Source organism: Dermacentor variabilis, chromosome 5, assembly GCF_050947875.1.
Source record: "Dermacentor variabilis isolate Ectoservices chromosome 5, ASM5094787v1, whole genome shotgun sequence".
Lineage (NCBI taxonomy): Eukaryota > Metazoa > Arthropoda > Arachnida > Ixodida > Ixodidae > Dermacentor > Dermacentor variabilis.
The window spans coordinates 174212136-174334031 of record NC_134572.1 but is presented as its reverse complement, the minus strand read 5'-3'; the positions used below and the strand labels follow the sequence as shown (position 1 = coordinate 174334031).

At 48.4% G+C, this 121896-nt stretch overlaps 1 protein-coding gene across 1 annotated transcript; it reads left to right on the top strand.

Annotated features, from left to right (window-relative positions):
* Positions 1 to 388: 388 nt before the first annotated feature.
* LOC142582036 (uncharacterized) lies at positions 389 to 105131 on the top strand. The gene is made up of 4 exons (XM_075691457.1): positions 389 to 438; positions 77314 to 77515; positions 84014 to 84250; positions 104221 to 105131. The coding sequence occupies exons 1-4, from the start codon at positions 420 to 422 to the stop codon at positions 104420 to 104422; spliced, it is 660 nt and encodes a 219-aa protein (XP_075547572.1). The 5' UTR covers positions 389 to 419; the 3' UTR covers positions 104423 to 105131.
* Positions 105132 to 121896: the final 16765 nt, after the last annotated feature.

Genomic DNA, 121896 nt, shown 5'->3' with positions numbered 1-121896 from the left:
CCTGTCACTTAGGCGCAGCAACCCGATGCGCTAGCCATTCGAGCGCAGACTATCATGTGACCCAGGCAGGAAAACCAGGCGGGAAAACGGTTAAATACAAACATAGATAGATAGATAGATAGATAGATAGATAGATAGATAGATAGATAGATAGATAGATAGATAGATAGATAGATAGATAGATAGATAGATAGATAGATAGATAGATAGATAGATAGATAGATAGATAGATAGATAGATAGATAGATAGCCCCGGAATGTGCGTGAAGTGCCCCTAGAATCCCAACCCATTGATAAATAAGCGATACAGAAATGATATCATAATGAAGGAAATAAGAAAGCCATCTTTCTCTCTCTCTCTCTCTCTGTCTCTTCATGCGACCAGAATATACAAGGAGTGGGCTGGAGACGAAAAAGCCATGCCAATTGAGGACGTTGGTAAGCCGTACGACATACCTATTACTTTATTCGGATACCTCCAATACGCGAAGGCGTCACAGAAGGGAGGGAGTGATGACGAAAGATCAAAAGTTACATGATGAAGTCACAGCGTACAATATTCATCGATGGCGGCTTTAAATGAAGAAATATTTATGCCATTGGCGATGGGAGGTGATCCATCTGTCCCCATCAGCCGCATTCTTCGGGATGAACGAGTACAAAGAAACAATTTAGTTTTACGAAAAGCAGCGCCTACTTTCGTACTGTGGCCTGTATGGGTCGACGCACATGAGGGCTCACTTAAAGGGAAGCTGAAACACTTTTCGAAAAAAAATGAATTCTCTGCGGCATTCTACAGTTTTGAGTCCCCTGAACACGAATATCTGGTTCAAAAAGGGCGGAAACAAACGCAAGCGGCTGTTTTTCCAAGAAAACGCGCACCAGCGCCTCAGGGCATCGCGCGAACGCCGCTGTTGCCCGTGATTGGTCGGGGCCGCTGTGACGTCGTTGGCGGTAGTCGCCGGTCGGCGCCGCCGCATGTCTCCGTTTCAGAGCGTAGCACCATTCCTATCTCTCTGGTAGCACGCGGTTCTGCTGTTCTGGCTTCATAGCTGAGTTGCAAGATGGAACGTTCTCGCTGTCTCCGACAGCTTGTATTGTCCCCGTACATGTTTGAACCTACAGCTGATACGGAAAACGATGGCGGCAACAGAGTCAACGACGATATTGAGTGTGCCAACAGCGAGAGCGATGTGTGCACCTTCTCGCGCGCTGGAAATCTTAGCTGGTACGTATGTTTTTTTTTTTTTTTTCATGTAGCTGCACGTTGCAATGACGGGAGAAAAAATGCGCTAAAGTGTCACTGGGAACATGCTGCTGGAAGAATGCCGAAGCACTAACTTCTCATTAGATTTACACGGGTGCAATTCCGCGATGTCAAGCACCTTGCCGCTGCTTGTCTTAAGTCCCGTGGTTTTTTCAGCGTTGATACACGATCGCGAACATAAGTGCCGCGTTTCAAAGCGCGCACATGCAGTGCTGTGAGGTACAGTCATGGAAGTTGCTTATCATACACATCCAGAGATGACTAGAGGTATTATATGTGCAATATTCATACTATGGTTCGACGACTTTGCGAGTATGGCTCGATCAAGAATCGGTATGCGTGCTCCATGCTAGTGTTGACATAAAGATATTAGGCAGTTTTAGCACCGCCGTGTGGTAAACACGATAACTGAACCGTACGTCGAATGTCACTAGGCAAGCCTACACTCCATTTGATACCTCAGGTGCATCGCTGTGGAAGCTACGCTCGAAGTCCGGTCACCAAAATTTCTTACGGCGCGCGTTTCCGTCTATGCTTCGCAGCGTGCCAGCGGCGTTTGCTCGCGCGAGCATGCACGTGAAGCTGCCGCGACGGGCTGCAATTAAAAAATACCGAAAAGAAAATTTTTTTAAAAGAACGTGTTAGCAGCCGTATAAGTACACGGATGGTTTCTATGGGTAAATTCTTTTTTTTTTTATTCGGAACTGAGCTTATATATGGAAAGCTTTCTGAAAAATCGGGTCAAGAAACACCGAACTTTTTCTAAGTGCGAACGCAGCCACTGCAAGAAGTATCTCAAGCCTCCACAGCGTTGCACCTGATGTATGAAACGGAGTATAGCAACGCTAACTTATCTCTCCTCACCGCACGTACCCACTGCGCTGCAAGCTTTCTTTTCCTTCGGGAATTTGTGAAACACCACATCGTCTCGTCCGCCTGTGTTCGCGCAGCCGAATGCTGCACAGAACGAGGGCATGTTGGGCGCCCTTGGCTGTAGGCACTCACGCAGCACAGAAGGAAAGAACAGTTTACGAAAATCGCAAAACAAACGTGAGCGGCGGCGGCGGCAGATCTCTCGTAGCGTCGTTCAGTAAAGCGCAGGACGGAAAGAGGCATGCCCAGCGCATGTCAGCACGCCGGTCCGCAGCTCGGTTGGCTCGGTCTCCGCCCATGACGTCACTCTCACCGGTTCTCTCCTCTGCCAACGTCCTCACCCGGCGCTCCGAGAAGCGATGGGGGCGTGTCCGCGCGGGTGATTTAGAAAGCGATTTCCGCCCGTCATATTAACAAAACGAAAAAAAATTTCGGAACCGTAAATTATTAGGTCTGTTCTTCCCAATCCCAGCAATTCATAGAAATTGAAAACCGTTTCAGCTTCCCTTTAAGCAGTTCGTTTCTTAGCCCTGCATTATGATAGATTTTGTGAAATGTCTATAAACGACAGGTTTCGCAGCGTAGCAGATGGTTAGGAAGGTATAGGGACGCATTTATTGACGACACACTTGAGAAACAAGAATATTTACATAATATAAAGCGCCTAATAAATATCTGTAGATATTCAATTTCGTCAATAAAATACTCGTGACTTCGATCCCACACCACACATATTTATTCCAACTGAGAGCGTAAAGCGGTTTATAGTGTTACTATAACTGATGATGCTGGTCTCGAAAAGTTGTGACGTATATAACGTAACATTCTAATAGCGTTAATGACTAGATCATTAAGGAGCGATTTTCACAAAGGATTAGCTCCTATCTGTACTTTTAGATATTTAATTGAAGTTACTCCATCTAGCAAAGAATTGCCAATGTTCTAAATATGAGGGTTAGATGGAGCTGCTTTCCGATTGATTGTCGATTGAGCCGCATTGATTTGCATTGGTTAGGAATAAGGTGTAACAGCCAGACGTCGCGCCAGTTTCTAATCGCGTCAGACGGATGTTGAGAAATATTGGAGTCGGAAGTATTTGCACAGCGGGTTATACACTAGTCAGCGTTTAACCTAATAGATGACTGAACAAAATTAGGCAAGTCGTTATTATACATTTAAACGAAAGGAGTCTCGACAACAAATTCTTGCGAAACATCGAAGCAAACTGAACAACAATAAGAATCGCAGTCGTCAGCAGTTACGTATTTTTTTATGTTAACAAGTACGTTTCAACCCAAGCTAAAATGTCAGGGTGGACATCTGATTGGCTTTGTCTAAAACGAAGTACACATAGCTGGTAACAGAGAATGTCAAGACTTTTGAGAAAATCAAGAGATATGCATTCGATTAGGGATCCATTGTCAACAGTGTAGAAAACATTAGTAAAAAAAATTAACGGCGTTTAAAAAAATACTTTGGAAGCCATGCGGTTTTGATTTATAGTTATTTATCTGTGATTTAAAAGCCTAAACTTACACTTTAAACACGTAAACTTGTTGATGGGTGCCAGCGTCAGCCCTTTAGCCCAGTTCACTAGTTCACTAGTTCTGTCTTCAGAATGCATTTTGTATAGATTCAGTAGCCCCCCCCCCCCCGTTCCCTTTAACGAACATCAAGATAAACAGCCGCGGTCTGCACCACGTTTCTCTGCGAAGACGATCCTCTTCAGCGCGACGCTTCTTTCGAGCCTGGGTGTCCTCGACGCTGAGAGCACGTTTTGGAGCCATCTTTCTGGCGCGTGTTTATGTGCTCCTTCTGCATACGTGGCCAGCACGCTGTTGAGACGCCAGCTCCAAGCGTTCCGTTCAGGCTGCGGACGATTGTAATGTTTACACTATCCCAGCCCACCACCGGCATTTTAGTCGCATATGAAAGCAAGCAGATCACTTGCCGTACGCGCAAACCATGAAACATTGCAGCGGTGGTGCCAGTCGTGATGCGCGAGTGCGAGCGCTCTCTGGTAGTGTGCAAGAAACAAAGAAGCACACGCATGCAAGACCTAGCGTGCATGTATTCATGGATGAATGCTATGAGCGTCAACCAGCTTTTGTTGTCATAATTCCTAATGTGCTACCTATGCTTTGTAATGTAAGACCAGAAAGGCGAGCGCCATCTGGGCGTGTTGCAAGAAACCCAGTGGCACGTACGGCAAGACCATCGCAGCAGTAGCAGCGCCCGGAATGTCGGGAAAGCTTTGCTTTAAAACATTTTTTCGCATTAATGTGCAATTGAAGTAGCACATTCACTTGTGCATTGGTTTTTGGTGATGGCCTTCCACCCGCTAAGAAAAGCGAAACGTTAACGTTCTGTGCCAGACGCGCCTGCCTGTATTAGAACATTATCGATCCTTGTAGTCAATTCTGTCTGTTACTTGTGTTATCGCCAAACATTTTGTAATCCTACTGCATGCGTGACACGCATAGTACAACGTGTGCTAGTACCAATAAACGCGTTGGGATTCTAGATGAGTCGAATATAAATAGACGGCACATCTGACACGCAGATCAGATTCCGCTATTGTTCTGTCTTAAGGTTACTTGTATTTATGAACACAGGTTCCCGTATGAACACAGGTATGAACACAGGTTATGAACACAGGTTATGAACACAGGTTATGAACACAGTTTTGTGACTCGCTGATGGTCTGCTTCTTCCACGTCACAACAACTTGGTATCTGGTAGAGGTACTTCACCGTTCATATAGTGGAGACATTCGTCACGCCGTAAAACAAGTCCATACCATGAAGACATCGTCCCGAACCATCGAGCTAGCCAGACGCTACATAACTTCCGGAAACCTGGACTTCTGCCCGAGAATGAATGAATGAAACCACGTTTATTCCACATTAAAATGCGCCGAAGACGCTGCGGTGGAAAGAGGAGGGGTGTTATTGCAAAAGGGGGAAGGGTAAGGCTGCCTCCGTTTTATTAATGAACGTCCTGGAGGCAGCTAAGTGGGGGCCGCATGACGCTTGTGGCAGTGGCGGAGCCGATCGCCGATGGCGGGTGCTGCAGGGTCCTGGAGGAACAGCAGCAGTGCTCGCCAGAGCTCGATGGCATGGTCCGGAGACGTGGTATCCGGGCATTCCGAAGTCCGAAGAGAAGAAGGCCAGGGTACCCGCTGTATGGTGGCCAGGGCACGAAGCCTTGGTGCGATGTAGTGGGGGCACTCCCAACAAATGTGGTTGAGATCAGCACGACATGTGCACATGGAACAAACCCACTTACGGGTGGTGGTTTGCCACTCTTGTCGAAACGGTTCAACAAGTGAGGAGTAAGGAGGGTGCTTGTCTGGATTCTCCGAAGCAAGACTGACTCTCGCCGTGTGAATACCTTCGGTGGAAGTGACGGTATAGAGAGTGGATTGCCCACTGCTGCGAGGTAGGCGGCACGTCGTTGTTTGGTCGCATGCTTGTCTGCCATTGGGTCTGCTACCTCAGGTGTGGTAGCTAGGAGAGGATAAGGATTATCGGAGGCTCTGGCTAGCGCGGTAGAGAGATGAGCGCGCCAGTCTATGAACCTTCTCGTTTCCAGGAATACCACAGTGCGCAGGGACCCAGTGAATGGTAACATCGTGACCGCATTCCCGGAGCAGGCGTGCCTGGTGCCGGATCTTCTGCAGTACGGGATCTCTGTAAATAACATTAGCACATGCCCGATGGGTAGCCTAGGAATCTGTGTACCAAGGCCAAGGAAAAGTCAGCAGCCACGATGAGAGCCGAAGTGTCGCCATCAGCAGCGATCGTACTTCAACAAACCGTGGAGCTTCATTAGAAGAGCCCGATACCTGGTTTGAGACGTTCGAGATATATCGAAATTCAAGGAATATAAACATGAGCACAAGCTGCGGTACGTCTTCTTTTATTTGGCAGACGTCAACAGGACGTGGATCGAAAATCAAGGCTCCTCTCTGACAACATGCGATCTGTTCAGCAGGAACTTCTTAAAGACCTGCACGAGCGTCATCAGAAGAGAAAGGTTCGAACTTCTGCCCAATGGAAACGTCGGCATCCACAAGGAAGAAAGTTTTTCACCATGCCAACCTCAGCATAACCAAAGAAACGAAGGCTTGTTTTCTGATGCGTGGCGTGAAACAAGAACTCTTCGCCGAAACGGTGAGCAACCTCGAAGACCGTAGCAAATATTTTTTCTCAAAGGCCACGATGATTAAGAAGACGATACAAACGCGCACCCGACAATACGATCGACGCACATTTCCAGACTATGCACAAGTTCAAGCACTCTGCTCTGACAGTCTGTGGAAGATGCTAGGACCAGTCTTGCGCTGATAACTATGAAGGGTGTATCCAGCGTCGCAGCGACAGGTTGCTTCCATTGCTGACATCGTCCGCGAAGAAATGCAGCAGTCGCAGAGAGTTCCTTAATTCCGGCAACCTTAGCCGTAAGTGATGAGGTATCCAACCGTCGCGCGCCATCAGGTTCCGTCTCAACGACGACGCCAGGGTCCCGTCACGCCGCTGTTGCGTTACCAGCCGCCGCCGCCGCCATACCGCCCGCCTGTCAGCCCGGTGAAGGCTTGCTTGCGCTTCAGTCGCCTATCGCCGCAAGCCGCACCGAGCGCAGAGCGCCCGCCATTCATGGCCGTGCTTACGTCACGAGGAGCGGTCGCGAGCGTCTACCTGTGTTCGGCTACCGCACAAACATGACGCTGGCTCGAAGCGAAGCCGAGCGCGAGGCCCCTAGGCTACAGCGGCAGTTTTTTATGTGTGTGTGGTTTTTGTGATCACTACAAGAGTTATCCAGTACCCGCAGTGATATTTGTTGAACGCAGCAAGTCGCTGTACCCTTCGTGACTTCTTCAGCACGTGCGATCGCCAACGGAAACAGACGGATGTGTGCTTTGTTTACGCGAGGATTGGAATGAATGAAGCCGCCGATATCGTGTTTTGGGCCGCTTTTGCCTGTGCATTACGAACGCGAATGCCGTCGCATATACGTGCATTCTAAGCATGACAAATGTTTGGTACACACCAAAATGAAAAGACTGCGGTTGCCAACCTCAGCGTATTAAGTTTGTAAGTGTTGTGTATGCGCGTTCCATCGCTGCGAATATCATACGCGTATGTTTGGGCAGTGCTGGTTTGTGTTTAAGAAATGATGATAGGATCTGTAGCGATGAGATTTATTATCGTGTCATCGCAGTAATTCGTAACGGGCAGCATGTGTCTTGCTTAGTGTGAGCTGTTTTGCGAACTGCAATGTGCATTGGTGACCGCGAACACGTACAAAACGTTCGAGTGCTAAAGTTCTTACTTTTACGAAAGTGTAAGTGTACTGTGATGTGTAATTGAAATGTGTCGCAGTGGTGCTAGGCGTAGAAGTGTTCGTTTTATGCAACGTGCGTATGCTCTGAAGGGAACCGCGCATAAGCGTGGCTGGTCGAGCTTTGGTTCCAGCTTGTCTGCCTCATTCACGTATATTTTTCTTTTTGCAGAAGTTTTTTCTGTACTACGAAGCTATTTCTAATTGGTGAGGAGAATGTGGGGAGCAGCCTAAAAGTTACATGCGTACATAAGCGCTGTAGTGAAATGTGGAAACACGTATAGCATTGTTGTCATAAACGCAAACTTCGTGCACTCTTCATTTTTGTCCTGTGCGAATTGGTGTTAAGAGCAGCAATCCTGAGTTGGATTTCTAGATTACGCGAAGTATAGTGTTATATTGGGGGATGTGAGCGCCTTGCATACGAAAGGACTTAAACTGCTTGTTTGTTGCTGGTGTCCGAGTACGCACTCTGTTAGTATGAGTGTACCACACATTCTTTTTCTGTCACTTGCATGCGGTTCTCACTTGTCACTTGTAAGCTGTGCAGAAGCGTCGCTGGTCGCTTGTGCATGCCCTTATGCATCGCGATATAAGTATTGTATCAAGCCACATTTCCTTGCTTTGTACACGTGTCGTTTCTTTACAGAGTTTTCTCTGTACATTTTACATTTTATGAAGAGGGGAGGCTAGGGAACAGCTTACAGCTTATATTACTGCTCCACGTATCGCAATTATTTTATGCTAAGCGTCGTGTGCTGTAATATAAGCTATGCAGTTGCACTGCATGCAATTTTTTGAGGATGTGACGACCCGGCAAAGCACCTTCTCTGCCTCTGCCCAACCTTTCGCACTCAGCAATGTGCTCTACGAGCTATATTCCATCTCAGTAGTTCCTCGAAGCACTCTGAAAGCTGCAGGGCTCCTTAGCCATCGTTTTCATACGTGCGCCACTGTTGGTGAAGCGACCAAAGAAATGTTTTTTTGTATTGTAAGTATAGGCTGCTTTTCCAAGAATTTCACTGCAGGCCTTCGCTTCATCGACAGGCTTTCAGAGCAGTTCAATGCAGTCTCCTTAGCCAGCTTTACTAAGAGCGAACGCCCTGATGAATATTCACACGTGCCGCACGGTTCGCTCAACGTCTATTTGGCGATTGCTCACCACCGTCATCACGTACCATACTAGAGCGGAGTAGTAAATTAATAATGCAGTGAATGATTAGGCCTTCTTAGTGTTCCGCATTGTCAACACATCACCAGCGCTGTCACCAGCGCTCGGCGCTGCCTCTGTAATCCTAGCAGCGTCAAAAAAAAAACAGCTGATCTCAATAATATTGTGACACGGTGACGAAGATGATGCTTTAATCATCTTCGGAAGAAGATGATGTTCTGGGTTTCGCGCGCTGGCTACCATCTTGTCAGCTGATATAATTATTATAAATATTCTGTAAATGTTTTTTTCTTTCTTTTTATGCGAGGGTAAATGCCTCAGGGCATACAGGGGTATGGGATGGGGGTGAATAAGGATGATTAAATGAATGAAAAAAGATTTGCTGACTTATTGAAGTCCAAGAGGGATCGATAATGCGGTCCCTGCGTCCAAGCAGCGTAATCTCTCGGATTATGCGGCATGAGTCCCGCTGCTGCGAGGTGCCGAAGCCTCGTCGGTTTCAGTGCAGGGCAAACCCACAGCAGGTGGTGGATGTCAGCTTCAGCATTTCGCGATTTGCAGAGTGGACACTCAGGACGAGGATATAACGGGCGAAAGTGCGACCACTTCCTAGTCACGGCAGGAGTGAGGGCAACCCCGACCCGGATCCTCCGAAGCGCAACCTCCTCTGCACGGGTAAGACCGCGGGGAAGATTTACCGCACACGGAGGTATGAGAGCACGTGTGCGGCGCCAGAGGTGCTCCTTTCTTGTTAAAAGGAGGGTGGCATCATCTAGGTGAAAGAGTTGAGGCAGTGACGGTGGAGAGGTCGCTAGACGGGTCGCAGAATCCGCTCGGCTTTGGAAGCTGAGAAGGTCGCGTGGGATCTACTCGACAGATATTGGCTGCGGGATGCGTTCCGCCAGAAGATGGATCTGTTGGCATATGTCAGGGCTGCGACTGACGCGTCGCAGAAGCCGCGTCGCCTGGAGGGCATCAGTGCGGATGACGATTCGGGCCGTGGGGACCATGGGAAAGACGGCCACAGAGCACAACGCTTCTCGGACAGCAAGGAGCTCAGCACAAAAGGAGGAAGGAGTTTTTTTTATTTGAAACCGGGTCGTCTTATTAAGGGCAGGTGTGCATGGGCAATAAATTGCAGTGGTTGTTTCACAGTCGTGAATGCTTGCATCAACGTAAAGGACAACGGAGCCAAGCGGCAGGTGGGCATCTTGAGCAATAATTCGGTCACGAAGCGACGCCGCCGCGTGAGTTGATGTCGGGCGATGTATATCAGTTGGCTTGTTATCACTCAGCTGTGCAATACTCCAGGGAGGAAGAACTGGCGATGGTGGTGGTAGAAGCGAGTTCGAGAAAGCGTAAGCCCTGAGAGCACACGTTGCGTGTGAAAGGCTGCCCTTAAGCCTGCGAGCATCACGTCGCTGCTGCACCAGCTCATCTAATGTGTTGAGCTGTGCAGTTTCTTTAACAGCCGCGATCGCTGTGATGCGGGGAAGGCAAGTGATGACCCTCATTGCCTCGCGATTAACAGCCTCAAGGCGATGCCATTGTGCCCTCGGTAAATGCTGAAATTGGGCTCGATAAACAAGGCGTGGATGCACTACCGCCTTCACCAATTGTCCCGCAACATATGAGCTGGCGCCGCCCATTTTAGGAGCAATGCGCCTAATCAGACCCAACGTCTGAATTGCCTGCTTTTTAGCGATGGAGAGCCAAGCAGTTCCGGTTCCCGACTCGTGTACCATCAGACCCAGAATTTTTATAGTTGAACATTGTTGAAGAGGGGTTCCGGATAGATGAAGACGGATGGGTGTTGCAGAGAGTTTACGCCGGCCCCAGCGATTGGCGACTGACATGTAAGCAGATTTGCTGACGGAAAGCCTAAGGCCGACCGAAGAAGCGTAAGTCGCCAAGATATCTAAAGCTGATTGAAGGGCAGCGGCTTGAGTCTGCAGGTCGTGATGAGTGCTCCATACCGTGATATCATCAGCGTACAACAAGAACTTTATGTCGGGTACATTGTGTAAGCGCCATGCAAGCGGGATGAAAGCAATATTGAATAATGTGGGTGACAATACAGATCCCTGGGGTACGCCACGAAGAGGGACAAATGAGCCGCCGGCGTCACCACAGAAGCGAATCGCAAAATGTCGGTCTTCAAGGAAAGATTTGACAAAATTCCGTGCTCTAGGGGGAACATGCAGCATGTCAATTGAAGCCAAGATGGCAGCATGACTGATGTTATCATACGCCTTTTCGATGTCCATAGCGAGGACAGTACGGACACTGTGGCTACGAGTTGATGATAAAACCGAGGATGCCAAGGCAGCCAGCCCATCTTCAGTACCTATGGGTGGACGGAAACCAATTTGAGCAGGGTGGTAGAAACCGTGGTGCTCTAGCCACCACGACAGTCATGTGGCTAGCCTTTTCTCAGCAAGCTTGCAGAACGTTGACGTTAGGGAAATGGGTCGGAAGTTGCCAAGGTCAGTCGGCGGCTTGCTTGGTTTCGCAATCGGGATCACAATAGCTGATTTGCAGCCTGGAGGGACAACGCCATCTAGCCATACCTTGTTAATGGTGTCGAGGAGTTGAGGCAGGACAGCGGAACTCAGGTTCTTGTAGGCCTCATAAGTAATAGAGTCTGGACCGGGTGCTGTCTTGCGACTGGTACCATCTATCGCTGCAAGCAACTCAGGCATGGTGAAAGAGCTTGCAATCCCCTCGGAGTCTGCTGTAGATGGTAACCTGTCGATATGTGCCGGAATGCTTGCCAAGGAAGCACCATTGGCTGTTTGAGGCAACACGTCGTACAGCGGGAAAAACTTCCGGGTTGCTTCTCGGGCGAAATCATCCGGCGACAAGCCAGCAGCGAAGCAGGCTGTGGCTGCCACGTCTGGACGGCTGCAACCGTGTTCCATGGCACGGAACGTTCGCCAGAGAAAAGCATTCGATGTCTTTGGATGAAAACCGCTCATACCACGTATGCCAGTGCCTCCGCGAGAGGTCGCGTTCATATCTGCGGACCTTAGTAGTAAGTAAATTCAGTCTTGTACGTGCTTGTGCAGAAGTGGGGTCTCGGGATGCTGCCAGCTCAGCTTGTCTGCGAGCAGCCACAAGTTGAGCAGGCCGATATCCGGTGCCGGTCGATCGATGTCTACCCAGCTGATGGTTGTAGCTTCATTGAGCGCGCTTTGTATGCGGTCAACAAGTAGTGGTGACGAGTCCACAGAGGTAGCGAAAGTCCACAGACGGAGCGAAAGGTGTCCCAGTTGAGCACAGAACACTTCTGGTGCAATCGGCGGGCCTGCGACGGATGAAGGCCGATGATGATAGGGTGGTGGTCACTACCCCAGCAGTCGGGCTCCATGTGCCAAGTGGGAGTGCCGGGATCCGACCACCACGTAAGATCTGGTGCGTATGTTGTACGTCGAGCTTGAGGCACAGCCCGCGTTGCTGAATCCGGATGGTTCAGTAGCACAAACAACGCATCCGCGAAGGCGTCCCGCACACGCCTACCTCGAGGGCTAGAAGTAGAGTACCCCCAATCTGGGTGAGGGACGTTGAAATCACCACCAACTAAAATAGGACACGCTGGGTATTGGCGACGGACATTCACTAACCAGCCCAGATTAATTCGTGAAGAAGAGCCACCGGCTGGTCTTATGTAGTATGACACTACCACAACAGTTGCCTTGGGTAACTTCACAGCTACTGCAACTACCTCCTGATATGAGTTACACCAGTTTTCAAGAGAAAAGCAGACCTGAGGATAGCGCGTATCAACATACACTGCCGCCTTTCCTGGAGGGGCAGCTGTGTGCACGCGACGGTCACTCATCGAAGGACACACGTATCCACTGAACCCCGGAATGGAAGGCAAGGCGTTGGTCTCCTGTAGTAACAGGCCCCACACCTGCAGCTTGTTCATACGTAGACGAGATTTAAGCTCCCCCACTTTCGTGGAGCGCCCTCACAGTTCCACTGAAGCACGCCACAAACACCTGTGTCCGCCATTTTGATTACGAGTCCAGGCGTTGTAAAATCACAGATGTCAGGTTCGATAACTGGCTGGCCATAAACCGCAAAAGGGATGTTGTAGGGTTATCCGGCAACGGAGCTGAAGACCTGGTAGACTCTGCGACCGATACAGCAGGGCGCGACAGAGACGATGATGCAGCGGAATCGATACTGGTAGTGGTGTGAGATTCCACTGCACGTCGCCGACGCGCAAGTAATTCACGGTGCTGTCGGAGCTTGGATACCTCCGCTAAAAGGCGGGAATTTTGATTGTCAACTGCTGCCATATCATCACGCGGATGTTCCGGCCCACTCTGCTTCTGTGTAACCAGCGGGCGACGGCGGTCTTTGCGAACTTTGTCACTGTAATCTGTTGGGAATGGGGTGCCAGCGGGTCGGGCTCTGGCCAGTCGTCGTCATCCCACTGGAGCGCAGCAAGCCTGTTAGATGTCGGCACTGGTTGTGTTGCAGCATACTAAGGCCATTGCTTATGAATCCCGCGACGAACCTTCTGAGTGGCCTTTTGCCTTGCGGGACAAGTTGGAGAAGTGATCTCGTGGTCGTCGGTCTTGCAGAGTACGCATCGGTAAGTCACTGCGCCAGCTAGTACAGCTTCATCTGGCGCTGTAAATGGACAGGACCGGCGCATGTGGCCCGGTCGGTAACAGTTGTAACAATACACGACACTGGGTTTATATGGCCGAGGTCGTAGAATGCAGCCATAGTAGTACAGGCGGGCTGGGGGAGTTGGTGGGCCCTGCAAGGTGACGATGCAAGAGCGCCCCTTTTCCATGTAACGCGCTTGAATGACACGGTGAGTAGGACAGTAGAGCTCACGCTGGAGAGAAGTCTGGTCCTCGCCATCGTCAACGTTGTAAACGACACAGCGCTGTAAATCCGAACCCTCTACCAGGTACACCTGGCCCGGCACGGTGACTTCGCTTGTTATCGAGAGCCGCTGAAGCGTTTGCAAGCGCTCGACAGCATACAATGTCGGGAGCCACACAGCGATGGTATTTGACTTCTTCCTGGCCGTGAAGCCGCGGAAGCCTGTGGTGCCAAGACAAGCGTCTAGGTTCACCTGAATAATCCTGGTCGGAATCTCCGTGAGGCTTGTGGGGGCCAGAGCTTTAATGGTTGCTTTATAGCAAACTGAGCCTGGTGTCGACGCAACTGGGTGGTCAGTCGTTAGACAGGAACGTTTGCCTTGGCAGCCGCTGTTGGCCGAACACGGATCTGGTGCAGATTGCTCCGAATGACGCTTCTGAGAACCACGGGGGGCCGACGGCACAGATGGTAGAGCAGAAGACAAGTCCATAGGGGTACTCGGTTCGTCATGCACAACTGGCGCCCCATTCCTGATCGGTGTCTGGGTAGCCATCGCCGGGCTACGCCCTGAGGGCAGATCACTCACGGTCTGATGTGCATTTTGGGAAGGTGATGGGTGGGCTGTAGCCGAAGGACTTGGAGCAGGAACCAGGAGCTGGGATCCAGGCTCAGGTGTCAATTGTGCGGCCGGTAATGCCGTCGTGACGAGCGGCACCGGCGAATCTACCGCCGCCAGCGCGACACCGGAGGCACTAGGCCTAGTCCCGGTGTACCATTCAGCTGCAGGGCCGATGGAGTGACATTCGCTCAATGTCATAAAACCAGACGGCGCATGAGCGTCCGGAGCGTCCTCAGATGTCTTGGGGTCCAGTTTCTTGATGTATGGAACGTATTTACGCGCAAGGCGAGATTTTCCACAGGAGCGGTGAGCAGCCACCTTAGCATGGAAACTTCGTCGTCTTCACTTCCTCTATTCTGTAAATGCATGTCTTACTCTTTTTAACCCCGTAACATTTTTGGTGGAGGTTGCGGGATCATTATCAAGACGGATTTACGCAGCGGGCGCTCCTTGGCTGCATCTACAATGCCAGCTCAAGGCGAGGATGCTTCGGGCCCGTGGGCACCCACGCCCACCGTCATTCTAGCCCAACCCCGCGACCCAGGAACCTTTTCTGGCACCGACGACATTGATGTTGAAGACTGGCTTCAACTATATGAGCGTGTGAGCGCCAGGAACCACTGGGACCAGACCATCATGCTCGCGAATCGGATATTTTACTTTGTGGGCACGGCACGCGTCTGGTTTCAGACCCACGAGGAAGAACTTACCAGCTGGGGCACTTGTAAACAGAAAGTCAAAGATTTGTTTGGCAAGCCAGTTGGACGTCAACGCGCCGCCCAAAAAGACCTCGCTTCGCGTGCCCAGAAGTGCACATAATCCTATCTCACACACATCCAGGACGTGCTCGCTCTGTGCCGCAAAGTGGATCCGAAGATGTCCGAACCTGATAAGGTTGCACATGTCATTAAGGGCATAGCAGATGATGCCTTCCATCTACTCGTCTTCAAGAATTATTCCACTGTGCAAGCCATCATTACCGAAATGCCGGCGGTTTGAAGAAGCCAAGAGTCGCCGCATTGCCCAGCCATTTCCCCACCTTCCCAACACGGCTGCTACGTCCACCTGCGAAGACCTCCGCAGACCTCCCACACACAATCGCTCTGATGACACCCTCCATGTCATCCGACGTGAAATATAAGCCGCATCTCCTGTCACGACCCCAACCCATGGCCCCGACAATTGCCAGGCGACCGTCTCATTGATACAGTCCGTCGTGCGCCAAGAATTGGCCAACGTTGGCTTGACCAACGTCTGCTCAGTTAATCAGCCTGACTACACTCCGTCCAGCACTGTCATACGCACCCGCAGCCTGAATGCCCCAACGCGGTATCGCAACCCGGCGGAATGGCGTACTCCAGACGACAGGTCTATGTGCTTCACTTGTGGCCGTATCGGCCATATTTCACGTCACTGCCGGTCTTCATGGAATTCGACCCCCTGGTCCTACCACCCATCCCACGGCCCTCATGCTGCTCCCCGGATCACCCCGCAAACGCAGCCAGCAAATTCTGGCGACACTTCTCGTCCTACCTGCTCTAGCCGCTCTCCTTCGCCACGTCGCCGCTTCTCCCTATCACCCCCATCTCGCCCATCACCGTCCCCTAGTTCCTTCCGGCATACCATTCCGGAAAACTAACGGGTGCAGCACCTCGAGGTGATGATCCCAAACTAACCCGACGCAAAAATCCTCTTTTGACCTAGCCCACACATCGGAACCTAAATTAACTAAACGTAGATGGTGTACCTGTCACGGCTCTGATGGACATTGGCGCGCACGTATCCGTGATGAATGCTCAGCTTCGGAATCGTCTCAAGAAAGTCCTCACTCCTGCCCCTTCGCCTGTGCTCCAAGTCACCGACGGTGGAACACCAGCCGTCATTGGCATGTGTCCGGCTCGCGTGAGTGTCGCCGGACACCATACTTCTGTTTTCTTTTATGTACTAGAGCACTGCCCTCACAACCTCATCCTGAGCCTTGACTTTCTGTCGACACATTCCGCTTTGATAGACTGTTCTGCTGGTGTTGTGCAACTCGCTCTACCTGCTACTATTGACCTTCCCGATACTGCTCCGATACGGCTATATTCCACAGAGCATATTCGCCTCCCTCACCGTGCCGTTACCTACATAGGTGTCTCCGCCTTTCCACCTGTCCCAGACGGTGACTACATCGTATCTCCTAATGCGGATGTCCTGCTCTCGCATAACGTCGCTTTCCCTCACACCGTCATTACCGTTTCGGACAACACATCCTGCCTTCCGCTTGTGAACTTTGGAATCTGTGCATAAGTACTCCCTCGCGGAATATCCCTGGCGCAAATAACGCCAGCCAGAGACTACCACATTTCGGCTTTAACTAGTGACAGCTCCTCGTGTTCAACGTTTGCTTCACCCCCTGTCCCTTCAGACTTGAATGCCCTAACAAAAATCATTGCTCCCGACCTTCCTCTCCAGCGTGCTCAAGAACTACGTTGCCTCCTTGCCTCATACTGGGACATATTCAACCATAGAGAACGCCCTCTAGGGCAAACATCTGTCGTAAAACATCCAATAAACACTGGTGATGCGAGCGTGATCCATCGGCGACCCTACCGCGTCTTGCCTACTGAGCGACATATCATCCAACACGAAGTTGACAAGATGTTGTGACGAGACATCATCGAACCTTCTTGCAGCCCGTGGGCATACCCTGTTGTACTAGTTAAAAAAAAGGACAACAGTTGGCGATTTTGCATCGATTACCGATACCTCAACAAGGTAAAAAAGAAATAATTCTATCCACTACCACGCATCGGCGATGCCCTGGATTGCCTCCATGGAGCAAAATCTTTTTCGTCCATCGACCTTCGCTCCGGCTCCTGGCAACTTGCCGTCGATGACATGGACAGCGAGAAGACAGCTTTTATTTATTTATTTATTTATTTATTTATTTATTTATTTGTTTATTTATTTATTTTCAATACTGCCAGTCCCATCAGGAACCATAGCAGGTGGACATACAAAGATGAAATACATGGTAATAAACGTGCAGAGGCAAATTGCGTGTCAATAAGCGAAACAAGGAAAGTAAAGGAACAAGGTAAAAATACATAGAAAAACAAATATGGATATCACTTTTCTAGGTGACATGCGCAGCAATACAGAGAATACAGCATGAAAAGGACAGCAAACGGGAATAAAAATAGTAAACACCTTAATGATAATCAGCATGGCTTACAAGACTTGCACAGCATGTTAAGTGAATAAGATCGCGTTACTGATTGCTTGATATTGATTCTAACCATGATGTGAACTGAGATAAGGAGTCTGCAGAAATGACTGAAGGATCGAGGCGATTCCATTCCTTTATCACGAGGGGGAAATAAGAGTACATGAATGTGTCATTATGGCATGAATATTCTGTTAAAGCGTGTACATGTTTATGTCTCGATGATCATGACTGCGAAAAACATATGCATTTCGTGAAGTCTATGTTATAATAGTTGTGAATCAAGTTAAATGAAAATTTGAGCCGTGCTTGCTTCGCTCTTGATGAGAGCGTCGCTAAACCCGATATAGCCGCAAGGTTAGCGGGTGAATCTGTGCGCTTATACTTGTTGTAAATAAACCGCAGCGCTTCTCGCTGTACTTTTTCCAGTTTCATTATGTTAGTTACTGAGTGGGAAAACCAAACTGTACTCCCGATGACCTGTATCAGTTCAAAGTGATACCTTTCGGTTTATGTAATGCCCCGGCCACATTTGAACGAATGATGGACGCCCTCCTGTATGGTTTTAAGTGGTTCATCTGCCTCTGTTACCTGGACGACGTGATCGTTTTTTCTCCGACTTTTGCGACACACCTCGAACGCCTATGCGCGATCCTATCTGTTTTCGATCAGGTGGGGCTACAACTAAATTCCTCCAAGTGCCACTTCGGCCGTCGGGAAATTCTGTGCTCGGGCATCTCGTCGATTCTTCTGGTGTACGCCCTGATCACGATAAAATACGGGCAGTCAAAGAATTTCCCGTGCCAACATATGCCAAGGATGTTCGGCGCTTCTTGGGCCTTTGCTCCTACTTCCGTTGGTTTGTCCGAAATTTTGCGAACGTTGCGCGCCCTCTCAATCAGCTCCTCAAGGAAGACGCTGCATTCATTTGGGGCCCTGAGCAAGCTGGTTCTTTCACCGAGCTGATTGGGCTGCTTACGTCCCCGCCCATTCTCGCTCACTTTGACGTGTCAGCTCCAACAGAAGTCCGTACTGATGCCAGTGGCCACGGTATTGGAGCTATCTTGGCACAGAAACAAGAAAGGTGAGAACGTCTTATTGCCTACGCTAGCCGCCTTCTCTCCTCTGTGGAGAGCAATTATTCTATCACCGAACGCGAGTGCCTGGCTCTCGTTTGGGCATGGGTAAATTCCGCTCTTATTAGTATAGCCGCCAATTCACAGTCATCACTGGTCACCACGCTGTGTTGGCTTTCGTTTCTCAAAGATCATTCAGGGCGCCTTGGCATCGGGGCTCTGCGCCTCCAAGAATACAACTATTCCGTTGTATACAAGACCGGCCGGTTACATCAACATGCGGACTGCTTGTCGCGCCATCCTGTCGACCTTGCTGACGTTTCTGCGACTGGCATGCCTGTCACCGTTCTCTCTGGCTGCTTTTCATGACATTGGAGCCGAACAACTCCGGGACCCCTCCTTGCAACACCTTATTCAACGTCAACGACGCCCGAGCCTTCCCTTCGCATGTTTGAACTTCAAGATGGTATATTGTACCGTTCTAACATGCGCCCGGACGGCCCTGCCCGACTCTTCCTCGAGCCTGAGCATCTGCGTCAGACTGTTCTCGCCTAGCTTATGATGTACCCACTGCAGGTCACCTTGGCGTTTCACGGACTTATGAGCGCGTTCGTCGGCGCTTCTTTTGGCCTGGTCTATACCGTGACGTCTGCCGTTATGTCGCTGCGTGTAATCTCTGTCAACGACGTAAAAAGCCGACCACACTCACTGCTGGTCACCTTCATCCACTTGACGTACCATCAGGACCATTCTTCCGTGTACGTGTTGATCTCTTAGGCCCTTTCCCTACGTCTGCTTCGGGAAACAAGTGGATTGCTGTAGCAACAGACTACGCCACCCGATATGCAATCACACGGGCTCTTTCGACATGCTGTGCGACCGATGTCGCCGACTTCCTCCTATAAAACGTCATCCTTCACCACGGTGCCCCTCGACAGCTCCTCACTGACCGAGGCCGCTACTTTCTTTCTAAAGTTGTCAATGACATTCTACACTCGTGCGCGACTAAACACAAACTAGCTACTGCTTACCATCCACAAACGAACTGTCTAACCGAGCGCCTTAACCGCACTCTTACTGACATGCTGTCTATGTATGTCTCCGATGAGCATCGCGACTGGGACATGGCGCTGTCGTTCGTTACTTTCGCCTATAATTCGTCTCACCATGATACCACAGGCTTCTCTCCATTCTTCCTCTTGTTTGGCCGTGACCCTACGTTACTTTTCGACACCGTTCTGCCTGCTAGTCTGAATTCCACATCCGAGTACGCCCATGAAGCCATCCTCAAACCACAAGAAGCACGCCATATTGCTCGACGCCGACTTGTGGAGTCGCAGGACAATCAGCGGCACTTATATGACGCCCGCCATCGTGACGTCCATTACCTACCGGGCGCCCTGGTTCTCCTTTGGTCGCCGTCGCGACGCGTTGGCCTTTCGGAGAAGTTACTTTCACGCTACTCCGGCCCTTACCGTGTCTTGCGTCAAGTAACTGACGTCACGTACGAAATCGGCCCTCTTGAACCAACCGTGGCTCCGCATCGCTCCGACGTGGTCCACGTCGCGCGTCTTAATTTGTATCATACGCCCACCTCCTGACCAGCACCGAGCCGGTGCTTCAGCCGCCGGGGGCCATGTGACACGGTGACGAAGATGATGTTTTAATCATTGTTGGAAGAAGATGATGTTCTCGGTTTCGCGCGCTGGCTACCATCTTGTCAGCTGATATAATTATTGTAAATATTCTGTAAATACAGGTCTGACTGTTGTAACCTCGTAACATTTTCGATAAAGAATGCCTAATGCTTTGTCCTCAGCCTGAGATGAGACTAAACAATGATGAATTTTGCCATTTATTTGCTGCTTTCAGGGCGCAGAGCCAACAAGAAGCACGAATCATGATTAGAGGTGGTGGTATAGGCTGCATGGGGCGCCGCCATGTTGCTGCGTAATCAAGATTAGCGCGGCTACTAATGTTACCGGTGCTAACCGCCATAGTAATTCACAGCATGAGACGTGGATGTGCAAGGCGCCTAACATCTTGCGTATCGCTGTAACGTATTGTGTGTCAAGCAAAAGCTCCCTAACCCTGCCACTAATCAGACAGTTAAACCTGCAAATATATTCTCCTGTGCAAAGGTATTGCCTGTGTGCACCTAGTACATTCGGCAGTGCTGCAAGTCACTTGTGACTGTGAGATAAAGTATAGTCTGAGCAACTTGTATGACAGAACGCTGTCGCAAGCCACCAAGGACTTACTGTGGTTCTTGAAGGCAACTGGACCGCATAAGCACCTGTCATCATCATCATCATCAGCCTGGTTATGCCCACTGCAGGGCAAAGGCCTCTCCCATACTTCTCCAACTACCCCGGTCATGTGCTAATTGTGGCCATGTTGTCCCTGCAAACTTCTTAATCTCATCCGCCCACCTAACTTTCTGCCGCCATCTGCTACGCTTTCCTTCCCTTGGAATCCATTCCGTAACTCTTAATGACCATCGGTTATCTTCCCTCCTCATTACGTGTCCTGCCCATGTCCATTTCTTTTTCTTGATTTCAACTAAGATATCATTAACTCGCGTTTGTTCCCTCATCGAATCTGCTCTTTTCTTATCCCTTAACGTCACACCTATCATTCTTCTTTCCATAGCTCGTTGTGTCGTCCTCAATTTAAGTAGAACCCTTTTCGTAAGCATCCAGGTTTCTGCCCCGTACGTGAGTACAGGTAAGGCACAGCTGTTATAAACTTTTCTCTTGAGGCATAATGGCAACCTGCTGTTCATGATCTGAGAATGCCTGCCAAACGCACCCCAACCCATTCTTATTCTTCTGATTATTTCCGTCTCATGATCCGGATCCGCAGTCACTACCTGTCCTAAGTAGATGTATTCCCTTACCACTTCCAGTGCCTCACTACCTATTGTAAACTGCTGTTCCCTTCCGAGACTGTTAAACATTACTGTAGTTTTCTGCAGAATAATTTTTAGACCCACCCTTCGGCTTTGCCTCTCCAGGTCAGTGAGCATGCATAGCAGTTGGTCCCCTGAGTTACTAAGCAAGGCAATATCATCAGCGAATCGCAAGTTACTAAGGTATTCTCCATTAACCCTTTACCCCAATTCTTCCCAATCCAAGTCTCTAAATACCTCCTGTACACACGCTGTGAATAGCATCGGAGATATCGTATCTCCCTGCCTGACGCCTTTCTTTATTGGGATTTTGTTGCTTTCTTTATGGAGGACTACGGTGGCTGTGGAGGCACTATAGATGTCTTTCAGTATTTTTACATACGGCTCATCTACACCCTGATTCCGCAATGCCTCCATGACTGCTGAGGTTTCGACTGAATCAAACGCTTTCTCGTAATCAATGAAAGCTATATGTAAAGGTTGGTTATATTGCGCACATTTTTCTATCACCTGATTGATAGTGTGAATATGGTCTATTGTTGAGTAGCCTTTACGGAATCCTGCCTGGTCCTTTGGCTGACGGAAGTCTAAGGTGTTCCTGATTCTATTTGCAATTACCTTACTAAATACTTTGTAGGCAACGGACAGTAAACTGATCGGTCTATAATTTTTCAGGTCTTTCGCGTCCCCTTTCTTATGAATTAGGATTATGTTAGCGTTTTTCCAGGATTCCGGTACCCTCGAAGTCATGAGGCATTGCGTATACAGGGTGGCCAGTTTCTCTAGAACAATCTGCCCACCATCCTTCAACAAATCTGCTGTTACCTGATCCTCCCCAGCTGCCTTCCCCCTTTGCATAGCTCCCAAAGCTTTCTTTACTTCTTCCGGTGTTACCTGTGGGATTTCAATTTCCTCTCGACTATTCTCTCTTCCATTATCGTCGTGGGTGCGACTGGTACTGTATAAATCTCTATAGAACTCCTCATCCACTTGAACTATCTCATCCATATTAGTAATGATATTGCCTGCTTTGTCTCTTAACGCATGCATCTGATTCTTGCCAATTCCTAGATTCTTCACTGCTTTTAGGCTTCCTCTGTTCCTTAAAGCATGTTCAATTCTATCCATATTATACTTGGTTATGTCAGCTGTCTTACGCTTGTTGATTAACTTCGAAAGTTCTGCCAGTTCTATTCTATCTGTAGGGTTAGAGGCTTTCATACATTGGCGTTTCCTGATCAGATATTTCGTCTCCTGCGATAGCTTACTGGTATCCTGTCTAACGGAGTTACCACCAACTTCTATGGCACACTCCTTCCTGGCACACCTGTGGCTGTAGGCAAACATTCCTCGTCAAGTGCTTTACATTCACTACCCCTTTATTATCTTTCTCATCTTTCCTTTTTCTCATCTATCTTTTTCTCTTCCCAAGGTGTAGGGTAGCTAACTGAGCACAGGCTTAACCTCTCTGCTTTTCCCTCTTCATCCTTATCTCTTGATAACATTTGGCAGCATATATTTATCTCGGTAGAGAAACATCATGAAATAGTGTTTCTTACAACATGCACTCTTTTCATTTAAAAATCAGTCCAGTAAATGCAAAAGACGAGTCTCCCAGTGAAATCGACCATGATATGTTGCTGGCGGTCATGAAAACTTTAGATGCGCTAAATAAAGATATGTAGCACCCAGTGCCGGATTTAGACATTGTGTGGCCCACGGCTAAATTTGCTTTCGAGCAGCAGTGATGTTTTGATACCGACAACGATCGTGGTTATCAGTTAAGGTGTCAAATATTTAAGCTGTTACAGGTGTTGCTTAAGGTTGTCATGCTTTTTCGTAGATGAAAATTTCCTTGCCTAGGAAAGTCATTTTGCATCTCGATTTAACGCTTCCAACATGTCTCCTTTGTTGAATCGTGTTTCTTTGCTTTGCAAGCTTACAAGCTTTGCAAAAATTCGAGCAGAGCTTTTTATATTCTGCTGAAGTTGCGAAAATTATTTTGATAGAAACCTTTGAGAAATTTATTTCAGCTTGTTCCGCAACCATCTGCGGCACTGTGTTACATCTTGGGACCATTCATACATGAAGCCAGTTATAAAACTTCAAAAGGGGGCTGTCTGCTTTATGATTTCCTCACATTACTATGCCAACTCTGTCAACAAGTAAAAATTTTCCTGCTTACATCGTTACTAAATTTTAAAACTGTTGTATTGGTTAATCATAGTACCGTTACCAACTGCTTACTCTCTGCGACTGACTTTTATTACGTTTATTATATATATATATATATATATATATATATATATATATATATATATAATATACGTAATATAAACGTCAGATACGTCAATAAACATCATACATATATATATATATATATATATATATGACGTTTATATATATATAAACGTCATATGTATATGACGTTTATTACATAACAAGGGTCTCAAATCCTGCTACATTGATGCCTTCAGGTAGCATATGTGGGTTTATTGACAGGTTGCCTTCACCCAAAAAGATCACGTTCTCGTGACGCCTGCGGCAAGAAGGACGTTCCACGTCCGCCGCCAAGGTCTGTGAGTGGTGGCGCTGGCTAACACTCCCAAGGTTCTACTAGGACACATAAATACCCAAGAAAGTGGATGGGGAAACAGCGCCACGGTAGCTCAATTGGTAGAGCACCGCACGCGAAATGCGAAGGTTGTGGATTCGGTTCCCACCTGCGGCAAGTTGTTTTTTCATCCACTTTAATTCCCATTAATCCATCGTTTCATTATTCCATTTTATTAAGCACAAGTAATTTCCCCTATGTTGTCCTTGGTGTCAGTGTTTGTTGGCTTCTTATGATAAGAGCTCAAGGTGTGTCTCAGATGTATGTGAAAATACGATAACGTCGTCTAGGTAGCAGAGGCACGTTGACCATTTCTACCCTTGAAGTAAAGGGTCCATCATACGTTCTAACGTAGCTGGGGCGCTGCATAGACCAAACGGCATAACTTTGAATTGAGAGGCCATCAGGGGTGACGAAGGCGGTCTTCTCTTGGTCCTTTTCATCCACAGAAATTTTCTAATAACCAGACCGAAGGTCTATTGATGAAAAGTATTTGGCACCGTGTAGTAAAATCGAGGGCGTCCTCAATGCGAGGCAAAAGGTAGATGTCTTTCTTGGTAACGCGGTTTAGATGACGATAATCTACGCTGAAACACCAAGTGCCATCATTCTATTTAACAAGAACCACGGTCGACGCCCAAGGGCTCGACGAAGGTTCAGCAATGCTTTTGGCAAGCATCTAGTTCACTTCATCTTGAATAATCTTACGCTCTGAAGTAGAAACTCGATATGGCCGGCTATTAATACGACAGGCATAACCCGTATTTATGCTATGTTTACCAATTGAAGTCTGGCCCCATTGGCGATTCTTGAGGTCGAAGATGTCGTGGTAGGAACCCAAAAGGCGGCACAGAGCTGCTGCTTGTTCAGGCAATAGGTCCGTAGCAATCATAGGACGAAATGTTGCGTCAGGGCAAATAGTGTCCTGTGGACATGAAGAATCTGAGCCGACGTCTACTGAAAACGTCGTGGTGCCGCCATCTCCTATAGCACGCAGCGTTGCAACTGATGTGCTTTCGGGTAGAACTTCCTTCGTCAGGCCAAAATTGACGACGGGGAGGCATGTCTGGTTAGCGGCGACGGTGACAACGGAGTGGAGCACATTGATATTCAGCTATAAAAGGACGTCAGGAACAGGTACGGCGACGTAATCACCATCGGGCACAGGAAAAGATGATAGCAAATCGACGAAAGTCAATGCTTTAACGCCAGAATACATGGAGCGAACTTTCACGACGAAGTTCGGGCGGCAGAAAATCTGCCGCGGCGCGACGCCGTATGTTCGTCGGGCTGCGCTACATGGAGCGAAGACACGGCGGCCGCCGCCGATGAGTCGCTGCGTTGTTATCAGTGTGGCTAGACGGGGCAAATGCGCTGTAGTGAAACACATGACACAAAAAAAAACGTTAACGACAACTATTACCGCTTTTGGATTTTGGAACACTCTAAAAACGCGTAAAATTTTGTTTAGAAATAATTTCTAGCGTTTTTTATGTGTTTGAGACATTCATGTGCCGATGTAGTTTAAAGAAAGCGGCGATGCTATGCATTGTGGCAACACTGGGCGGGTAAACAACTTTCGGCTCCTCCAACTCCGCGGCTCTGTTCTGTGGCTCAACGCGCACGCGGCACGCTTCTTAACAGCCGAAATTAACTTGTCGTTAAATTCCAGCCGCGCCGCTTTGGAAGCCATGACTACGATAAGCGGGAGACCGGCGTGAACGATAGAGCGGGATCGGGTTACACGGACAAGCGGGGAAGCCTCGTCGGAAGTCGGGGCGGATAGTGAGACCTGATTGGCTCGCTTTGGGGCGCCGCTCGTTTGCCGCTTCCGGTATCGCCGACGCCCGACGAACTTTTCTGCGCCAGCTAGATCGGCGGCGAACGACGTTTTCTCCGCCGCCGCGCATCGCGCGTACGCCGCCGGGCGTCAAACGCCGACTATTCGTCGCATATTCGCTCCATGTATTCTGGCCTTTAGGCGGCAGGCGGACGTAGGCGGTCGTATGAAAAGTTGTTCGACAGTTCGGCACGAATATACGCGAGTAGAAGAAGCTCGAGGCAAACGGTCCCAGCAGAACAGTCGGTCAAAGCTGAATGCGCCGTAATAAAGTAGAGTCTCAAGATGAGGTCATAGAGACAATTGGTCAGCACTGTAAAAAGAACCGGAACGGTGCGGTCGGCGATACTGATACGGCAAGTACACATTCCAGTGACGTCAACAGTGCTACCAGCGGCCAAACGTACGGCTCGAGTAGTAGGAGGCGTGAGAACCTTGCTCAGTCGACGACGGTGGTTACAACGCATTATCGACACCTGGGCTCCAGTATCTATTAACGCCGTCAAATGGACACCCCGTCGACGTGAACATCAAATAAGTTTCGGTTCGTTGGGAACGCAAATGGAGGATTTCTACACGACGAAGGTAATGCAGCAATATAACAGTTAGTAGTCTCGCATTTAAAAATTTTCCTTCGTTAGCAATAATTAGCGCTCTTTTTGCACTCGTTACGGTGTGGTACCTAATTACACCGGAATAAATATTACTATTACAAGTACGTAGGTCATCGATGCCTAATCATTATGTGATACTTACAATTTTTATTGAATTCGTATTTGAAAAAATACCATTCGCCAACTCTAGGTCTTAGACATTGCTCAAGCCATAGTAGTGCTTTCTGAAGTTTCGCTTTGCTGCATATTGTGACGAGCCTTCAGAATAATGTTGGAGGTTTAATTAACCGCAGAGCAGCTAGCTCCTGGAAAACGCGTCCGTCGGGGTTGGCTCGAGAGCAGGGAAGAGACGCGCGGCGTTTTGTTCCTTTTGGGCTTGACCTACTCTTGCCCCCGACCGACTACCTACATGTGGCAATATAACAGTGCCAAGAAACAGCTTTTCAAAGGGAACTTGAGTGTGTTGTCTTGTGTATTGTGTTCTTCTGCCGTAGGTATAGTGAATTGATAATTATAGTGCAGAGAAATATACAGCCTTTTAATGGCAAAATATTTATGCCATACGCGTGACTGATCACTCTGTTCAGCTCACTCCCAAAGTCATGCTGATTGAGGTGAGTCTATAATATTGCTACACGCGTGTGGTATTTGATTGTTCGAACGAGGCGCGTAGGCGTCATCACTCGAGAAAAGAGGAGGAAGACCGAACTGGGCTCGCGCTGGGAATCTAAACCAGTCTGCGCTGCAACCGCTGTTGTAAATATAACCGAACAACCGAACACCCTCTGCTCTACAACGTTTGTTCGCTTACCTTCAAAAGCCCTAACCTTCGTCGAATTGGCCTAAACGGCAACCGTGCCTGATGGCGACTATTTCGTCGCACCTATTCGTGATGTGCTCCTGGCGCGCGACATCTTTGTGCCACACTCCGTCGTAACCCTTGCCGCTAATCAGATATGTGTCTCCGTTATAAATTTTGGCTCTACGAAGGAAGTGTTACCAAAATGCATAGCGGTGGCCACGCTCCGGTCAGCGACAGACGACCTCGTCACTGCTTTTGCAGCCGACGCGTCTCCAGATCCCCCTGATTAACCGCAGGATACCTTGAACCTCGACGACCTACTATGGGCCATGGTTGCTCCGTACCTCGCACCTGGCCAAGCAGCCGCCCTATATCGCCTTTTGCTTTCCTACCGCGACATATTTGACACTGACAATCGACCACTTGGTCAGACATCCCTTGTTAAGCATCGGATAATCACTGGTGATGCTGTTCCCATTCACCGCCGACCGCATCGCGTGTCCACGGCAGGGCGGCAAGTTATTAAGCAGCAAGTCAACGAGATGCTCTCCAGAGGCATTGTTGAGCCCTCGTCGAGTCCTTGGGCGTCGCCGGTCATGCTCGTCAAAAAGAAAGATGGCACGTGGCGTTTCTGCGTTGATTACCGCCACGTAAACCGAATTACTAAGATGGACGGTTACCCTTTACAAGGAATCGACGACGCTCTTGATTGTCTTCACGGTGCCAAATACCTTTCATCCATCTACCTTCGATCTGCTTATTGGCAGATTTCCGTCGATGAGCAAGACCAAGAAAAGACCACTTTTGTCACTCCAGATGGCCTCTACCAATTCAAGGTTATGCCGTTCGATTTATGCAATGCCCCCGCCACGTTCGAACGGATGATCACTCTCTGCTTCAAGATTTCAAATGGTCAACTTGCCTTTGTTACCACGATGACGTCCTTCTGTTTTCTCCTACATTTTAGACGCAGCTTGAGTGCGTCGCAGCTATCCTTGACGTCTTCCGCAAGGCTGGGCTCCAATTAAACTCATCGAAGCGCCACTTCGGGCACCGACAGGTTCCAGTGCTAGGCCATCTCGTCGATGCTTCCGGAATACAACCCGACCCGGAGAAGATTCGAGCAGTAAGGCTTTTCCTGTACCTCAGTCTGCCAAACACGTCAGGAGTGTTGTGGGACTCTGTTCTTACTTCCGACGTTTCGGTGAAAGATATCGCAGAAATCGCTCGACCACTCGCTGAACTTCTGAAGAAACACGTGCCTTTTACGTGGGGTTCTCACCAATCCACGGTTCTCACGGTTCTCACCAATCCACCGGTCTTGGCCCACTTTGACGCGTCCGCACCTACAGAGGTCCGAACCGATGCCAGTGATTATGGGATTGGCGCCGTCTTATCGCGAGGCCAACACGGACACGACCGCGTTATAGCCTACGCTAGCCGGCTTCTGACAACTGCAGAGCACAACTATTCGACTACCAAGTGCAAATGTCTTGCTCTCTTCAGGACTGTTTCAAAGTTCCGCCCATATTTATATGACATGCCCTTCTCAGTAATCACAGTCCATCATGCGCTTTGATGGCTTTCGTCACTCAAGGATCCTACTGGCCGGCTCGGTCCTTGGGCCCGCCGACTACAAGAATATCCCTATACAGCGACCTACAAGTCGGGACGCCTGCTCCAGGACGCAGATTGCCTCTCTCGCTACCCAGTCGAAGACGCGACCTCTACGTCTGATACTAACACCGACGCCTGTGTTCTCGCTGTGTTTCGACTGCACCGTGACGCCAACGAGCAGCGCCGTGACCCGTCCTTGCGTATTATCATTGACCAACTAGAATCGTCACTTGCCGAAAGTTCCCTTCGCTTATTCACCCTTCAAGATGGCGTACTCTACCGCCTCAATGTTCACCCCGACGGCCCTGCATTACTCCTCGTTATACCCAAACGCCTCCGCTCGGCTGTTCTCCACGAACTTCACGACCTCCCAACTGCCGGTCACCTGGGCGTGTCCCGTACCTACGACCGGATCCGCCGACGCTTTTTTTTGGCCAGGGCGTGCTCGCTCCGTTCGAAGATACAGCTGCATGTGAGAAATGTCAGCGACGCAAGACACCATCGACGCTCCCTGCTGGGTACCTTCAACCACTCGACATTCCCGCGGAACCATTCTTTCGAGTTGGTTTGGACTTGGCCCTTTTTCCTTTTTTTTTACTTCTGGGAACAGGTGCATCGCTGTGGCTACAAATTACACCACACGCTACGCCATCACCCGAGCGCTTCCTACAAGCTGCGCCACAGATGTCGCCGATTTTCTTCTACGCGACGTGATTTTATTGCATGGAGCTTCGCGACAACTTCTCACAGACCGTGGCTGGACATTCGTATCAAAAGTTATTGCGGACATGCTGCAGTCCTGTGCCACGAGGCACAAGCTATCCACGTCATACCATCCGCAAACAAATGGCCTCACGGAGCGTCTCAATCGCACTCTCATAGACGTGCTCGCGAAATTTGTCTCTTCAGGCCACACTTGCTGGGACCTCGCTGTACCGTTTGTCACATTCGCATATAATTCCTCCCTCCACGAAACAGCCGGTTAGTCCCCATTTTTCCTTCTGTTCGGCCGAGAACCAGCACTGCCCCTCGACACAACCCTCCCTGTTCACGCGGCACAGACCAGTGAATATGCACTTGACGTCATCGCCCGCTGTGCCCACGCAAGGGAAATTGCCCGTGACCGCCTTGTGAAATCCCAAGAGAGTCAAATACGTTTGTACGACCAGCGACACCGAGCCGTGCTCTTCCCGCCTGGTTCTTTGGTGCTTCTATGGTCTCCGTCGCGTCAGGTCGGCCTGTCAGAAAAACTGCTGTCTCGTTACACCGGCCCATACCGAGTGCTTCGTGCGGTGACCCCCGCCACCTACGAGATCGCCCATGCCACCCCATCTGCTTCCGAGTCCAGTGATATCGTGCACGTTACACGACTGAAGTAGTATCACCCTCCCAGTGATGACATTTAGACGCTCCGGGACGTCGCTTCTGCCGCCGGGGGATTATGCTACACGCGTGTGGTATTTGATTGTTTGAACGAGGCTCGTTGGCGACATCACTCGAGGAGAGAGAAGGAAGAACTAACTGGGCTCGCACTGTGGAGGTAATCAGTCAGCGCTGCAACCGCTGATGTAAATATAACCTGTAAATAGTTGCTCGTCTAACTTACTCGTCCTTCGCGTAACAATATCTAAAGAGGCACGTTTATAGTGGTATGAGGGTACGTGTGCACTGCTACTGTGAAGTCAGCTGTAGTTCTTGCGGCAAGGCATTAATAAGGTTATTGCTTAACTATTACAAAAAAAGACTGCATAAACCAAGGTGATAGGGGGGAGAAAATGCTTTGTTCAATCCCCCAAACATACAAACAGCATATAATATGACAAAATACCATGTGCTAGTTTGTATTTCTAGTGATTGAGAGAATGATATATGGGCTGTTGAGTTAATAATGTGTAGTTCCTGTGTTACAGCACAGGCTGTGGTGTTAACTTGAAGATGTCCGAGTATTTACGAAATTGGGAAGGTAGCAGTGAGAGTCTTCGGGGAAGGAACACCTCAGAAGTACCAATGGTGTGGCTTGACCATACCATTTTCTTGACAATCTTTCAAGAAAAATGCTCGCGACCGCGCTCGGAAAACAGGACAATTTCCCCTTCACAGAATAAAAAGGTCAAGGACACTGGTCCAGACGGGTCTCGGCGCTCAAGGTATTGAGGGCTCTGCTGAAGTCTTTAAGAGCTTGTGAATTGTGCGACCGTCTTTCAATGTTGTAGCGCGTAGCATCGCGTTATTGTGTTAATTTTTCTAAATTTATTTTCTTCGTTCACCTTTTATTCCCTTTTTCTCTTCCCGAGCACAGGGTAGCCAGCTGGTACTTACAATGGCCAACCTCCCTGTTCTTCTTCCCCTTTTGTCTCTCTCTCTCTCTCTTAACCATAGGATTTCATCATTGCTTGATTAAAAATGTCATGGTGGGTTACAACCTATCAAATGCCGCACCAGAAAGGCTGAACATCCATCCTTACTTTTCAGAGGCATACTGAATGATAAGCAGTTACACTGTAAAGCATATTTTGGTAATAAACATACACCACCTTCATTTCTGTGGAATGGAAAGAGCTGATTGTGCACAGCCATACTATTTTACTACGCCTGCAGTAATAAAGGAGAGCCTGGGAGCTATACATGTTAATAGAGTGAACGAGCACCTGTGATTTATCAGGTTATTTTACTAACAGATAATAATAATAATATTTGGGGTTTTACGTGCCAAAACCACTTTCTGATTATGAGGCACGCCGTAGTGGAGGACTCCGGAAATTTTGACCACCTGGGGTTCTTTAACGTGCACCTAAATCTAAGCACACGGGTGTTTTCGCATTTCGCCCCCATCGAAATGCGGCCGCCGTGGCCGGGATTCGATCCCGCGACCTCGTGCTCAGCAGCCCAACACCATAGCCACTGAGCAACCACGGCGGGTTGTTACTAACAGAGAATGCTGCAATAACGTTTGTGCAAATGCAACCAATACGAGAACCAGTGAAAGATCACTTGTGATATATGGATTGGTATGATGCATGTGAATGTGTACCCGATTTGCGAGTACGCATTTTTTCTCTTGGAACAATTTTATGTACAGAACAGAGGCTGTGTCACTGTGCCTTTTTAACTGCCAATTTATGTGTTCCATTTCACAGTGCACATGGAGCTATCTGCATTTCTTTGACTACTTATGGAGTAATTGGGTGATAATAGAACACGTTCACATTGCAGGTGTACGCAGAGCATATTGTCACGTGGTGGTGACGTTAAGAACACAGTAGCAATACTGTGAAAGGCAAAACTAGATTTTATTGGGCGAACCTGTGCCCACAGAACAGGCTACACTTATAGCACAACGAAAGCGGCGAACAGAGTCGGCGATCGTCGGAAATCTGATCAGCGGATGAAGCGCGTCGGCTTTTATAGAGCAGTCGTCGAATGTTCCAGACTAATCGTTTGGACCCGCGTGCCTTCCACAAAGTTCTACACCATTCGCGTTACGCGATGAAATCAGATAACACAAGGTTCGGCGACAACAGACAGCCGGGTAGAAGCATCGATAACTTTCCAGAAACGTCGGATACATGCAGGCGCGTCCGTCGCTGTGCGATTACAGTTGTTAAGCGGCGAAACGTGGTCGCCCGATAAAGATAACCACACGTGTCAATACCCCCTCTTAAAAAGCATCGACCCGATGCTGCATACAAACGAAAGTAATAAAGAAAAACACCCGTAGCAAAGAAAACAATAAAATAAGGAAGTTCGTCAGCGTCCGTAAAAGGGTTTCAGACGCACCACGTGGACCACTTCAGATCGTGCGCGGCGCCGCTCTGAATTCGAAATTCCGTCTGGCACGACCTCATAGTCCAGTGCGCCAATACGTCGAATGACCTTGTAGGGTCCGAAATAGCGGCGCAATAGTTTCTCACTCAGACCTCGTCGGCGTATCGGTGTCTAAACGCAAACACGGTCGCCGGGCTGGTACTCGACGAAGCGTCGTCGGAGGTTGTAGTGTCGGCTGTCGGTCCTCTGTCGGTTCTTGATCCGTAGGCGGGCGAGCTGTCGGGCTTCTTCGGCGCGCTGCAGATAGCTAGCGACGTCAACATTCTCTTCGTCAGTGATGTGGGGCAGCATGGCGTCGAGCGTCGTTGTCGGGATCCTGCCATAAACCAGCTTAAACGGCGTGATCTGTGTTGTTTCTTGCACTGCCGTGTTGTAAGCGAAGGTTACATACGGCAGGACCGCGTCCCACGTCTTGTGCTCGACGTCGACGTACATTGCTAGCATGTCGGCGAGGGTCTTGTTCAGGCGCTCCGTGAGACCATTCGTCTGCGGATGGTAGGCAGTAGTCCTTCTGTGGACTGTCTGGCTATACTGCAGAATGGCCTGGGTGAGCTCTGCTGTAAAAGCCGTTCCTCTGTCGGTGATGAGGACTTCTGGAGCACCATGTCGCAGCAGGATGTTCTCGACGAAAAATTTCGCCACTTCGGCTGCGCTGCCTTTTGGTAGAGCTTTAGTTTCAGCAAAGCGGGTGAGATAGTCCGTTGCCACGACGATCCACTCATTCCCGGATGTTGACATCGGAAACGGCCCCAACAAATCCATCCCAATCTGCTGGAATGGTCGGCGAGGAGGTTCGATCGGCTGTAGCAGTCCTGCTGGCCTTGTGGGTGGTGTCTTGCGTCGTTGACAGTCTCGGCATGTCTTGACGTAACGGGCGACGTCGGCGGTCAGACGCGGCCAGTAATACCTTTCCTGTATTCTCGACAGCGTCCGGGAGAACCCCAGGTGCCCAGCGGTTGGATCGTCGTGTAGAGCGTGCAGTATTTCTGGACGCAGCGCTGAGGGTACAACAAGAAGGTAGCTGGCGCGGACTGGTGAGAAGTTCTTCTTCACGAGCAGGTTGTTTTGTAGCGTGAACGAAGAAAACCCGCGCTTAAATGCCCTAGGGACAACGTCGGTGTTCCCTTCCAAATACTCGACGAGGCCTTTTAGCTCCGGGTCTGCTCGTTGCTGTTTAGTGAAGTCTTCCGCGCTTATTATCCCTAGGAAGGCGTCGTCGTCCTCGTCGTCTTGCGGCGGGCGATCGATGGGGGCGCGTGATAAGCAGTCGGCGTCGGAGTGTTTTCTTCCGGACTTGTATATTACCGTGACGTCATATTCTTGTAATCTGAGGCTCCACCGCGCCAGCCGTCCTGAAGGGTCCTTTAAGTTAGCTGGCCAACACAACGCGTGGTGGTCGCTGACGACTTTGAATGGTCTACCATAGAGGTAAGGGCGGAATTTAGCTGTAGCCCAAATGATGGCGAGGCATTCCTTTTCAGTCGTAGAATAATTGCTTTCCGCTTTTGACAACGACCGGCTAGCATACGATATCACCTGTTCAAGTCCTTCTTTCCTCTGAACTAGGACGGCACCGAGGCCTAGGCTATTAGCGTCAGTGGGGATTTCGGTATCGGCGTCCTCGTCGAAGTGTGCAAGTACCAGCGGCGACTGCATGCGTCGTTTGAGTTCTTGAAATGCCTTGGCCTGCGGCGTTTCCCACTTGAACTCGGCATCACATTTGGTTAGATGTGTTAGCGGCTCCGCGATGCGTGAAAAGTCCTTGACAAAGCGCCTATAGCAGGCACACATGCCAAGGAATCTGCGCACTGCCTTCTTGTCGGTTGGCTGCGGGAACTTTGCGATGGCAGCTGTCTTCTGTGGGTCGGGGCGTACTCCTGATTTGCTGATGACGTGGCCTAGAAACAAAAGCTCATCGTAAGCGAATCGGCACTTTTCCGCCTTCAGAATGAGCCCTGATGACTTGATGGCCTCTAGTACTGTCGCAAGCCGCCTCAGGTGATCATCGAAATTTCCGGCGAAGACGACGACGTCATCCAAGTAAACGAGACAGGTCTGCCACTTCAATCCTGCTAAAACCGTGTCCATCACGCGCTGGAACGTTGCAGCCGCCGAGCACAGTCCGAATGGCATAACCTTGAACTCGTAGAGGCCGTCTGGGGTGATGAAGGCCGTCTTCTCGCGATCTCTTTCGTCGACTTCTATTTGCCAATAGCCAGGCTTGAGGTCCATTGACGAGAAGTATTTAGCGTTGCAGAGCCGATCCAGTGCGTCCTCTATCCGTGGGAGGGGGTATACGTCCTTCTTCGTGATCTTGTTCAGACGACGATAATCGACGCAGAAACGCAGGGTTCCGTCCTTTTTTTTTTCACCAAGACTACAGGAGATGCCCACGGGCTTTTGGACAGCTGGATGATGTCGTCGCGCAGCATTTCGTCGACTTGGTGCCTTATAGCTTCGCGTTCTCGCGTGGAAACTCGGTATGGGCTCTGGCGGAGAGGTCGAGCGCCCTCTTCGGTTATTATGCGATGCTTTGCGACTGGGGTTCGTCGAATCCTTGATGACGTCGAAAAGCACTCTTTGTATCGTCGAAGTAGACTTCTGAGCTGTTGTTGCTTAATCGCGGGGAGACTTGGATTTATGTCGAAGTCTGGCTCGGGAACTAAGGTCGTCGGGGTAGATGCGGCGGAATCCGAGAGGACAAACGCATTGCTGTTTTCCAGAATTTCCTCGATGTATGCGATCGTCGTGCCCTTGTTGATGTGCTTCAACTCCTGGCTGAAGTTTGTCAGCAACACTTTCGTGTTTCCTCCGTGCAGTCGAGCGATCCCTCTTGCGACGCAAATTTCACGGTCTAGCAGTAGACGTTGGTCACCTTCGATGACGCCTTCGACGTCAGCGAGTGTTTCGGTGCCGACCGAAATAACAATGCTGGAGCGAGGCGGGATGCTCACTTGATGTTCGAGCACACTCAAGGCGTGGTGACTACGAGGGCTCTCCGGCGGTATCGCATGATCTTCCGACAGCGCTATGAACTTCGACTTCAGGTCGATGACTGCGCCGTGTTGGTTGAGGAAGTCCATGCCGAGAATGACGTCTCGTGAACACCGTTGGAGGATAACGAAGGTGACAGGGTAAGTGCGGTCGTGAATGGTAATTCTTGCCGTGCACATTCCTGTCGGCGTAATCAGGTGTCCTCCAGCGGTCCGAATTTGAGGGCCTTCCCATGCAGTCTTAACCTTCTTTAACTGGACGGCGATGTGTCCACTCATGACTGAGTAATCGGCGCCTGTGTCGACTAAGGCGGTGACTGCGTGGCCGTCTAGAAGCACGTCGAGGTCGGTGGTTCTTTGTCTGGCATTGCAGTTGGGTCTTGGCGTCGGATCACGGCTGCGTCGTGTTGAACTGAAGCTGGTACGTCGCATCGTCAAGTCGTGTTTCGTCGGTGTAGTCTTGGCTTCCTGACTTCCTCGGGACGGCGGCGTGTCGTTATTATGTCGTCGAGATGGTTTCTTCGGCGTCTTCGTCGGCGGCGGAGGATCTTCGTCAGTTCGACGAACAGCAACCGCACCTCCATCGGTTGCTGCCTTTAGTTTTCCGGATATGGGCTCGCTGACTGGCCCCGGGCTGGGCCAGTGTATGGTCGGCGCTGCGGCGACAGGTAGCGGCCTGGTGATGGCGAACGCGACGGTCGTCGAGAGCTCCACTGAGTAGCGGCGAGGTAGTCGGCGATATTCCGGGGGCGTTCACCTTGCTGCTGGCGCGGAGCGTTCGCGGCGAAACCTCGCAGTCCCATCTCCCGGTATGCACATCGTCGGTAGACGTGACCCGCTTCTCCGCAGTGGTAGCAGAGCGGGCGGTGGTCAGGAGCGCGCCAAATGTCCGTCTTCCTCGCGTAGGTGCGCTGGACGACGGGTGGTCGTGCTGGCTGCGGCGGCGGCGGACGACGGAACTGCGGCGTGAGAGGGCCTTGGCGCGGTCGCGGAGGGGGACCTTGACGGCGCGCGACGGTGGCGTAGGTCATCGCTTGCGGCTCAGGCTGCGGCGATTCAGGGGCTACTCCAAGCTGTTGTTGGAGCTCCTCACGCACGGCGTCGGCAATCGAAGCCACTTGAGGCTGTGATGATGGGAACAGCTTTTGTAGCTCCTCCCGCACGACAGCTCGGATAGTCTCGCGTAGGTCGTCGGTGGCCAGTGATTTAACCCCGGCGTAGTTTGTATAGTTCGTGCGGCGATCGAATTGCCGGCTGCGGGTCTCGAGTGTCTTCTCAGTGTTCGTCGCCTCCCGAAGAAACTCTTCAACGGTCTTCGGTGGGCTTCTTACCATCCCGGCGAAAAGTTCCTCCTTTACACCACGCATCAGTAAGCGGACTTTCTTCTCCTCGGCCATATCCGGGTCGGCGTGGCGGAACAAACGGCTCATTTCTTCCGTAAAGATGGCGACATTCTCGTTTGGCAGCTGCACTCGGGCGTCCAGCATAGCTTCAGCCCTTTCCTTGCGCACGACGCTTGTAAAGGTGCGTAGGAAGCCGGAACGGAACAGGTCCCACGTTGTCAAGGTCGATTCCCTCTTCTCAAACCAAGTTCTGGCGGTGTCTTCTAAGGCGAAGTAGACATGCCGCAGCTTCTCGTCGGAGTCCCAGTTGTTGAATGTTGCGATTCGTTCGTAGGTCTCCAGCCATGATTCCGGGTCTTCAGTCGCTGCTCCGTGGAAGGTTGGTGGGTCCCGAGGTTGTTGTAGGATAACGGGGGACGCTGGGGCAGCCATTGGGGTTGTCTTGACCACGATCTTCTTTGTCGTCTCAGGTAGAAGTCCGTGCTCTGGGGGCAGTCCTTGCAGTCTGCGGCTAGCACGCTGGTCTTGGGCGATGTTGGTTCTGTCCTCGGGCTTTGGGCTTGGATCGCGGCTTTGCGGGGGCGTTCGGTACATGAACGCACAAGCACCTCCACCAGATGTCAGGTGGTGGTGACGTTAAGAACACAGTAGCAATACTGTGAAAGGCAAAACTAGATTCTATTGGGCGAACCTGTGCCCACAGAACAGGCTACACTTATAGCACAACGAAAGCGGCGAACAGAGTCGGCGATCGTCGGAAATCTGATCAGCGGATCAAGCGCGTCGGCTTTTATAGAGCAGTCGTCGAATGTTCCAGACTAGTCGTTTGGACCCGCGTGCCTTCCACAAAGTTCTACACCATTCGCGTTACGCGATAAAATCAGATAACACAAGGTTCGGTGACAACAGACAGCCGGGTAGAAGCATCAATAACTTTCCAGAAACGTCGGATACATGCAGGCGCGTCCGTCGCTGTGCGATTACAGTTGTTAAGCGGCGAAACGTGGTCGCCCGATAAAGATAAGCACACGTGTCAATATTGTGCATTCGACACAAACTTCCGCCCAAGAAACTGTCTCTTCATTATGAAAATAAAATATGGCAACGAACATTCCCTTACTTTGTTGCACTGCCCTGCTCATGGTGCTAAGGAACTAATCTCTAAAACGCTGACATTCTGTTCCTTCATTAGAGGTTGGTGCAAGCTGCACTGAAACAATGAGCATGTGTTCATCGCCTACAAGCTACTGCATATCGGAATTGGTTTGACAGTAGGCATGGAAAATGTTAGATCCTACTTGTGTCTGGTGCGCCATATGAGCCAGAATTTCATGTGATTGTCGTGTACCTATTTACGCAGTTAAGAAAGGCAGTTGTAAAACACTTACTGCGTCAAACATTTCACGTGCGAGATCCCTGCACTCATTGCAAAGCTTAGGCACTTGATAATCTTGATTTGCTTTGAGGTTAGCCTATGCAATTATTGTCTTTTTTTATGTGGCTGTGCATTAGCTAGCTAGTTTGCCACTACATGAATTATATTTCGCCCATGCCCATCTCAGTAACACAACTTGAGTAGTTAGGTATAGCTCACTCACTTCCTGCATTCTGTGAAAGCTTCTTTTTTATGTAGAGAAAAGAATAAAAGTAGAACACGTGCGAGGGCGATGTTGACAGCAGTGAACGGTCTCGTGGAGATCATCCTTGATTGTCACTAAGAGGAAGCATGCCTGCATATACTTTGACCACAGGCTGCAGACGGTTTAAATGCTGAATGAGGTGTGACTAAGTATTGAAGGGGCAGCAGATTGGCCACCTAGGCGTTTTGGAATGGGCATTACTGCCTTGTGTGGCCCTGTAAACATCTGTCATCTTTTACGCATGAATGAGTTAATATTCCTTCTTTGCCGGGGACATTTTTAGCACCAACAAGAAATGTACAGATTACGTGATTTCTCTCCTAATGAGGTGTCTTGTCTGTGACACGAATTAATATTTGTTTTCGTAAAAACATTTGCTCTTCAAAACATATCTCATGAGCATCTCTGAGTAAGGTAACTATCATACATACATATCACTTGGTTAGTCATGACGGAATATGGTGGCGCACTTCGAAACAAGGGCGTAAAACAGAATCAACAAACACTGAGCGCTGGGTCCATCTCACACAGCGCTCGACCGTTTTTTTTTTCATTTATTGTTACGTCGTTTTTTTTTAAGTGTGCTGCCATATTCCATCATGCAATCTATTGTAGGCGTACTTTTATTGCCACAGCAATGATATGGACACTCCAGGCGCATTTCTGCCGTCGCTGTCGCCGTGAGGTTCCGTATCAAGTCCAATGGCGATGAATCTCTCCGCGCACCGTATGCTGTATGCGCGAGTGAAACCTTGCGAGGTTGAGCCGGCAAACGCGGCTCAATCTCGAGCTCAAGCTCAAGCGCGAGCGAGGAAAGCTGGCTGGCAGCGCGCCCTCTCCTGTCGTGGGTGAGAAACCGGGGTGAGGCGAGGACGAGGGGGAGGGAGTTCTTCTCCGGAGGCTGCTGCTTACGCTTAGGCCGTGAGGACGCCGCAACTTGAAAGCAATCTGCGACGTGGCCAAAGTACGCGCCCGCGAGGGCCTCGTCTTCAATGCCATCTGTGGTGTACGCAGAGTGCTTGTAGCACCGGTAGCTTAGTATGTGATGTACTTTCGACACTTCGATCGCGTTGAAGCGAGAGATGCACGAAGGTCAATTCGCTCGCGGCTGCTGCCGCGAATCCTCACTCCAGTGTTTTCAAAGCAATTTTCTGCAGTTATCCAGCAAGATGTGTTCATATTTACCTATGCGTGCGTGACACCGTGCTTGTTAATTTAGTAAGCGAATGTTTACAAGTTTATACGGACGATAACCCTTACTTCGTAATTTAGTAAGCGAATGTTTACAAGTTTATACGGACGATAACCCTTACTTCGTATACCTCTCTACTAATTTGCTATCGCAATCGGTGCTTCGCCTTTCGGGCGAAACTGCAATTTTTTTTTCACTTGGCAGTCACTAAAAAAATAGTGAGCAGCAAAGTGCAAGTAAATCAACGAGCCGTAATTGAAAGTTCACACGCGTACTCGCTGAAATATAAGAGAATTGTCGATCTACACAGCTGTATTTCGTGATAATAGAATCATCTGTAGGAGCATGTTAATAGATGACGCTGCGGCGCTTGAGCGTACAACGCTGCTGCTGCAACAGATCCTTTGTTCATTAGCATAAACACGTGTGCGTGTTCGTGTGTACGTGCGTTCTTGCAAGCTTTCGGTAGCACATCTCCAAGAACTGCGCCCGAGTACATAGCGATATAGATAAAATATACACAGCCCGAGTATATAGCGATATATGTTGTTGGTGCATGATGCGCTAGCAATAAATAAATAAATGGCGCAGGTAAGATAACTGCGCAGTGTCCCAAAGGTGGGCCACCACGCCAATGCAACACATGCAGTCGCCGTGCAGAATGTGCCAGTGCAAGAGTCCCGTTTTCGCCTTGACGCGGAAGCATGAACCCACATCAAAAAACAAATGCCAGTGTTGTCTGCTATTGGTGATAGTTGAACACTTCGAGCACCTTTGCTCCGCCAAACTGTTGCCAGCTGTCAACACGTCGCGTCCCCAAATCGGAGTGGGGATGCAGGCGCATGCGAACCACCCATGTAGTCCCAACGTGAACCGAATTTGGCGCCCGGTTGCGCCGACCCCCCAGAGCCCATGAGCTCCACCGCACGCGTGCGGTTCATGGGCGGCGTGCGGTCGGCCCAACGAGGCACAAAATTCGATTTACTCTGGGACCACGTGGTGCGGTACGGTTCGCATGCGCCCTCTGGCTAGAGTGCTCCAGTCACTTGCTAGTTCACTGTACTCTGGCTGGCCAAACGGGTAACCAGCGACTGGCAATGTGCAACAGGGCGTTGGCCGCCTCGTGTGCTGGCGACCAGCCAAATTTGGCCCCGCGCCAAGATTTGGTTATTACGTTTGTTTTTTTTCGTTATTTTTTATTAATTAGCTCCAGCAATTTGCATGCGCAGTCATCCGCACTCCGATTTGTGATCGCGACGTTTATTGAGAGCTGGCGTCGATTCGGTGGAGCAGAGGTATTCGATGTTGGCAACTATGACAAACAGCAGACGACGTTGGCACATTTTTGTCGACGTGGGTTCAAGCTTCCACGTCATGACGAAAACGCGATTCTTACGCTTTCACATTCTGTTCTGCCACTACGCGTGTTGTATTGGCACAGTGGTCCACAGTTGGAACACTGCGCAGTCATCTTACATCCGCCACATAATTTATTATTTATTTATTTACTGCTACCACATACCATGTTGAAACAACATATATCACTATGTACTCGGCTGTGTCAGACGCTATTGCGCCATTCTGCTAAGTGTGCTAGCGAAAGCTTGCAAAAACGCGCGTGCACGCGAACGCACTCACGTATTTAAGTCAATGCACAAGGGACCTGTCGCAGCAACAGCATTGCACACTGAAGCGCCGCAGCTTTATGTGTTAACGTACTGCTACAGGTGGTTCAATTATCGCGGAACACCGCTGTGTAGACCGACAAAGCACTTTATCACCGAGCAAGCGGGTTAATCTACAACGACCGCTTTTTTATTTACTTGCTCCCTGATGCTCATGTTTTTTTAGTAGCAGCCAAGTTAGAAAAGTCAACCTACAATTGATTACATGATGGAATATGGCAACGCACTTCGAAATTTGGTGTGTGTGTGTGTGTGTGTGTGTGTGTGTGTGCGTGTGTGTGCGTGTGCGTGTGTGCGTGCGCGTGTGTGCATGCGTGTGTGTGTGTGTGTGTGTGTGTGTGTGTGTGTGTGTGTGTGTGTGTGTGTGTGTGTGTGTGTGTGTGTGTGTGTGTTTGTGGTCCGGCTAAGTCGGATCACCGCATGGCTCCTGTGATCCGACTTAGCCGCGAGGCTTTACAGCTACGGTCAGTGTAGATGCAGAATAGTATGAGAGATGGCGCGAGTGTTGCGATGCTAACGCCGCCTGACGGCGGGCTTAGTCGGCCGCGACAGGCTCGGGTTCGGCAAGTGGCGCGGACGTTCCGCGCGTGCGCGATCCTCGCTTGTTCGAGACCGTCTCACGAGGCTTCGTTCTAACGCGCCACCGTTCACACAACTGTACACGCGAATGACCAGGCCTTGGTGGCCAGCACGGGGCGAACGTATTCGCGCGATATCCAGTCGCGGTGAGTCACACTTCCTAGATTCCTCGGGGTGCCCATCGGCATGTTCTGAGGATAGTAATTTTGTTAGCAAGCATTGGTGTGTGATAGTTGCAATAAATACCGTAGTGACTGTTTGCACTGTGTTGTCGTTCATTTGTCCCAAGTGCACGGGTGAGACCCCACTGACTCTCTGTGTGTGCGTGCGTGCGTGCGTGCGTCACACAGCGCTCGGAGTTCCTTTATTCTGTCTTACGTCGTTCATGTTGAAGTGCGTTGCCATCTTCCCGCTTTATTTAGGAACTAACTTACCAGCTCTTCTTAGGCAATTGATTGCAATTGATTATGACAGACCTAACTGAGATATACATTTGTGATGTTTATCTTTCACAGATATGCTTATCAGATCATTTTTCAGGATCATAACGTTTCCATGAGAACAAATATTAATTCTTATTGCTGACAAGACACGTTATTAGGATTCAAATCACGTGATGTGTGCATTTCTTGCTCGTTCTAAAGAATGTACCCGCCCATAGAAATACGCCTATCTCATTCATACCTTAAGCGATGACAAAGGTTTGAGGGGGATACGCAGGCAGTAATGCCCATTCAAGAACGCTTGGGTAGCCAATGTGCTGCCCCTTCACTACTTAGCCATACCTAATTCAGCATGTACACAATGTACAGCCTGTGGTCAAAGTACATAGAGGCATTCTTCCTCTCTCAGCATTGGTAAAAGTGAAGGATTACCGCCTTGAGACCATTCCATGCTGTCAACATCACCTATGGACGTGTTCTTATTTTATTCTTTTCCCTAGATAAAAAAAAGCTTTCATACAATTCATGAAGTCAATGAGCTATACCCAACTACTCAAGGTATATTATTCAGTTAGGCATGGACCAAATGTCATTCATGTAGTGACAACCTAGCTAGTTATTGTACAGCCACGTTTTAGAAAAAAAGTGAAACGTACATAGGCTTCTATAAACAGGCGCACATTACCTGTATTTCATCTCAAAGCTAACCAAGATCGTCAAGTGATCAAGCTTTGCAATGAGTGCTGTAATTTCATATGCCAAAAGGTTGACGTAGTGAGTGGTTCCGTATTTGCCCGCCTTAATCAGTAACTGCTTAAGCACGTACATGACAATTAAATGGAATTCTTGCTCATATAGTGCGGAAGACATTTGCCATGCCTGCTGTCACACCATTTCCAACCTGAAGTAGCTTGCATGCAATGAATGCATGTTCATTATGTCAGTTCAACTTGCACCAACTTATAATGAAAGAACAGAATGTCTGCATTATAGGTATTAGTTCATTAGCACCACGTACACGGCAGCACAAGAAAGTAAGGGAACGTTTGGTGATATTTTTTTATTAACCAACAGGTGATGAATGCCCATTATGTTCTCTGTAAATCTGCAATGTGGATGTGTTCTATCTTCATCCACTCATTCCATAAGTAGTCAAACAAATGCAGATAGCTGCATGAGCAATTTGAAACGAAACACAGAAATTTGCAATTAAGAAGGCACAGTGAGTCAGCCTGTTTGCTTTACGTGAAATTGTTGGAAGAGAAAAAATGCGTTGATGCAAATCGGTTACACATTCACATGCATCAAACAAATTCATGTATTACAAGAATAATTCACTCGTTCTCCTATTGCTTACAGTTACACAAACCTTAATGTAGCATTCTCTGTGAAGTAAAATGGCGTTACAAATCACAACTACATGCTCATTCTATCAACATGTATTTGTCCACGGGCTCGCCTGTATTCCTGCATGCATGGTACGATAGCATGGATGTGCACAAACACCTCGTTCCATTCTACTGAAATGAAGGTGGTGTATATTTGTTACCAAAATGTGTTGAAAACGTAACTACTTTTCGTTATTCAAGCCTCTGAGAAGTAAGAATTGATGTTCTGCCTTGCTGGTGTACCATTTGATAGATCGTAACCTACCATGACATTTTTAAACAACCTTTGACGAAATTGCATGGCGAACCCATACCATTAGGACTACTGAAGTGTTGCTTCCCTAAGGAGTCTCATTCGCACCTTCCTAATTTCGTAAATACTTGGCTATGTTCAAGTTAACTTAATATCCTGTGTTGTAACCCAGCGCATAACCCACATTAACACAGCAGCCCATATCTTATTCTCTCAGTCACTAGAAACACAAACTAGCACAAGGTATGTAGTCATAATATATGATGTTGGTATGTTTGCGCAATTGCGCAAATAATTTTTCTCACCATCACACAGTGGGCTGATGCTGCCTTTTTTATAATAATTAAACAATAACCTAATTCAGTGCAATACTGCGAGAACGATAGCTGGCTTCACAGTAGCCCTGCACACGTACCCTCATTCCACATCATGGACATACCTCTTTAGATACTATAAGCTGGATACAATCAACATGACTTTGAAAGAGAGCTGAGCAAGGTGTGAGGTCATGGGTATTAAAAAAATCTCTATTCCATTGAGAGGCTGTATATTTGTCTGCGATATAATTATCAATTCACATAATATATGGCAGAACAGAACACGCAAAACGTCACAATCAAGTTTCCTTTCGAAAGCTGTTTCTTGCCACCATTATATGCAGCAAACAGAAACTTCGGGAAGAACAACAATGGCTTGGGTGTATCTTTGTGCATTCTGTAAAGCATAGAGTTGGCGAACCGTCACTTTCACATGTGAATTGAATAAAATAATATCAAATATTGAATAGTCATACGACGATGTACGTGCTTACAGTAGCAATATTTATTTCCATATAATTAAAAACTACGTCTTCAACAACTAGTGCAAAAAGAGAGCTAGCTATGCGGACAAAGGATAAGTTCGAAATGCAAGACTACTAAGTGTTATATGAAAAAATCTACATGAATGGTCTATCAAAAACTTTAGAACTTGGTTGCAAAGAAGCTTCCCATGAAAGAATGGCTCCTTTATGAGGAGTCTAAAAATTATCAGTAAATCATTGTCTAAAACAAAGAAATATCAGAAAAGAAACTAATGACGGACCTGCGACACGTATAGCAGACACCTCTAAAAGGACTCGGTGCAAGGAAAACAACACAGATTTGTAGCATTTGTAGGCATAAACACATACACTTAACAAACTTAGCGACAATAAGCACGTTGCATCAGACGAAGAGAATGCAGTACAAGGAATCTTCAAAATGCAAATGATATAACTGAACATTTACAAGTAAAGAACAATGCACCAGAAAAGAAAAATAAGAAAACAGAAGCTGTGAATGTAATATATTAAACAGACAAAATAAGGTCATGAAAATACAGTTTCCAGCATCTCTGAACATTAGGTGCATGTTTAACTTCTGTGGCCAGGAGGTTCCGCCCACCTAATCCAACACTTGAAATTCTCCGTTTACCATACACATTATGTGCCTTTTCAACCAGGCATTTTTGGGGCACTGTGTGTAGGCCGTCCCGATTCGGTAAAGTTTGTCGCTGAGAGTGGCCAAATGCTAACGATGCCATTATTAAAAGTTTAGAAATATAGTGATCAGAGAAACGGTAAAAAGTTGATTTTTGGAATAACGGCGTTGTGTTAGCCATGTAATGTGAGAAAGTTATAAAGCGGACAGCCCTCTTTCGGACGTTTCATAACTGCCTGAGTGTATGAGTGGCCCCTAGATGTAACACAGTACGACATACGGCTGTGGAAGAGACTGAAATAAATTTCTTTAACTTGAGCAGAATGTAACAAGTGTTGCTCAGATTTTGCAATGCTTGTCAACGTGAGATCAACAACTTACGTATGCAACTCCTTGATGGGCTCCTCAGCAATTTGACAAAACCATTCGCCAGGGCCTTGTGGAAAATTTTAGCTATACTACAACAGATGTGAAGTGTCTTGAGTGTTATACCACAATAATTCTTTGAAACGGTAGAATAGTTGCCAAAATAGAAGCAAAGATATGTAGTAAGAGGAGGTAACCTGCTCTTCGTGCAGAGAGGCATCTTTTCTTTGCTCGACCACCACGAAAGAGACCTTTCTCTCTTTCCTACTCGCATATAAAGGACGAGCGTCCACCTTTTGCAGAGCAGCTGCCGCGCCTTTCTTTCTTTATTTCGATAATGACAAGGACGTATTATATCCCTCTTATATTAGCAAAACGACGCACGATGAGTCTGTTGACATGATTACAGATTATCAATGTAAGGCGATGGATCGTTGCAAAGGAACAAGAAGCTGAACATTCCTCCCTCGTCAATTGCACACGATACGTGTTCCCTGTTCACTAACTTTCTGTTGTCTTTTGGTACAGGCTACCTGGTGACATTCACAATAGATTCAGTGGGCTGTACCAAATGCACAGTGGTGAACTTCTAGTAACGACTGTGTTTTGTTCTACACAATAACGGCGCTTAATCAATAGCTACCATGACCAGCCCAACGACAATGCCAGCAATGGGTTTAGAGCGTACTAAACTATAGATATGACAGGGGAAATAGAAGTGCCTGCAGGTGCACATAAAGAACTCACTAGCCCTGAATGCACGATTCTGTGATCACTCCATAAAGCTAGCAGGTGCTTGGAGTGTAGATGTACGTGTTCTCTTCCGCGTCCCCAAAGCACTGAAACTACTTTCGGAACTACTTTGAACGACACAGAAAGCCTTGTTTTCTGAAAAGATTGTCGAATGCAAGAAAACTTCTACTTGCTCGCTCACGCAAAGAAATTGCTGAGAATTTCCGACGCATTTCCCTAGTGTTGGAGTCTGGGCACGTAGGTATTCTATTTTAAGAACGGTTAAAACGGTTATTCTATTTTAAAAACAAGTACAAGTGCAACGATTACACGGCCGAAATAAGACAGACTTACAGGGTCCATTATGAAAGTAAAGCGCATTTTCTGGAAAAAATATGTTTATTGACCAGACAAGGGGCCCTATGACGTAAAACTATTCCAATATGTTTTATTCCAATCTCCTGATGTCAAATTTCCATAACCGCCTACGCAAGCATCGGGTGGTCACCCGCAGGGTTGTTAGAACAGACCAACTAAACACTCCCCTCGTTCATAGGAGCTCACTTTTGTTTGTTTGAAAAACGAATGGCATTGCCTAGATTGAGTGTTTTTTCTTATATAATGGTCTGACAAGAAGCGAGGAGCACGCTCAAGGGGAGAGGGTTTCGATGGGGCCGATCAAGCGCACTGAACATAGATAACCGAATGAAGAGGGAGGTGTCGGCGTCTGCGATTGGCCCACTTTTACATAGCTTGCGGTGGCTTGTCTAAAATCGTGGCGGCGTGCAACGGACAGTTAAAATGGCCGCTAAAACGGATCCTCAGCAAAAAAGAGCTGGCAGAGCGATGTCATGTACGTGCCGAAAGGGCTCGATAACGTTATACGGCCATGCAAAAAGTTTTGTTATATAGAAATTAACCCGTGCTCTCCGGCAGGTGCCTGTAGCCAGTGAGCCATCGCCGGCAGCCATATTTTATTCCTTTCGGAGCGGGGCAGCCCGTGGCTATTCAGAAGAAAATTTTGTTTTGTTCAGCATATTAATGCATCTTTAACGCGTACACGTCACATTGACGCGAGGAGTTTTTGCGGTTTTGTTACGTCGCGTGACAGGCAGGTGAAGTGGAGTGGGTGCAGCCCGAAAACGTTTAACTAGTAGCCGAGGGCTAATGGCGAAGAGGCGTCGAATCAAAAATAACTATTTTTTTCGGTAAAATCATGCATAATTAGTGTGGCACGTCACATCAGATGGGGAGCTATCGTGGTTTTCGTGACGTTGCGTGACAGACAGGTGAAGTGGGGGTGGTCCCAAAAGGTTTTGACCAATCGCGGAGGGCTGATTGCAGAATTTGAATAGAAAAGTTTGGAATAGCTTACGTTATAGCGCCCCTGTACAAATGGTTAAAATTCTTCAAAATGCTCTCCCCCGGCATCAATACACTTACAGACGTATCTGCCACGCCTGGGAGGCACCCTGAAAGTCCTCGACGGGAATGTCTCTCAGGAACGTTGTAACATGCTTTTGGATGTTTTCCACGGTCGCCCAATACTGTCCTTTCAGTGCTGCCTTCAGTTAGGGAAACAAAAAAGTTGCGCGAAGCCATGTCAGGACTGTAAAGAGAATGGGGGACCACCGAGGTGTTGCTCCGGGCCAGGAAGTTGGTAACGATGAAAGACATGTGGCTTGGGGCATTGTCATGGTGGAGCCTGACCGTGTCTTTGATGTCAGCCCTCACGTGCGCTACCCGGAGGTTCAATCTCTTGAGCACCTTCTGGTAAAAAACCGAGTTGACAGTTTCTCCCTGCGGTACAAACTCAAAATGGACGATTCCTCGGGTGTCAAAGACAATGAGCATCGTTTTGATGTGATACTTGCTCATTCGCGCTTTTTTGGAGTGGAGAGATGATATTGTGTGCGACTCGCTGTGCTCCCTTTTCGATTCTGGGTCGTACTCGAACATCCAGGATTTGTCTCCAGTTACGACAGAGTTAAGAATGCCTGGCTCATATTGAATCAAATGGAACAATTCTTGACAGCGCAAAACTCAAAGTTCTTTTTGATCTTCCATCAAAAATTTCGGCACAATCTTCGCCCAGACCTTCCGCATTTCCAGATCCTCGGTCGCTATCCCATGTACCGCAAATGTGGACATGTTTAGGGTAGAACCCTTGCCACATTTCCCGAGCCGTTTTAGCGCGCTACCATGGATAGTCACGTCATAGCAAAATCATGCGCATTACTTTCATAGCGGACCCTGTATATACACACACAGGCGCTTGGCATCCATAAGCATAAAAGATTGTCTTCGTACTCTGACTCAAGACTGAGATACTGGCAAAACCTGCCTTGAGGCATAATCAATCTCAAAAGGCTGTCAAAGCTGAATATATCTTTCTTGGTAGCTTTGTGAAACATGTTTTACGAGCTGTTTGTGGGACCGTGCACGGTTGCTTCAGAAGCCTAGTTTAGACCTTTCCACAGTTGCTGATTTGCTTACTGTTTCAGACGCTTATTTCGGCTCTCTCCGCCCTAACTACGGAATTTTTGAGCACTGGTCAAAACTTGGGAAAGTCCATAAGCGCTATCAGCCCTTTACGAGAAATTGTTTTGTCGGCTCTCAAGGAGGCCTCTGAGTAAAGTGCGCAGCTCATTATCAAGGCCAAAGAGATATTCGAAATGCACATAGTTAATTTTGTTTCGACATTTTTTGCTGAGGTCTCACACCTACACGAGATAGTGACTTGGCTTCGTGTAGCTCAGCGATGACTCCGGTATATTAAACGAGCCTATCATTGGTAACTGCCGGCACGCCGCATTGCTTCACTTAGGGACGCTTTGTAAAGGAAATGTGCAGGATCATTTCCCGATAGGCAGTGTCCATGTTATAGACAAAATCTGTAGTTGGTTACTTTGTGTTCAAAACTCGCCCCCAGCCTCATATTCAAGGAATTGTAGCAGCATAGCTATTTTCCAGGCATTTGTAGGCCCTTGAATCTCTATTTTTTTCATATTCAATAGTTTTAGTTATCTCTAGGAGGTATATATGAACCATTATTTGAGGCTTATATAGTATATGTGTAGTATAATCAGTCGCAACCACGATACAGCGTCTGCCAGCAAAACGTTTGAGGAATGGTTCGAGCAAATCCATTCCGATTTGTTTAAATGGTTGTGTTGACGTTGTAATGGGCTTCAGGAAACCGGCTGGGCGCTGCAGTAAGGTCTTTCGGCTCTGGTAGTCGCCGCAAGTTTTCAAGTAATTCTTGACTTCTTGGGCACGTTTAGGCCAGTACTTGCATTGACAGATTCGGGCCAAGGTATGCGCGAATGAAAAATGGCCTAAAGAGGAAACACCGCGGCAGGCGGATAGAATATCGGCAAGCAGCACGGCACGAACGACAAATAAATGTGCAGCCACTGATAGGTAAAAATTCCTTTTGCACAAGACATTGCTGCGGAGACAGAACGAATATGAGATGATGAATGCGCGAATGTCCGTGAAGGATGCGAACTTCGGCCTTGAAGATAGTTGATAAATTGTCGAAGTTGTAAATCTTCCCACTGTTGCTGGGCCAAGTCAGCTATATTGACAGCGCAAAGGAAACGACTGTCGTCAGCGGTATCCAGGGTTCACAGCGATCATTGAAACTCTTGAAAACCCAGAAATAATAAAATAGCACTTTCAAGGCATTTAAATGCCTTAAATTTTTTAAGTTCTTAAATTTCCTTGAATTGTTCAATAGGCTTTCATTCAGCCAGTTTTCAGTGAATGCATCTTGACTTCCTGGCAACTACGTCCTCGAGCCAACAAAGACAGCCAGTCCAATCGGTTTCGGTAGCCACAACGAAGTAGCGTAGTTACAGCGGCAGCAGTGCTAAGCCTGCCTTCGTTGCCGGAAACATGTTGCGTGGATAATCGCAGTCGCGTCTTTCACAGCTGCCATATGCCGACAAAGTGCAATTTCTAGCAGTCGTGGTTAACAGTTTATAAGGAGCGCATTTTCTCCGGTGTCGTCAAACTCGCGTCCGGCAAAGTGCAACAGCAGTGGGAAACTTTCGCCGTATCATCAATGGATGAGTCTGCCCTCAAAAGTAACATGAGCAGCGCAAAACGCATTAAGAACACAAAAGCGACTACAGCGCATAGCAGCATGCGGAGCAATGTGACAACTGTTCATGAGCAACGCATAGAGCTAGCTCCATTGACGTCGTGGGATTTGAGCAGCTTGCACAAAGCGCACGAGTGTGTGACCGACGCGAGGATAATCTGGACCATGAAAATTCCTGACAGCGGCTATTACAAGTCGTCACCACACACAGGGGAATTGTTCAACCAAATGTTCCCGGATAGCGAAATTGTTACGGCATTTCCCTCCGGGGAAAAGCAATCGTGTGTGTGTGTGTGTGTGTGTGTGTGTGTGTGTGTGTGTGTGCGTGTGCGTGTGTGTGTGTGTGTGTGTGTGTGTGTGTGTGTGTGTGTGTGTGTGTGTGTGTGTGTGTGTGTGTGTGTGTGTGTGTGTGTGTGTGTGTGTGTGTGTGCGTGTGTTTGCGTGCGTGCGTGCGTGCGTGCGTGCGCGTGTGTGTGCATTACGTCTAGATTGAGTTCAATCAGTTTAAGCAACCGGACTAAAAAGTATGTTGAAACCTGCAGGAAACTATGCAATGCAATGAAACCTGCAATAAACCAAAATTTAGCTGAATGAGAAGCTCTGAAAAGCTTTTTAGTTAGCTATTGATTGTAACAAATGTGCCTGCTTTTGCTTGTGTGCAGTAAGAGTGCACTTGAGCGCTTTAAAAGATGGTGTCTTTTCCTACGAGCTTAAAAAGTGTCAATTCAATCCCTTGAAAATTCTTCTTAGTGCCTTGAAAATACTTAAAAACACTTGAATTTGTTCATAGTTACTATGAGCCCTGCGTATAACTTGACACCGTTGGAAGTGAAGCGCGCTAAAGACAGTCAGCATCAGTGTGCCTCCGGCCAGGCTCGTAGAGAATTGTTAAGTCAAGTTCTTGAAGATAAAGGCTGCACCTGGCGAGACACCCTGAAAGGTCTTGAAATATTCTACCCTGCAATGGGTATGGTGCTCGGTAGCCACTATGAACGGGCAGCCGTATAAGTATCGCCGAAACTTAGCTGTAGCCTAGACAACAGCTAAGCATTCCTTTTCAGTGGTAGAATAGTTCATTTCTGAAGAAGTTAAAGTGCGGCTAACGTAAGCAATAGCATGTTCAACGCCATCTTACCACTGCACGAGGACTGCACCAAGGCCCATGTCGCTAGCATCAGTGTGCAGTTGAGTGTAGGCATGTTCATCAATGTGTCCACGTAAGGGCGGTGTCCACGTAAGGGCGTGAGTGCAAAGCAGTCACTGAACATGCAGAAAATACTTCGTATGGGCTCTTTATCTATCTATGCCTGAGAGCTCAGAATTTAGTTCGACTGTACGAACAACCTCGGTGTTACCCTTGAGGCCTGCAGAAAGCTCAGTACTCAAGGGAGAATGGCGCAAACGAATAGGGACAAGATGGAAAGCACGGACGTGCGTGTAAGTATGCGCACTGTCATGTTAACACGTGCCCTTACGGTACGAAGTGCGCATGCTCATATTTGTATCTGTCCCTATATATGCAGCCCCTTGTTTGATAATGAACACACTTTGTTCCCTGCCTCCCGACCGTTCACATGGTGTCAGAAGTGAAGCGGCGACGCGTTTCGCAAGCCGCATTCACCGCGGTTCTTCCCCGCCCCCTCGTCCAGCTGCACTCCTAGTACACTCCAGAGGAAGAAGTATGGCGTCGACGGTTCTACCACCGCCAAAGCCACTGGAAAGTACGGGTGACGCTTACCAGAACTGGATCATCTGGAAAAGTGAGTTTACTCTTTTTTCTACGGCGACCGGACTAAGGAAGCAGCCAAAAGAAGTTCAGGCAGCAACATTTCTTGTGACAGTTGGTGAAGAAGCAAGGCGGGTGTTCTATACCTTCAAATTCACAAATGATGACGAAAAGCAAGACCTTGATAAGCTCATTGAAAAATTCGAGGCCCATTACAAACCAGCGAAGAATTTAACGTTCAACGAGTTTCGTTTCGGCTCACGAGATCAACGTGAGGGCGAATCTTTTAACGAGTGGCTGATTACTGCGCAGTCGAATAATTCTAGGAGTTAGAGACAAGGACCTGCAGCAGAAACTTCTGTCTGAAAATCCGTCGTATGCCAAAACAGTGGAAATATGCCGAGCAAGGGAACAAGCGAAGGAGCACTTTAACGAGATCAGGGAGGCAGAAGTAAGCGCAACCGATGAGGCCACCGTACATGCTGTGAAATCAAAAGCACGCCTCGGAATTTGCTCAAACTGCTCTTACACACACGGAAAAGCAAAGTGCCCTGCGCAAGGCAAGCGCTGTAACAAGTGTGGCGGCCGAAACCACTTCGCGCGGGCGTGTCATCAACCAGAAGCGAGACCGAGGGGCCAAGCATGTAAGATAAAACAGGTCGAAATGGCAGAAGACGAGGGCTATTTTCTTCAAACCCTCGAAGTCAATGCAATTGATGGCCACGACCGCTGGTCAGCGACTGTCCACATCGCAGGTTCCGCCATACGCTGCAAAATTGATACCGGAGCTAACTGTTGCGTCATGCCCGAAGTGACACTCAGAAACATAACTACGAAGCCAGCACAAGACTGCTGCTCTACGCTACGGTGGTTTTTCGGGCACATAGAAAAGGCGACGAAAAAGATCGAGCTTCCGGTCGCTAGTACAACGCAGTCTACCACGGCGCTATTCTTTATCGTGAAACAAGCGGTTCCGGTTACATTGAGTGGCAAGGTGGCTGAACGCTTAGGGCTCATTGGCCGCATAAACACCGTAGACTCCTTGGAAACTAACGAAATAGTGGAAAGATTTCCAGATGTTTTCCAGGGGCTGGGAGAAATCAAAGACGTAACCGATCACATGGAGTTGAAACCTGAAGCTCGAGGCGTCATCAAGCCAGCATGACGAATAGCCATCGCCCTTCAGGAGCGCGTCCGAGCTGAGCTGGACCGGATGGAGTGCGACGGCGTCGTTGCTAAGGTAACGGAACCGACTTCCTGGTCTAGTCACATGGTTGTGGTAGTAAAGAAAGAAAAAGTGCGCATATTCCATATGCCACATTCAGCCATCCGACTTGAATAAGGCACTTCTAAGAGAGCACTACTACATGCCGACGTCAGAAGATATCCTACCGCGGCTGCATGGAGCGAAATTCTTTTCTACTCTGGATGCATCCTCAGGATTCTGGCAAATTAAGTTAGACGAGCCGACGTCCCGCTTATGCACTATGAGCACGCCCTACGGGCGATACAGATTCCTGCGCATGCCGTTCGGCATCGCTTTCGCGCCGGAAATTTTTCAGCGGGTGATGGACCAGGTATTAGAGGGCTTGAGGGGCGTTGACGTCGTTATGGACGACATATTGGTTTGGGAACAGTCACAAGCGCAGCACGACAGAAATTTAGTAGCTTTGCTGTCCCGTTGTAGACAACACAACCTGAAGCGCAACATGAACAAGTGCAATTTCCTCCAGCCCAGAGTCTGCTACATGGGCCATATTCTGACTCCAGAGGGGCTGTGCCTGGACCCGAGCAGAGTCGAAGACATCGTGCAAGTCCCGCCACCACAAAACCGTAAGCAACTGCAAGTTTTCCTCGGCATGATCAACTTCGTGGCTCGGTTTCTCCCTAACATATCCATGTTGTCAGCGCCGCTTCGCGAGTTGTTAAAACAGGACGTCGCGTGCGTCTGGACAGACCAGCAAGACAACAGCTTTCGTCAACTTCGAGCGACCCTCACAAAGGCGCCAGTCCTTGCCTATTTTAACCAAGAAAAATCATTGACATTGTCAGTAGACGCCAGTCAGCATGGCGTACGAGCCGTTCTTCTACAGGATGGGCAGCCAGTTGCCTACTCATACCGTTCGCTAACAGAAGCACAGCAGCGCTACGCGCAGATCGAGAAGGAAACATTAGGAATTGTTCATGGTTGCACAAAATTTCAAGATTATATCTTCGGCCAGTCAGAGGTTACCGTCGAGTCGGATCACAGACCTCTGGAGTCTATATTCAAAAAGCCACTTTGCGAATTCCCGCTACGATTGCAGCGCATGAGGCTTGTTTTGCAAAGGTTCCCAATCAAGGTCACGTTCAAACCAGGCAGGGAGTTATTTCTAGCTGATGCGCTTTCTCGCTTCCCAAGTGCTACGGAAATATCCGACGAGACAGAACAATTTCAAGTCAGCGTAATTTCTTCGCTTCCTGTGTCAGACCAGCAGCTCGAGAGTATTCGGCACGAAACTAACAAAGGCGCCAGTATGGCTGAACTGCGCCGTTACTCGAGCACAGAATGGCCGGAAACGAAGAATCATGTGCCGCATGCCCTGCGTCCATACTGGTGTTACCGCAAGGAACTGCATGTTGAGGAAGGCCTGCTCCTCAGAAGCAACAATATAGTCATTCCTGCGGCCAAGCGACCGGAAATTCTGCGTTTGCTACACACCGCACATGGAGGCGAAGAAAAAATCAAGATGAGAGCCAGAGAAGTGATGTTCTGGCCCGGCATGAACGCGGACATCTCGGCTCTAGCTAAGTCATGCGCAGCGTGCGAAAAGTACAAGCGCAGGAACACTAGACTGCCTATGCTTAGCCACGAGATACCAGGCCTGCCAGGGCAAGTAGTAGGGCTTGATATTTTCCACCACGATGACCAGTCCTACCTGATTCTCGTGGACTTCTACTCGTTCTTTTTCGAGATTCAAAAGCTACGTCATACAACAGCGACAGCGGTAAACAATGCCTGCATGCTCGTCTTCGCGACTCATGGAATCCCGGCAAAGCTGTGCAGTGATAACGGCGCACCTTTCAACAGCGCGTGCTTCCGCTCTTTTGCTGCGCAGCTCGGAACTGCCCACGTAACTTCAAGCCCGTACTATCCTCGTGGTAACGGCATGGCGGAGCGTGCAGTACAGGAGGCGAAAAAACTGCTAACGAAGTGTCCTTTCGCAACTATGGAATTTTACAGCGCCCTGCTGGAGTGGCGAAACATGCCAAGTGACGAGCAACTGAAGTCGCCCGTTCAAAGGTTGATGGGTCGCCAAACAGGGACGCAGTTGCCGGTTCTTCCCCAGCACCTCGAACCGCAGACTGTGCCACCACAAGCCGTTGCAATCGCTTCCAGGAAATAAGAGAAAAGCAGCGGATCTTCTAAAACCGGACGGCCAAGCGTCTACCTCATCTTCACAGTGGGTCTCCAGTATCAGTGTACGACACCATACGCAAAACCTGGTCGCCAGCTGTGGTTGTAGGCCCTGCAGGCACACCTCGGTCGTACAACCTACTTACAGACAGCGGACAAGAGCTGCGGCTCACCAGGGAGCATCTCAGTTCCAAAGAAATACAGCCTACGTCGGACCCTGAAGCTACAGTTTCTGCAGAGTCAGTATCCCAGCCTGACCAGGTGGCGGAGCTACAACCTGAAGACACCCTTTGTAGAAGTAACCGTCTGCGTAGACCGCCACAACGTTACCCCCTGCCAGAGAGACCGCAGCATTAGGTCCCTGACATGCGAATTTGTAAATTCTTTCTTCTCATTTTTGTTTTCTCTTCGAAAAGAAGGAAGATGTAAATATGCGCACTGTCATGTTAACATGTGCCCTTACGGTACGAAGTGCGCATGCTCATATTTGTATCTGTCCCTATATATGCAGCCCCTTGCTTGATAATAAACACACTTTGTTCCCTGCCTCCCGACCGTTCACAGTGCGCAGACCAGCAACAATGGCTTATTTTGAAAAAAAAAACATGCAAAATATCTTCCCTGGCAAAACACGTGCAGCAGCTTAAATATTAGTGGTTACATAATTAATTTCTAGTTCCTGCAGACTCACTGACGGCCTTGCGATGCACATGTCGCCGGATTCATGAATAAAGAATGCTTCAGCAATCTCGCCTTGCTATCCTATCTTTGTGTCTTTACAGCACCTTGGTTTCATTCAGCAATGGCTTGCACTTACAGTCTTTCATATGTAGGCACAGATAAGTCGACGGCGGCCCTTTCAAGGAACCTTTGTGGTCCATTAATCGGTCATTCAAACACCGTCCTCTTTTGCTAATGTACAACTTCCCGCAGGAAAGGGAAATGTTATGTATTACACCCTTTTTACAGCCAACCAACCCGCTTCGGTGTTTGACATCACATTCACTCAACTTCCTTGTATTGTCTTTAGCCTTTCTTTCTACCGCTGCGCAGATACGGCCCAACTTTTTTCTTGCCGAGAAGACATTTACATCGCATCTACTGGCCACCTTTCTTTATGCGGGGAGGCAAGGTATGCCGTTAAGTAATACTGGTGACTCGCTTTTTATTAGCATTGGCATCTCCTGTCAGGAACACTTTTGCTTCCAATTTTTACTTCATTGGTCGATCTTTCACTGAGGCATGCCAAAGTACTTACTAGATAACTTGATTGCTTAAGCCCGTTGAATTGATTACAGAAACTTCACTTATTCGATGCGGGCAAGACTTGCCCAACGCGGCTTCTAACCAGGATGTGGCAATACCTTTCTTCAGTAGTTTCGAGTGACCAGAACGGAAACCCAGAATGGGCTTCACGGACCTCGGTGAATGCGTCCAACAGGCATGCTCACGCCCAGTTAGGATATTTAGATGCACAAAGTGAATACTCTGCTCCTTTGGTGCTTCAAAGGTGAAGTTCAGACCAACATTTCTATTTAAATATTTTGAGCACATTCACTCTGCTACTGAAGCAGCCACTCGCTTCAACAAGAACAAAATAATCGTCAACGTAACGCATGGTGTTTAGCACACTTTCCAAAACTCCCACTAGGTCGGGATCGATGCTACCCAGCTATATTTCACTAATTCTTGGCGCAACGTTGGAAACCAACAAACTCCCTATCTCTTGGTAAAAACATCATCCGATGAATGGACCCGCGTCAGGGATAAATACATGGACAGCAGTTCCAGAAAGACCCCCACTGAAACACCACACTTGTATTGGAAACACAGTTCATCATTATCATTCTGCATGCAGTCCTCCACAAACCTCATCTTACTCTCTTTCTACATCTATCTACAGCTCTCTACATCAATGCTAAACACAGAGATGGGACAAGGGGCTCATGTCGCCAGGAACTGGAGGACATTACTAGAGTTCTTCACACGGAAGGGATCCTCGATGTATAGTGAAGAGAGCTGTTTCCGCAGATATCCATACACCAAATAGTGCCAGGTTCCATGTTGAGATACTATTAGCCAAAAGGGATTGCCTACTTCGTGTACATTAACAGTAAAGAACGGTCTGTGTATTAGTAAAACAGGGAAGCTGCCGTACTAAAAACGTTGCGTTACGTTGGCGATTTTCCTGTTTTTGTTGAAGCGACCGCCTGTGTCAGTACCAGAGTGATGTGCTCAGGATATTTAGGCAGAAGGATTGTGGTCTGAACTCCACCTTTGAAGTACCCAGGGAGCAGAGTATTCATTTGCGCAAGTCTTGCCCGCATCCAATGATTGAAGCTTATCTCATCACCTCAACAGGCTTAGATAATCAAGCTGTCCATTAGGTACTTTAGCCTCCCTCAGTTAAAAATGACTGATGAAGTTAAAATTGGAAGCAAAAGGTGTCGTGAAAAGAGAGGTCAACGCAAATGATAAGTCAGTCGCCATTATTTTATATCTGGACACCTTATTTCTCCACATGGAAAAGGTGGGCAGTAGATTCGGCGTAAATACCGTTTCTCGGCAAGAAACAAGCTACGCCGCATCTGCGCAGCGGTAGGAAGAAACGTTCAAGGTAATACAAAGAAGTGGAGTGGTTGTGCTATCGAACACCGGGACGGTTTGGTTTTCTGTGGCAGGGGCGTAGTGTATCACATTCCCCTGTCCTGTGGGAAGTGACACGTTGGCCAAACAGGGCGATGTTAGAATAACCGAGTAATGGACCACAGAGGTTCTTTGAAATCACAGCCGTCGTCTAGTATGCGCCTACATTGCAAAGGATGTAAATGCAAACCGTTGCTGAAAGAAAACAAGGTGCTGTCAAGAGACAAAGCATCGTGAGGGACATTGCTAAAGCATTCCTTATTGATAAGTCCGCTGACATGTGCGTGGCGAGGCCACCTGTGAATCTGCACGAACTAGTAATAGATTATTTAACCACTAATCATTAAACACCTACACGTGTCTATGCCAGGCTATATATTTTGTGTGTTTTGCAAAATAAACCTTTGTTGCTTGTCTGCGCTTCTCCGTGTTTTTTATTTCGTCCCTTTTCGTTTGCGCCATTGTTCCCTGAATATGGGTTACTAAGACGCCCAACAGTCATTACTTTTAAAGTAAGCTCAGCAAGCGTAGCACTTATTGCATAGCTAACCTCTTCAAACTGAGAAATGGCCGTTCCCTTTACCAAATCTTGGTACTCGCCTCTCAAATTCGTAACTAAAAGCTGAGTCATCCTGCGATGCACTTGAATACTTCCTCAGGCGACGCAGACCTGCCGAGTCAAGAGCACCGGTACGTTTCCTTTATTAATGCCGCTACTGTCATAGTCGCTATCACTTTGAACAGTTATGACCATACTAGATCGTGGTGGGAGTGTCACAGTGTTAACAACACGCAGTGCAGTCTTACACGTGTAGTGTCTTGCAGTAGGGGGCGGGGCGTACTTGTCGGAGAACGTTAGGATGAGCTCCCGAAGATTGATAACAGCTCCGTACTGGGGAATAAAATCCATCGCAAGGCTCACTTTCCTGGAGCACTCGTGCAACACGTTGACAGAGGCAAAGTACACTGACAGACGAATTGGGAGCCTTGCTGGACATATCTCCCAATCGGCATCAAGAGATGACCGCCTTTTGTCCGGAAGCTTGGTTTTTGCCATGACATCGTGACTTTGTTCAGTTCAACAGCTAGTTCGGCTCTCAGCAGAATAATGGCGCCAGTATCCAAGAGGGCAGTCGCCTGGTATTTGTTGACCTGGATACCCTTGCTGTCGATGGCATGCGGCTGGCGTATTGGGGAGGAGGATATCTTATACATAGGGCAACTGCGGCCCCATTCCCGCAGGTCGGGGCTCCTGGTTTGCCCGGCGTAAACTTGGAGACCTAGTGGAATTGCTCCAAATATTATGATCGAACTCCGAGTGTCGGCCAGGTGACGCAGAGCGTTGAGGAGATGGACAACGCGACTCACGCCGAGGAAGAGTCGGGGACTGGTGGTAGTTCGAAAATTACTCAGCAGTGGCAGAGGGACGCTCGCCACCCTTGCGATCCAGGTGTGTCTGTGCGAAACCTACGAAGGCTCATTCGCCGGTGTATGCATTCTCAGTATAGGTGACCTCCTTCAATGGTTGCTTCAATGACCTCAATGGTTGCTCACTGGCTGATTGTCGGAAGCGCGCCACACACTGGATAGCCGCACGTTTAGATGAGATTGCGGAAAGCAGGGGGCTCGAGAAGTAACGTGCCGTCTGTTCCGTGGGTGGACGGGACGGATAGCCGAATGTCGGCACAGGAGCTCTTTGGGATTCAGCTTATCTCAGACGAGGGACCACGGCTGGTGGTGCGACCAGCATTTGTACCACCATCCTGGCCTCTTCGCGAACCATATCACTCAGGGCAGTGACGTGGGTTTGAAGAGACACTGCATGAGCTTATTGGAGCTCATGACCTACAATACTGCGCACGAGTTTCCTGAGGGTCGTCAAATCAGGGGTAGCCTCGGACAACGAGAGAGATTTAAAGCTGCTTGGGTTCTACTGCGGCGACGACCGCTGCCGTAGCACACGCTACATCGTTGTTGCTTCCACGAGGAATATGGCTTAGGCACATGGTGAGTTGTGCATTAGGTCGCGCTCAACTTAGTGTCACTAGATGGTGGCGCCGCACTCTCCCGCCTCCTTTTTGCTCTGGATTGAATTGGCACAGCTCACTAGGTGCTTGTGCTCGTACTTCCGAACACAGATTGGTGTGCGCCTGGTTTTCGCACTGGGTTTTAAACAGATCGCGCTAAAGTTAGACAGCGAGACGAAGTGAGCGTCGGCTTGCGCAGAAGTGGTTTGCCGAACTTGCCGCTGTGCAGAAGGCCAGAACCGAAGATGTCGCGATTGATGTTGGGTCGCAAAGCATGGAACAGTTTACCAAGCACCTCCACCAGTGATGTCGCTATATGTGGCACGATCTATTATCTGTAATCGAAAGGAATCACATAGTTTCCGTTCGCCACCTTCGCTAAAAGCGCGTCTTTGTCGTCCTTAGCTTCCGCAGAAGTGAAAAACCCACAAAACAGCCATCTGATATGCACGTGGCAATAAGGTGGTGTTGTTGGCAAATATAGGGACAGATCCACAATCATGACCGTGGTGCGACTACGGAGAAGCTGTTCCCACCATTTCCACAAATTGTTGTGTACGAGGACGCCACTACTGTCAGGCGTCGCTGGAGGAATAGGCTGAAGGGATTCGATACCTTTCTCTCAGCATACATCACAGAACCCGGTAGGTATAATGTGATCCTTTTTCATTATGCTGCTGATTAAGTCTGTGACATGTAGTAAACGTTACCTCCAACACCGAGCTATGCAGTTTTCACTATCAGTTTCCCGCATCCAGCGGCACTACGCCTCATGACGTGTTCCGAACTGCAGCCGCACAGCTCACAAGCTGCTTCAATTTACCGACCAGCCACTAATATCAAATATATCTGTTTAGCCAAGAACGCTAACCCAACTGTTGGATTGGCTTCGCATACCAAACCATAATCCGTCAGGCCGCTATGCTGTGCGGATTTACGGGTCTGGATGCCGCGATCAAGTGACACATCATTCGGACCAGTGCCTCGTCAACGCTGCAACGCAAGGCCTTACACAAGCCGGACATGGCGTTAGCTCAGCCGCTGGATGCACGACGGAAATAGCTGAGGAACTATCGTGAAGGTAAACCACTCTTGCTAGAATGAACAACATCGCAATGCACGTGAGCACATGGAAACTCAGCTCAAAATAAAAGCAATACCCTAGATCAGTCACACTATGAACCAAGAAATCATGAACGCCGACATTGCGATGGTATCTATCCTCATCATTTAGTGCCTTGCCCCGCGAGAGGGCGGATATGCAACAATTCTGACGAATCCAACCGCTTCATTCGAGTGTGCAGGCCGACATGGTGAACACAGACGCAGCACGTAACAGAGGCGTATCTACTGACGCACACACATTCTACAGTGTCGATCTTATCGGTCTGGAGTGGCTGCTACACGCTACCGCAGGCAAGTGTGCCACACAGGCGTACTTGCACTGCTAAAGCTTTCGTGCACTTTGACGCCACTGTCCACACATTGGGTGAGCACCCTTTGAGCTCATTCCATGAAAAACCTCGTCTGCAAACCGTAACTTGCGAAAGACACTCATATGGTTCTCGGAAACCTCTTCAGTCAACTGGCGTGTTCACAGTCAACTCACTGTACAAAACTCTGTGGCAAGAAACCCTTGTATGCGTTCTAAAAAAATTACCACCCTCTACATATACTACTGAGTCGCCAGTAAGCCACAGCTTTCAACCCCTCTTACACATTGTACAATTACTGAGACGTGTTAACCTACTTAGTGCCTACCCAGAGGTTACCACTGGAGCCGGCAAGTGCAAAGGGACATTGGTGCTCTTGCACATAAACCCATATGTACCTTCAGTTGCCCAAAAGCCTCGGCGGGCACTCTCTTACCTACTTCCCAAAGTATAAAGTGACCTACAAACTCTTCTTGGCTGCTGACATCACTGAACCGTAGGTCTGTCCATTCGTGGTTGTTCAAAGATTATCACACGGTATAAATTGCGCATCTTTATAGGTATGCGAAGAGCAAGCAAAAACAGCCATCTAACGGGAGCGGCATCCAACAGCAGCGCTGAACGATATAGCTGCTGAGCTCAGATGCTCAAGGGTGTTCTCTAACATTGATAGATATACAACACGGCTACCAACAAGTGAAAACACATCACGAATTTCGCATCATCAACACTTTCGCAGCACCATCCATCTTGTTCACGTACAAAAGCCTCTTCTCTGGTATCCGTAGAGTAGCGGTGGTATTCAGGGGACCGTCTAAAATTTTATTGTCAACATACCTGCAGCAATAAATATGAGTGACGACTCCTCGATTCATGGCAGCACGGAGAGGGCACACAACAGAGTACAGCATGCTGTGTTGTCGCCGCCTCCTGTACAGTTGTCAGGTGTTCGTACAGGATCGTCTATCGCGAAAACAAAAAGAAGTCCGAGGAAGCCTTGTGAGTACTGTAAGGCGGCTGGGGAACCGTTGGCACCTTTGAATCTCCCAGGATGTGGGTCACGAAGAATGCAGTGTGGGCTGACGCGTTGTCATGGTAAAGTTTCCCATTGCCCCCGATGTCAGGCAAGGCGTGATGAACCCTTTGTCTGAGTCTCTTGAGCACTTCAATGTGGAATTTGGCGTTAACGGTTGTACCATGTGGAACAAACTCATGGTGGACGAGCCCCCTGATGTAAAAAAAGCACGATAAGTACGGTATTGTTATTTGACAAGCTAATCCTGACCTTCTTGGGGCGACGGAACAACAAGCTGCATCTGACACTCCGCACTTTGCCTTTTTGTTTCGGGGTCGTATTCAAGCATCCAAGACTCGTCACCTGCGATGACATTGTCTGAAAAGTGGCGCTCACTTTCACTCAAGTCCCAAAGTTCCTGGCACGTTTCAACTCGGCGTGATTCTTGGTCGTCCGTTAAAATATTGGGCACAATCATAGCCCGCAGTTTCGCATCTGCAAATTATTCGGCAAAATCTCGTGAAGATTGTACTTTGTGGAATGTTTAACGTTTGCGCCACTAAACAAACACTCAAATGACCGTATGAGTTCAAAAAATCTCTGAAATGCGTCTCGTTTTCGTCGGTGATGGTCGTTGATGGCTTTCCAGCGCCGGCTTCATCACTGACCACTTCACAACCTTCTAAAAAGGCATTCTGCCACTGGTGGACTTTGCGTTCAGACAAACAATTATCCCCAAAGGCCGTCTTTATCACAGGAAAGGTTTCCACTACGGACTTGCTGAGTTTCACTCAAAACTTGTTTGCAACCCTTATTTCCAACGAGCGCCGCAGTACGGCCTGCACTGGAAATGAAAACGAGTTTCATGGAAAAGCCTGTCCTTACACTCCGGTTGATAGCAGCCGACAGAGCGACCGCGCGTTCGTAAGCTAACTTCCCCCTCCTACACCAATCCGAACCGGTCCTAGCGCGCTGCAACGTATGGTCGCTTGACAATAGGATCACTCTCATTATTTTTCGGACAAACCCTGCGTAATCGCCATCGCACCTATATATAGAACCTTTGCATGCGCGATGTGGCAGCATTGCATTCATATCCGCCAAGAACATCCGGTCAGCCATATTTTACAGTCCAGTTAGCCAAGAAAAAAAGTATTTAGTCACATAGTACACTGTAGGCACATATTCTTGATGTTTTCGGATATAAAGAACGTGCGCATCGCGTCGAGCTCATGTATGCGCTTTTTCTTTTGTTGCACTTAAGAATACAATTCAGTTGTCAAGCACTCCAACTCTGCAGCAAAACTCGTGCCAGCTGGAGGGTCCTATAAATTTATAGGCTGTTCTAACTTGCGTTGCCCCGGAGGGCTTCGGCGCAAGTATCTGGGAGCTCTGTCAGCATGAAAAGGGTCTATAGGAATGGTACCCATACGCTTGCGCATCACCCGTGCATATGAAATGAAACTTCGAATGCTGTAATTTTATTGCGATAGCAATTATACGGACACTCCAGGCGCATTTTTACCATCGCCGTCAGCGTCGCCATCGCCTAGATGCTTCGTATAAAGTCCAAGGGCGATAACAGGGTCGCCGCGCGGCGTGTGCTGTATGCGCAACTGAAAGTATACAAGGGAACCCGACGATCGCGGCTCAATCTGGCGTGCCCGAAGCAAGAAAGCGGAGAGCAAACGCGCTGTCTTTCGCCACGCGAAAGGCCGTGCAGGAATGGGAGGCAGGGACTCTCTGGGCTAGTCTGTTTGTGTCCCAGGACCTTTGTACTTCTCATTCGTGGCCTTTGTCTCTGGACAGAGCCGCAGCCTGTGGTGAGCATCCGCTTCACACGCGGGGGCACATCACTTTGGGCACTTCACAGGGTCTCAAGGGCAGACAGGGCCACATTAAGAAAAATAGGCGCGCTGGGCTAATGCGCGTGCAGGCCCCCTTTCCCTATACTGACCCCCCCCCTGTCGCCTACTAGGCTACTGGAACTATGCCATGTTTCAATTTAATTCCACCAAATTAAAGAGAACGAAGGGCGATCAACGGGATTATTATTATTGTTATTATTATAAGGAAAACAACAAAACTTGCTTAAAACTCGTGCTGTTGCAAACACCAACACATATGTTCACTTTGCGATTAATCTGCATTCTGTTTTCAGCAAAAAGCTAGGCTTTAAGGAAATGTTTAGTGCAGTCAGGAAGAACAAGAACGTAGAAAATAACACAGCTCAGAAGTCGATCCTTCTGAAGCTAGGCTTTGTTTGCATAACTAAGTTTAATCCCCTGAGAAGACGCATGGTTGTATACAAAACATTATTTATTAAAATTTAAGCATCAGACTAAAGTAATCGTTATACACGTTACTCTATAAATGTGCAAGAGATATATACAATACTTAAGGCAATACAAACAGCATAGAAATGCACTAGAATACAGATCAAAATTACCAACTGTATTTACAAGACATTATTTGCAAATATCTTCGTTAAAGCTAGGACAAGCAAGAAGGACACCAAAAAAACGTGGCACTATCAAAAACAACAAAAATACTGTTCTTTATAAGCACGCTAAATATCACAAGAAGAACAAACAAGAGACGAACAACGAATATTTGCATATCTTGAATTACACTGTCCAACGTTTCACTGGCAACGTGGAGGCTGGGAGGCGACACAACGAACTTATTGGAACTATTCATGTATAGCGCAAACAGTCCTCTTTTGAAATGGCATCTTTCGCGCCTTCGCTTTGGGGAAATCAGTAGTAGTAGTAGTAGTATAAGACTTTTCTTCAGCCAAAAATTACAGGCCGAGCATATCGACTGCCTGGGTGGCCAGTCGACGCTGTTCTTCACCTTCAGCGCCAAGCCAGTCGAGCCAGGTGATGATGGAAAGCGAAGGGGGAGGATGGGAACTTGATTGCTGAGCAGCCGTACAGTAGAATAGGCAATGGGATAGGTCTGCATAAGTAGAGGGGCAGTTGGGACAGGAGGGGTCGGAGCGATAGCGATAGAGAAAGAGGCGGGAAGGGGTTACCAGTGCATTCATTTGGATGTGCCGCAGAAGGCGAGCCTCCGGCACAGTGAGTGATGGATGAGGGGGAGGGTAGAGGCGCTTGTCGAGACGGAGCTGGAGGTAAACTTCCTTGATAGTGCGGTGCACGGAGAGTCCCCCAGAATCCTGCGAGGGCCTCGACCAGGCGATCAACGGTGCCCGGTTAAAAACGTCATGGGCGAGCTGATGGGCCAGCGCATTGCCGTCAATCCCCGAATGCCCAGGGACCCAGCGGAGGAAAACGGTGGAAGGTTGCAGTGCGGAGACCGCTCGTTCGACCTCTTGTTGGAGTGAATGGGGTAGGGTGCCGTTCTGTATGTGGCGAATGGCGGCTCGGGGGTCGGTGTATATCGTGTACTCTGGGAGCGAGGGCAGGGATGGAAATGATTGTACGGCATGTACAATGGCAAGGGCCTCGAGAGAGAGTGCATCCGGAGGGTGTGTGTACGGCCCACTCGTGTGAGTTTCAGGTGCTGGGAGGTGGGGATGGTAGATAGCGTAGCCGCAGGAACCTCGAGTGGCTATGAAAGAGGCATCCGTGTAGGCTACTCCCTGGGTAGTAAAGAGGGGGGAATGACGCTGCGCGGCCGCGTGACGACGGCCGACATGCAGGACAGGGAACATATTGGACGGGAGGGGGAGAATGCGAAGATTGGGCGCCGGGGTGGATTTTGGAGACGTAAAGGAGGAAACGGGAATGGGAGAGATACCCGCCTGGGCCAGTAACCACTGACCCTGACGGGTAAGAGAAAGCCGGGTGGGAGTCACGGTGGAGAGAGAGAACGAAGAGGATGGAAGAGGCCTGTGGCAAAGAGCTTAGCAGTGGAGGTGGTGATAGGGAGGTTGAGAGCTGCCTTGTAGAGGCCCACAAGGGCGGTCTCGAGGGTGTTAAGCTGAGTGTGGGTTGAAGGAAACGTAAGGCACAAAGTACAGGAACTTTTTGAGGGCGAGCGCACGGGCAACTCGGCACGCATGAGCCTCGTGGAGGCCCCAGCGACGAGTGACCACGCGCCGCAGGAGGTGAGTTACCGGGTGGCAAGTCCTGACAGCGCGGTGTAGGGCTTGCACATTCTTGGCTGCATGCAACGGGAAACCAAGAACTTTGCATTGGGGGACAATAGGAATGGAAGAGCCGGAAAGATGGAGGGAGATTAGGGCGTTGTGAGAGCGCTGGTATGAGGAGTAGTTAAGAAGGAGAAGCTCGGATTTCTCCGGAGCAGGTGACAAGCCAGCAGTGGAGAGAAAGGAGTTGATGAGATCGAGGCCACGTTGCAGGGTGTCCTGTACGTGACCGGGAGAACCAGACAAACACCAGAGGGTGATGTCGTCGGCATAAAAGATGTGGTGGAGGTCAGGAATCTGGGCTAGTTGGGAGGCGAGAGGGGTCATAGCAAGATTAAAAAGGATAGGAGAGAGAACAGCACCTTGAGGAGTGCCGCGGGTGAGCGGGTGGGGATCGGACAGATGTGCGTCCACTCGGAAACGAGCCACTCGGTTAGAGAGAAAGGAGCGGAGATAAGAGTACGTGCGGTGTCCGCAGTCCAGGGAGCAGAGTTGAGACAGGATATGGTCGTGGCACACACCGTCGAAGGCCTTGCGGACATCAACAGTCACAAGAGCGTGGATCTGGCTGGGATCGGGTGAGAGAAAGGTGTGCTGGAAGATCAGGAACATGTCCTGTGCACAGACGCGCCGTCGAAAGCCGATAAGAGAATGGGGGAAGAACTTTCGCTTCAATAAAATCAAAGAGGCGAGTCAAAGCCATTCGCTCAAGGGTCTTGCCAACACACAACGTCAAGGAGATAGGGCGAAGGTTAGAAAGGGAGGGAGGTTTGCCCGGCTTCGGAATCATAGAAATAAGGGAGGATGTCCAAGCGCTCGGCAAGCAGCTGGTGTCCCAGGCATTGTTGAAAGTCTGAAGGAGGAATTCCTTGGAGTGGTCGGGGAGGTTGCGGAGTGTAGTGTATGTGATGGTATCCTCACCGGGAGCCGAGCGAGAAGCATTAGCAGCCAGGGCAGCTTCGAGCTCCCGGAGAGTGAAAGGGCGGTCGAGGTCTGGGTTAGGATCGCCAGAGTAGGCTGGGTAGGAAGGTGTGAGAGGGGGTGGGAGATACAAAGAAGTGAGCTTGTCAAAGACATCGGAGGGAGTCCCCTGAGTGAGGGCTTTTGCTAGAGTGGGAGCAAGGGCAGGCTTCGTACCTAAGAAAGATTTAAAAAGGGACCACGTGGATCACGAGTGTAATGCAGAACCGAGGCCGTCACAAAGCGCACTCCAACGAGAATGCTCGATGGAGGTGCCATGGGCGACTATCTCGGCCCGCAGAGCAGCAATCCGGGAGGAAAGTTGGGTATTTTGGGGTTGGGAGCGCAAGGAACGTTGGAGACGTTTCAGCCGACGCCATAAACGGAGAAAGTGAGGATCCGGGTCTGGGATAGGGTGACGTGAGCGAACGCGACGGCTACTGGTCGAAAGCGCTGCGGAGATGCGCGGCGTCCAGTCGTCGTAAGATTCAAAGGAGGCGGAAAGGAGATTAGTGCGAAATGCGTGCCAGTCAGTGTGAGTGGTTGAGTGCGATCGAGGGATGTGGGAAAGAGAAGCGCTAATATGAATGAGGAAATGGTCGCTGAGGAGCGTTTCAGCTGTGACCTGCCAGCCAGTGAAAGGAAAGGAAAGGGAGCCCCGAGAGAAAGAGAGGTCGAGTGTCGTGGAGCGCTGTGAGACAGTGCCCGCTCGAGTAGGGGAGCCAGGGGTATTAGAAGGGTGAGGTGGCGTTCCTGGGCAAGACAGTGGAGAAGGCGGCCAGGCTTGAGGCTCTGGGGGTAGCCCCAGAGCGTGTGAGGGGCGTTAAAATCGCCCCCAAGGAGGACATGGGTGGTGGCGGGAACAGAATGAAGGAACTTGCCCAAGGCAGTTCCTTCATTGCAGTTGCCCAAGGCAGTGAACAAAGAGGATGTGGCAGAGGGATTATAGAAAGACATACAGGCGACTGAGATGCGCGATGAAGGTTGGTAATACACCACACCAACTAAATATTTATGGAGGCTGGAGGGGATATCAAGTGGCTCGACGAGGACGTCGCTGCGTACATAATGGACGCAAGCGGCGTGCCCGTCGTGGCATGGTAGGCGCGGTAACCTGGGACGGTGCGGGCCGTCCGCGTCTCCTGGAGAAGGAGAAAATGGGGCAGGGAAGGGCGGGTGAGGAGATGCTGGTGGAGGGGGGTCTTATTGTGGAGAAGGTTTCGACAGTTCCACTGCACAATCTCGAGGTCCTCTCCACGCGCCATGTTTACGATAGATTAGAGGTAGAAGAGTTTTCGGGGACACGTTCCTTCTTTTTGGCCGGGGACAGTGACTCCTGGAGGGAGCCCAGCATAGAAGCGAATGATTCCAATTGCTTGGATTGGGTTTGGAGGGTGGTGAGGATCTGGACAATCAAAGTTTCGAGCTGAAGCAAGCGAGTGTGGTGTCCGGTGGTGGTGGTTTCTACCAGGTCAGCCAATGGGGCGACCTGGGTGTTAGGGGACACGGTGATGAACGTGGCAAAGTGCTCATTTAGCTTTGTAAGCTGGGATGTAAGAGAGGAGGTGGTTGTCTTTAGGGTTTGTGTCAAAACGTGGATTTGCTGTTGTAAATCTTGGGAGATGCGCTGTTGTTCGCGCTGGTGACGTTCAAGCATTGTGAGCCGGAGATCGAAGGCGCGGTTCCAGTCAATCAGGGATGGCGAAGGTATAGTAGTGGAAGAAAGGGATGCTTGCACCGAGGGCCTTTTCACTGTAGCGGCGTAGGAGCCTGGAGGGGATGGAGCCTGAGTTGAAGGAGATGCATGATTAGCTAAAGAGGCGGAAGAAGGGGTGGGCTGCGTCGCCCTGCGCAAAGCTGTGCGACGGAGAAACGCGGCTTTGGCACACTCGCGTTGTTTAGCGAGGAGGAAGGGGCAGGTGGGGTTGGGAGAGGGATGCGTGTTTACTTGGCAATGAAAGCTCCATGGTTGGGCACACACGTGAGCGGTAGGATCTGCGGGTAGGGGAGCAGCACAGCGGCGGCACTTGGCCGGAACGTTGTGCTGAGGGCATTGGTGAGCACGGTGTCCCAGAGCAAGACAACGGGTGCATGTGCTGGGCTTAGGCTTATGAGGGCGGCATCGGAAAGGGACGCGTTTAAAATATACGAAGTGGGGTATGACAGTGCCAGCGAAGGTTATGAGCACTGATTCTGTGCTGCCCATCATACGAGCAGCGAGAATATCAGTCGTGTATGATCCAAGGTCATGCATGAGCTGAGCAGGAGTAAAGTGACCACCGACGTTATGAATGACGCCGAGGCAGGAAATGGGAGGATTGGGGGCATATGTTTTGACGGTGATAGGCTTACTGTGGAGCTGAAGATGCGTGAGAGAAAGTAGGAGTTGGGCGGTGAGAGGGGAGTGTGTTTTCAGAAATACAAGGCTCTGAGCTGACTTGGCCTGAAGGGTGATCTCTGCGCTGGTTTTGGAGGAGAGATGTGTGGCGGAGATGATGGCGGCAAGCAAGTCGTAAAGAGGCAGCTTGGCAGTGAGGGTACTGGGCGGAAGTTGGATCCCAACTGAGATAAGCTTGGTACGAGGGCGGGCGGCGGAGGCAGGTTTACGGCTGGTACTGACGGTGCTCCAGCCGCTTTCTAAAGATGGCGTATTATGGTCGTTGTCTGGGGACGACGTGAAATCCATCTCCGCCGACGACTCGTCAGCCGGATACACGGTGTTCAAGGAGGTAGGGGCGACAAAAACACATCTCGAAACATTGGGAATGACATCGGCGGGCATAGAGTTTGCACTCTCCAGCACGGCAGAAGTAGTGGATCCGGTGGGAGCGGCTGCAACAAGCGCGTTCAGCTGCGATTCTGATGTCTGATTGCAGCTCTTTACAACAGGCGCCAATGTGGCCGGAATAGACGCGGCGGCATCCGCGGCGGCGACGGTGAACGCTGCTGGCTGCGACACGTTTAGTGGTCCGAGACTCTTGGCGTCGCTGACAGCGTGGAGCTTGGTCGTAGGAGACATTGAGGCGACGAACGGCGACTGCGACGCGGCGGTCGATCAGAGCTCTCAGCGTTGCTCACAGCGTTGAACGTGGTCGGAATATGCACGGTGGCGTGCGCGGAGTGCAGGAACGCAGCCGGTTGAGGCGGGGCTGCCGGCTTAGAATTAGTCACGTCGCTGGTAACATTCAGCGTTGACAGAGTAGGCACAGTGGCACCGGCGGCGGCAGAAGAGGAGGCCAGCGGGGCATTGGTGGCTGTCGGCTGCCGGGTCTTCGTGAGACGCTGCATTTCAGAGGTGCAGGCGCGGCGAGTTAGGGTTAGCGCGGCGCCGCGCCGCTTCGTAGATTTGGAGGGGCCTGGAGGGCCAGCCTGGCGTCGGACCGGGAGTCGTATGGTGTCCACTTGTGGCGGAAGTCTTCGTGAAAAGATGAAGAGTAGACCCAGGGGCGGGCAAGGCCCTGGACCGGGCCAAGGACAGGTGAAAACGGAGCACGATATGCAGCCAGATAACCAGAGTGGCGCCACCTATCCCCCTCAATCTCAAATCAGATATAGTCTGTTCGAAGGATAGATTGCGGAGGAGGTCACTTCCAATGGACATGATAGCAAGCGAGTTCACCTTGTCGTCAAAGAGGCTCGAACGAAGGCGATTTTTTACCAGCGACAACTTGGAAAACAATCATTTCGGTCTCACAGTTTGCCACGGGTATGTTTAAGTACATTCGCAAAGCAATAGAAAGGTTCGGAAACACATCAATAAGCTTTCTTTCATGCAGCAAGTTCAATATTCCCAGGGGACTCGTGTCCTGGCACGCATTGTTGTGCAGAAAGTTTGCAAACTGAACGATTTCAGCGGAAAATGCTGACTCCAAATCATTTTTGTAGGTTTTCACCAACTTCTCAGCCTGCTGTGCCAGAGAGGCCTCGCTCCCAACTTCTGTCAGCAATCTTAATAATCCGAACCTTTCTCAGAGTTCAGTGTAGGCAGCTTTTCGCACTCGCAAAGCAGAGCCTAGACTGTCAAGTACAACATTGTAGGTCTCTACGATAAACTTTTTTCTACCTTGTAGCGCACTAAAGCTTTTTCCGTCCAGCTGCTTACTCAAAACGACGCGTTTGCCCTCATCCTGATAACACTGATTGGTACTTAGCGTGCGTGCTCTCTTTTCAATGGTATCAGACAGGTCGCAAATAATTAACAAAGCCTTCTAGAGAGCTCAGAAGGTCTACAGCAATTGAAATGTCCAGGCCTGGTTTCTGAAATTCTACGCTCGTTTTGTCAACGCGCTCCAAGATTTTACTCAAGAAAATCGCCATGAATGCAGTTACTCATATTGTCATTTTCTTGAAGAGAGTATACGCTTCGTTCCTAGTGTCACCGTTTTCTTCATCGTTCTTTGATATAGCTTCAAGGCAACACAAGACTGAATTAAAATTTTTCAGAATGGCCTTACATAATTCAGCGTGTCTTGACCACCTGGTCTCAGAGAGACTTTTCAAAACAAGCTGCTGGTCAGTTCCACCCAGGCTGTCCAAAAGATACGTCCATCCCTTAGGTGAGGCAGCAAAGAACACATGCGGTCTCTGAATTACAGCGAAAATTTTGACTGCCTCAAGGCAACTGTCAACGCTACACGCGCTGACTAAGTTCAGTGAATGACCGACTCATGGGACGTAGACTGCCAATTGGTTCAGGTGTTTGATTTGAGCTTGCAGTCCTTTGTATTTTCGTGACATATTACTCGCATTATCATGGACTTGGCCCCTACAATCATCAATTGATATGCCATTGGTCGCCAAGAGGGACATCACGGTATCGAAAAGGTACAAGCCATTATGCGATTCAATTGGAACAAATGCAAAACAGCGTTCGTACACTTTCCCATTTAAATAGTATCGTAAAACAACTTACAGCTGAACAACGTGAGTAAGGTCTGGAGTCGAATCAACCATTAAAGCGAAGTATTTTGCGCGTTTCACTTCGTCAACGAGACGTTTGTTGACAGCCTTTGCCATATGGTCGATAAATTCATCACAAATGGTTTTGACAGATACGATGGGTGACCTTTTCCTTTGTTCCCGTAGCGTTTGATGCGCTCCTCTAGAAAGGGATTAAACTTGGCAATGGCCTCAAACACTCCCATATAATTACCATTTCTCGGTGAACCAAAAATCCCCTCACTGCCCCTAAACGTTAGGTTGCGCTCACTTAGAAGCCTAACTACAACGACTATGCGCTTCAACACCTCTGTCGAGTAAGCGGTCTCAGTGACAAGATGCTTAACCAGCTCCTTGTCACTTGTGCTGCTCGAGTTAGAGCGGACTATCCATGCTGCCAAGTAGTTCCGGTGCTCGACGCCATTTTCATGTGGGCAAACCTTTTCTTCTGCTCTTTTCCAATCAGAAAAGCCGTGCGTGGTGAAAGCACTGGGGTTGCTTGAAATCAAAAATAGTTTGCACATGAAACAGTAAACGGAGCCTTTGGACTCCGAGTACATTAACCAGTGTCGCTCGTACGCCTCGCCATTTACAGCCTTTCGCACGAAACGATGAGGTGACATAAAGCGTTTCTGAGTTTTGTATTGCCTTTCGCAAGACAGAAAATTTTCTTCACGATTTTGAAAATACAATTTCCCTTTCTTAAGGCATACCCTCCGAAAGCCTTCAGTAATAACGTCCGGCCACTTAATAGTAATAAGTGGCCGCACGTTATTCCGGATTCCGTAAAGGCTACTCAACAATAGATCATATTCACACTATCAATCAGGTGATAGAGAAATGTGCGGAATATAACCAACCCTTATATATAGCTTTCATTGATTACGAGAAAGCGTTTGATTCTGTCGAAACCTCAGCAGTCATGGAGGCATTACGGAATCAGGGTGTAGTCGAGCCGTATGTAAAAATACTGAGACATATCTATAGCCGCTCCACAGCCACCGTAGTCATCCATAAAGCAAGCAACAAAATCCCAATAAAGAAAGGCGTCAGGCAGGGAGATACGATCTCTCCAATGCTATTCACAGCGTGTTTACAGGAGGTATTCAGAGACCTGGATTGGGAAGAATCGGGGATAAAAGTTAATGGAGAAAACCTTAGTAACTTGCGATTCGGTGATGATATTGCCTTGCTTAGTAACTGAGGGGACCAATTGCAATGCATGCTCACTGACCTGGAGAGCCAAAGCAGAAGAGTGGGTCTAAAAATTAATCTGCAGAAAACTAAAGTAATGTTTAACAGTCTCGGAAGAGAACAGCAATTTACAATAGGCAGTGAGGCACTGGAAGTCGTAACGGAATACATCTACTTAGGGCAGGAAGTGACGGCGGATCCGGATCATGAGACGGAAATAATCAGAAGAATAAGAATGGGCTGGGGTGCGTTTGGCAGGCATTCTCAGATCATGAACAGCAGATTGCCATTATCCCTCAAGAGAAAATTATATAATAGCTGTGTCTTACCAGTACTCACCTACGGGGCAGAAACTTGGAGGCTTACAAAAAGGGTTCTACTCAAATTGAGGACGACGCAACGAGCTATGGAAAGAAGAATGATAGGTATAACGTTAAGGGATAAGAAAAGAGCAGATTGGGTGAGGGAACAAACGCGAGTTAATGACATCTTAGCTGAAATCAAGAAAAAGAAATAGGCATGGGCAGGACATGTAATGAGGAGGGAAGATAACCGATGGTCATTAGGGGTTACGGACTGGATCCCAAGGGAAGGGAAGCGTAGCAGGGGGCGGCAGAAAGTTAGGTGGGCGGATGAGATTAAGAAGTTTGCAGGGACGGCATGGCCACAATTAGTACATGACCGGGGTTGTTGGAGAAGTATAGGAGAGGCCTTTGCCCTGCAGTGGGCGTAACCAGGCTGATGATGATGATGATGACTTAATAGGGTCTCTTCGGAAAATCTCGCAACGTACCTCTGGCTGCGGGGGTGGCTGTACTTCTCTTTTGCCGCAATGAGAAGCCGTCTCATTCGTCCTCTCGAGGCACACTTTGTGGGTGGACAACAATTATTTGAAGCCAAACTAACAGGAAACAATGAGTCGGTTCTTTGAGTGTTGTTTCCTGGCGCTCGTCAGTAGAAGGAGGCTCTTCGGGGAGGTTTGGCCCCTGTTGATCAGCAGTAGTAGAAATCGGGCGTGGCGGACCGGACACTTGGAGCTCTGTGGCCGGGGCCCGGCCGAGAAGATAGACGTTGCTGACTCAGGAACAGGACAGGGCTCGATTAGCGTCGGTTGCTCAGAAGTATGGATGACCGTGGTTGGCACCATTTTCACAGGATCCAAACAACCAAGATGAGTCAAACCTTGCTTCTTGCCAAGAAACTGTGGTGATCCATGGAGTTGGCAACTCCTCCACGGAAGCACAGTTGGTACGATTGGGAGTTTGACACGGACTCTGGGTAGAGCGATCATACTGCTCTGCGGAAGCTGCATTCAGTAGGCACTTTGTCATATTTACTAGCTTCTTTTCACGCTCTTCTCTTTCTAACTTCGCCTTTCGTTTAGATACACCACTTTGATGCTTCCGACCGAACATTTTCGCGTGAATGGATGCTAATTGGTCACCGGGCACTTCGTCAGTCCGACGTCAGTCCGACGCGACCGCAGGTGTCCAACGGTGGCCGTCCCAATGACTGGTGCATGCTGCCTGGATGGTCCGTGGCTGGCCGAGAGTGGTGCGCCCCCCGGGAGATCCTCAGTGGGCGGGCTTATGCAAGCTTAAACGGCGACTCGGGGCTGAATCGCAACTCGCGATCAACTTCCTCTTATAGACGCGCGCCGCGTCTGTTTCTTACTAGCGCCAAAACAGGCGTTCATGCGCATAAAGTTCCTTGTACAAATTCCTCCTTCTCCGTACAAACTCACTCCTTCTCCCGTTCCAGTCTCGTCTTCCTATTGGCTAGGAACAATCGTCTGTTCTGGGAGGTTCTCGATTTTTCTTTCGCCCCGTCGACGCCGAACGCGGCAACGAAGGGGAGAGGGCGACTCCTAGCGCGGGCGAAGTTGCGCGCCCTCCGTCGCTCCTGAGTCATCTTTTTCTACTTCTTTCTGGAAAGTTCGGCGGCCAGTCTGACCTACTTTTTCCGTCGATCGCGCGCGAGGGTGCGCAGCCACTAGGCAGGAATTGGCCCTGGAGACAGGCCTTTGTGTCCAGCTCTCCAATTTCCACCTTCACTCTTCCACAACCCTAGCCCGAACAGTGAACATTCCATGCTTCACGGCACCCGTACAAAAACACCGTGTGACGTCTTTCCTTTCCTACCTAGACTCTGCCACCAGACACATCATCATCTGCTATCGGACTCATCCTCCCCCGCCCAAATTACTATCACGGTAAAGAAAAGTGGAATGGGAGGCACTGTTGGGTACTGCAGCACATCCTTTCTATGAGGAGGACAGCGGCGGAACTATTTGAGAGGTGGAGGTGGCGTGTTGGTGACGAGGGGCAAGGGAGCATTAGGCCCTCATCCCACATTACATGTTTTAGGTGTTTCCTCCTTGCCCCTCCTCTCCAGACAGCACTGGATAGACGGACTGACAGCAAACCACGAAAACTCTTCCAAGTAAACGCACCTCGCTTAGTAAGAAAGAGGGCCCCGCTGGGGTGGCAGGGGATTCCTGTTCTTGCAGCTCGACAAGCTCTCCCCAAATGATCATGTTACATAAGGCTCGTTCTGGTCTTCTCGCTTCATACATGTCGCTCGAAGTTGTGTTGCCCATGGTTCCATATACTAAGCAGGTTAGAATAAATGGGCATCCTTCTCCTACAGTCCGAGGTGAGCCCCTGTGCTGCAGCTCCCTTTAGCCCTCCCCCTTAATTCAGAGCTGAGGGCAGAGCCCCAATTCAAGGATCCGGAAAGGATAAGAAACTCCTTAACCCGAAGTCTCCGGATACACTTTCACCAACCGAGTAAAATTATTAGGACGCGACCTGACACACGGTTGAATAGTGTGTGTCACATCGGTGAAGAGATTTTCAGGCTACTAAGACGGAGCAGTGGTCGGAAAGGTGGACGAGCTCACCTCCACATAGTAATGGGTGGTTAAAGTTTCAGTCTGCGCATTAGCTAGCACAGTTTTCGGGATTCGTGCACTGTTATTCTTTTGCTAGAAAATCTCGAATGGGAACGGGATAACCACTGAGTGCAACACTATTATTGCTTTGCAGGTCGCACAGAGGTAGACATTGGCAAAGTCCAACTGATGCCACATATGCTGCAGCGCTTCCGTGCCTTGATACAAAAACGGCTGCTGTATTTGTGGCGCACACCTTTCCTGTTCGTGATTGGCTGGATCCTCCCTGTGGTCATGGCATACATTGGTCTTACGGTATTCAAGCTATACCGCGTGGAACTGCCGCCGGATTTCAGGTAACCTGTGCTTTTGGAAAAGTAATATAAACAAGATTTATCAGCATATTGTAGCTACAGATGTATAGGAGATCTGGAGATCGCTCCTATGTAAATAAAGAGCAAAGAGCAGGACGTACTTGCGAACTTTGACCCGTTTAACCACTTGCACTTTAAAGAGCCCTCACCAGGCCCCATAGAAAATTTTTGTTATAAGCTGGAAGTTGTTACGTGTCCTCTAGGAAGTGCTCTGCCACAACAATTTTTCAAGTCGACTCATTAATAGCCGAGATAGAAATATTGCAGTGCCGCGAACCAATGATTTCAGCAGGCGGGCTGCACTTCCTAGCAAGACTTTCTCTCCACTCGCCCCGTCTAGCCTACGCACCCGAAATTCCTTCCCTGCGGTCTCCCATACCGGACCTCGAGGATCGCGTGACCCATACGTCACAGGCACGCCTTCATTTTTTTTTGCTCCTCGCTTTTTTTTCCTGCGCTACGCAGTTCCGCCGACGGCGTCGCGCGCGAGCTGTTGTCTCATTCGCGCAGCGCAAGGTTTTGCGCGCTGTACACAAGAAAAGATGACTAGCGGCATAATTCAATTCTACACGAATACTGAGCTAAAACAAGGGTATCGCAGAGCATGATCACGCGCTGGAACGCGGTACAATATGGCATAGTTGCGGTACCTGCGAATGTGACCGCACGACCGTGGGAACAAGCAGACGAAGACATCTCTCTTGCTTCGGTGCGAAGTAAAACAAAAAACACGCAGGCATTGCGCTTATGTGTTTTATTATTTCTCTAAACTTCAATTCGTCAATACAAGCAACAGATCGCACAGATAACAGATGTTGTCTTTAATAATTCTAGAAGTCACGTGTCACCACGAGCGACGTCACGCTGCGGACACGATTACGTAGGTGCAGGGGCACGATTACGTCACCGTCCGGCTTGTAGCACGGCGGCCGCGAGGAGAAGGAAAAACGGCGTTCGGCTTGAAATTTCAGATCTTTCCGCGGCGCGTAGCAATGTAATACTTTGCAGACACGATTGTTATCGCGCAATGTATGCTCTGCGCTTGCCAGCTCAAAATGGCCAGACCTGGTGAAGGGCCCTTTCAGTACTCTGCAATAGTCCGGAACCCGACAATGTTTTGAACCTGATCATAGTTTTTCTATTTGTGAATAATGGGTTAGCTATCTAAAATGGAGCAGTCACTGCTATCGAGCAATATTTAAGACCACAGAACGTTACAACGTAGTGCAATGAATTGCGGATTGCTTCTTAGCTCTCATGAAAGCTTTAGGGCTTGGGCTTCTCTCTTATGTTATTAGCTTTTAATAGTTAGTTCTCTTATTTCGCTGAGCATCCTGAATACTAATTTTAGTAGAGTTAAGTCATATTTTAAATGCAGGTAGTGAGGACAGTGATGAGTCGCAGATGTTCACAGTTTGAGGCTTCCGAGTACAATGACCAATCAACGAGCGCAGATGCAGTTCAGGCGTTTTCTCTGAACTGTTAATTGTTCGGGCGGCTTTCTTCATATTACAGGACAAGCACAACCAGATCAATCACTAATTCTTACTAAATGTGTATAAATGTGTCAGCGCTAAACACATTTATTCCATGGCGATGCCTGCTTCATTGAAAGAAAGTAAACGTGTTCGGATGATGCTTTGTGTAATTTCTTGTGAGTCCTCATCATTGGCCCTTTTGCTCACGGTGTCCCAGTAAGTAGTCGTAACTTTTGAATGTAGCGGGTTGTGACGGCACGATAGTGCACATAGCGCTGTACGCAAACGCAACTCAATGCTAACCAAAAAATTGTCCCAACCAACTCATGAAACTATAGAGGATTTTGCGCTTAGAATTCAATTAATGCAGCAACACAACATATTACCGGTGTCGGAACGAGTTGTGTATGAGTCATGATCAGCAGCTAGATTTCTTTTTCGTGCTTATAGGATGATGATCATGACGATTTATTGGTATGCCCTTTGAAACTGAGTAGTTACAAGTAGTCGCCTAGCCACCGTGACTAAATCAATTATTCTACATATGTTTTTTTTCATTCTAGCATTCTTGTACACATCTCTCTAATATCTTTTTTTTTTCAGTTCCTTATTTCTATCTCTGCTATCACTAACTGTCCGTAGACAAGCTACTGCATGCCACATCTTCTTTCGTTCTCATGTACCGCTAACTAATAATGCTCTGTACATGTCTCTTTTAGCCTTTGCCACTCCATAACTCACCTAATTAACCTACCTACGACTCCGCCTACCCTAGGCCAGGTCATTCTGTTGCACCCCTCCCACGCTCAACTGCCGATGATAGGCGGCTGCTCCAAATCTCCTACATGCTTTCCCGTCAAGGCATACACGCTAATAACTTGGTCATACAGCAGCATTCGAATTTCCAGCCATCTTTCTTGCTAACGACCGCAATGCATGTTTATGTGACAAACTTTATCGCCTATATAGTTGTACTTTCTGCGTCTTTTCTTTACTACTTGTGGTCTAATTTTGCTCCTTCGGATGTATAGATGGATGCTATGAGCGTTACGCTTGCAACGGGGTGGTCGGTTGCGCCACGAAGCTCTTGTTATTATGTTGCCTAATGTACTACCTTTGTTAAAAAAGAAAAAAGAAAGGCAAAAAACACAATCGATTCCCATACCCGAACATTTTGGACCGCTATTGTGAACATTCTTTTTGTACGCCTCCGTTGTTTGCCATTTCCCCACTTTCCTTCCACCAATCTTCGAATCGCCTCTTACTAACCTCTATTGTGCAGATGTTTAGTTTCCCCTTGTTCTCTCTGAAGCCGAGTGCTTCAAGGAGGCCAGAGGTGCCTAAATTGACAGCTGAGCAGATATCTTCACATTCTAATAAAACATGCTGCATCGTTTCCCTCGCTTTACCGCAGAAAGCACATGCTTCTACTTCTTGATGTATCTCGCTTTATAAGCGCGCGTTATAAGGCATCATGATCTCGCTTCGAAAAGTAGTCAGCTTTCCTTTTAGTTATCATACATTGTTTCTTTCCTGATTTCACTTTTTTTTTCTTAAGTGGTTACTCATAGCAGGTTTAGCATCACTCCACCCGGAGCCTTGCACTTCACGGAAGACTGCGCGCTACCTCCTCGCTTTCTTCCTTTGCGTGTGCGAGGTTGAGCCGCGATCACCTGCTCACCATTCCACTCTTTCACTCGCATATACAGCATACGGCATCCGGTGACGATTTTAGTACCCTTGGACTTCATACAGAACCTCAACTGACGGCAACGGAAGAGATACGCCTGGAGTGCCCATATAATTTTAGTCTAGGAATCCAAGGTCATGTTACCGTACCAACTCGCCCAACTTTCTATCCTTTTGCAAAGATACACATGCCTGTAGTTCGTCGATAAAAAAACACGACCGAAATAGCCGGGCGTTAACCCACGACCTCATGCAAAGCAACAGACCATTATAGCCACTGAGCCGACACGGTGGGTTTCGTGAGTTCTAAGTGGTCATCTACATTGGTCTGTATTCAGTTTCACTGCGGTTTCACCAATCCTTAGCTAAAAGGCGAGGGCGCGGCATAACGTGCAGCGGGCATAATGAAATAATCGACTTCGGAAGCCTTCCTTTAGTGCGAGCTTGCGAAAACAACGGAACTATTACAGGTTGTTCAAGATAATGCTCCTTACATGAAGCCGTTGAATAAAGCAGGTCTTTGGACACTGACCAGTTACAAACGATTTTCTGCATTTACTACCGTTGCTTACCAAGTCCTCAGAAAAGGTACTCGACTTGTAGAAGTCCCCTATGCAACATTAGTGACAAAAAAACACAAATCGATGTCTGTGGCAATGAACATAACACGGCCAGGCATCTACACGCAAATTCGCAAATGGACTCGAAAACTGAAGCCAGCCGAGATTTAGGACGTCAGTCCTACGTCTGCATATCCTGAAACATGCGCCCATCACCCCCACTTTGCAAGCTTGCATTATTCTTTCAAAATCATCTTTTCAGATTACGAGAACTGCAGCGACAAAATGATGTTTTTGCTTCTATAAAAAACGCCCGATGAAGCCGCACGACATTCCAAGGAAACAACATAATTCGATAAGGCATAAGATGGTTGGAGGGAGGGGCTGGGCAGACCGAGATTCTCCACCCGCTATCTCGAAAAGCGACTGCGCGGTGAAGAAAAATGACCGACTCAATCAAAAAATGCTCGCATTGACGTCATATCCTACAGTGAGGTTCCTGGAAAGAAACTAAAATAGTTACTTTGAAGAGAAAATTCCGTACATTTCCGTCTTGGTAGAAATCAATCAGGGGCCTTCGGGGTGAGAGACGGGCGCGCTTCCCTGAAACCACGGCGGCTCCGCGGTCCCGGCTTTCTAAAGCTGTGCTTAGTACTTGTCTGAGTGCACAGATCATGTCGCAGCCATTCTCTCTGATAGTGCGCGCGTCATTGGGCGGTGCACGTGACGGTGCCCAGGAAGTGGCGCGTGTCCTCAATGTATAAATTAAGCGCGTTGGTGACGTTACGAGGTCTACAAACTGCATAATTAATGCCTTTCGCATTCCCACACGTAAGCATTCTTATGTGTTTCCCGAATTTTCAGTTCAGCAATTGCTGTCGTGCCAGGTGTTGTTGCGCAGAAAAGCGGGAGCGTGCTCTCTGCGCATTGGCATCACAGTCGGAGCGGCAGTTGTCGGCGGCGCCTGATGGAGGAGCGTGCACGCCATTGGGGCTCGCGACGATGGCCGCGCCAGTGCGCCGCTGCGGAGGAAGCGCGTGCCGCTTATAGTGCCACACGTGTACCTCCCAATGCGGCTCATCACGTCTTCCAAGAAGCCTAGCCCCGATTGTGTAACTTATTGCACTGCCCAAGTGATTTAGCAGTTCACTTACAGAATAATTTTCTTTGGTTTTTCTCGACAATGATGTCCGTCTGCGCAGGTAAGCTAAATGGAGCGATACAATTGGAGCAACTTTTAGAGAACTCTGCTCTAAATAAACAAATAATACACACTACATATGCTTTAAGGTCTATTACAATGGAAACTTTTTTTTTACAAATAGAATTTAACAGACGCGATGATGCTTTCATCACTACTCGTGATTTCAGTATGGAGGGTACTAGATGATAGAGTAGCCATTGCAGTCAGCTTTGTAATTAACTAAGATTAGTTGATTAACGTTTCAAGTATGTGTTTTAACACCAACGTTGCAATGATACTAAAGCAGGAGCCGCTGCAGGAGGCAAAAGCAATCGTCGCGTTTGCAAAACCACCATCAGTTCCTGAGATATTTGTCGACAAAATGACATCTTTACCGAAGCGCACGAAGGGCGCCCGCAGGTCTTCCGATTCCTGCGTCCTTTGGCTTCGTTGGGTAAACGCGTTGACCGCCTGTGTGCTCCCCTTCTTATTTTAGCTCGCGTAGTTCACGTCTCGGCAGCTTGCTGTCACATGCTGTCCAAAAGCGCAATGACAGATTGGATGCCACCCAGCAGGTCATCGCCGCGAGCTGCTTGACATCGTGACGGCGTCGAGAATAGCGTGGGCGGTGTTTCCAGCGCCGTTTGGGCACCCGTATTTGGTCGCGGAGTGATAAAATGAGATTTCTGTTCTATCGGGAAATATCGAAACAATAACCGTTGTAATGCCTTGAAGAAAGCAAAGTTCTTGTATGTGAAGTATTGGAAGGGGGTCACGTGTTAGAGATAAATAAGGTTTGGGAGAGCTTAGAATACCATATATATATATATATATATATATATATATATATATATATATATCATTGACTGCTCCTGAACGCCGTCAGTTGCACTTCGCTCCTCGTCTGAAGTGGCCGGACGTGCTCCTGAACGTCTCCCAATGTCGTAAACGCTCGTTTACTAATGGATCCGGGCCCGCAAAGAGGTGCGATGTAATGCTAACACATACCACTCGGACTCGACGAATCAACAACGGGCCTTGCCGGAGCAAGCGCTCTACTTTACTGGGCCTTAGTGTTGGCCTTAAATAAAGTTTTTTCCTCCGCCTCTCGCATTTACCGCTAACTCACCACTTACTTTTCGAAAACAGTAAAGCAGCCGTTTTGTCCTGCGGCATTCTCCTTGAATACTGCTATTCTAGCAATGTCATTAAAACCAACAACTGAAAGTTAATTAACCAATCGCAGTTAATTAGCTAACTGACTGCGATGGCTACTCGGCCATGTAGTGTTCGCTGTCCTAAAATAGCAAACAGTAAAGAAAGCGCTATCGCATCGGTGAAATCCTCAATCTTTAAAAATGTGTCCATTATTACAGATCACAGGTTACATAGGTTACCAGCCAATCTACATGTAATAATTTAGGCCAAACAATTTTAGGCAAATTTCTTTCCATACGCGTACTCTGCTAGGTTGCTCTTCATGCACTCTTGTAATCACTGCGAATGGTGTGCTTGTTTTTTTTTTCAGTTTTACCTGACACGATTGGGCATTTGTTCCGTTCTGTTGCAGTCACTTCAACCTGAGCACAATTTTATCTGATGGAGCTGAAGAACAACCAGCCAAAGTCTTCATTGAAGAGGTCACACCGAACGACAATTCTCTGCGCTACAAGGTGCTTCTAGAGAGCCAGAAAGTACCATACGAAGTTTTCACGGATACGAAGAAGACTCTTTTGGCCAAGTACAACGAGAACTTTTTTCACTACATGTTGACCTATGCGTTCGGCAGCGTCTTCAACACAACAGAGTAAGTGAAGTTCGCGGTAATTCACGGATATTGGGAGCATATCTTCTGTTTAGCCGCACCCAAGTACCTTGCGGTGGACTAATACTTTAACATTACAAATCCTTGTGATGGCGCAAACTGTGACACGTGTGCACAGAACCAAGAGTGACGAATAAAGGAGGTGAGTTAGGTTACGGAAATTCAGCTCGGTTACAGCTCGTGTGAACGTTTAGGTTGACCAGCATGTCTTTAGCGATGATTCTGCATCTGATTTTCGGACTTTGTTAAACAAAATAATGTACACGATTTAAGTAATCCACGGACTTTATCGCACGCTGCATTGGAGGTAGGTTTCAAGTCTACCGGTTGCTTATGGACTAGGAGTACGACGTGAAGGATGTACGGTAGTCAATAGTGCGAATGAAAGAGGAGACCCGGAGAGTCATGCTACATTTTTCGTCGATATAGTATGCTGTTCTAAGCCACGCGAAGGGAACATCCGCTGAATGCATGATTTTGTTAAAAAGTTCCTGGATTGATGTTCAAACATTACTTTTGATTACTTTTGATCCCAAGGGAAGGGAAGCGTAGCAGGGGGCGGCAGAAAGTTAGGTGGGCGGATGAGATTAAGAAGTTTACAGGGATGGCATGGCCACAATTAGTACATGACCGGGGTTGTTGGAGAAGTATGGGAGAGGCCTTTGCCCTGCAGTGGGCGTAACCAGGCTGATGATGATGATGATGACTTACTATGACACCCAAATAAAATAATTACTAGTGATTTCATTCCAATTCCTAATCAATGGCATATGGCCTGTGTTTATGAGCCAAATGCAGATCCCAATTGACTAAATTTGTTGCAATGATCAAGCAACACGTGTGTATATAACAGGAACTTGTTCTATAAGGTTATTTTAAATCTGTATTGAGCGCGAGAAATAAGTTCATCGATGATTACGATACTCCCTAATGCGAAGTTTGTGCGCAGCTCAGTACGTGTTTTCATTTCGCGATATATAGGCTGATGCGGATGTCTGTCTCGTGCGGCACACTGCAAACAGAGTGAAGTGCGGCACAACTGCATCGCTAATCTGATCGGGAGAGGCGGCGCGTGGGTGACGCGTGGGCGCGATTCACAGCAGCCGCCGCCGACACACCTCCCGGACGACTCGCGCTACTCTGGCGTCATCGTCACCGCACTACGCTTTCCTTCTCACGCTTTCGCCATACCCTCCTCCTATACTTTCCTCCTGGTGTCTTTCATCCACCGCTTCGCTCCGCGTTCTCCCTTTCATCGTTTCCTGTGCTCAATCGGTCGGTTACGCCGACGCTCGCCGAAGGAACGGGCGAGTGCGCTCGAACATTTGTAACCCATGATGTCAGAGACAGAAGCGTCCGATTGCCGGTTCAATTGCGCAGTGATTACGACATGGAAGGTGTAGCTGAAGGTCTCGGAGGGCAGCATGAAGTTCGATTTGCGGATTTTTAGGGTGCCGGTGATGCGCGACGTGATAGGATATACATGCCACTTGAAGCGATACACACAAGCAATTGTTTTGCAGTATCACCAGTTTATTTCTTGGAGCATAGCTTGGTTCGGTGTAACTTCAGATGAAACGAAAAATACTACGCTTATCTGGGACATATGGAGCGTTAACGCAAAATTACTTCGTGATGTCGATTTTAATAACTACGGTATAGAAAACAATAACATTTTAGAAATAAATGAAGCATGTAATATTTGTGATCAATGGGAGCCTTTAAAGCAACATCTTAAAAGGAAAGCCATTTTATGTTCTACTGCTATAAAGTGAATAAAGGGAAAATCAGACATCCACCCGATCGTAGCAACTGCTACAAAGGAAATCCATACGGGTTCCTCGAAAGAAAAGCCTCATAGTTGAAGAAAAATTCGCCCTGGTCCGGGACACGAACCCGGGACCACCGCCTTTCCGGGGCAGCCGCTCTACCATCTGAGCTAACCAGGCGGCTAGCAGATGGCAGGGCGAAGTCGAATTTGTCGACAACACGAAGCAAATGCAAGAGCTTGACGTAGTAGTTCTGCGGAAACACGCAAGGTGAAGAGAAGCAATGAATAAAGGGAAAATTAGACATCCACCCGATTGTAGAAATTGGCCTTACGGGTTTGCCAAGAAAAATTTATCCTGGTCGGGACGAATTTTTCTTCAACTATGAGGCTCTTCTTTCGAGGAACCCGCATGGTTTTCATTTGTAGCAATTGCTACGATCGGGTGGATGTCTGATTTTCCCTTTATTGATTACTTCTCTCCACCTTGTGGGTTTCCGCAGAACAACTACGTCATACTGCTATAAAGCATCAAGAAAAAAATTAAGGAGCTCAAAGAAACCCTTAGTAGAATGATAGTTTTCGAATGCAAACCACCTCGTGCTTTTAAGGAGGACCTCAAAGGCATACAGTGGAAGATTGAAATATTTCAAGAGCACTGGCTATCGCCTATCATTTATTCGACCTAGAGCAGAGGCATAGACGGCGGGGTAGACGACCAGAACACGAGTGCTTGGAGTTCAATGAGCACATGAGCGCCGAAATCATATAGAAGTGATAGACGAGAATTACGTCGAACTAAACAAAAAACAGCACTATCCAGGTGCATTTTCTCGCTTATACCTCGACCTCTCGGCGCCACACCAGTTCAAGCAAACAGCCTAAAGACGTCGCCCTTTCGAGGGCGCATGCCAGAAAAATTCCCCGAAACATAAACGGCTTTAGAAGCACATATGACTGTGTTTCAAATGGAAAACCCAATAGACAGTCTCTTCTCCCATAGGTCACCAGGCCGGAAGACCCGAGTGTGGCACGGTACAAAACTTTTACAATGAACTGCCCTGATTCTTACAACCAGTTTGCAAGGAAGGTTGCACGACGAAATCATTGCCGCCGCCATTTGAAGAGGCCGACACTATCTTAATACCAATGGCAGAAGAAAAGTTACAGTGACGCTTCACTTCGTGAACACGGCTGATGCGCAAGCATATGGGTGCTGTACCGCAGACGACGCTAGCTGTTCCTGTTGCCTACCTGAGATTGATAATGTTGCATTTGCCATTACAGAAAGTGTTAATTTTGGGGTATGAGAACTTAGCTACTCGGTTAAATGTTGACAAGGCTCGTCGACCCCCATCACCTCAGAACACTCCGTCCGCCAGGGCTGCCCAGCAAGTCCGATTTTTTTCGTATGTATTTTGAAAGCTTGTGTTTGACCATAATACAATATGCGCCAATTTAAGTTTTAGGGCGATTGGCATATGCTCTGTGCCTATGTGTTTTATGCCTTGAGAAAGTATCAAAGAGACCATTGCAGTTACGAAATTTGGGGTGAACCCTGGAAACAGGGTTAACTGAGGAAAGTATGTGGCATGGGGAATTGCCATCGTCCCAAGATATTTATGCTGACCTACGCTGGTCTCGAACTCTAATAAGTGCCTCGCTGTGCCTCTAGGAGGCTATAGAAACACTGATAATTACTCGGCTGAACAAGTAAAGGAAATACAACCGCAAGCTAAGCCGTGCTACGACACTTGTCTCTCAAAATTTGTTAAGGCCACTGTGGGAAACGTAGTGTCGTGTTGCACACGAGTTGTTCTGCAGAAGCGCCACAGAGTATTCGTCACTTTTGTGCGAGCTTCCCACCATGTGAAAACTGGAATAGGACGAATTTGTTCGGGCTAATGAAGGATGGAAGGCTTGGTCTGTCGTGTCTTTTCATCCGACAACTGCTTAATCGCTTCCTTATCCCACCATAATATGCTACCTATGGCTTTGTGACATGTTACCTGATTTTGTTATTAGCACAGCAAAAATGCCTGGCGCTACAGGTGGTATTTTGAAAAAAATTCTGGACAGCATTCGCTTTCTAAAGCGAAGGTTTCTTTCCCATTTCCTTCGGCTTTACCACTGACGCTGCTCCTGCTTCCGCTGCTGCCGCCGTTGCTGCTCCTGCTTCCGCTTCTGCCGCCGCTGCTGCTGCCGCTCCTGTGGCCGCTGCTGTCGTTTTTGTCTTGCACGCCGCTTTGGGGGTGGTTCAGAGCGTGTATACACATCGAAAGAGCGTGGCAGAGAAGAAAGGAGACGCAAGAAACCCGCTTGACCTTTCCACCGCTTCGAATGTGCACAATTCCCTCTGGAGCTCCCTGAGTGTCACCACATTAGCTTCTTGACGGCTGTAACTATCCATGACCCCCCGTAAAAGCATTGCGGAAGTTGCAGTATTCCGTTCAGTACAGTTTATTACCTTAAATGCTGCCCGAAGGTGCATTACATAAGGTGTGGGTTTTTATAATGTAGCAAAAAGAGCGTAACTAACGACAACCTAGCTTTCTAGTAACGTGCAAGTACAGTGCAAAGGTGGGTAGAATGGTAGAGAGGAGGGTGTGGAGTGAGAAGACGCGTAGGAGTGAATAAGAGCCTTGCCACTATTGGGTCGCAGTTCCCATAAAAGGGGGGGGGGATAATGCAAGGAAACGTTAATACCACAGACACAACAGCGGTTGCGGGCAAATGCGATAAATTTAAGTGCTAGTGATGGTTCGGTACATTTCTTCTATTTCTGAAAAGTTAACATTATGCAGATTTGTCAAGCAGACAAGCTGCGTAGGGCGTGCAGAAGCAGAGGAGGATTAAAGCGCACTGTAGGGTCTAGGCGACACTGCGGAAGCGGTCACACGTCAAATCAATGCTTCTGTGCCCGCCGCCTTAGCTTTGTGTCTATGACATTGCTCTAGGTTACACGTTTGATCCCATCCGTGGCAGCCGCATTTCGAAGGGGACGAAATAAAAAACGCTCGTGCCCTTACATTTAGGGGCACGTTAAAGAACACCATGGTGTCAAAATTAATCTGGAGTTCGCCACTACGGCGTGCCTCAATTGTTGCTTTGGCACGTACAGCCCCATAAATAAATTAAACTTAAACATTTCTACCACGATGCGATATGACATGTGAGGCATAGAATATGCTCAACCCTCCAGAACGCTACCATATGGCAACAGGAACGCCTCAAGGAAACACATCTCCCTGAGTGTTATGTGTACTACGCAGACAAACAGCCCTGGCGCGCGCAAGGTAAGGTTTAACATCAACTCGCCACTCTCGTGTTGGACTAAACGTTTAAGTAATTAATCAATCGCCGTCAACATTGCCGGTAATCATCGTCTGTCAAAGCAAACAGCAAAGAAAGCTTCCCTTACTTCGAATCCCACAGTGCGGGGTATCCGTATAATTTCTATCACCCGCTTTCGCCACCGCCTCCTCCTCCGCTTTCCTCCTCCCGTCTTTCGTCACTCGCTGCGCTCCGCGTTCGCTCTTTCACCCTTCACTGCGCTCGTTCGCTTGGTTACGCCGACACTCGCCGCAGGAACGGGCGCCTAAGAGCTCCGCTCTAAAGCTGTGCAAGCCTCACGCCATGTGGACTGATTCTGAAGGCGGATCAGTGTCCCGCAGCTTCCCAAAGTGCTAGCTGCCACAAGGAGGGATGGGGGAAAATGGCACTGTATGACGCCATGTACGTTCTTTAGTATACAGGGTATCAGAGCTAACGTTATCGGCAAATGAAATATAGAACATACGAGGATGCAACCAATGGTGTTCTGTTAGCAGTGATGTAGCTCACCAGGAGGATTTCTGTCTCTCACGTTTTCAAACGAGTACCTTTTATTCATTAAGAAGAAAAAAGGCTAGATAACGACATATGCGACCTAGTTTTGCCGATACCTATGTAGAGGTCAATAAACAATACGGAGAAAGAAAACGTACTCAAATGAGATTCAGCTAAGATGTAAATTCAGTCTATCGTAAGAACCTTCTTTAAACTATGTGCTGGCACATTGCCTGTACGAACACATTTGGAAAATCGAGGTTTCGACTTACCGTGGTGTGTGAATTCTTTTATTTAAAGAAAATGTGTGATGATAGCTCGTGTTTCCTTCTTTTGCGCTCTTGCGACTATTCAGGGACATTTCGCAGTTAACGTTAAAGATAGAAGTACCACTATATTCACTATAGGAATCGCGTTTAGGCCAGTCGACAACTAGTATGGTCTAACTTTCAATTTATTATAGCTTCTTGCTCTCTACTATTTATGGCGGGCTCGAATGGCGAGATGTTACTATGACCCCGACACACGTCCAGAGGCCTGTGCGTGTGCTGTTTCGCGAGAGCATTATCCAGTACATTGAAATGCTCAAAACGCAAGAGTTTCTTCCTCACCGGCTGCCCAGGGTAGATCCCCGGAATACATGAAGAAATTTTAAAATGTTAGCCCAGCCATGGGGTGGCTAACCGTCTTTAACCCGCCCTGGTTGCTCAGTGGCTATGGTGTTAGGCTGCTAAGCACAAGGTCGCGGGATCGAATCCCGGCCATGGCGGCCGCATTTCGATGGGGGCGAAATGCGAAAACACCCGTGTACTTAGGTTTAGGTGCACGTTGAAGAACCCCAGGTGGTCGAAATTTCCGGAGTCCTCCACTGCGGCGTGCCTCATAATCAGAAAGTGGTTTTGTCACGTAAAACCCCATAATTTAATTTTTTTTAATTTTAACCGTCTTTACTCTGTTTTTCCTTTGCGTTGTGAAGTAACAAGTCTATTTCACTCATATTTCTATAGTGGTGAGAAACCGGTAATGAAGATAGAAAAAAGCGACCGTGGCCTAATGTTTAGGACACCGGCTACTGTACTGGACGGCTGAAGCAGCAGAGATTTAGTTTCATGGTTTATCACACACTGTACTCTTTTTATTAAAGCGAAGCGCGAGAGGTACCTTACTATCTGCCGGCCGCAATGTTCCAAGATCGAGGCAAAGGCAGTCGGGATGCGGTAGCGTTTGTTCACCCATTACACCCTTTAGCGCAGCACAATAGCATTCTGAAAGCACTCCACGTGGTGTTCTTTTCGTATTTCGCGGGTTTCTTGCACACGCGGAAAAGACAAGTGATACAAATCATGCAGAAAGCAATTTAATAGGTGGTTTCTGAATGTGCTCTACGACTTTTCTTAGCACTCTTGCGGTGTTAAGCTTAACTCAAATGTATATTAATGAAATTGAAGGAAATAATGACTCACGGGGGCAATTCAAAACCGACTGTTTTTCTTCAAGCTAGTGCCAGCACTATGCTTTCGGTTCGATTCGCGTCCGAAGTGCCTTTCTTTTTGAAGTCCTGGCTCAAGTTACTTGTGATAACTTGTATATATATATATATATATATATATATATATATATATATATATATATATATATATATATATATATATATATATATATATATATATATATATATATATATATTATATGCGAAGGTTGTGGTTCGGTTCCCACCTGCGGCAAGTTGTTTTTTCATCCACTTTAATTTTCGTTAATTTATCGTTTCTTTATTTCATTTATATTTAATTTATTAAGCACAAGTAATTTCCCCTATGTTGTCCTTGGTGTCAGTGTTTGTTGGCTTTACATGATATGATATATATATATATATATATATATATATATATATATATATATATATATATATATATATATATATATATATGATATCATCGAGCGATGCTTAAGAGACGAGCCGCCGTGAGAACGACGATGAAGTGGTCGGTGCGCTTGGCGCGCGCGAGTGCCGGCCTGGCTGCCTGGCTGCCTGGCTCCAGTGTATATACCCTGTAAATAGCCCCTTCTGTCTATCTTTCCACACGCAACATTCTGGTGGAGGTCAGCGATCCCCGTCCTCACCACGGAACTCAGAAGTGGTCGGCACACCGAGCTTGTCACCATGCCTCCCTGTGACGCGCCCGCCTCTGCAACGGCTTCGGCTTGTCCCACTGCTCCAATCGTCACGGTTGCCCCACATCGCGAGCCAGGTGTGTTCTCTGGCCTGGAGGGACAGGATGATGACTACTGGATCAAGCTTATAGTCCTTATACCGCCCGCCATGAACCCACTGCCGCTGATGCTCCTGCTACAAACCTTCGCTACAGCCGCTCGCCCCTACCTCGACGCCATCAGTCTCGATCGCCCCAACCCCGTCGCTTCTCTTCGCCATCTATCGCCTCCCGGATCCAGCCGGAAAACTAGGCACTGCAGCTTCTGGAGGTGAAGCTGCGTTGTCGACGCTGCCCTCAAATCCTCTGCTCACGTTACCCACGAACCAAAACCTTCTTGACGTTGACGTTGACGGCTATCCTGTCAGGGCACTCATCGATAAAGGAGCACATCTTTCTATTATCAGTGCTGCCTTCCGACGACGACTAAACGAGCTCTGCACCCCAGCGTCGGCAGGTGTCGTCCGCGGATGGCGGTACTGTGCCTATCATCGGCATGTGTACGGCACGTGTGAGCATCGCCGGCCGCCACACTCCTGTCCTCTTCACCGTAATTGCTCATTGCCCCTGCGACCTCATTATCGGCCTCGATTTTCTTTCCGCGCATTCTGCTCTTATTGACTGCTCTTCCAGTACCCTTCGCCTTGAGTTACCGATGCTCACGGAACCTTCTAACGCACCCCACTGCCGCTTACGTCCCATCGGCTTTCTTCGCCTGCCGCCAAAATCAATAGCCTACATTGAACTGTTGTCTTTCCCACCAGTTCCTGACGGCGAGTACCTCGTCACTCCTCTGCCCGACATTCGAATAAGGTATGACGTTACAGTGCCTCAAAGTATGCTTAATATTACTGGGAACCGCAATCGCATGCCTGTCTGTAACTTTGGATTGACAAAGCAAATTCTACCGCAAGGTATTTGCCTTGCCACCGTTGATCGTCTCGGCGACGAATATGTGGCAGCGTTATCGACCGATGGTTCTCGCGAGCTTAGCATGCCCTTCGCGCCAGACTCGGGTGCCGATCCCAACATGAAGAAAATGATTGCTACGGACCTGTCCTCTGCGCAGGCTGAAGAGCTTTGCCAAGTATTATCGTCCTACCGAGATATTTTCGACTTCGACGATCGCCCTTTAGGCCAGACGCTCGCGGTCAAGCATCGTATTCTTACTGACGATGCTACGCCTATTCACCGATGACCGTATCGAGTTTCTGCGTCGGAACGACGAGTAATTCAAAAAGAAGTGAACAAAATGCTAGATAAAAACATCATTGAGCCTTCTTCGAGTCCCTGGGCGTCACCTGTGGTGTTAGTTAAGAAGAAGGACGGCACGTGGCGCTTCCGTGTCGACTACCGTCATCTGAACAACATTACAAAAAAGGACGTCTACCCGCTCCCGCGTATAGACGACGCCCTTGAGTGCCTGCACGGTTCCAGCTATTTCGCGTCTATTGATCTTCGTTCGAGATACTGGCAGATTGCTGTTGACGATATGGACAGAGAAAAAACCGCGTTCATCACACCTGATGGCCTATGCCAGTTTAAAGTAATGCCGTTTGGATTAAGCAATGCCCCTGCCATCTTTGAGCGCATGACGGACCCCTTGCTCCAAGGTTTCAAATGGTCCACATGCCTCTGCTACCTCGACGACGTCATCGTCTTCTCGTCAACGTTCGACTCTCACCTTGAACGTTTCACAACTATACGTGATGTATTTCGAAAGGCGAAGCTGCAACTTAACTCGTCCAAATGTCGTTTTGGCCACTGACAAATAACTTTTCTGGGCCATCTCGTTGACGCTTCCGGAGTACAGCCTGATTCCGACAAAACTCGCGCTGTCAGAGAGTTTCCGGTTCCAAAGACAGCCGCAGAAGTTCGAAGTTTTGTAGGGCTATGCTCCTACTTTCGTTGTTTTGTTCCAGATTTTGCGAGAATTGCTAGACCCCTAATTAATCTTACAATTCTCGTGGGGCACTGGAGAAGCCGCCGCATTCTCTCGTCTCGTCACTCTTCTAAACTCACCACCCATTCTCGCCCACTTCGACCCTGATGCCCCTACAGATTTGCGTACAGATGCCAGCGGTCACGGCGTGGGTGCCGTCTTAGCCCAGCGTCAGCGTGGCCAAGATCGCGTTATTGCTTACGCGAGCCGCCTCCTAGCACCATCTGAGCGCAACTATTCCATTACGGAACGGGAATACCTTGCTGTCGTCTGGGCGGTTGTGAAGTTCCGTCCTTACCTTTACAGTCGCCATTTTTCCGTCGTCACTGACCATCATGCTCTCTGCTGGCTCTCATCGCTAAAGGATCCTACAGGCCGGCTTGGTCGATGGGCTTTGAGGCTACAAGAATTTTCATATTCCGTGGCGTACAAGTCTGGCCGCCTGCACCAAGACGCTGACAGCTTGTCGCGTTACCCTGTTCATGACTCTGACTCCTCCAATATTGCCAGTGCTTCTTGCGTATTCTCTGTATCACAGCTGCTTCATTTTGCCGACGAGCAATACCGTGACGCCTACATCAGAGCACTCATCGACCGGTTTGAACACTCTCCAGCCGACGCTACACTACGCCTCTCCGTCCTCCACGACGGTACTCTGTACCGTCGTAACCTTCATCCGGACGGCTCTGAGTTCCGACTTGTAATACCTAAACACCTCCGCTCCACCGTTCTAGAAGAGCTCCACGACGCACCAACGGAAAGACATCTCGGCGTATTTCGAACCTATGGCCATGTACGTCGCCGTTTTTTTCTGGCCGGGCCTTGCCCGTTCCGTAGGACGTTACGTCGCCATTCGTGAACTTTGCCAACGACACAAGAAGCCTTCCCAGCTCCCCGCTGGTTACCTGCAGCCGCTCGACATCCCTGCCGAGCTCTTTCATCGTCTCGGCTTAGACCTTCTCGGCCCATTTCCGGAACCTACATCAGGAAACAAGTGGGTTGCAGTCGCGGTGGACCACGCGACCCGCTACGCCGTAACCCGTGCTCTTCCGACCAGTTGCGCAACTGATGTTGCGGACTTCCTCCTATATGGTATCATTTTGATGCATGGTGGTCCGCGTCATGCTAACAGACCGTGGCCGTACGTTTTTGGCCAAAGTCATCGACGACATCATGCGTGCCTGCTCAATACGGCATAAATTTACCACCTCATACCACCCCCAAACGAACGGCTTCACTGAGCGCTTGAACCGCACCTTTACAGACATGCTAGCCAAATACGTTTCCGACGAGCACCGTGACTGGCACCTGGCTCTACCTTACATTACCTTTGCATACAACTCTTCCCGTCTCGAAACTGCTGGCTTCTCCCCGTTCTACCTCTTGTATGACCGCGAGCTAACGCTCCCACTGGACACTGTGCTTCCGTCCGCCACAGCTTCAACTAGCTATTATGCCCGTGATACAATCGCCCATGCTGACCATGCTCGCCAACTTGCGTGCGCTCGTCTACAAGTGTCTGAAGACAAGCAGAAACAACGCTACGACTTCCGTCACCGTGATGTCCATTTTGTGCCCGGCCGCCTCGTGATGCTTTGGTCACCATCGTGTAAAGTTGGCCTTTGTGAAAAACTGCTTTCTTGTTAAACAGGCCCAAATCGCGTGCTCCGCAAAGTGACCGATGTCACCTATGAAATCATTCTAGCCACGCCCACTACGTCCTCCGCTGTTACAACCAGTGACATTGTCCCCGTCGCCCGACTCAAACCCTACAACTCTCCAAGCGCCTTGTATATTTGACAGCACCGTGACGGTGCTTTTACCGCCGGGGGGTAGTATCACGATATCATCGAGCGATGCTCAAGAGACGAGCCGCCGCGAGATCGACGATGAAGTTGGTCGGTGCGCTCGGCGCGAGCGCGTGTCGGCCTGGCTGCCCGGCTCCAGTGTATATAGCCTGTAAATAGCCTCTTCTGTCTGTGTCTTTCCACACGCCACGACGTGTGTATATATATATATATATATATATGTATATATATATATATAGTAAGCGCTGTGAAACTTGTTTTCATTTGTGCATAGCCGTCATCATCTTCCCTGTTCTACTCCTTCGCGCATGCCCTTGGTCGGTCTCGGTCTTATAACGTGGTGGAGGTGCGGGGTAGAGGCAGCAGGTGAACGCCTCAGGTCTTGTAATTGAAACTCTTCGCGGATGATGGTGCGGATAAGAGCACGTAGATCTGAAGAATGGGGAACCTGAGGATCGCTGCTGTCATGTTGAAGACGAAGAGACTGCAGCTCATCTAGGCGCTGACACGTGGCAGTAATGTCTTGGGCAGAAGCCGGATTTCGCACGATTAAGGCGTTGAACGCAACATACCCAATGCCTTTTAATATGTGTCGAACGCGTTCGGCTTCCGTCATGCTAGGGTTCGCACGGCGGTACAGAGCCAAGACATCCTCTATGTATGAGGTGTAAGACATTTCTGGAAGTGAAGTTGGAGGCTCGTGCCCAGCTTCTGTTTGGCGACTTCTGCACGGCCAGACGAGGAAGCGATTTGCCGCAGCTTGGAGGTAAACGTGGACCAATTCGCGATGTCGGATTCATGGTTGAAATACCACGTCATTACAACACCCGTCAAGTAGAATGCGATGCACCTCAATCTCAGGGTGCCGTTCCACTTATTGCAAGAACTCACGCGGTCGTAGTGGTTTATCCAATTGTCGACGTCATCACCGCGGAGTGCCGCAAGGACAGAGGGATCGCGTTGAGAGCTCGTCACAGTCTAAGAGGGCACCTTTAACAGGGATAAGCGGGCTAGTTGGTGGTCGTTATTGGAATGCATCATGTAACCGCACAAAAACAAGGGACAAAGAAGGAACACACAGGACAGGCCCCTCCCGCGCCTGTCCTGTGTGTTCCTTCTTTGTCCCTTGTCTTTGTGCGGTTACATGATGCATTCCAATAAGAGGGCACCGCAGGCGGAGTCGCGTGTGTGGTAGGGTAAGAGGCGCCGGAAGAGCCGGGCTTGGAAGTGTCCATCGTTGTAGGGGTAGGCGGGCGCAGGTGGCAACCGGAACGTAGCTCCAGGTAGGACGGGAAAGCGAGAGGACGTCGGGGTCTTGACGTACCTCCACCACTTTATAAGACCGAGACCGCCCAAGCTGTCAAGCGCTCTTTATTCCAAGAAAGGGAACGCCCCAGCTCATGCGCGAAGAAATAGAAGAACCAGGAAGATGATGATGGCTATGTACAAATGAAAACGACGAAGTACGTTAATAGTACTTACACTAACTACCCCTGGAAACTAGTTAGTGCTTACACTAACTAGTCTGGGAAAGTCATCATGATTCGGACGCATTGGCTCGCTGCCCACTCTCGCTCTCTCCTGGTAAAGCGCCGTCGTCTTCCCCACCACGTCGTTCCGATGCTACACCTGCCTCACACCAGCTCTCGATAACGCCCCTGGACCAAGTTACGCTTCCATCAGGCTCTGATTTCGTCTTGCTTCAGCGGGCCGACTCCTACTGTCTAAATCTCATTGATCGCCTTAGTGGGCTCGCCGAAGCACACAACAGCCGTTTGCGACGCCAACTTCGACAATTGCACCTTCATGGTGGCATGCTACACCGCTACGTTTACCACCCAACAGCTCGCCAGTGGGTACCAGTTTTACTTCGCTGCCTTCGCCTGCGAGTATTAAAGGCACTTCACGACAACGTTTCGGCTGGCCACATAGGCTTCTACAAGACTTAGGACCACATCAAGAGCCACTGCTTCTGGCCTGGCCTATCCACAACGGTGGCCAAATACATGGCCCCTCCTGTGCGTCATGTCAGCACCGCAAACGCTCGACATCCCCTCCTGCCGGTTTAATACAACCTCTCCTTTGCCCGGACGCACCTTTCCAATTTGTTCGCATAGATTTATATGGTCCCTTGCCTTTAACACCCTCCCGTCACCATTCGATTGTCACTTCGGCCGACCATTTAACAAGATATGCCGAGATGCCCCTTTGCGATTCGGTATCGCTTCTGAGGTCGCTGACTTTTTCTTGCGCTCCATCGTCTTGCGCCATGGGGCTCCTCGCGTTCTGCTGAGTGACCGTGGCAAGGCGTTTATTTCCCAAGTTCTCGAAGACGTTCTTCGGGGCGCTGATACCATCCACAAATCTCCTTCTACCTATCATCCGCAAACCAATGGCCTTACTTAGCGCTTCCCCCATACGCTGTCTGACATGATTTCCATGTACATCCGTCCTGACTACACTGACTGGGGTAAAATTCTTCCTTTTGTGACATTCGCATATAATACTGCTATTCAACGGACTATTGGCTACAGCCCTTTCTTTCTTCTGTATGAACGATCTCCTTCGACCATATTCGACAGCGAATTATTTTTAGCACCTTTTTTGCCTAACGCGTCCCTTCCTGAAGATCTTGCTGCCCGAGTTGCACATTGTCGTCATATCGCCCAGCAGAGCACAAAAGCTACCCAAGCTGAGCGCAAACGTCGCTGCGCCAACAAACGCCGTAACCTTCGTTTTCACCCTGGAGACCAAGTCCTGCTTTGGACTCCAGTCCGCACTCCATGCCTCTGTGAGACTTGCGATACATGCAGGCTCGTCCTTCACAGGGCAATAACGTTTAACATTTGTTAGCCGGCATCTTAGAGCGGTCACTGGACACAGGCAAACAAATACACGCGTCAATGACCCCCTCCTAAATATGATCGTCCGGATGCTGCAAAGGCAAAAGCCAAAAGCAAAAGCACACGTAGAAAAGAAAACATAACAACAAAGTAACAACAAAACAAAGTCCCAAAGTTCGTCAGCGGGTGTAGAGAGACTTGAGACATACCACATGGACGACTTCTAGTCGCGCGCGGAGCCACTGTGATTGCGAAATACTGTCTGGCGCGGCCTCATAGTTCAGTGCACCATTACGTCGGATCTTGTGCTAGGGACCGAGATAGCGCCGCAAAAGTCTCTCACCAAGTCATTGACAGTCCCCGTAAGCGTGAATCAGGAGGGGTCACTTGGAGCACCAATAGGGAAGAGGCTTTCCAGAATCTGAAGAAAGCTTTGTCTTCGCAGCCTGTGCCTGCCTCGCCAGACTTTCGCAGAGAATTAATTCTTCAGTGTGACGCCAGCAACCGCGGTCTAGCTGTTGCCCTTGCCCTACTAAACGAACGCGGTGAAGATTATTCCGTGCTATACCTCAGTCGAAAACTGACATCCTGAGACGAGGTGTTTAGCAGCTCGGAGAAAGAGTGCTCGTGCATAGTATGTGCCACGCAAAAGCTAGGATGCTATGTTGAAGGCACGAAATTCACGGCCGAGAGCAACCATTGTTCTGTTGCATGGCTAAAGCCAATGTTGGGAAAAAACGGGAGACTGCTGAGATGGAGTCTCATTTTGCAGGAATACAATTTCGAGGCAGAGTATAGGAAGGGGAGGCAGAATAAGAATGTAGACGGTCTGAGCCGGGTATATTAAGCGACGAACACAGGGTATTTTAGAGCGTGTTTTGTACGTATCGCTGGAGATGTTACTCAGATAAGAAACTTATTTCTGTCTTGCTGAGAGCCAACCACGACAAAGAAAGAGAGCGACAGAGAGAGAACAGACCTTTGTTAAGCGATGCGAGGATCATAGCGTCCGGTTGGCGTGTGCTAGGGCGCGACGACCAATGTGTGTGTGTGTGTGTGTGCCTGCATTTCCAAGGACAAGGCCAAAACGAAGCGAAGGTAGGACATTGTGGCATCAGCCATCACTTCTAGAACAATTCCCGTGGTCACGACCAAACATCGACGCTACGGGCAACCTGACAGTTGGTCACCCTCAGGTCGAATCACCTGACGGCACAGATGTCTTACGTCTTAACACGACCAAGGGCATTATTTAGAGACGTTTTTCACGAGGCAATCCCACCCATCCATCAGCGCCTATCGAGAAGGCAGCGCAGACTGAACAGACAAACTGAACTAATAGATAAAAGAGGCCCAAGTCGACGGCTACTGAAGAACGGCGCCGAACTGTGATTCCCAAATGGCGGCGAGCTTGCTAAATACGCTAAAAATGCTAAATTTGCTAAATATTCCACTCATATTTAGTAGCATTGGAGGTGGAGTGCGGCGGAACGATGCAGTTGTGATTGGCCGAGGTACGTGTCCTAGATTCCTTAGTCTAGGCACCTAGGGAAGACGACAGCATTAAAAGCAGATACCTTTTGTGCAGAGAGGTAGGGCTTACGTGTCCTGATGTGAACTCAGACGTTTAATATGTGCTTACATGGAGCATGCTTCTGTATCTGGAGCTAGTGTAACTAATGTAAAATAGGCTCTTGTTCCTTCATTCCTACTGCTGAAGGTACTCATCAATGGGCCTGGTGGATTTCTTGGCCCCAACGCCACCTCGAGCCGCAACAACGTTTGTGATCTGTGATTGCAGGTGTTTAGTGGCTGTTGATCGACACTTCTGAGATCTCGAAGCAATGGGAATCACTCATTCTGATGGCCAACTTCACATGAGTTTTTTGTCTCTTTCAGGGATGCGAAGCTACAGTCGTATCACAGACACACCGCTGCACCACCACGTAAAAAAACCAACCAGCAACAACCATGACAAGGCAGCCACACACCTACATGGTCAAGTGAAGATGTTATTGAAGCATGAATCGCAATGGGAGCGATGCAAAGCTGTCATTCCAAAATATCTGTCGCCCGACCATACCGCAGTGTAATTTAACCATGCGCCTACTTAGTATATTATCTACTGTGTAACTTCAACAGTGAAAAAAAAGCTGAATCGATGTCTAAAAAGTTTTGAATTGTCTCGAACACATCACAGCATTCTCGAGGCTTCCCATGCTACATCGACTGGTCGATAAAGTACGAAGGCAAATCCAGAAATGGTGCAAGTTCAGATTTATATAAGTTGCGCCCAGTTGCTATAAACTGGCAGACAAAGAAGGCATTCTTGCGAGAAGTAGGTAGAAATGCCTAATCGCAATGGCTTCTTGTTTCTCCCTGATGAAACCGGTTAAATTCAGCGAAACATTTGCAACAGCATTTGCAACAATGGTTTTCATGTTGTAATAAGATGATTTATTAGCAAGCGAACGAGGTGCGTCGGGAAATCTGGCGAAAACACCACGATATCATCAAGGTAGCACAGACATGTTTTCCACTTGTAGTTGCGAAGGATGGTGTCCATCATACGCTCGAAAGTAGCGGGCGCGTTGCATAGCCCGAATGGCATTACGGTAAATTCGTACAAGCCATCGCGCGTGATGAAAGCTGTCTTCTCACAGTCATCATCTGCCATCGGCACTTGCCAATAGCCGGAGCGAAGATCCAAAGATGAGAAGTACTCTGCGCCTTGCAAGGAGTCGAGGGCGTCATCTATCCGAGGCAGCAGATAGACATCTTTACCAGTGATCTTATTGAGTCGACGGTAATCCACACAGAAGCGTATTGTGAGTCGACGGTAATCCACACAGAAGCGTATTGACCCGTCCTTCTTGCGTACTAATACTACAGGAGACGCCCAAGGACTGTGGGAAAGGCGAATGACGCCACGGTGCAGCATGTCGTCGACCTGCTAGTTAATGATCTTCCGCTCGGCTGCCGACACGCGGTATGGTCGCTGGCGTAACGGAGGATGGGAACCAGTGTGTACGCTGTGAGTGACGGTTGCCGTACGCCCCAGAGATGGTTGGTCACAGTCAAACGACGAGCGAAAATTCTGAAGAAGCGCGAAGACTTGCTGGCGATATGGAGGCGGCAGGTCGGCGTCTACGACAGATTCAAGAACGTTTGACGACGACGACGACAATGATGATGATGATGTGCACGGCACAGGAGAAGTGAGGGCGTCGAGTTCATAACAGGCCGTGTCGTCGGAAACATCGAGAATGTGAAGCGGGTCAAGGGGCTGAACACGACCGAGTGATTCGCCGCGCAGTAACGACACATGGTAGTGAGACGGGTTACACACAAGCATTGAGGATAATCCAGACACAGTGTTGAGGACGGCAAATGGGAGAGGTAGGGCCTTGCGACGTAGAAAAATCGGCGACGGTGTAAAAAGTACTGTAGCGTCTGGCGCGGTACAGCAAGAGACGGGCACAAGCACACACATGTCGGGTGGTATGTCCGTATCGGACACAATAGTGAGTTTGGAGGCTTTTTGTTCAGAAGGGTCAGGCAGCGGGGCATCGGCAAACGGGAAAAGCGCTACTTCGGCCCGGGCGCAGTCGGCTATGGCACGATGGTGAGACAAGAAGTCCCAGCCGAGTATAATATCATGTGAACATGATGACAACACGAGAAATTCAACAACGTAGACAATGCCTTCGATGACCACCCTTGCAGTACATTGAGCGACCGGGGCTATATGCTGCGCAGTCGCGGTGCTTAGAAGCATACCAGACAACGGCGTTGTGACCTTATGGAGGCTGCGACAAAGCTTTTCGTCGATAACAGAAACTGCAGCCCCAGTATCAATATGCGCAATTGCGGCGGTTCCTTCGACCAAAACGTCCAATAAATTGCGTGGCGACTGTGCAGGCCTTGTAGAAGTCGCGAAGCTTGCAGTTCGTGCCTGCGGAACTGCAGCAACTAGTTTCCCTCGCTAGGTGACTGGCGGCGACGTAAGGGGGAAAGTGAGCGACGACGTGGCGATGGCGAACGATGGGTGCCGACAGGGCGTCGAGGAGGCGGCGAAAACTCGTGGCCGGGAAGCATCGCATGCCCGGCGGTATCGTGGGAATAGGCATATCCAGGTGGTGCGACAGTAGCGTTAGCAGCTGGCATACGACGATGGCAGAAGCGCGCAACGTGGCCGGCGACACCGCAAGCGAAGCATATGGGTCGGTTGTCGCGTGTGCGCCAAGAGGTCTGAACTGGGCGTCGAGATGGAACGGGAGGCGACGCGGGAGGAGGTGCAGCTGGAAGTCGCATTGGCGCCGGAAACGAGAACGTCGGCGGCGCAGGTCGCGCGGCGACTTCGGCATAAGTCAGAGGTGCAGCCACGGGAGGGCAGGGTTGGGCGAAAGGTAAAGACCCAGCAAGTTCCTCGCGAATGGCCCGCCTAATGGGAGCAGCCAGAGATGTGTCAGGCAGGGGAGGTCCATCGTTGAGAGGCAGCATAGACAATTGGCGCGCCACCTCCTCACGAATGAAATCCTTTATCTCAACAGAGAGCGATGCTGCTGGCGTTGTGTTTGAGCGAAGCGTGAGGCCCGAGAGAGAGTCGCCAGGTGCGAGAGCGCTGCTCGCAAGGACCCTTTGTCGATGCAGCTCATCGAAGCTCTGGCAAAGAGTGACGACAGCTGCGACAGAAGTAGGGTTCCGCGCCAGGAGCATTTGAAATGCGTCGTCCTCGATGCCCTTGAGGATGTGCTTCACCTTGTCTTCTTCAGTCATGGTGGAATCGACGCGGGCGCAAATATCAACGACATCCTCTATGTAACTAGTATAAGTCTCGCCGGGCTGTTGAGCGCGCTGGCGGAGGCGTTGTTCAGCACGGAGTTTTCGCAAGGCTGGGCGACCGAAGACTTCCGCGAATGCAGTTTTGAAAGCGGACCAGGTTTGCAGCTCCCGTTCGTGATTGTGGAACCAGAGGTTCGCAACGTCAGCAAGATAGAAGATGACGCTACGGAGCTTCGTCGGGTCATCCCACTTGTTGTGTTCACTGACGCGCTCGTAGGTAGAGAGCCAATCTTCTACGTCAGTCTCACCTGAGCCGCTAAAAACAGGAGGGTCCGGCTGCCGTTGCACGCCGCCGCACATGACAGGAGCGGCAGATGCGCCAAGCGGATTGTTGGGAGCGTCGTTCATAGTAGCAGCTGGAGCAGATGTTAAAGTTCGGCTGCGAAGTTCCAGGGTGAGGTCGGGGAGTGCAGCACCTCCACCAAATGTAATAAGATGATTTATTACGAGGCACTAGGCACAGTCTAGTAGCACTGGCAGTAGATGAACGCTGATCATGCGCACAGCCGACACAAGATCGCCTTCTTCGTCTTCCTCTTCACCACAATGTCACTATTAACACTGAACTGGCGCCGTTCTATGAGCGCCTTAGCGGGCATCATCGAACGCAGCTACTTCGCCCTCTTGATGTATCGGCTTTTTATGTAACACCTTTAAAACTATGACAGTGCGAAGGTTTGCTATGTGTACCTTTTTTTTTTGGCGCAGAATTGAAATGTGGATGAACCCAACGAGTGTAATAGGATCGAGCATCGAGGGAAACCTGATTGACACAATGCTGCTCCGTCAGCAGACAACCCATCCAAACGCCCGCTTTGACACAGGGGTTTCGATTGTGCGTCTCACAGAACACGAAGTACCTGTACGTACTTTCATTGATGCACGTGATGAATGTCGACTTTCTTGGTAGCTCTCTTTTCAGGTTTGGGAAGCTGGGATGGTGGGCTCAGCCAAGCTTCAGTTGCATCGTATCCGGCTAGTATGCTTGGTTCTGTTCTACATGCACTTGTTTTCAATTTTCTAAGCATTTAATGAAGACTCCGTTAATTGAATGCGGCATTGGAGATGTGGTAATGTAAGAAGAAATTTCGGCAGCATATATCACAGAACACGAGCGTAGAAACGCAAACGCTTGTCAAGCGCTTATGCCACAATATACTTTGCCACACCGGAAAGTATCATTATCGTCAGGGTGTGTTGTCATCTGTGTCCTAATTCGTATTCTACAATAGCCATAAGCCGACTATTTCACAAGAAGTTTCGCTTACAGAATGTGGCAAAGAAATAGCTTTTGTACGTACTTCGAATAAGAAAAAGTCACTGGATGTCCTGCGTTCAACTTTAGATGACCGGTTGGGCATAACCTCACTCTGTGTGTGAAATGAACTTTTGTTACCAAATGCTGCATTCGCACAAACTTCTCTGCCAAACATTTATTTTTCTGTCAGGTGACAAATTTCAGCCATTCATACACCTGTTTTCTCATAGTTCTCAAGTTTCTCATATCTTAGAAACACACAAAAAACAAAAATTTCTCATATTTCATAATATAACGCATAGGTGAGCATTTTCCATAAGCGAACACTTGTGTTACAATCAACTGAATACTGTTGTAATAAAGAAAAATGACCCAGGATGTATACTACAAACGCCCAGGACCACGCATGTACCGACATTGCAGTCGAAATATTATTTAATAGTTCAAGCATTGTAAGGACTCATCTAGTGCCTTCAGTAAAATTGATAGTGAATTACGACAGCAAGACAGAAGTACAAATCGTTTATAAACTTTAGGAAACATATCTCCGTTACCTCCCTTGCGCCAAAAACTAAATATTTCAGAGGGGTCGTTCTTAAGCTCAATATTTTCTCTTACCTGCGCGCACACACCGCACTCACCCTTCTGTACTTTGCAATTTCGTACTATTAAAAAACATTTGTGTTGATCAAATGAGTGCGTATATCTCAATCCCGCAGCCAGGGCCTAGTTGTGGAGCGTCCGCCTCGGCTGCGGGAGGTCGCGGGTTCGATTGCCACCAACTGGGGGCACCTTCTGCTTCAAATGGTCAAAAACATACCCTGGCGTTCAGCTTTCTTCAGTGGCGATACGCTTGTGAAAGGCGCGCGCGGCTTAAGTTCCCGTCGTAACCTTTCTGAGCATCCCATAAAAAAAGGGAGCCTGGCGGTTCCATGCCACCAACTTACCAATAGGTGCATGTCCTTTCGAGCACCTGAAGTTCCTGTACCTGTCAAGCACCAGGCCGGTAGCGCGCCTCTATCTATTTTACCAGCAGACACCCGGCGGCAACTCGTCTGCCTCCCAAAGCAGCGGCGAATGCTGGATTATTAACCAAATTTGTAGTGGGGATAAAGGGCATTCCGAGACCCTTACAAATCTACACATGACCCCCTTTCGATATGAGAGCCCATATATACAATCGAGTGCCAGGTCATCGTACATCTCTATCCGTTCAAAAAAAAACGCTGGGTTATAGGCGGCACAAAGATTCAAACCCTGTACGTCCCACATACGAGGCGGACGCCCAACCTATTCACCACCACTGCGGTGGTAAAATACTCAATTAGAAAACGGATAATTGCACGAATGTGAAATGTCAAGCAGTCTTATTTTGTTGGATGATGTTTCAGTTTAGATACTCCCACTGTGAACGCTCAGGAATGATTAAGGACAGTGACAGAATGGGACAAGGGACAACACACAGGTGTACCTGCTTCGAAAAAGCCACTTGTTGAAATAGTCCGCTAGGTTGACCCTGTGCGTCACTCCGCCTATTCATTCCCAAGTATGTCTCACGAACAAGATCAAACTACAACACCTGTAAGTGTGAAAGCCAAATCTTATGTATGGTTGTCTTTAGTTTCTCTGAATTAGATATATCATGAAATTTAGCATTCCATTCAAGCACTATGGCGGCACAATATTACGCATAATTATAAACGTGCTGTTCGGAAACATTTCCTTGTGGAAAGCAAGCTGTGTTATTTTCTTCGGGGGCGTAGATGTTGCATTTTATATTTACGTAAATGCTACAGCGTCGAAAAGCTTCCTGATTGTTTTGTAGCGGCGATTCTGTCACTAAAACAAACAATAAGCGGCCTAGTGCAAATCGGTCCTTCGGCGAAGTCACAAGCGCGTTCTGGAATGCTGACTAGAAATAGAGAAAAACGGAATAAAACGCGCAGCCAGCAATCTGATAATTTGCCAGTGCGAGGAAAGCCTAATAATGATTTATTTTGAAAGCCTCCACAGGAAGATAACCTCAATGAAGGTGCTCTCAGTGACTTTCAAAGAGTGATGGTGTACACCTGGTTCTACTGGGGTCTGATAATTTCTGTCAGTATTGGACTAATTACATCGAGCTTCGTAGTACTGCCTTCGCTCGAAATATGCAACGAAGCGAGAGAACTGCAACTGATGACTGGCGTGTCCGGACTGCTTTACCTTGGGACAAACTTCATCTTTGATCTTCTGTTTTACTTGGTGCCAGTGGCGACCATATGCACTGGATTCGCTGTCATCCATGGCCTAAGCGGAAACACTTCAGGTGAGAATAATTTAGCCATTGCGTAGTACGTACAATTTCCAGAGCATTATCTTATTTCTACCCAAACCACACGATGCGGCTTTTCCCTTAGCGCTGTGTTGATGTCCGACGCCATCCATCATATCACTGGGAACGTACAGCTTAATTACCAACACTGGACGTCAAAGGGACCAACCGCAACTATGGGACACCAAAAAAGCATTTACAAAGCCTTAAACTTTTCCCTACATTTCACCCTAAGCACTCAATTCTTGTTGAAATACTTCAGCACGTAATTTCAAACGACCTCAATGTTAATAAGACACGCCAGGGCCTCGAAATGAATGACCGCATCCGCTGACTGCTCCAAAATACATTTTCTAAAAATGACGTTTTTTGCAAATTGCGCCCCACGCACACTTCTCGTGCTGCTTTTTTTACTAAAACTCGCATATTTCAGAACCCGTGTTTAGCTTTCCTTTCACCTGCGATGAAATATAGGGCAATCTGAAAGCTAAAATGTCTTCTGCTAAATTCCTTTCTTAAGTGTGGTAAGGTTGCACAGGGATGCAACCTTATTGTGGTATAACACGCCCTAAATAGCATGCTAAACAGAAAAGGGGCAGGGCTAGCCCAGCATTCGGCGAAGGTTGAAGACGACTGGCGCGAGATGTCCCCTCGGGTGCAGAGTGTAGTGTGCAGGGTGTCGGAGATTCCTTGGCCTGACACTAACGTACAAAACACGGTTGGGACCGCTGATGAGGCTATATGGAGAGTAAGCCGAGAGAAAGGTTTCGATGTTGTGGAAGTAAACAGTGAAGTGAGAAGGTACGGTGGTCTTCGACAAGACGGAATCCACTTCCATCACAGGCTTTGACGAAAAGTGGGCTGGCGACTTGCTGGTCGCGCATTTGCTTTTTTTGGGTGCCCACGAGTGTTCAGGAGGCCGGGAGAAGTAGTAATGAAGAAGGTCCACTAGGAGGACCACAGACTCGCATCACCGTCAATTACCGAAGAAAACAGAAGAAGCAAGAAGGGAGCTCGCCGTGCAATAGTCTACATAAATATGCAGGGGGGGCAGAAGAAATAAAAATTTATGAGAGATTGAGGAACAGGCAATTAGGGAGCACATAGGTGTGTATGCGGTTCCAAAAATGCACCTTAGAGACTTAAAGAGCCACCAGTGATTGAGAATTATGTTTGGGAATGCTGCAACAGAACTAAATCGGCAAGAAAGAGAGTGGGAGTCGGAATTCTCATACTTGAGGGAGCCAGATGGGAACGAGTAAATTTGGAGTGTCAAGAGCATCTTTGGTTGCCAGTGACCGTGAGTGGAATGAAAACTTCGCTGCGCGTAACGTATCTGTGGACGGGGACAACTTGCAAAGACAAAATCAAGAATTAGTAGAATGCCTAAGTCCAATTTATTTATTTATTTATTTATTTATTTATTTATTTACTTGTATAACCCTCAGGGCCAGAGGCTACAGAGAGAAGTGGAACATACTGAAAAAGGCACGATACATGCTTTGTCCTGTTAATACAGTGTTAGCTGAAAAAATTAGAAAGTATGACCTACAAGCAGCTACAACAAAAGGTCAAGCAAATGACCGAAAACAATATAACTACATACTTGGTTAGTTACACAATATTAAACTTGTGTTTAAAACATGCAGCAGTGAATAGTGAACCGTGAACGTGGCTGATCCCGGAAGGTGCTTCCAGTCCTGTGAGGTGCGGGGTATAAATGATTGATAACATATTTGCGTTAAGCACGAAATTATTGCCGCTGCTTGTGCATGATCGAAACGAGGAGAAATGCACCATAGAAGAAGAATAAGGTCATTGTGTATGGCGGGACTGCAGCATATTTTGTGAAAGATGCATACGCGAGAGAATTTGAGGTGACAGGGCGGTGATGCAAGCTTTAAAGACTCTTCCATTGAAGTGATACTCGCAGTACGCCTGTAGTTTCCGAGAATAAAGCAGACAAAGTTATCTTAGAATAACTCTAAGAAGAGGCTAATATACCATTACTGGGGTCCCAGACGGAAGCAGCATATTCGAGTTACTACGCGCTAAAGTTTTGTAGAGGAGGAACCTTAAAGAAACTGGAACAGATGAAAAGTTGCGCCGGAGGTAGCCTAACGAGCGGTTAGCATTGCTAGCTATTTTGCTGATATGAAGAGACCGAGTAATATAGCCAGTTATGTGAACAGGTAGCAATAGGACGTTGCGGATTCTAAAGCGCAGTTCTCGAGCAAGTAGGAAGCGGGGCAAGTAGTACAGGAGACACGAGATACCTTACGTTTAGTTGTGTTGAGTTCCATCAACCAGGCTTTACATCAGTTAGATATAGAGTTGATATCGTTTCGAACAATTGCAACATCATTTTGGTCAGTAATTTCACGGAGGACTACGCAGTCATCGGCGAATAAATGAATGTTAGAGATGACCTATAACAATGCATGACGCATAGGGGCAAGTCATTAATGTGATTGAGAAACAGGAGAGGACCGAGTACTGAACCTTAGGATACGTCAGAAGGATGGTGCCACTACGGGGAATTAAAGGTGTTACCAGACACGAATTGCGAGTGCCCGAATAGAAAATATTCGATCCAAGAGAGTAGTTTCCTAATAATGTTCAATTTTTTAAACTTAAGAACAAGTAAGCTTTGGCATACTTTTTCAAAAGCTTTTGCAAAACCTATGAAGTCGCAGTTTCGCCCGAAAGGCGAAACACCGATTGCGATAGCAAATTAGTGGAGAGTTGTACGAAGTAAGGATAGTAGTTTTAGCGGCCATATAAACTTGCAAATATTCACCTACTAACTAAATTAAAAATGATTCAATACGTAAGCGTGTCTGAACGAGGACGCAGGAAGAAACAGGCACGTAGATACAGCGCTGTCTTTGTGTGTCTTTCTACATCCTTGTTCAGTTGCACTTAAACATTCTACCGTGCATTTAAACCAACTAGCCCGCCTACGTGTTTTGACTAAATTAACAAGCACGGTGTCACGAGTGCACAGGTAAACACTCACACATCACGCTCGATGACTGCGGAAACTTGGTGTAAAAATACTAGAGGGAAGAATCGCGGCAGCAGCCAGAGAATTGAGCTTCGTGCAGCTTCAACGCGAACGAAACGGCAAAAGCGCAGCGCATACGAAGCTACCGGCACTACGCGCACTCTGCGAACATCGCAGGTCACTTTGACGACAAGACCCGCGCGGGCACGCACTTTGGCCACGTCGCAGATCACTTTGAAGACACACGACCGCCGGCGACACGACCCTACGGCGTCCTCCAAAGGCGCCTATTACTACGGCATCCGCCATTCGCGTGCCCAAAGCCATAGCAGACGCCGCGGTTGTCGCCAATCGGCACGGAGCGGCGGGTGAGGAGGACACCGAGGCACTCTAGCAGCCACTGCAGTACGCCTCTCCTCCCTCGCCTCATCCACCTGCTTCGCACGCTACAGGAGAGGGCACGCTTCCGGCCCGCGTTCCTCGATCGTGGCCGCGAGACTGAACCGCGCTCGCCGGCTTACCCTCGCACGCTTTTACTCGCATATACAGAATACTGCACGCGGCGACGGTTTTATCGCCCTTGTATTTTTTGCGGAACCCCACGGCGACGGCATAAATACGCCTGGAGTGTCCATAAAATTGCTATCGCAATACAGACAGCTACAGAACGTCGATCAAGAAATATATCTAGTTTGTGCGTCAAGGAAGCCAGTTGTATTTCACAGAAAAGCGGTCTGCGGAAACCATGTTGAGCCTTCGAAAATAATGAGTTAGCATCAAGGATATTAACAATGATTGTGTAAAGGACATGCTCGGGGATCTTACACATAATACAAGTTAAGGACATCGGGCAGTAGTATAAGGGGGAATTTTTACTTCCTGATTTACGAACAGGAGCCACCTTTCCGTCTTTCCAGTCGGATGGCAGTGTGGATTCATCAATGGATTGCTGCAATAACTTAGATAGCGCAATACTAAAATATATTTTGGTGCTTTTTCAAAATTTAGCATTGATAAGAACAAGTGCTGGTCTTGAAGACCCTTTCAATCATTCGATTATATTTTTAATGCCATGGGGTTGAACAACGACAGGTTCATAGTTTGAGAATCAAAACCCTGCACGTTGCAAAATGTTGTACACTACGTTGTAGCAAAATTACGACAAAATACATTATTCACGACTACAGGGAAGTCAACGACAGAGATTGTTTCCCCAGAAGAGTCAAGTAACGTGATTTCACTGTTACAGTCGGGGTTAATGGTTCGCCAAAACCTTTTTGGATCACTACTGAGCGTGGTTGGCAAAGTGTTTTGGGGGAATTTATTACGAGAATGTTTTAGTGCGGACAAATGAGCATTATTCCCCTTCATTTGCGCATCCCACCGCTGCTCGGAGAGAGTGCTTGTAAGAGTGATAGAGCCGTGCTTTTTTTTCTCTCTTTCTTTTTGTTACAAAGTCGTTTTATATGCGAGTTACACGAAAGTGCTTTTGAATGGGAAGAAACAGTGCGCATAGGAATGCGCCGGCCAATTAGCTCATGCCCTTTTGTTGTAAACTTCTTCCACTTAGTTTCTGTTGTTCCACTTTCGAAATTCTCTACGAAAACGTTTAGAAATGTAGACACTGCATTATTACTAGCTTCAAAGTTGGCTTCGTTGTAATTACGAAGGCTTTTTTTTTTTTACTCTGCGGTTTAGAGAATGAAAGTATTTTACTCCAAAACAGAGCGCTGAATGATCGGTTAGACCAGGCATGTACGCGAAATCAGAGATTATATCAGGACATTTCATTAGTATAAGGGTAATAGTATTTGCTGTACTGTCTGATAGCCTAGTAGGTTTCGAACCCAGCTGATAAAAGAGAAAACACCGACCAATTATTGATGAACTCAAAGCTTTCCGAAGAAAACGGTTTTGAAACCGGAGGATCAGAAGACCAGGAAATGTTGGGAAAGTTAGTCTCCCAGTAGAAAAATTGAAGGTTACGATGACATGCAATAATGCTATCAATGACGTGATGTAAATGGGGAGCAAACATTGAGCAATTATTGGGCGGCAGGCAGCAAACCCCAAACACAAAGCTTTTATGACAGATATGAGTGTGCGCGCATGCAAATTGAAGATTAGTTTGAACAGGGATATAATAAGACGAGTATCCTCGCTAAATAGCCAACACCGCCTCCGAAATATCATTCGCGTTAGAGCGATAAATGGTGAAGCTGCGCGCGTCGTCAATTATTAGGACTAGTTTTGAAGTGAGGGAAGCTCACAGTAAAATTGATTATGAAGGACGACTGAGGAATATGGAAGAAGTAATTGGGCTGCGAGAGTGTTGAGGTATATGTACACGAAAAAGTCTCAGTGCCCTTCCACTCTGTGAAGAAGGATGACCAGTGAAGCTGCGTCTCTGGGCCCCTTAATGGCGAATGCCATCTCCGCCGCGGGTCGGCCCTGCTTCACGCCTGCTTCACCTCAGCCGCGTGTCGGACCGGCATTGCACAATCTTTGGGCTCGGCCCACGTATGGGGAGTGCTTAACGCCTGCTTCACCTCCGCCGCGGGTCGGACCGGCATTGCACAATCTACGGGATCGGCCCACGTATGAAGAGTGCTTAACGCCTGCTTCACCTCCGCCGCGGGTCGGACCGGCATTGCACAATCTTCGGGATCGCCCCACGTATGGGGAGTGCTTAACGCCTGCTTCACCTCAGCCGCGGGTCGGACCGGCATTGCACAATCTTCGGCATCGGCCCCCGTATGGGGAGTGCTTAACGCCTGCTTCACCTCCGCCGCGGGTCGGACCGGCATTGCACAATCTTCGGGATCGCCCCACGTATGGGGAGTGCTTAACGCCTGCTTCACCTCAGCCACGGGTCGGACCGGCATTGCACAATCTTCGGGATTGGCCCACGTATGGGGACTGCTTAACGCCTGCTTCACCTCCGCCGCGGGTCCGCCCGGCATTGCACAATCTTCGGTATCGGCCCACGTATGGGGAGTGCTTAACGCCTGCTTCAGCTCCGTCGCGGGTAGGCCCGGCATTGCACTATCTTCGGCATCGGCCCACTTATAGGGGGTTTTATTGCTTACAACGCGAAAATTTTCTTAGACGCTAAAGTTATACAGCTTTGCTGTAATACATTTATTCACAGTGGCGGAAAAGAACTAGGAAGCTTATCAACAAGTATGCGGCCTGTAGGGTAAGCAACACAGTAAGAAAGAACGTCAAAAGGAAAGTCAGAGAGGCTGAAATATTGTCATGGCTGACGGCAGTGGAACAGAAACCTGCCATGAGTAACTACATAAAAGGAAAAGTGAAATCAGGAAAGAAACAATTTATGATAACTCAAAGGGAAGCTCATTACTTTTCGAAACGAGAGCAGGACGCCTTAGAACCTGCACCTATATAGCGAGATCTGAGAAGAAAGAAGAAGCATGTTCTTGCGGCGGTAAAGCTAGGGAAACGATGGAGCGTGTTTCATTAGAGTGTGAATACATCTGCCCAGCGGTCGATATAGGCACCACTGGTCTCCTTGAAGCCCTTGGGTTCAGCGAGAGTAGGGAAAATGTAAACATGTCGACAATAGAGATTGGTAAGAGGCGATTGGAAAATTGGTTGAAGAAAAGTAGGGAAACAACAAAAATGGAGACGTACAGAAGCAAAGTTAACAATAGGGGGTCAGAAAATTTGGTTGTTGTTCATCGCGTTCTTTTTTTTCTTTTTCGACCTAGGTAGCACATTAAGCCGTATAATAATAATATAATAATGATATATATATAATATATAATATTATATAATATATATTATAATATACAATAATATAAATAGTATAATAAGGCAGCAAGAGCTTGGTGGCGCAACCCACCGCCACGTTCCAAAGGGGACGCTCATAACATCCATCCATCCATTATATAGTCACTGTAGATGCTCCCTTTGGGGAAGGACCATGTACTGTTACTCTTGGGCTTGCTCGCGTGCGCTCCTGGGTTTCTTGCAACACTACCAGAGGGCGCTCGCCCTGCGCATCCCTGGGTTCAGCACGAGCAGTGGTAAAGCAAACATGTCCGCAATACGCATTAGTAAGAGGCGATTGGAGGATTGGTGGAAGAAAAGTAGGGAAACGACAAAAGATGAAGACGTACAAAAGCACATTTCGCAATAGGGGATCACCCGCCGCGGTTGCTCAGTGGCTATGGTGTTAGGCTGCTGAGCGCGAGGTCGCGGGATCGAATCCCAGCCACGGCGGCCGCATTTCTATTGGGGCGAAATGCGAAAACACCCTTGTACTTAGATTTACGTGCACGTTAAAGAACCCCAGTTGGTCAAAATTTCCAGAGTCCTTCACTACGGCGTGACTCATAATCAGAAAGTGGTTTTGGCACGTAAAACCCCATAATTTAATAGGGGATCAGAATGTTCGGGCGTGCTAGTTCATAGTTTTTTTCTTTTTTCATTGTTTAACCTAGGTAGGACATTAGGCAGTATAATAGCAAGAGCTTGGTGGCGCAACCCACCACCCCGTTCTAAAGGGGACGCTCATAACATCCTTCCATCCTGCAAGCTGCAAGCATGGGCAGAGAATAATGACATTTGGGAAAACTTCCGATGGCTTCAATATAAATAGGCGTTAAGATGATAACTTATTTGTCCTTACTTAGTGTATTGAAATATCCGGATAAGAAAGGAGACCGTCATATGTGGCCTTTTTAGACATTGCAGGAGCGTATGACAACGCACACCGCAACATTTTCTGGAAATTGAAGGCTTAAGCGACGATTGTCTGCAGCTTTTGAGAGAGATTTACCTAGAAAATACCGTTTCCGTTGAATGGGAAGGAATGCGGAGTAAAGAGCAAGCTGATATCAACAAGGGACAGAGGTAAGGGTGCCCTTTATCCCCACTGCTGTTTATTATGCAGATCGTGAGGATGCATCATAATCTGCATCTGCAGATTTCATCGCATCGTGAGGATGCAATCATGAGGATGCATCGTGAGAGTGCATGTGAGGATGCAATCACGATCTGCATCGTGAGGATGCAGATCGCAGGCGCTAGAAGGAAGTAATATCTTGTTTAATCTCTCATACAAACAGGCCGATACAGTAGTAGGGCAGCACCTTCCAGGTTTGTTTTATGCAGACGACATTGAGTTGCTAGCTAACAAGCAATGCGATAAGCAACGTCTGTGGACAGGACGGCTATAAGTTAGGGCTGAAATTTAGCGTTAAAAAATCACGTGTTATGCCATTCAACGAAAACAGCGAACGGACATTGACACTACAAGGCCAGGAAATACCTCGGGTAAAAGAATATAAATACCTTGGTATATGGATAAACGAAGGCAATACGGAAACACAGGAAAAAACAATAAAAGTGAAGGGGAAGAGAAATGCAGCCATAATGAAGCACAGATCACTATGGGGATACAATAGGTACGAGGTGCTCCGATGTATGTGGGAAGGTGTAATGGTTCCAGGACTTACTTTTGGAAATGTTGTTGTTTGCTTTAAATCAGGGATACAAACAGGACTTGATGTTAACCAAAGATCAGTGGTGCGCCTTGCATTGGGCGCTTAGGGGAAGACTACAAATGAAGATGTCCAGAGTGATATGGGCTGGACACGTCTTGAAGTGAGGGACTCTCACAGTAAACTCAATTAAGAACGACTGAGGATTATGGAAGAAAGTAAATGAGCTGGGAAAGTGTTCAGGTATTTGTACAGGAATAACATTGATTCAAAGTGGAGGAAAAGAACTAGGAAGCTGACCATCACGTATGCAGCCTGTATGGTGAGCAACACAGCAACAACGAACATCAAGCGGAAAGTCAGAGAGGCTGAAATAATGCCATGGGTGGCGGCAATTAAAAACAAACCTGACATGAGTAATTACTTCCGAGGGAAAAATGAAATCAGGAAAGAAACATTTTATGATAACTCAAACGGAAGCTCATTGCTTTTCGAAGCGAGATCAGGATGCCTCAGAACACGCACTTATAAAGCGAGGTACAAGGAATAAGAAGCATGTGCTTGCTGCGGTAAAGCTAGAGAAACGATCGAGCACGTTGTATTACAATGTGAAGATATTCCCAGCAGCCGATGTAGGCACCACTGTCCTCCTTGGAGCCATTGGGTTCAGCGAGAGTAGGGGGAAAGTAAACGCAGTAGAGATTAGTAAGAGGCGATTGGAAGACTGGCGGAAGAAAAGTGGGGAAACATAGAACGAAGGCGTACAACAGTAAAGCTCACAATAGGGGTTCAGAGACTTTGATCGTGGCGTCTTTTCCTTTTCTTTCTTTAACATAGGTAGGACATTAGGCAATAAAATAACAAGAGCTTAGGTGCGCAACCGACCACCCCGTTCTAAAGGGGACGCTCATATCATCCATCCATCCATCCATGCCTAGGGAGCCACGATGTCCTCCTCCCTTGCCGCTCCTTACAGGTGGAGACCATGAGGAAGAAAAAGTATAGGAGGGAGCATTACGTCACGCAGCAAGCCTTGGTAAGCGAACGCTCCGTCAAGCCACAGTGGTGATAGTGGTGGCCGAATACGTGACATTTGGCGTCGAGATCACAGAGCAAGAAACCAGATTTGCTGAGACCTTTGATTCCCAGTAGCTATGCTAGTTGTTTTTATTCGGTGCGCGTTTCTTCGGCTACCCTGCCGTGGCTTTGCCTGCAGAGAGGGAACACTAAAACCAACCGCGCACTTTGACGTTCGATCACGTCTTGCGCCACCAGGTTGGCTTCAATCGCGTTGCGGCATGCTCAGGTATGCTCCCTCATACCTTTTCCTTCCTCCATGCGTGACACATGGTAGAACTCGGGTGACCGGCAACTCTCCGCTCTCCCTGCTTCTTCGACCCCTCTTGCCTTCATCTTAAACACGAGCAATTCGCGCCATCTGACGACAGGCATGACATTTCAGTTAGCACTTGGCTGTGGCGCGGCAGAGAGTGGCAGTGACACAAGCATTGACGTCGCATCCCGCTTACGGCTATATTTACCGCTCATAGTTAATATCTTAGTTGCTGACTATTGCTACGCATTCTCGACATGCAAGGTGTCATTTCATACCATATTATTGCCCATACGACACCTGCAAGTCACATATTCAACCGTTCCTTTTTTGAAATCGGTTAGAGTATAATGAGAACCAAAACACGCCAACACCATGCAAAATAAGCCAAGAAGACCACGTCTTCAAAAATAATGTACAGCGTGGGCAGGCTTACTGCCAACATACCATACAGCTACAGGTGCAGAAAATAATTCATATCACTGACAAGCGTTGATGATCATCACCGAGGGATACCGCATTTCAAGTAGCGAGAACATCACGCAGTATATTCGCAAACGCTAAAAGTCGCAGTAGCCTGTCTAAAGGCGGGAGAAACACAACTCGCCACACATTAGGTCAACAGCAGAAACTGAAACTCTTCCAAGCACTGAGAGGCATAAAGTCGTTTTCCACAGCCGTGCAAGCCTTTGTGAATCATGCGTCAAAACTGCACTGCACGCTTTTACAAGGCCCGTCAGAGCACGTAGTCAACAAGAATGTATCTGCCATCGAAGTAACAATCGTCGTCTCCCGGTCTATTGCCAGTGAGAAGGCGTTCCTTCGCTTAAAAGCGGCCGCTCGGCTCACAAAGATGGCATCTGCTGCCGTTGCCATATCCACTGATGACATTTGGTTCGAGACGTTCTATTGAAGTTGCAGAGCAGGCCACGTGGCATTACGGCACCAGTAAAAAGTTCACTCTAGTGTCACAGTGCGTTTGACACATCGCAGATCCACCGTTTATCAAGCACTGTGCATGTGTTCCAGCCCCCGAAGCCTAATAACCCGAGAACCACGTGTCCCAGATGTCCTCACGTGCTGTTGTAGATACGCCGACACTAGATTGAGGATGGTTTCGCACAAGCATGCCAAAAATTTGCAACGCAGAACAAAACGAATTTCTTAGCATACTTCATGATATGTTGTTGTCATGCACAGTCATATTATGTGTTTATTATGTTTATGTAACCAGCATTACAACGTTGTCACTCCTCTTTTTTGCCTGCAGGAGCGCTAGCTCTTCTCATGCTGTGTTCTGCTCCTCTAAACATATTTCTTCCATATCTGATATCTGAACTTACCGCCGATGGTGGTGCGGCCTATGCAGTTAATATGGGACTCTTCGTGATTGGAGGTAAGCCAAGTGTTTGGAGGCAGAAATGCTACGTATAGCACGTTCTGAAAATGCAGATGTGCCCGAGGAATCTGGAGCACAGAATTCAGTATATGTCGTGGCAGGAGTTGTAGGGACTGCAGGAATATCAGAACGTCTTCTGTTGAACTTGCACTCTCCAATATGCACTCACCAGTATGTTGTATTGCATTCACCAATATCAGATGGCGAAAGACTATCGGTCACAATTTAAAGCGACACATAAGAGAAGCATACTTTGAGCGCTGCATTAAAAATAACGATGGGCCGTATATTTAGTAACTTAAAATGTGGGTTTTAGGTGCCTAAATAAGAAACCTAAAGCCTCATTTTAGGCACTATGGTGGCAGAAATAGGCGTTTTATACAGCTCGCAAAAAACTACCTGTTTTACGTATTGAATGCTTGTAGCCTATATTCATGGTAGGGAAGTGGCGTTGCGCTCACGCGTCATATTTGAAAGGCAGCAGCGTATAGTGCAAGCCATTGCTTGTCAGGGTTTAGCTGGGCAGACGACGGGCCATTTTTATGTCATTCAGCATACTGCAGCCAACACACTTAATAAATTTGTTCTGACAGTAAGAACACGTATACACTACAGTATTTATTCGCCAAATTTCAATATTTGCCCTGGCGCATGAAGTGAAGCAAACTCGACAAATAGGAGATATGGCAAGAAAAGCGCTGAACGATTGATAACAGAATAAAATATTGCGTAATTGTCATGAGCGACAAGCGAGTCACGTGCGTCTCGGGTGATGCAGATGAAGATGCCTGTCGGAAAAAAGAAGGAATGTGCAAAGGCAAGAGTTAAAAGAAGGCAATGAAGAAGTCATCTCAAGAGAAGGCACGTTAAGCGCGTGAAGCGCGAGAGAACAGGCAGAAAAAGCGGCCGAAGAGCGATGAGCTCGCATTGCTGGCGTGGGCATCGACTGGGGCAGACGCATCGCCTACTGTGCTCTGGCGACATGATCAGGATTCATCAGGTATGCGGACAGTAGAGGGGACGTATGAAAGTTCGCCGGCTACAAGCTCGGTGCAGCGGTGGCGTAGAGGTAGAACACCCACCTCGCGTGCAAGAGGTCCGTGGTTCCAATCCCGGTGCCGGTATTTTCCACCGGATTAAAAAAAAAGAAATACGCGTGTTGATAAAATTGCATAAACAGGCCTAGAGTGTGGCCTGATCCCGGTGACCAGAACCGGTAACGCACTCCCTCACCAGAGCAGGATTGGCCACCCTGGTGCAGTATTTGGCCACAACCTCCTATATGAACACAACAATCAAACCCCGGCCCTCAGTCCCCAGCAGCTGCGAAGCAACTGACCACGGCGGCGGTCAGACCTGCGACGCAGCAGAGAGTGCTAAGAATCACTGGCTCCGGACAGGCCGCCATTGGAATATGAACCTGGCAACGTTCAACGCTAGAACGTTATCTAGTGAGGCGAGTATAGCAGGGCTATTAGAGGAATTAGAGGGCAGTAAATGGGATATAATAGGGCTCAGTGAAGTTAGGAGGCCCAAAGAAGCATATACAGTGCTAAAAAGCGGGCACGTCCTGTGCTACCGGGGCATAGCGGAGAGAAGAGAACTAGGAGTCGGATTCCTGATTAATAAGAATATAGCTGGTAACACACAGGAATTCTGTAGCATTAACGACAGGGTGGCAGGTCTTGTTGTGAAGCTTAATCAGAGGTACAAAATGAAAGTTGTACAGGTCTACGCCCCTACATCCAGTCATGATGACCAGGAAGTCGAAAGCTTCTATGAAGACGTGGAATCGGCTATGGGTAGAGTGAAAATTAAATACACTATACTAATGGGCGACTTCAATGCCAAGGAAGGCAAGAAGCAGGCTGGAGACAAGGCAGTGGGCACTAGGCACTAGGAATAGCAGGGGAGAGTTATTAGTAGAGTTTGTGGAACAGCATAATATCCGTATAATGAATACCTTCTTCCGCAAGCGGGATAGCCGAAAGTGGACGTGGAGGAGCCCGAACGGCGAGGCTAGAAATGAAATAGACTTCATACTCTGCGCTAACCCCGGCATTATACAAGATGTGGACGTGCTCGGCAAGGTGCGCTGCAGTGACCACAGGATGGTAAGAACTAGACCTTAGGAGAGAACGGAAGAAACTGGCACATAAGAAGCCGATCAATGAGTTAGCGGTAAGAGGGAAAATAGAGGAATTCCAGGTCAAGCTACAGAACAGGTATTCAGCTTTAACTCAGGAACAGAACCTTAGTGTTGAAGCAATGAACGACAATCTTGTGGGCATCATTAAGGAGTGTGCAATGGAAGTCGGTGGTAACTCCGTTAGGCAGGATACCAGTAAACTATCGCAGGAGACGAACGATCTGATTAAGAAACGCCAATGTATGAAAGCCTCTAACCCTACAGCTAGAATAGAACTGGCAGAACTTTCGAAGTTAATCAACAAGCGTAAGAAAGCTGACATAAGGAAGTACAATATGGATAGAATTGAACATGCTCTCAGGAACGGAGGAAGCCTAAAAACTGTGAAGAAGAAACTAGGAATTGGCAAGAATCAGATGCATGCGTTAAGAGACTAAGCCGGCAATATCATTACTAATATGAATGAGATAGTTCAAGTGGTTGAGGAGTTCTATAGAGATTTATACAGTACCAGTGGCACCCACAACGATAATGGAAGAAAAAAAAGTCTAGAGGAATTCTAAATCCCACAGGTAACGCCGGAAGAAGTAAAGAAAGCTTTGGGAGATATGCAAAGGGGTAAGGCGGCTGGGGAGGATCAGGTAACAGCAGATTTGTTGAAGGATGGTGGGCAGATTGTTCTAGAGAAACTGGCCACCCTGTATACGCTATGCCTCATGACCTCGAGCATACCGGAATCTTGGAAGAACGCTAACATAATCCTAATCCATAAGAAAAAGGACGCCAAAGACTTGAAAAATTATAGACATATCAGCTTACTGTCCGTTGCCTACAAACTATTTACTAAGGTAATCGCAAATAGAATCAGGAACACCTTAGACTTCTGTCAAGCAAAGGACCAGGCAGGATTCCGTAAAGGCTACTCAACAATAGATCATACTCACACTATCAATCAGGTGATATAGAAATGTGCGGAATATAACCAACCCTTATATATAGATTTCATTGATTACGAGAAAGCGTTTGATTTTGTCGAAACCTCATCAGTCATGGAGGCATTACGGAATCAGGGTGTAGACGAGCCCATATGTAAAAATACTGAAAGATATCTATAGCGGCTCCACAGCCACCGTAGTCCTCCATAAGGAAAGCAACAAAATCCCAATAAAGAAAGGCGTCAGGCAAGGAGATACGATCTCTCCAATGTTATTCACAGCCTGTTTACAGGAGGTATTCAGAGACCTGGATTGGGAAGAATTGGGGATAAGCGTTAATGGAGAATACCTTAGTAACTTGCGATTCGCTGATGATATTGCCTTGCTTAGTAACTCAGGGGACCAATTGCAATACATGCTCACTGACCTGGAGAGGCAAAGCAGAAGAGGGGGTTTAAAAATTAATCTGCAGAAAACTAAAGTAATGTTCAACAGTCTCGGAAGAAAACAGCAATTTACAA

Excerpts from the sequence above, each read along its gene's own strand:
- LOC142582036 (XM_075691457.1), top strand. Across the intron at positions 77,516-84,013 it reads GAACTGCCGCCGGATTTCAG|TCACTTCAACCTGAGCACAA; the intron begins GTAACCTGTGCT and ends GTTCTGTTGCAG. Across the intron at positions 84,251-104,220 it reads AGCGTCTTCAACACAACAGA|AATTGAAATGTGGATGAACC; the intron begins GTAAGTGAAGTT and ends TTTTTGGCGCAG.